General features: G+C 53.7%; 5 protein-coding genes and 1 long non-coding RNA gene across 8 annotated transcripts; 4 read left to right on the forward strand and 2 right to left on the reverse strand.

Moving 5' to 3' along the window:
- Window positions 1-1509: 1509 nt before the first annotated feature.
- On the forward strand, window positions 1510-36300 carry POLE (DNA polymerase epsilon, catalytic subunit). Its single transcript, XM_040081119.2, has 48 exons — window positions 1510-1740; window positions 2226-2306; window positions 2385-2429; window positions 2568-2660; window positions 3164-3318; window positions 6232-6373; window positions 6671-6751; window positions 7001-7108; window positions 7516-7626; window positions 7895-7980; window positions 9289-9408; window positions 10149-10281; window positions 10815-10928; window positions 11690-11902; window positions 12592-12699; window positions 13371-13499; window positions 14304-14406; window positions 14501-14647; window positions 15183-15328; window positions 16099-16247; window positions 16614-16706; window positions 17367-17511; window positions 17989-18146; window positions 20089-20284; window positions 22424-22638; window positions 22876-22978; window positions 23176-23256; window positions 23331-23453; window positions 23538-23756; window positions 24062-24271; window positions 25415-25558; window positions 25887-26027; window positions 28962-29115; window positions 29196-29302; window positions 30322-30498; window positions 30877-31100; window positions 31248-31468; window positions 32071-32275; window positions 32698-32871; window positions 33135-33260; window positions 33748-33880; window positions 33975-34161; window positions 34252-34383; window positions 34490-34683; window positions 34903-35103; window positions 35382-35498; window positions 35622-35711; window positions 35919-36300. The coding sequence occupies exons 1-48, from the start codon at window positions 1510-1512 to the stop codon at window positions 36030-36032; spliced, it is 6879 nt and encodes a 2292-aa protein (XP_039937053.1). The 3' UTR covers window positions 36033-36300.
- A 23166-nt stretch (window positions 36301-59466) lies between these two features.
- Window positions 59467-62396, forward strand: PLA2G3 (phospholipase A2 group III). Its single transcript, XM_040081142.1, has 7 exons — window positions 59467-60094; window positions 60174-60306; window positions 60382-60516; window positions 60618-61078; window positions 61189-61318; window positions 61430-61564; window positions 61655-62396. Exons 1-7 carry the CDS (start codon window positions 59467-59469, stop codon window positions 61866-61868), a joined length of 1836 nt encoding a protein of 611 aa, XP_039937076.1. The 3' UTR covers window positions 61869-62396.
- Window positions 62397-62462: 66 nt separating this feature from the next.
- On the reverse strand, window positions 62463-70444 carry INPP5J (inositol polyphosphate-5-phosphatase J). 2 transcript variants are annotated; one of them, XM_040080996.2, is made up of 12 exons: window positions 69830-70444; window positions 68908-69018; window positions 67400-67508; window positions 66705-66821; window positions 66458-66633; window positions 65794-65905; window positions 65289-65398; window positions 64802-64991; window positions 64459-64596; window positions 64013-64105; window positions 63679-63783; window positions 62463-63543 (listed from the first exon to the last, which is right to left on the reverse strand). In XM_040080996.2, exons 1-12 carry the CDS (start codon window positions 70423-70425, stop codon window positions 62923-62925), a joined length of 2478 nt encoding a protein of 825 aa, XP_039936930.1. In that variant the 5' UTR covers window positions 70426-70444; the 3' UTR covers window positions 62463-62922. The 2 variants fall into 2 exon arrangements, with proteins under 2 accessions (XP_039936930.1, XP_039936931.2); XM_040080997.2 differs by having other exon boundaries at window positions 63333-63529.
- Window positions 70445-75190: 4746 nt separating this feature from the next.
- On the forward strand, window positions 75191-76848 carry SELENOM (selenoprotein M). The gene is given in 6 exon segments (XM_040080681.2): window positions 75191-75350; window positions 75432-75467; window positions 75547-75581; window positions 75959-76037; window positions 76126-76266; window positions 76268-76848. Coding segments are annotated over 6 exon segments (504 nt in total). The 5' UTR covers window positions 75191-75209; the 3' UTR covers window positions 76340-76848.
- Window positions 76849-77481: 633 nt separating this feature from the next.
- SMTN (smoothelin) lies at window positions 77482-99216 on the reverse strand. Of its 2 annotated transcripts, none has more exons than XM_058422815.1 (21): window positions 99045-99216; window positions 93909-94069; window positions 93573-93666; window positions 93401-93479; window positions 93024-93307; window positions 91501-91603; window positions 91123-91340; window positions 90944-91007; window positions 89652-89750; window positions 88800-89129; window positions 87774-87877; window positions 85658-85774; window positions 84494-84652; window positions 84327-84402; window positions 83899-84063; window positions 83307-83369; window positions 83080-83137; window positions 82579-82749; window positions 82366-82486; window positions 82143-82294; window positions 77482-78401 (listed from the first exon to the last, which is right to left on the reverse strand). In XM_058422815.1, the coding sequence occupies exons 1-21, from the start codon at window positions 99093-99095 to the stop codon at window positions 78251-78253; spliced, it is 2820 nt and encodes a 939-aa protein (XP_058278798.1). In that variant the 5' UTR covers window positions 99096-99216; the 3' UTR covers window positions 77482-78250. The 2 variants fall into 2 exon arrangements, with proteins under 2 accessions (XP_058278798.1, XP_058278799.1); XM_058422816.1 differs by having other exon boundaries at window positions 91123-91328; window positions 99045-99215.
- A 6857-nt stretch (window positions 99217-106073) lies between these two features.
- On the forward strand, window positions 106074-111287 carry LOC120760640 (uncharacterized). Its single transcript, XR_005703435.2, has 3 exons — window positions 106074-106459; window positions 107544-107690; window positions 110318-111287. It is a non-coding gene; the product is annotated as an uncharacterized LOC120760640 (long non-coding RNA).
- Window positions 111288-118492: the final 7205 nt, after the last annotated feature.

Consider the following 118492-nt stretch of genomic DNA (forward strand, 5'->3'; position numbering starts at 1 on the left):
GAACCGGGAGGACACCCAGACACGGGAAGGGGTGTGGGAACGGGGGCTGGAGTGTGATGTGGGTCCTGTGCAAGGCGCTGATGACAGCAGCACCTTGCACGTGGCCGTCTGTGTGTCTGGTGCCTGTGAGTCCTGGGCGTCCTGTGTTTGCATCCATGTGTGTGTCTCTGGGACCTGTGTGTCTCCTGAAGCCCAAAACTGGGCAAGAAAATAAAACTCTGTAGTCAGACTGCTAGAGCATATATTTGTTTACTCAGTGCTGGGAGTGAGGAGGATCTCTCTGCCAAAAACTCACTGAATCTTCTTTAGATTTCAGTTACACTTTAAAAGTCCTTCCGTGCAATGTCACAGTTACAACATATCATTAGCATACTCACATTTGCATAAAGCTCTGTCATGGTTTTACAACAGTTTGTTGCTTTCAAGCATGCATCAGTTTGTTTGTGGTGGTCGCCAGCCTTCTGGTGGTCTTTTGATGAAGACTTCCATAGTCTTCCTCACATTTGAACTTTATACCTCTATCTTCAGCGTATGCCTGGTGCTTGTTTTTCAGTCTAATTTGTTTTTAGCTAATTTTGCATTTTGCACGTTCCGTTCAATCTTGCTATCTTGCTCTCGATGGCGTTTGTTATCTCGCTTGCTCCGCTACCTTGCTTTTCTTTGCTATCTTGCTTGTTTTACCTGCACATCATTTTACAATACTTCTTGTGCTGTGCTCAGCTTCGCTGCTACTTGAATCCGCAACGGCGAAAGCAACAGCCACACCCTGGGCCTGGGCAGGACCCGGATGCGGCGCTCCAGCAGGCGGACAGGAAATCCGGCTGGGTGCACTGAGCCGCCCTCCCTGCCTGCCGCCGGGCCGGGGGCCGACCGGCAGCGGCCGAGGGCGGGACGGGGCGGGGTGTGGCGGGGCGGGACGGGACGGGGAGGGGACGGGAGGGGACAGGGCGGGGAGGGGCGGGGAGGGACGGGGACGGGGAGGGGCGGGACAGGGCGGGACCAGTCGGGAGGTGGAGGGGGGGTGGAGCCCCAGAGCTCCGCCTGTCATTGGTGGGGTGTGCCCTGGTGGGAGGCGGGGCCGCGTCCTGATTGGTGCTCTCGCGTCAGGGCGCGGTGAGGGGGAGCATGGAGCACCAGAGCTCCGCCTGTCATTGGTGGGGTGTGCCCGGAGAGGGGAGGCGGGGCCGCGTTCTGATTGGTGCTCTCGCCTCAGGGGGCGGTGAGGGGGAGTGTGGAGCCCCAGAGCTCCGCCTGTCATTGGTGGGGTGTGCCCTGGGGAGGCGGGGCCGCGTTCTGATTGGTGCTCTCGCCTCAGGGGGGCGGTGAGGGGGAGTGTGGAGCATCAGCGCTCCGCCTGTCATTGGTGGGGTGTGCCCTGGGGAGGCGGGGCCGCGTTCTGATTGGTGCTCTCGCCTCAGGGCGCTGTGAGGGTTCGCTCTCGCGAGAACCGGGCGCAGCGCGGGAAATTCTTCCCGCGGGGCCGTTGAGGCGCTGCCCGGGCTGGCCGGGATGGGGCTGCGGGACGGCGCCGAGCCCGAGGCAGCGCGGCGGGGGCGGTGGCCAGGTGGGCCACGAGAGCCGGTGGACGGTGCGGGGTCCGGCCGTGACGATGCCCCCGCGCTGTCTGCACTCAAGCGCCTGGAGCGGGCACAGCGCACGGATCGGCTGGACGCGCTGTTCGGCTTCGAGCGGCCCGCGGAGCCCGGTGAGCGGACGGGCTGGCTCATCAACATGCACCCGGTATGAGCCGGTGCGGCGGGAGGCGAGCGGGCAACAAATGGGGCACGGGGCGTTCCGTGGGGAGATCCCCGCTGGGGCCTGCGGAGGGGTTTCCCACAGAGATACCCCAGCCCTACTAGGGATGGGAATCCCATGGAATTATCGCCGGTAGGGCTTGGGGCAGGGGTGCTATGGGGAGACCCCCGATACAGCCTGGGGTGTGGGGGAAGTCCCCCGGGAGATACCCCACATAAGGCGTGGGGGAGGAAGTCCCCTGGGGAGATATGTGGTAGGGCCGAGCGAGGTGGTTCCCACAGACAGATCCCGGCCCTACTCGGGGGAGGAGGTCCAATGTCCCTACTGGGCCTCCCCGGTTTCCCTGGCCCTACCGGGAGGGAAATCCCACACGGAGACTTCCGGTAAGCCCTGGAGGGAAAGGATCCCGTGGTGTGGTCCCGGGATAGTCTCATGGAGAGACCTTGTTGCGTCCTGGTGCCCATGGACAGACGGAGGTGCTGGATGAGGACCGGCGGTCAGTGAGCGCAGTGGACTACTACTTCATTCAGGAGGATGGGAGCCGCTTCAAGGTGGGTACCAGTGGGGACCAAGTGGGTACAGTGTCCCAGAAGGGAATCTGTCACCATCATCTGTCTGCTCCTTCCTAGGTGGCCCTACCCTACAAGCCCTATTTCTACATTGCTACCCAGAAGGTGAGGAGGCACAGGGCTGAGCTCCCCAGGGAAGGAGCCAGTATCCTGGGGAGCTCAAGACCCCCTGGGCAGCCTGCTTTGGGATAATCTTCTCCCAAGGACAGAGACGCACTGCTCAGCCCCAGGGTCTCTTGACAGGGCTGCGAGCGGGAAGTGTCCTCCTTCCTCTCCAAGAAGTTCCAAGGGAAGATTGCAAAGCTGGAAACTGTTCCCAAAGAGGACTTGGATCTGGTCTGTATCCCTCTGTGGCATTTTTTTGGACCTTGCACACTCTAGTGATGTAGGGAGGGAAAGCAGCATGCTTAAGTCTCCTGGTGCTGTGGCATCTCAGAAATGTGTTTGCTATGGCTAATTGCTAATCAGCAGAAATTACAATCCTCTCCTTGAATGTATCAGTTGTTTCAGACAATGTGTTCAGGACATTAATCTCTGGAATTAAAGTGGTTGGAGGAAGAAAGATATTGCAGGAGGGGGATGCTGTTCATGCTCAACACATTCTTCCTCTTTTCCCTGGGTAAATCCCACTTGTGGGTATCTGCACAAGCAGCAGGGCTCTTGCTGTGCTGCTCTCGTGCTCTTGACACACCCACCAGAATCTCTCCTTGGTTCTTTACTGTCCCACCCATCAGCACTTCTTTTTTGGCAATCCTTCCACCCGTGTCAGTCTTGTTGGCCTTCCACCCCTCTCTCATGGTGCCCATCCCCTGAGCTGCTGTTCTCCTGCTGCTTTGCAGCCAAACCACTTGGTGGGCCTGAAGAGGAACTACATCAAGCTGTCCTTCAACACGGTGGAGGACTTGGTGAAGGTGCGAAAGGAGATCTCTCCTGCTGTGAGGAAAAATAGGGAGCAGGACCAGGCGAATGATGTCTACACAACCATGCTGTCGAGGTGGGAGCTCCCTGCAGGGGACTCAGTCGGTCTCTCATGTTAATAATTCATAGAACCATGGAATAGTTTGGGTTGGAAGGGTCCTCTAAAAGCTGTCTTGTCCAACCCACCTGCGATGAGCAGGGACACCTTCCTCTAGACCAGGTTGCTCCAAGCCCTGTCCAACCTGGCCTTGAACACTTCCAGGGATGGGGCAGCCACAGCTTCTCTGGGCCATCTGTGCCAGTGCCTCACCACCCACTTAATAATTAGACTCTTGTTTATTTCCCAGCTGTCCTCAGAGTTGTTTTCTTGCCTGAGTCTGACCCCTGTTATGCCTCTCTGCCCCCCATCTTCAGGGTGGTTCTTCCAGCTCTGTGCTGCACATTAAGAGGCCCCAGAGCTGATGGGATGGGATGGGATATGGTGGTATCTCTGGGTGCCTGTCAAATAGTTTGCCTGTTCCTTGTGAAAGGATCCAGAGAGGCAATGGGCAACCTTACTTCTAGTTGTGATCAAGACAGAAATAATCCAGCATTTTCTGTTTCTCTCCTATCCCTGACTCCTGCTGCCAGTGTCACCAGTGTCAGTAGGTATCCCTGGTAGACAGACACCAGGGGAGGGACTATACTAGACCTGTTGTTTACAGGTAGAGATGAGCTGGTGGGAGGTGTGGTGGTTGGAGGCCATTTGGGGCATAGTGATTGTGAAATTATAGTTCTCGATATTTGGTGAAATAAGGAGGAGCATCAATAAAACTTCCACGATGAACTTCTGGAGGGCAGACTTTGGCCTGTTTAAGAGACTTATTTGGACAGTTCCTTGGGAAGAAGCCCTTAAAAACAAAGGAGTACAGGAAGGGTGGGTGTGCATCAAAGTGGAGATCTTAAAGGCACAGGAACAGATTGTCCCTGTGTGCTGAAAGATGAGTCAATGTGGCAAACTTCCAGCCTGCATGGGCAAGGAGGTTTTAAAGGAACTTAGGAATAAAAAGAGAATGTATCATCTTTAGAAGGAGGGTCAGGTATCTCACGAAATATTTAAGGGGGTTGCTAAAGCATGTAGGGAAAAAAGTAGGGAGGCCAAAGCTCAGTTAGTACTTAATTTGGCAACTTCTGTGAAGGACAATAAGCAATGTTTTTGCAAATATACTAACAGCATAAGGAGGGATAAGACCAACCTTGGTTCTCTGCTGGATGTGGGGAGGAATTGAATGACTGCAGATGGGGAGAAGGCAGGTGTGTTTAATGCCTTCTTTGCCTCAATCTTTACTGGGAAGACAGCTTGTCCTCAGGACAACTGCCCTCCAGGGCTACTAGGTGCTGTCAGGGAGCAGAATGGTCCACCTGTTATCCAGGAGGAGGCAGTCAGAGAACAGCTGAGACACTTGGATGTTCATAAATCTATGGGCTCAAATGGGATCCGTGCCAGGGTGATGAATGAGGGAGCTGGCAGATGAGCTTGCAAAGCCCTTTCCATCATTCACCATCAGTCCTGGCTCACCGACAAGGTTTCAGATGACTGGAAGCTGGCCAGTGTGAAGCCCATTCACAAGAAGGGTGGGAAGGAGGATCCTGGAAATTATAGGCCAGTTAGTCTAACCTTGATACCTGGTAAGGTATGGAGCAGTTTATATTGAGTGTCATGCAGCACCTACAGATGGCCGGGGTATCAGACCCAGCCAGCATGGGATTTTAAAAGGAAATCAGGTTTTGACCAATCTGATTTCCTTTTATGACCAGGTGACCTGCCTGGTGGATGCAGCAAGGGCTGTGGATGTTGTCTATTTGGACCTCAGCAAGGCTTTTGACACTGTCTCCCACAGCACACTCCTGGCTAAGCTGGCAGCCCGTGGCTTGGACAGGAGCACTCTGTGCTGGGTTAGGAACTGGCTGGATGGCCGGGCCCAGAGAGCGGTGGTGAATGGTGCTGCATCCAGCTGGGGCCAGGCACCAGTGGTGTCCCTCAGGGGTCTGTGCTGGGGCCAGCTCTGGTCAATATTTTTATTGATGACATGGATGAGGGTATTGAATCTTTCATTAGTAAATGTGCAGACAACACTAAGCTGGGAGCATGTGTTGATCTATTGAAGGGTAGGAGGGCTCTGCAGAGAGACCTGGAATGGTTGGATGGATGAGCAGAGTCTAATGAGATGAAATTTAATAAGTCCAAGAGCCGAGTCCTGCACTTTGGCCACAATAAGCCCCTGCAATGTTATAGGCTGGGGACAGCGTGGCTGGACAGTGCCTGGACAGAAAGGGACCTGGGGTACTGGTCAGCAGCTGGCTGAACATGAGCTAGCAGTGTGCCCAGGTGGCCAAGAAGGCCAATGGCACCTGGCCTGGATCAGGAATGGTGTGGCCAGCAGGAGCAGGGAGGTCATTCTTCCCCTGTACTCGGCACTGGTCAGGCCACACCTTGAGTGCTGTGTCCAGTTCCAGCCCCTCAGTTTAGGAAGGACGTTGAGATGCTTGAATGCATCCAGAGGAGGGCAACGAGGCTGATGGAAGGGCTTGGAACAAAATCCCTGTGAGGAACAACTAAGGGAGCTGGGGTTGTTTAGCCTGGAGAAAGGAGACTCAAAGGTGACCTTATCACTTTCTACAACTTCCTGAATGGTGGTTGTAGACAGCTGGGGGTTGGTCTGTTTCTCCAGGCAGCAACTTGCTGAACAAGAGGACGCAGTCCTAAGCTGCACTGAGGGAAATTTAGGTTGGATGTTATGAAAAAGTTTTTTACTGAAAATGTGATAAAATACTGGTGGAGTCACCATCCCTGGATGTGTTTAAAAAATGGTTGGATGTGGCACTCAGTGCCATGGTTTACTTGAGGTGTTAGGGCATGGGTTGGACTTGATGATCTTAAAGGTCTCTTCCAACCTAGCAATTCTGTGTGACACATGGGTAAGGCAGCTGCTTCCCTCTGCTCTTGCAGTGCTCTGACTGGGGGCAGTCTAAGCACAGAAGAGGAAGGAGCCTCCAAAAAAATTGCCAACCAGATGGACAACATTGTGGATATGCGGGAGTATGATGTGCCCTACCACGTTCGCCTTTCCATTGACCTGAAGATCCATGTGGTGAGCTTTGCTTTCCCAGTCGCACTCCTGAAGCACAGAAAAGATTTTTCTCTCCAACACCTTTATGAAAGTATTGGTGACAATGAGTTCATGTCTAGAGCTCAGTTCTGTTCTGCTGGGCTTCTCCTTAGTTATTGGTACACAGAAAAGCTACCTGATTCATGCATGGCCATAGTTTGAGCCTGTCTTCTAAGCTGCCTGTGATTGCCATAGTTCCATCCCCAGCAGCTGGACAGAGTGACATGGGGATGGATGTGGCCCTGCCATAAGGCACTTCCCACCCTCATCTCTCTACAGGCTCACTGGTACAACGTGCGATACCGGGGCAACACTTACCCCCCTGAAATCACCCGCCGAGATGACCTTGTGGAGCGGCCGGTGAGCACTGCGCAAGCGTCCTCTGTGCAGATGTGTCTGCCCCAATGGACTGGTGTCTGATGCACTGCCAGTGTAAAACCGTGGTGGCAGGGGAAGTGCTGGGCTTGAGTAGTGATTCTTGGGTTGGTAGAGCACTAAAATGATTAACAGGGATGTTCTGGTTCGTTTACTGGACAAACACTGGGTTTTATGGGAACCATCCTTTCAGTCAACTCTGGAATCTTTTCTAATGGATTTGGTCCTGCCCAGGATCCTGTTGTTCTTGCCTTTGATATTGAAACAACCAAACTCCCACTGAAGTTTCCTGATGCAGACACAGACCAGATCATGATGATCTCCTACATGATTGATGGGCAGGTAAGATACCAGGGTGGTTTCCTTCAGGCTTGGGCAGCAAAGACAGGAAGCAGCCCAGCATTCCCCTCCAATCCTGCTGTCTCCAGGCTTGCCATACTGTCAGCTGCATGATGTGTGGCTGTGGGAATGGCATTAATGTCTGGGTGTACAGGATGCCAAGTTTTGTGGAACCCAGCCCAAGTTGCTGGTGCTCCTCTGCGGGAAAGAGACAACACTGGTGTCCCATGTTGTCTCTCCATGGCCTCCTTTTCTGATGGTCAATGGTGCTTCAGTGGATGACTCCCAAAATTTGTTCTCACTTGACAGAAGCTCTGGCTTTCAAGAGGAAAGCATCCCATTGTTTGGACAATATTTTTGAGTTGTCTGCAACCCCAGTCCTCCTCACTGCCTCCTTGTCACTTCCTCAGGGCTACCTGATCACAAACAGGGAGATTGTCTCAGAGAACATTGAAGACTTTGAGTTTACTCCCAAGCCAGAGTATGAAGGTCCATTTTGTGTCTTTAACGAACCAGATGAGGTAAGTTCGTTCTGCTCTGCAGAGTTTTACCTGCCTGGAGCTTTTCTTGGCCAGAGAGCTCATTTCCGAGCAGACTGCCTCCCTGGGAAACACAGTAAGTCCAGCAGGGCTGTTGTGGTTTTATTTCTTGGGAGTAAGGTTAAGAAAGATCAGGTTTGGGCTGGGTGTAGAGAAAGGGGAAGGGTGGAACAAACTGTGTGGTATCCACCACCTCCCTGTGGAGGAGATGAAGTTCCTTAAAATACATATCTTTTGTGTTTCATCCCAGGCTCATTTAATCCAGAGGTGGTTTGAACACGTCCAGGAGACCAAACCCACCATCATTGTCACATACAATGGAGACTTCTTTGACTGGTAAGATCAGGGATTATGAATAAACTGGCAAGGTGTTACCTGAGCTAGAGGGCAAGGTCAGGTTCCATCCTCAACATCCTTCCATAGCTCAGACAGAGCAGGCCATGTGGCCGCATGTGGAGCAGCAATATCCTGCACCACAAATCTTGTGGTCATTGGCTTGGCAGTAGGACTTTCTGAAGAGTCCCTGCCACTTGCCTGAGCTGCTTTTAAACCCCTGGCAATGTGGGAATGTCAGCGTATGGATGAGCTCAATTGTGGGAGCGCAGGGAGAGGGTGAAAAAAGACCTGGAGGGTACTGGAAGAGGTGCACAGATGAGTCTGGGGAAGTGGGAGAAGAGGGACCACACACCCCCACCTCCAGATGCAGGACACAAGCAGGCAGGTTTGCCTTTTTAACCACAAAATGGTTTGTGTTGGAAGAGACCTTAAAACTCATCTTGTTCCAACCTCGCTGCCATGACCAGAGACCTTCCACTAGACCAGGTTGTTTCAATTCCCACCTGGCCTTGAACACTTGCAGGAATGATGTGTCTACACATGTAGACATGATGTGAAGTACGTGCATCCCTTGTCCTGCAGGAAGTTTTCCCTGTGACCAGATACACAGATAAATCACAAGAAAAATTCTTGAGGCAGTTTGTAACAAAGTGGTCATGGAACCATTGTTGGAGATGCAGGAAAATGGCTGTTCTGCTCCTTCTTCCTATTCTTAGGGAGGAATGTAGAAGAGAATTTTTGAGACAATCAAAAGAGATTCAAATTTGCAGAGCTGAATGCAAACAAAACAATTTAGTGCCTTATATTTGGTTGGTACCAGAAAAAATTTGGAAAAAAGCAAAAAAAGAATGTGCTAAAAGATTTCCTTGGAAATTAAAAATTAAAAAGGAAGTGCTTTGAATCAAAAAAATAACCAAGGAAAAAGCATGAAGTTAAATCAGGTACCACGTTCAATCTTACTTTGTTTGCCTTCAGCAGTGTAACCTTACCTGTCAATCAACCAAAGACCAATGTTTGGGAATCAGTAGTGTTGTAGCATTCCTTTGTTAGATAATAGTTTAAAGGAAATATGAGGTTCAATCAAATGTTATGTTTATGCTTTTTTGCTTTGCTGGCTTTTAGTAGTGCAAATTTGCCAGTTAGACAACTTAAAACAAGTGTCTGAGTGGCTTTAGCCAATGCATCAGATTTAGATATCCTATGTCTGTCCAATATAACCCCACAAAAGCCAATTTCCACCTGTTTAATTAGCATACCAGCAGTATACTGGTGTACTACCATACTTCTTTATTCTGCCTCTTTCCCCAGGCCCTTTGTGGAAGCAAGAGCAGCAGCTCATGGAATTAATATGTATCAGGAAATTGGGTTTCAGAAGGATAGCCAGGGAGAGTACAAAGCATCCCAGTGCATCCACATGGACTGTCTGAGGTACCGAATGCTGCCACTCTAATACATAGCTGTGTCTTTATCTCTTCAGTTCAGATAAAATATCTACAATTGTATTTGATTACTGTTCTCACATTCTGTCTTTTGGAAGCTTTGTGTCACCTTTTTCAGCTGTGTGACAATCAATTTCTGTGTTGTCTTCTTCCACTTGGTATGCTGCATCCCACAGAAGCTGCCAAGTCTTCCTCTGAAGGGCTCCCAGGCTGCTCTTGCCCTGCAGCCTTGGGTGCTTGATCACTGATTTGTGAAGACAGAGAAGGGGAGAGGGAGTGGGTTAAGACCTGCTGTTGGAGCAGGGAAAGGGACTATAGCCTCACCTATCAGCCTCCTGACACAGAGTGTAGAGGAAAGAACACATGGGAGAAACAGAACTTTGGGGTTTTATGTGGGTTTTCCCCCTTGGAGCACTCTGGACTCTGGACAGCTGGATGCCCTTGCAGTTCTTGCAGGTGGGGTCTTCAGTGGTGAAATATTTATCTTAAAGCCACTGAGGGAACTCGAAGGTGGAAATTACGAGCAGTGGTGGTGGGATGGACAATGGGGGTTGTTCTGGTTGGGCTAGCTGAAGTTGGATAACCTTGTACCCTGCTGTTCTTGGATGCTGGGCTGTCCTTGGTGAGAGATCCCCATGGTAGCCGAGGTCCCCTTCATAATCTTGATCCTGTTTTGAAGGGCAGGGCTGGTTTCTCTGCACAAACTGATGTTTTCTTGATTCTTTCCAGGTGGGTCAAGAGAGACAGTTACCTCCCAGTGGGAAGTCACAACCTGAAAGCAGCAGCTAAAGCAAAACTGGGTTATGATCCAGTGGAGCTGGACCCTGAGGAGATGTGCCGGATGGCCACAGAGGAACCTCAGGTATTCCTTCCTGAATCTGTCTCCCCAGACTTCCAATGCCTTGGAGCTCACAGGGAGAAGGAACAGGATTCTGCTGAAGTGGTTCTAGCCCTAGCATTGCACTGTATATTCTCTGTATTTACTTATATCAGTGTGGGGTGAAAAGCACCACTGAAATCAGGAACACCACAAAGAACTGAGACCTGCTGGGGGAACAGGAGAGGGTTAGTGCTCCAGGTGTCACAGGCAGGAGGTTCTCCTGAGCCCTTTAGCAGCTTCCTGAGACCCAATCTGGATAGCTTCTGTGTCTTCAGCTCATCTTCCCTGTTCTTCCTCAGTTAGAGCTGACATGTTGCTGTTTGATTACAGCTAAAGCAGGATAACCTCAGAAGCAACCACATTACTCTTTACAACCTAGGCTATGGAGAAATACATCTTTCCCTTCTTCCTGCTGGATGGAAGAATATCCATCAGGAAGCAATGAAAAATCATTTTCATTGAGCAACTCTGTCACATGGGATTGGGATTAATTTGCTTCTCTCGTTCCTTGACAGACCCTGGCCACTTACTCAGTGTCTGATGCCGTTGCTACTTACTACATGTATATGAAGTACGTGCATCCCTTCATTTTTGCCTTGTGTACCATCATTCCCATGGAGCCTGATGAGGTGAGTGCTTTCCCAAAATGGTGATCTCTTTGCTGGGTGAAGTGCCATGATTCCCATGTGGCAGGGATGCTCTAGCCACAGATCTGATTCCCGCTGCCTAGACACTCTACATGTGTGGCAGGAAGGGAGGGTGTATTTAGAGGCTACTGCTTTCTCCTACAGCTGTGGGGTGTTTGGAGACAAGTTTCTATAAGAAGAAGACACCTGAGATTTGGCAGTGCATGACTGGAGCGAGAAAGTATGGCTGATGCTCCATGCTCAGCCAAGTTCACTTGCAGTCCTGGCCATGCAAAGTTGGGTCTCCTGACGGCTGTTGTCAGCTGTAGGAAAGATGATGAGGAAGTTTCAATGCTAAGCATTAGAAGATGTCAGTCTGTTCCCACCTGGCTGAGTGACAAAGGCACTTGATGGAGTGGTGTTGCAGATGTGTCACAAGCTGAAGCAGTCGAGATCATCGTGTGATAGTCCAGTCTTGCCAGTGCTGGGATAGCATTTATCATGGACAGGTTCGGGTTGGAAGGGATCTTAAAGATAATCTCATCCACCCTCCTGTCAAGGGCAGAGACATCTTCCAATACACCAGATTGCTCCAAGCCCTGTTGAACCTGGCCTGGAACACTTCCAGGAATGGTGCAGCCACAGCTTCTCTGAGAAACCTGTTCTAGTCCAGTGCCTCACCAACCTCACAGGGAAGAATTTTCTCCTGATATCTAAATCTACTGGGTTTGAATTTGAAACCAGATTTGGTTTCTCATGTGCAGGTGTTAAGAAAAGGATCTGGGACACTGTGCGAGGCACTGCTGATGGTTCAGGCCTACCATGCCAACATCATCTTCCCCAACAAGCAAGAGCAGGAATTCAACAAACTTACAGAAGATGGACATGTGCTGGACTCGGAGACCTACGTGGGAGGACACGTGGAAGCACTGGAATCTGGGGTCTTCCGCAGTGACATTCCCTGCCGCTTCAAGATGGTAATGGGCCAGCAGCCAGTCCCTGTCCTTGTGGAGCAGTGTTGTGGGGAGGGATAGCATTTCCACTGTTGTTGTCATCTGCAGTGTATACCTGCTGGCCTTCTAGAGCAGAATCACAAAAATCAGTAAGGTTGGAAAAGCTCTTTAATGTTGCCAAGTCTAACTGTTAACCCAGCATGCCAAGGCCACCACTAAACCATGTCCCCAAGTGCCACATCTGCGTGTTCTGATTACCTCCAGGATGGTGATTTCACCACTGGCCTCAACAGCCTGTTCCAATTCTTGGCAACCTCCAGGAAACCCTTGCTACCTGAAGCCGGGACGGGATGGGACAGGATGGGATGGGATGGGATCTCTAAGTGGTCATCTGTGCTTCACTGGGAGAGCAAGAAACCCACAGCTTGTTGACAGCAGGGGATGGTGGTGAAGTAGGTTTTGGGTTTGTTTTTCAGCTAGTGGTTCTTGAAAGTTATGCCTCTGTTGCTTGGGGTCCTGTCCTCTCTCCTAAACGGAGCTTCTTCTGAACCCTTCCTGAGGGTTTTTTACCTATTTCTGCTACTTCCATCACCTCCCCAGTGCCTCAACATGTCCCTTACAGCTTAGACAAGCCAAGCAGGTACAGGGGTGCAGGGCAGAAGCTGCCAGGGACAGCAGCCTATGTCCTCACTGCCATCTCCATGTCCCTGTAGAATCCTGCTGCCTTCGACTTCCTGGTGCAGCATGTGGAGAAGACCCTGCAGCACGCCATTGAGAAAGAGGAGGGTCTGCCCTTGGATCAGGTCACCAACTTTCAGGAGGTACAGCACCCACAGCACAGCTAAGCTGGGCAGGAAACCTAAGGCTGCAGCTCTAAAGTGCTTTTTTGGGTTTGGTTTATGCTCTACAAAGAGAGACTTAGAAGCCCATCTTACAGGCTGAGTCCTGCAGCCTAGCCTAGGGATCAGGGTCTCTGCCCCATCTGAGGAATGCAGCTCCTGATTTCCCCTTAGCAGGTTCAACCAGGAGCAAAGCTCTGAGAGAGCTGGGAAAGAATTCAGGGAGAAGGCAGACCCCTCAGATATCCCAAATATCTTGTTCCTCTTGTTCCCCACTTCTTATCAGCTATAAAAGTGCAGGTTGCCCCTCTCCAAATCCAAGTCTGGAATTTCTTGGAGGGCAGCACTAGACCGGGGACCTCTGGTCTTTGCTGTTGTCTCCATTAACCCATTTGCACTGAAAAGGTCTTCAATCAAGTCATATTTAGGAAGCAGCTGCTCCCACTTGTCAGGTATCCATACAGAAAAGCTTACCCTGGAGGTCCAAATGAAAGCCTCAGTGGTCGGAGAGTCCCTGATCTGCTCCTTTGGTCCTTTAGATCCATCCCCAGAACCTGTGGCAGGTGTCCCTGTGAAGAAGAAGCAAATTCAAAAAATATTTGACTCATTAACTCCTTCCTGCCGTAGTCTCACTTCTCTTTATCTTGCCACAGGTTTGTGATGAAATCAAGGCCAAACTGAATTCTCTGAAGGATGTTCCCAACAGAATTGAGTGTCCTCTTATCTACCATCTGGATGTGGGGGCCATGTACCCCAACATCATCCTGACCAACAGGTTGCAGGTGGGTAAATCTATCTTGTATCTCCTAATCTGACTTTAGATAACCTTGATTGTCCCTCTGGATCTCCTTAAAAACAAGGGCTGAATTTTCTCCACAGACCAGGGGAAGCAGATAAGGCTGGGTGTGAAATCTGGTCAAGCTGCCATGAAATTGTGGAATCATGGAATTATTTTGGTTGGAAAAGCCCTCTTAAGACCATTGAGTCCAGCCACTCTGCCAGCATTGCCAAAGCCACCACTTACCCATGTCCCCAGGTGGCACATCCACGTGGCTTTTAAATACTGTCAGGTGAATGCCACTCTGGGCAGCCTGTGCCAGTGTCTGATCACCCTTTCAGTGAAAGATTTTTCCCTAATATCCAACCTAAATATCTTCTGGCACAACTTGAGGCTGTTTCCTCCCTTGTTTCCTGGGAGCAGAGCCTCACCCCCACCTGGTTGCACCCTTCTATCAGGGAGTTGTAGGAACAAGAATGTCCTCCCTGAGCCGGCTTTTCTCTAGGCTAAGTCCCTCACCTTCCTCAGCTGCTCCTCATCAGACTTGTGTTCCAGCCCCTTCTCCATCTCTATTGTCCTTCTCTGGATGGCCAGGGTCTTCAGAGACTCAGCTACAGCTTCAGTTAGAACTCTTCCCAAAAACCCAGCTGTTGTTTTGAGGGGCTTGTGCTCCTGAAAGGTTCTGCAAAGGGGAACTCATTCTGATGTTCACACCTGAGCTCTCCTGCCACTCAGCACCTGTTCTAGCCTGAGCTGTCATTTGGGTATGTGGCCCCTCTAACACCTGTGTGTCTGTTACTGCATCCAGCCCTCAGCCATGGTGGATGAGGCCACGTGTGCCGCCTGTGACTTCAACAAGCCGGGTGCCAACTGTCAGCGCCGGATGACGTGGCAGTGGAGAGGAGAGTTCAGTAAGTACAGGAAGGACCACGTAGTCCAACCCACAGTGATGGAGCCAGATTCCTGCTCCTCCCCTGAGAGACTGATCACTGCCCTCCTCTGCAGTGCCTGCCAACCGCAGCGAGTACCACCGCATCCAGCAGCAGCTGGAGTCAGAGAAGTTCCCTCCCTTGTTCCCTGATGGACCACCCCGTGCCTTCCATGAACTCTCTCGGGAGGAACAAGCCAAGTATGAGAAAAAGCGTTTGGCAGGTAAAAAAATGAATCAAGGTCATGGTCCTGGCAAAGTTTTGCAACCTGGACTGTGAGCAGTGTTCAGCAGTAGTGACCCCTGTTAGGGCTCTGGGGTCAGGCTGGTCTCAGAACTTCTCCAGGATCTCAACAGACTCATGCATGCTTCCTAAGAGGAGCCAGGCTGCTGGTATCTCTGTCAGTGTTTTTCTTTTTGTAAGGCTGCTAAATAAAGCCAGTTAATGAAAGGGAAGCATCACATTATCCTATCAACTGGAGGGCTGCTCTCCAGCAGAACCACCTACCTGGCTGGGGGCAAAGCTTGGGTTTGTAGGTGGGCCGTATGGTTAGTTTGTTGTCCACCTTGCCCTCCACCTCCATAAAGAGATGCTGCATCTTTCCATACTGGGATCTTCCTCTACCTTTGCAGTAGGACTGTCCCCTACTCACCCATGCCTTAATGCTTAGCTTCCTCCCTATCCTTACTCTGCTCATTGCTCTGTAGCACAGCACCCATCCCTGAGAACCTCCCTCTGCCTCCTCCTTCCTTGACCAGATTACTGCCGCAAGGCATACAAGAAGATCCATGTCACCAAGGTGGAGGAGCGAGTCACCACCATCTGCCAACGAGAAAACTCTTTCTACGTGGACACAGTGCGAGCATTCCGGGACCGCCGATATGAGTTCAAGGGGCTGCACAAGGTACCAAGCTTGGGTGCTGCTCAAATGGTCTTGCCAAGCCTGGGGAGACCTCTTGTACCTTGCTGAAAACCTCATAGGATTACTCTGTTGGCTTCCCACTGATAGAGAGCCGGGTTGTATTAGTTATTGGGTAGAAATTCTTTGCTGAGAGAAGTAAGGTGCTGGCAGAGGTTGACCAGAGAAGCTGTGACTGCCCCATCCCTCAGTGTCCAAGGCCAGTTGGGTTGGATGGGACTTAAAACAACCTGGTCTAGTAAAAGGTGTTCCTGCTGAAGGCAGGGGGTGGGATGAGATGAGCTTTGAGGTCCCTTCCAACCCAAACAATTCTAGGAGGCTCTGAGGCTCTACATCTGGCAGAGTAAATTAAAGAGACTGTTGCTTTGCATTTCCTCCCAGCTGCCTCTTTTGCCATGATTCCCAGGGCTGACAGAGAGGCTTTTCCTACACTGGTGGTTCTGCTGTCAGCCAGGCATCGCTGCAGCAGGCAATGTATTGAGTTCTTCCCTGCACACATGCGGTGTAGCACAGCTGGTACTGGTTGAATTCTGATCAGTTATGGGAGTTGCAAGTCTCTTCTGACAAGTGATAAAGTGCCTCTGGCCAAGCCCTCCTGTGCTGCAAAAGAAAATGGGTTGTTTGACTCATGATGCTGATCTTTGGCAAAGATATTCCTGTAGAACTACAATACTGTACTGGGACTGAGTGGAAACCAGTTGGGTGCCACCAGTAGTGATATGTAGAATTATCCTGACTCTGCCCTTGGCATGCAGGTGTGGAAGAAGAAGCTGTCTGCAGCAGTGGAGACAGGAGATGCCTCTGAAGTGAAACGCTGCAAGAACATGGAGATTCTCTATGACTCCCTGCAGCTGGCCCACAAGTGCATCCTCAACTCCTTCTACGGATATGTCATGCGGAAAGGGTAAAGTCTCCCCTGGGCCATCCAGGATCCTTTAGGGAGGACCCTTGGAAACTAGGGCTGTCCTGGTGAGGTAGTTGCTTCCTGAAGCACCAAGATGAAAGTAGGTCCTGCCTGTAACATTCTTCTCTTGCTTCTACCCATTACTTTTTATCCTGGAGACTCTTACCAGACATTAAATTATGGAAATCTTGTCTGTTAGTGGGTTTTCAGCTTTTCTGGAGCATCATAAGTAGAGACTTTCATAGGAGAACAATGTTCCAAGGCCCAGTGTTGTGTTTCTTCTTCCCCTGGAGATCCTCCTGCCTTTCCATAGCTGAGTTTTGGAGGAAGCATGTCATGCTTTTAACTGTGACTCTCTGCTCACAGAGCTCGCTGGTACTCCATGGAAATGGCTGGCATTGTCTGCTTCACGGGGGCAAATATCATCACCCAGGCCAGAGAGCTGATCGAGCAGATTGGGTGAGTGTGTGCTGAGCTGAAGAAGGTCTGTCTGCATCTGGGACAGATGTGGGAGCATGTTAAACACTCGAGTTTTCAGAGGGATGGAACACATTTCCTATGAGGAAGGGCTGAGAACGCTGGGGGTTTTCATCCTGGAGAAGAGAAGGCTCCAGGGAGACCTTAGAGCCCCTTTAAGTGCTTAAAGGGATTCCAAGAAAGGTGGAGACAGATTTTGGGCAATGGCCAGGAGTGGTGGGACAGGGGGGAATGGCTTCCCATGGCCAGAGGGCAGGGTTAGATGGAATATTGGGAAGAAATCCTTCTCTGCACAGGTTGCCCAGAGAAGCTGTGGCTGCCCTACCCCTGGGAGTATTTCAAGGCCAGGTTGGACAGGGCTTGGAGTAACCTGGTCTAGGGGAAGTTGTCCCTGCCCATGACAAGGAGTTGTTGGAAGGAGATGGGCTTTAAGGTACCTCCCATCCTCAAGTGCTCTGTGATTCTCGGATTCTATGAGCATTCAGATTCCTGACACTGCTATTGTATTTGAGGGTTTGCTTTGCAGAAGGGAACAGTGGATTCAACAGGCTGCTGCTGTTTTCATGGGGGACACAGAGTTGATCCTTACCTCTCATCCATTCTGCTCCTGACAGTGGCCTTCCTTCTTCCTTTCTTCCTTAGGAGACCTCTAGAACTGGATACAGATGGGATTTGGTGTGTCCTTCCCAACAGCTTTCCAGAGAACTTTGTCATCAAGTCAACCAATATCAAGAAGCCAAAGGTGACCATCTCTTACCCAGGTGCCATGCTGAACATCCTAGTGAAGGTGAGTCTGGCACCTGTCTGGGCCAGCTCTGTAGCCTGGGAAAAGGAGATGGAGCGCTGATGAGTAGGGAGAGCCCCTCTTCCATCTCCACTCCCTATGTAGTGAATCAGATGTCAGGGATGATGGCCCTGGAGAGCATCTGAGTGGAGAAAGAGGCTCAATTTTCCCCATCAGAGAGTGGGGTCTGTAAGAGGCCAGGTTAGGTGCACGCTTACCTGTGCAGGTAGGGAGTCCAGCGCAAGGTCTAAACCTATCCTCACTTCAGGCTCTGTAAGACAAGAAAATATCATTTTAGGGTCCAAAGCCTTTTTCTTCCCAACAGGCAGGACAGGTGTTTTGAGTTTTGAGTCCTAAATTGTCCTGTGGCTCCCAGAGGGGTGCTCAAGTGTCCCTTTGGGCAGGGTGTGTCCCAGGGGCATCTCCTGGTGTGACCCAACAGCTGTGGATTGAACCTGTTCTCCTGGGTCTGTGCCACAGGAAGGCTTCACAAATGACCAGTACCAGGAACTGCAGGATCCAGCCTCGCTCACCTACATCACACGCTCAGAGAACAGCATCTTTTTTGAAGTGGATGGTCCATACCTGGCCATGATCCTTCCGGCCTCCAAAGAGGAGGGCAAGAAGCTGAAGAAAAGGTGAGATTTCAAAGCTCGAAATGTTGTTTCTTTCCCTGAGTTAACAGACTATAGGTCTTGTTGCCTTTGTGCATGTAGGGCATGTTGGTCCTTGTCTCCAGAGCCAGCAGCATTTGACTCACTGGCTTTAAATTACAAGTTCCTTACCTCCTTGAATCCGGCTACGATGGCAGTAAAATTTTAGCAGATAACAGCAAATGACATTTCTCCAGCCTAGTAACCAGACATCTCCCTGTTTGGCTCTGAGGTGTGCAGGAGAACATTGTCTTTCCTTCTGATGATTTCTAATACTGCTTATATTTAATCTAATCTGTTTAAACTCAGCAGTTCCTGTCTTCCTATCTCTCAAGAGTTCACAGACTTCCAGTAACACTTGTCTGTGTTTCCCCTTCCCTCTCCATCTGTAAGTAGGACTGGTTCTGTCCTTACTGTTACATTATAGGATAGTTGTACCCAAACTTCACTGATTTCTCAATGACCACCTCCTAACCAAGAACGTGAGCTAGAGCAGTAGCATCCATTATTTTGCGTGGCAGCCCACAGACTCGGGTGTGACTCCAAAACATACTGTTGCTATCCCCAGCACCCTCTGTCCTCACAGTTTTGGACTTCTTTGTGCTTAATCCCTGATGGGATGAGATTCAGCACATACCATTCCCTGCCAGTGCCCCTCTCCAGGCATTCAGACCCTTCTGCAGGAGTCAAAATGTTGCTCAGCTCTGAGTGTCCTGTGCTTGTAGGACTCACCTCACGGCCTCTGGATTCCTATAGTTTAGGGATCTTAGAAAGGGAATTTTTTTTCCTGGTCACTCTCCAATCACAACAGCCTGGAGGTGGTTGCAGGCACCATGGTTGGTGGAGGAAGGAAAGGCTGTGCTAATGGGAATGTGGGCAGGTGGGAGAAGGGCTGGCCAAGCACGTTTGAGTATCTCCTCTCCTCAGTGATCATTGCTTTGGGGTTTTTTTGAGACATACGGGTAATTTTTAGGGCGGTGAAAGGCAAAACGATGCAACAGAAAAGGCAAGAGGGAGGAATGTTCCCTTAGGTGTGTCATGGCTGCATCCAGTTTCCTCTCAACCCCTCCGCCAGCATTGGAGTTGCCAGTTTCTTTCTTTCTAAATCTCTTCTTAATATCTTCATTTCCCCACTTGGGCTCTCATCTCCCACCCTTACTTACAGGCTGTTAAGGTCATCCTCCACCAATTAAGGTCACTCCTCACCCTCAGTGCTGCAACAAGGTTTGGCATGCTCAGCACAAGAAAACATGGAGCTGCTGGATTGAGTCCAGAGGAGGCCATAGAAATGCTCCAAGGGCTGGAGCCCCTCTGCTCTGGAGCCAGGCTGGGAGAGCTGGGGGTGTTCACATGGAGAGGAATCCAGAGAGACCTCAGAGCCCCTTCCAGGGCCTAAGGGGGCTCCAGGAGAGCTGGAGGGGGACTCTGGACAAGGGTTGGGAGGGACAGAACACAGGGAATGGCTTCTCACTCCCAGAAGGCAGGGTTAGATGAGATATTCAGAAGGAATCCTTGGCTGTGAGGGTGGCGAGACTCTGGCATGTGTTGCCCAGAGAAGTTTTGGCTGCCTCAAAATGTTCCAGGCCAGGCTGGACAGGGCTTGGAACAACCTGGTCTAGTAGAAGGTATCCCTGCCCATGGCCAGGGCTGGGATTGGATAATATTTGAGGTCCCTTCTGCTGTGTTTCGATGAGTCAGTGTAGATGAGCTGGGGCAAGAGCTGATGTCCTTTTCCAGACCAAGGTAAAATGGTTGCTAGAGAAGCTGCAGATACTTGAGATTATCCAGGTGCTGCTGTGGCTCCTCTGAACATGGTGGATGGTGACACAAAGGCATGGGGAGAAGCACCCTGGCAGGAGGGCTACCAGTGGCACCCTGGGGGACATGTCCCGTGGTGTAAACCAGGTTCATTCACACTCTCTCCTAGGTATGCCGTGTTCAACGAGGATGGGTCCCTGGCTGAGCTGAAGGGGTTTGAGGTGAAACGCCGGGGAGAACTGCAGCTGGTGAAGATATTCCAGTCATCTGTGTTCGAAGCCTTTCTGAAAGGCAGCACCCTGGAGGAGGTCTATGCTTCTGTGGCCAAAGTGGCTGATTACTGGCTGGACGTGCTCTACAGCAAGGTGAGCACAGCTCAGCAAATTGCGCTCCAAGGTGGAGCCTGGGAAGGAGTGTCTGAGCTGGTTGGGCATTGTAGGAGGGTAGACTTTGCACAGAGTCAGTGGTCCCCTGTACCTCTTTCACCCTCAGTTGCTTCACAGATGACACTGAGCTGGATGGGAGTGTGAATCTGCTGGAAGGCAGGAAGCTCTGCAGAGGATCTGGACAGGCTGGATCCATGGGCCGAGGGCAGTGGTGTGAGGTTCAACAAGGTCAAGTGCCAGATCCTGCACAACAACCCTGTGCAATGCTCCATGCTGGGGACAGGCGGTCTGGAAAGGTGCCTGACGGGAAAGGATCTGGAGGTGCTGAACAACAGTGACTAAACACATGCCCAGGTAGACAAGAAGGGCAAAATGGCACCTGGCCTGTACCAGCCATAGTGTGGCCAGCAGGACCAAGACAGTGACCATCCCCCTGTGCTGGGCACTCGTGAGGCACCTTGAACCCTGGGGTCAGTTTTTGTCCCCTAATGACAAGAAGATTGAGGGCCTGGAGCATGTCCAGAGAAAGGAAAAGAGCTGGGGAAGTGGCTGGAGTGCAAGTCTGATGAGCAGCTATGGGGGCTCAGCCTGGAGAAAAGGAGGTTCAGGGGGACCTTCTTACTCTACAACTCCCTGACAGTAGGATGGAACTGGTGAGAGCTGGGCACTTCTCCCAGGGAACAAGTGACAGGATTAGAGGAAACTGCCTCAAATTGAAGCAGGGGAGGTTTGGGTTGAGTAATAGAGAAAATTTCATCTCCAAAAGGATTATCCAGCTCTGTCACAGGCTGCCCATGGCAGTGGTGGAGTCCCTATCCCTGAAGGAATTTAAAAGCTATGTGGATGTGACACTTGGACACATGTGTTAGTGGTGGCTTTGGCACTGCTGGGGGAATGGTTAGACTTGGTGATATTAGAGGGCTTTTCAACCTGAATGATTCTGTGATTCTATGAAACAAGGGTGTGGGAGGGAACAAGAGTCTAACTGGGTCCTTGTCATGACCTACTGGTCTGGGGGCATGATGTTCCTCATAAATTCTCATCAGGTTGAACAAAGACACCCAATCATGTCTCAAGAACTCTTATGTTTTATTGTAGTTGCTGTTCCTCCAGCAACCAGCCCACTGCTTAAACTCAAAAGGTAGTAGTCAGCAAGCCAATTCTTACAATAGACTTGCACAAGAATGGAAGCAAACGAGCCCTTAATTTTGTATGGAACACTTCAATAAGTTCTCAACTCCCACCACATGCTCCTCAAAAGGCACTGGATCACAAGCCGTAATAGACCACCAATGTTCAAGGGTACTGGCTAACAAGTACTGCAACACCCATCACACAAAGGTGCTGACACATGAGCCACAACCCCACTACTCAAAGGTCCTGGCTAACAAGCCACAACACACCTTTACACAAGCTTCCCCACTCCCACAACATGTTTCAATACAAAGGATGAAGAATATGATGGCCTTGCTTTGCTCAGGTAAAGCAAGAGAAGAAAACAGTATCACCAGTCCTTTGATCCGTGTTGATCTTACTTTGGTTATGCCACATGGAAGGTCCAGAGCTGGGGCAAACAATGAAAAAAATAAAGTGGAAGCGAAAGAGGAGAAAAAAAAAAGAGAGAGGGAACCTATTTGCTCCCTTTCATGCACAGCCAGCTCTTCTCCTGGATGGGTGTTGGAGAGGAGACCAAGCATGAGTATTAAGGTGTGGCAGGGAATTGGCTTAGAACAGCACTGCCACACCTCCGTGGGGCCCTTTCCTCCAATCACCCCTTTCCTGTAGCAATACTCAGAATGTTTGAGACAAAACATGTTTATTCTAATGCTCTACAGTCTTTCATTTTGTGATGCTGTTTTACAGCAAATTCTTGGTGAACCTAACTTTGCAAGCACAACACAAAGCTGTGGTGCCACAGTCCGGCCATGGCACAAACTGGTGCTGTTTGAAACCCACACACCCTTTTTTCCATAGATCCCACTGGCAGCTGCACCAGGAAGCAATTCCCAGGGTCCCTGTAAAGAGACACATCAGCTGTGTGTGGTGCTCCCCGTTTCTGACAGCAAAAATGTTTGATTATTAGTTCTTTCTAATTTTGGGCTTTTCCTTGTCTTTCAGGCTGCCAACATGCCTGATTCAGAGCTGTTTGAGCTCATCTCAGAGAACAGGTCCATGTCACGCAAACTGGAGGACTACGGGGAGCAGAAGTCCACCTCCATTAGCACTGCCAAGCGCCTGGCAGAGTTTTTGGGGGACCAGATGGTGAAGGATGCAGGGCTGAGCTGTCGCTTCATCATTTCCAAGAAACCAGAAGGGTCTCCGGTCACAGAGAGGTAATCCCACCTGGAGGAGCCTTCTGGTACTGTGGGAGAAACCAAGAGGGGATAGGGAGGGAGCTGCAATATATGGCCAGGTGCTCACTTGAATCTGGCACAGGCCATGAGCAGGGCAATGGGTTAACACTGTATAGCCCAGTGGCCTCACAGGAGTTTAGGAGAACCCTGGAGGATCTTCACAGGCTGGGAGAGTAGATTGTCGGTGCTAGGACGTTGATTACCTGCCTTCCCTAGGGCCATCCCCCTTGCCATCTTCCAAGCCGAGCCCAGTGTGCGCAAACACTACCTCCGAAAATGGCTGAAGAGCCCCTCACTGCAGGACTTCAACATCCGTGCGGTGAGTGAGGCATCCCTGCAGGTGACCCCGCATCTGGGACGGGGGCTCGTCCTTTTGGAAAGACAACCTGGGCAGTGGCTTCCTGTGCTCACAAAGCAGGGGACTGGGGTGGGGGGTGCTACTAGGACGTTTCATCCTGTGTCTGGGGGCCCTTCTGCTTGGCTTTCTTCACCGCCCAAACTCTGCCCTCTTCCCAGATCCTGGACTGGGACTACTACATCGAGAGACTGGGCAGCACCATCCAGAAAATCATCACCATTCCTGCAGCCCTGCAGCAGGTACAGGGCAGGGGGGCTGGACAGGAGGAAGGATTTGTGCGGGGAACTCAGTGTAATTTGAAGCTATTCTGCAGATTAAGAACCCAGTGCCGCGGGTCCGACATCCGGACTGGCTTCACAAGAAACTCCTGGAGAAGAATGATGTGTACAAACAGAAAAAAATCAATGAGCTCTTTGTTTCAGAAGGCAAGAAACAGGTAAAGAGGGCGAGGGGAAGGTGCTGGTAATGCCACTGGAGCTTTTTTCTTGCAGCCCCCATCCTGCTCTCCTTGCTCTCTCAGGTTCTTGCCAGCCTACCTGTGGAGGGGACACCCTGCTCACAGGTGGGTGACATAGAGGACTTTGGGGCTGTCAAGATCCCTCAGCCACTGGTTCCCATCGCAAATAAGCGGAAGTGCATCCCTGCAGCAGAGGAAAGCCAACAGCTGTCCCAGGACGTGGGGCTGTCCCAGTCCTGGCGGGAGATCCTGGGCCCACCTCCACCCCTTGGTACCACAAAGGTAGGTGAAGCAGATTGTGCAGGGGATACCCCAGGACTGTACTCATCCATCCAAGCAGCTTGGGTGCTGCTTCCAAGAGAAAGGTTTTCCCAAAACCCTCTGCACACACATGGCTCTGGAACACAAGCAGAAATACAACCAGGAGAGAGAAAAGCAACCACTAATAGAGAAAAAGGGGGTGGTGGCTTCACAGCTGTGACAGAAACATGATATGGGACTGGGGGCTGGAGGGATAGGCTGTACGGTGTGATGGTGTGGGGCTGGAAAGCCTTTGTTGATTTCATGCTTCCTGTCACCCCACTCAGGAAGAGCGTCTGGTCTGGCTGCGCTTCCACCAGAAGAAATGGGAGCTGCAGGCTCGGCAGCGGCAGGAGCGGTGGAAGAGGCGGCGTTTGGAGGATGGTGGGGCGGTGACAGGAGGAGGGGTGGTCCGCGATGCCCTCTCCAAAGGGCTGAGCAGCTACCTGCGCCGGACAGCACGCAGCATCCTGGACTTGCCCTGGCAGGTCGTGCAGGTACTGGGGAGGGGACGTGGCACAGAGGAGCCTGGGGCACAAGCCTCACATATACACTCTGTGGTCAAATGGTGAGGTTTAGGAACCCTGACCTACTCTCTGTAAGCCCTGGGGAGCTCAGGAGGCATGCAGAGCCTCAGACTCAAACCTCTGGATGGAAACAGGTGCCTGCAGAGTCATTCTTGGTGATTCTCTGATGCATGGGTAGATTGGCTGGTGGAGCAGCTCTAGTTTAGCCTGTGGGCAGCTCTGCACTGTCACAAAATGGCAAAAACATCATCTGAGGCTGGGGCAGCTTTCATGTCCCTCTGGTCCCACATGCTGCTCAGTCAAGGCCACTCAGAGCTGGAGTCCCAGGACCACATCTTGGAATATCTCCAAGGATGGAGAGTGCACACCTTCCATAGGCAACCTTGACCAGGTTCACATTTGCAGGAAAAAAGTTTCTGACATGCAGAGGGACCCCCCTTTGTTCTGCTTTGTGCCCATGATGTCTGGTCCTGCCACTGGACGCCACTGGGAAGAGTTAGGTTCTGTCCTCTCTGCACTTCCCTTTGGGTATATATGTGTGGATGAGACCCCTCTGAACTTTATCTGCTCTGAGATAGACAGTCCCAGTTCTGCCAGCCTTTTCTGATATGAAAGGTGCTTCAATCCCTTCTTCTTTCTTGTGGCCCTTCACTCTATTCAGTGTGTCTATGTACTGTGTTGAGGAGCCCAGCATTGGACACAGGATTCCAGTGGTGCCTAGAAGCAGATAATGTACAAATGAAGAGGTGGGGTGGTTTTATCCAGGTGTTTTTACAAACCTTTGTTATGTGTGGTCACCTAAGCCCAGCCCCTGTCACCCTCTTCATCCTCCAGAAAGATCTCAGAGCTGCAGGTCCAGGACTTCAGAGTGACTTGGATGACATTCCCTGGAGTTAGTTGGCCAGCCTGAGGCAGAGTTTTCTTCATAGTACCCTGGGATAGTAGCAGGACACAGGGACTTCAGAGCTGAAAGTGATGACTCTCTAAGTCCCTCAGTTTGTCTTTAGCCACCAGGTGACCATGTAGGTCACCAGGGCGCTCTGCAGTGTAGATGTAAGCACTGATTAGCATGTTGGATCTGCTAATGCTGCCCTCGTGCCCTGTGTCCTGCAGATTGCTGAGACCAGCCAGCCTGGGCTGTTCCGGCTGTGGGCAGTGATAGGGAGCGACCTGCACTGCATCAAGCTGAGCATCCCCCGTGTCTTCTATGTCAACCAGCGCATCCCAAAGCCTGAGGATGGAACAGCCTACAGGAAGGTGAGGACCTGCCCCTTCTGGAAGGGGAAACAGCAGCTTGCACTTAGGTAAGGCACTTCACTTCCCCTGTAAGCAGGAGTTACAAGCATCTGCCATGCAACACCTCATTCTCCTACCCCATGGATATCCCTCATCCAGGCCCTAGTCCCTCTGCTAATCCCGGCCTGCCTAGAAATCAAGTTCTCTGTTACAGGAATTTGTAACGTGCTTGAGCATAACCTACTGGTTTCCTCAGGAGAGAGCACCAGGAGCTGGCCTGGCTCAGAGCCTGCTCCAGGCAGTGGTGCCATGGGACAGGATGTCCCAATAATGTCCCTTACCTTGGCAGGTAAACAGGATCCTGCCCCGCTCAAACTTAGTTTACAACTTGTACGAATACTCTGTTCCTGAGGACATGTACCAAGAGCACATCAATGAAATCAACGCTGACCTCTCTGCTCCGGACATCGAGGGAGTGTATGAGACACAGGTAACTCCTCCAGGTGCTCATCTTTGAGGGTTGCTGAACAGTAGCTTGTTAGTCTGAGTTCCAGTGATGACACACCAAAAATCCAAGACCCTGGACATTGTCCAGGAAACTCATATGGACAGAAATTCTGAGTATCAGCTCATAGGTTGCAGTATGTTGAGAAAGGGACTACAGTTTATTTGGAGTTAGGAAACTTTGGGAAAGAAATGGAGAGCTTCCTCTAAACCAATCCAGAGCCAACCTGCTGGTATTGGAACCAGGAAAGAGAAGGGGCATTTGGAGTAAAGCTGGGGAAAACCCAAGATATTTGGAGTGATACATAGGTCTGAGTGCCATGTCCTCTAAAACAAGGTCGGAAAAGCTTTAGGAAAAAAACCAGCATATAACTTTGTCTTGGTTTTGAAAGACAGTTGTCTGCTAAGGAAAGCTAGAGCCTCCCTTGGAATGGAGAATGTAAACCCCTTTCCCTCCAAATTATTATAATTTTGCAATTAGGGGCTTTCAGGCGAAGATATGGGAACAGGAGTAACAGTTCTTTACTAGGGATATATTAAAAAAAAAAAAAAGGAAAATATAAATGTAGTAGCGCAAAAATACAAGCAAGGTAGCAAACAAAAATCCTGGAAAAACCGTGACAGGGTCAGGGATATGAGCTGGCACCCTGGGGATCAGGGTGTTTGGAAGCAGTCCAAATAAATCCTCCTGGAGTAACAGACGTGGTTCTGTGGAGTAGAGAAGGTCCTGTAGAAAGTCCAGTGGTGACGAGATGGGTCCGGTCTTCCTCCGGGAATCCAGTGGAAAAACAGGATACCTTGTGTCCTTCAGTGCCAGTTTTTATCTAGCTGGGAACAGCTGGCTCCTCCCCACAGTGTGGAGCATCTCCCAGTGGGATGATGGAATGTGTCCTGTCACTGGTGGGCCCTGATGGCCCATTATCAGAAGATGTCCCCTGGAGGGTGGAGGGGTGGTGACAGAGATAAGAAACACTGCCCCACCTGGGTTTAATGGCTGGGCCATTATCAGGAGGCATCCGCCCCCCTCCCCCCTGGAAAGGTGAGAGAAGGATAAAACATCTCCTAAAAAACAGCATTCAACAGATGAAATAGAATACACGTTTTCAGGTTACATAATCTAATACAAACCTGAAAGTTCAGAAGGAGCAAGAACAACCTAAATTAAATTCTGTGGAAAGCAATGAGGCTAAAATTCAATTTGCCAGTGCTGAAAATGGAGGTGGGAACATGCTTCCAGTGAGGATACTGGTTTGTCCAGGAGACCAAAACCTGATGACTGGAATTTAACTAAGAAGATACTGCAGTGAAAAAACCTGGCCTGTATGGAAGTGGCAGAATAGACCACACCATTTTAAGAGTGGAGTTAAAGAAAGCATAAAAGCAGATGAATTTGGTACTGAAATGCACTGTAGGATTATGGATGAAAAGTCCTGAGTAGGACAAGCTTTGATGTGAGAAGAGGTGACACTGGCTATGAAATGCTTTCTGAGGTGTAGGAGGCTGCAAGGGCAAAAAGATCATCACAGAGTTGGGAGACTTTTGGTACTGAACTTACTGGTATAACCTGTGAAGTATTTCAGTGGGACATAGTTAAATAAAAGTTTTTAAATTCACCTTAAGTTCCTGCTTTTGAAAAATTTGAAGGAAGGTCTCTCAAGGCAAGACGCAACACTTAATGATTACATGGAGGCTGTGAAATCCTGTGGTGATGTAAAAGGTTGAACCGTATATGCCATCAGCAATTGAAAATGGTGCCCACCAAACCATACTGAGGTTTAGTAAGCAGCACCCAAAACTTCAGATTACTTGTCCAAAGTGACTGGCATGTTCCCAAATTCTTTATATCTATAGACCTTGCTCTAGGAAAACCTGAATCCTCTCCACTCTGGTAGTGTTTAATAAGTGGGAAGAGGAAAAATCAAAAGTTAAGAGGAAATTAAATGAGCAGCTGAAGTAAAACAAAGGGCATGGAGAAGTTTTAAAGATATGAAGGAATTTAGATAGTCATGGGCTAGCAACATCTGTCATCTGAGGGGAGGTTGAGTGAGTTGTATGTAGCCCAGAGAAGAGGCTTCAGGGGACCTTCTTGATGGGAAGAGTGGAGAAGAGGAGCTCTGGTGACCAGGAAAGAATGGGAGGCAGTGGACACAACCTAAAACATGAAAATGCTGTGTAAATGTCAGAGAAAACTTCTGCAAATATCGTTGAGCAGGTTGCTCAAGAGGTTGTGGAGTTTCTATCCTCACATGGAGACACAGTTAACCCAGCTGGACATGGACCTGGGCAAGGAAAGATCAGTCTTGATCTTTAAACATCTGCAGTGCAGCTCTGATCACGATCCCAAAATGCAGCAGGAGTAACAGAAGTATGCAAGGGAGGAAACAGTTCGCCCTCGGGGCAATGAGAGTGCTTCACCGTGCTGAAGAGTTGTGAGGGGCCTCTACAACTAAAACTTGCACAAGGGAAGAGCAGTCAGACAAGAAATGTTTATTGCTTCTCATTATTTTGGGACCAGCAAGCTATTCAGGAGTCTCCTGCAGCAGTGGATTTGACAGCTACAGGGTTAATAACGTAGGATGGATCTGTGGTGAATCTCCCACCATGCTGATTATCTGGAGGTTCAAACGAGGCCCCTGCCTTGGAGTGACAAACCACCAGTTGCAGAGCAGCAAGATTGCTCAAATGTTGCTCCACACATCCTCCAAAGTACCTTCATGGCTGGAACTGGGCCTAGATAGGAAGATGGGGATTTTGAGATACCTGTACTATACCTTTAGCAAGGCTGATAATACCAAACTCATGCCAAGGCACCTGAGATATGTGCTACCTGTGGGTTTTAATCTGGATTATTCTAGGTCTGCAACCCCCAAGAAGAGCTTAGTAGCAATCGTTCCCATCACATCTCTCCCCATCATTCCAGGTGCCACTGCTCTTCCGTGCCCTGACCCACCTGGGCTGCGTGTGCATGGTCAGCAGGCAGCTCGTCCAGCACCTGGCAGGGCGAGAGGCTGAAACCTTCAACATCGAGCACCTGGAGATGCGCTCACTGGCCCAGTTTACTTACCTGGAGCCAGGTGAGGCATCCTGGGAGAGGGGCTCCTGGGGCATCTGGCACCCGTGGGCACCACTGATGCTCTGTGCTCTGTGCCCCCAGGAAGCATTCGCCACATCTACCTGTACCACAGCTCCCAGGGCGGCAAGGCACTCCTGGGCCTCTTCATCCCCTCACAGCGCAAGGCTGCTGTCTTTGTGCTGGACAAGGTAAGGAGGGCTGGGGAGAGTTGGGAAATTGGGGGTGTTGGTGGCTGGACATGCCCTGGCCATGTGCCCTGACAGCCCAGAAACCCCTCATGTCCTGGACTGATCCCCACTGCGTGGCCAGCAGGGAAAGGAGGGAATTCTGTCCCTCTGCCTTGCTCAGGTGAGACCCCACATGCGGAGCTGCCTCTAGCCCTGGGGTTTGCAACACAGGAAGGACACAGAGCTGCTGAAGCAAGTTCAGAGGAGGCCACAGAGATGCTCTCAGGCTGGAGCGCTTCTGCTTTGGAGACAGGCTGGGAGAGCTGGAGGTGTTCAACCAGAGGAGAAGGTTCTAGGGAAACCTTAGAGCCCTTTCCAGTGCTTAAAGGGGCACCAGGGAGCTGGAGAGGGACTGGGGACAAGGGATAGAATGACAGAACAAGGGAGAATGGCTTCCCACTGCCAGAGGGCAGGGTTAGGTGGGATATTGGGAGGAAGCTGCTCCCTGTGAGGGTGGTGAGACCCTGGCACAGGTTCACTGGCAAAGCTGTGGCTGCCCCATCCCCAGAAATGTTCTAAGCCAGGTTGGATGGGACCTAGAGCGACCTGGTTTACTTGACCTCAGGTTGTACCGGGGTGGGTTAGGATGAATGTTAAGAAACGTTTCACCTAAAGGGTTGTCAAGCCCTGACAGAGCCGCCCAGGACAGTGGTGGAGTCACCATCCCTGGAGGGATTTAAAAGATGTGAGGATTGGCCACTTGGAGACATGGTTTAGTGTTGGGTAAACAGCTGGACTTGATCATAAAGGTATTCTCCAACCTAAACAACTCTGAGATTATGTATTGTCCCTCTCCATGGCAGAAGGTTGGACTAGACAACCTTTAAAGGTCCCTTCCCCCCCAGAACATTGCCTGGTAGGGCCAGGCAGCAGATTTCTCCATCCATCACACATCCCTGCCATGTTTTGACAGTGCCCCTGGCACGGCACATCCCAGGGTTGCTCTCCCCCTGCTCTTACCTGGTCCCTTTTGCACCCAGGTACGCAGCAACCAGATGCCAAACCTCACCACCTTGTTCTCAGTGGAGCGCACGGCTCTGCTGGAAAAGGTGGGCAAGGAGCTATTGCCCCCAGACAAGCACACCTTCGAGGTGCGTGCTGAGACCGACCCCAAGGCCATCTACAGAGGTGTCCAGCGGCTGCTCTTGGGCTACAAGGTGAGATGAAGGTGTGGGGAAGGTTTCAGTGGGACCTTTGGGACTAAGGGAAGGATCCTGTGGGAGGTACTGGTGCACCAATTCACAGAACCTGCACATAACTACTGGACTCAAGGTCAAGAAGTGGGTGCTTGTTTTGCTTGTGGGGGGCTTACCTGGGGCAGTGCCAGCAGCAAGGGCACCTCAGGATCTCACTCCATCCCTGCGCTCAGCTGCAAAGCTGGTGGTGTTGGAGGTGGGTGGATGCTTCGGGAATGCTGGGGTGTGCTGTCCCAGGACCATGGGGCCCTGCTGTAGGGATGGGGCACCTGACACCACTAGCTTCCTGCTGAGCAGGTGAGAGGTGCACCAGGACACGTCCCTTTCTCCTTGGTGCAGGATGAGCGCCGGGGCCCCACGTTGGTGGCTGTGCAATCCAACTGGGACCTGAAACTGCTGGTCAGTGGGATCCCTATCATGGAGGAGTTCCCCTTGGTCCCCATCCGGCTGGTAGATGACATCAGCTACTCAGTCCTGGACTGGCAGCGCCATGCCGCCCGCCGCATGATTCGCCATTACCTCAACTTGGACACCTGCCTCTCACAGGCTTTTGAGATGAGCAGGTACCCAGGGTGGCCGTGTTCCTCTGAGGCTGCCATGCCCTCAGTGGGACCACAGGAGCTGCCTCATCCCTTGAGGGGATGGTCAGGGTCCCTGTTTTCCCTGCAGCCATACTCATGCCAATGACCGCTGATGTCTTTGTGCGTCAGGTACTACCACATCCCCATTGGAAACCTCCCTGATGACATCTCCACCTTTGGCTCTGACCTGTTCTTCTCTCGCCACCTTCGTCGTCACAACCACCTGTTGTGGCTGTCCCCCACAGCCCGCCCCGACTTGGGGGGGAAGGAGGCCGATGACAACCGCCTGGTCATGGAGTTTGATGAGAGAGCCTCAGTTGAGATCAACAACCCTGGCTGCTACTCCACAGGTGAAGAGGAAGGAGGGTGGTAGCACTGAATAGGGCAGAGCTGGATCCTGTTCTGTGTGTCCTGCAGAGGGGTGGATGCAATCCTCAAAGAGTCTCTATGGTGACAGTTGTAACCAGCAGCTTTTGGGTTTTAGCATTGGTATGGGCAAGGTGGATGCTAGGGGTATGTCCTGGAGCAGGGAAGGCTCACCTGTAACGTGCAGGCATCAAAATGCGGATTCTTTACCAGCGACCAATGACAGCAGCACTTAGCAGACTACCTGCCATGTTGTCAGCCCGAGGACAGCTCACTTGGTCATCACTGGTGATGCTGGGACAGGACTCTCTTAGGGAGCTTGAGTGTAATGGGTTCTTCTGAGGTCCACTGTTGCAGCCTCCAGGAAAACTGATGGTCCCCAGACGGTCAATAGGTCCAAGTCTTGTTGAAAGACAAGGCTCAATCAACACCTGTGAAGGTCCGGTCATGCATAGGCACGACTGGAAAACATCTGCCCTCTGGGTGCAGCAGTACCTGTATCTGTGAAAAGCACTTCTGGCAGCAGCAGAGAGGGTGTTCCTCGTCCTTTCCCTGCCTCCCTGCTGACAGTTGTGTCTGCCCTTAGTGTGTCTGGAGCTGGACATCCAGAGCCTGGCTGTGAACACAGTGTTGCAGTCCCACCACGTGAATGACATGGAAGGAGGCTCCAGCATGAACATTAGCTTCGATGTGATTCAGCAGGCATCCCTGGAGGACATGGTGACAGGGAACCAAGCTGCCAACATCCCAGCCAGCTATGATGAGACTGCCCTCTGCTCCAACACTTTCAGGTGTGGCTTGAGAAACAGCAGGAGGTAGAGCCAAGTGGTCTTCATCCTGACAGGTCCCCTCAGGGTCCTGCTTCATTCCCTCCTGGCTTTAGCCTTTCCCCAGCAGTAGGGCTTGTAGGGTGCTCTAAGAATAAATCCAGGCCTCAAGTGGATGGCAGACACATCTTCTCTGACACATTGGAAGATCTTCAGAGCTGCCTGATGCCTCAGCCAGCAGATATGTGGGAATGTTGCTTTCTCCTTTGTTCATGCTCCACCAGCTTATAGAGGCACATATTTACTTTGTGGATCATTTGCTGAGGACTGAACAAGGGAGTTCCTGTTCTAAATCCTCTAGTGTGTCAATAAACATGTTCCTGTCAGGAAGGGGGAAGGGGTTGCTGGCGGCTGGTGAGGTGATGCTGGTCTCTGCTTGCTGGCAGGATTCTGAAGAGCATGGTGGTGAGCTGGGTGAAGGAGATTACGCAGTACCACAACGTTTATGCAGACAATCAGGTTATTCACTTTTACCGCTGGCTCCGCTCTCCTTCCTCCCTGCTCTATGATCCGGCACTGCACCGCACGCTCCACAACATGATGAAGAAGCTTTTCCTGCAGTAAGTGAGGTCTAAAGTGTGCCAGGCTGGTGGATGGGGAATGGAGAGGTGTGATGTTAGTGACCAGGATACTGGCATCCACAGTGATCCTCCAGAAAGGTGGGCAGTAGGATAGAGCTCTCATCCTCTTTGGGTGACTTCCCTTGCCCAGTGTTGCTGCATGTTGACTCCAGGCTGATGAATCAACACGTCCTCTTTGGGTTGCATCTGCCCTTTGGGCATTGGTTTCCCACCCACTGACCCCACCCTGTGCCCTGCTGCAGGCTGGTGGCCGAGTTCAAGCGCCTGGGCTCCTCTGTGGTCTATGCCAACTTCAACCGCATCATCCTTTGCACCAAGAAGCGGCGCATTGAGGATGCCATCAGCTACATGGAGTACATCATCAACAGGTGGGGTGCACCTGGAGATGAGGCTCCTGGGTGGTGGGGCTGGGGCAGGGCTCAAGTCCAGGGAGGAGGATGCTGACTTTCTGCCTTCTGATGTACCTCAGAACTGAATTTATTACTTTTTTTTTTGGGCAAAGCTACTGAAGGGACAGAGCTTCCCAGTTCTCATGCCTGGAGGAGTGATCTGTCCCTAGCTGCCCTCTATAGGCAATATTCCAAGCATACTCATAGGATTTAATCTTGAAGAGACCTTCAGGAGAGCCTGAGATGCCCAGCAACTTGTCCCCTGGCTGGCTGTCTGCATCTCAGCTGTGGTATAGGCACCTTGACACAAGAACAGAGAGCCAAGTGTCCTTGGCCATGACTTCCCCTGGCAGGGGTCCAATGGGAAAGGGGACACCCCTCTCTCCTGGACAGCACCACCTTCTCACAATGTCCCATGGAGAAGAGATGATGCTGACACAGGGACTGACTAGTTTCCTCCCTCCAGCATCCACTCCAAGGAGATCTTCCACTCTCTGACCATCTCGTTCTCCCACTGCTGGGAGTTCCTGCTCTGGATGGACCCAGCAAATTATGGAGGTATCAAGGGAAAAGTGGATTCTCGCATCCACTATGGAGAGGTAAGATATGGGAAGCAGCCTGTCCCTTGGGAGCAGAGCAGGGAGGTGTTCACTGGGCATTGAGGGACTGCTCTGGCATTGCTGGGACCCCTAGAAGGCCACCAGCAAGAAGCAGGCATTGGAGGAGGAGGAGAGCGAGGAAGAGGACGTGGTGAGGGAAGAAGAGGAGGAGGAAGGGGAGCAGCCAGATGTGGAGGAGTTGCTGGAGAACAACTGGAATATTGTGCAGTTCCTGCCTGAGGCCGGCTCCTGCCAGAGCTACTTCTTGATGATTGTATCAGGTGAGCAGTACGAGGACATGCTGAGGTCATTGCGCCCCGCCTCTATGCCAGCTCTGGGTAGGAGCTGGAGCCTTGCCTATGTCTTCCCAGCCTACATCGTGGCTGTGTACCACAGCATGAAGGAGGAACTGCGGCGTAACACCCCTGGGAGCACCCCCATTAAGAGGAGGAACACCAGCCAGGTGTCCCAGGAGGCTCTGGGAGAGCTGAGGGCCATGCCTGGTGAGTGCCAAGCCCTGGGGCAGCCCTGCTGCAGGCAGAGAGCCACCCACCTTGTTTGCCCGATGTGCCACCAATCGTTCAAATGCTTTCTGCTTCACCCATCTAGGCATGATCACCTTCTCACAAGATTATGTGGCCAATGAGCTCACCCAAAGCTTCTTCACCATCACCCAGAAGATCCAGAAGAAGATGGCTGGTTCCCGGAATGCCACAGAGCCCTCAGACATGTTCCCAGTCCTGCCTGGCTCCTACCTGCCGCTCAACAACCCAGCTCTGGAGTTCATCAAATACGTTTGCAAGGTCAGTGGGGGTGGGCCAGGCCTTTGGCTGAAGGACTGGGGTCTGAACTGAAATTCTGACCCTTGTCCACTGCTGCAGCTTTTCCCAGGAGGGATCTACAACCAGTCTACTGTGCTGCTGTGCCCTGAATCCATGTGAAGGTCACAAGGATCACAAGGATCTGAGCTGTCCTGCTGAGAACAGTTTCTGCTGCTAGACTCACCGGATTTATCCTTGCAGGTCCTCTCCCTGGATGCCAACATAACCAACCAGGTGAACAAACTACGCCGGGACCTGCTGCGCCTTATCGAGGTGGGCGAGTTCTCAGAAGCAGCCCAGTTTCGGGACCCTTGCCGCTCCTACGTGCTTCCTGAAGTCATCTGCAGGAACTGCAACTTCTGCAGGGACCTGGACCTGTGCAAGGACCCTGCCCTTTCCCAGGTGCAGTCTCTCTCCTAGGGACAATAGAGGCCCCAATACATCAGTGCTGGAGGCCAGCCGATCATCTTATCCTCTTTATCTCCCCTTTGTTTTGCAGCTCTGCCTGCTGCCCATGACCATCCTCACCTAAAGCAAATTTTCTGTTCATCTTTTCTAGCTGCATGTGATGGATCTGAGCATGCTTGGGCTTTGGCTTATGTTCTGTCCTCTCCAGAAACCAGTTCCACCATGTCAGTGCATGGGACTTGCGATGCTCACCTCCCTCTCTTTGTCCCTAGGTGCTGCCTGGCTGGCTCTGCCCCAACTGCCATGTGCAGTACGATACTGATGCCATTGAGATGGCGCTGGTGGAAGCCCTGCAGAAGAAGCTGATGGCCTTTGTGCTGCAGGACCTGGTAAGCACAGGAGTCCCCCACTGCCAATTCCTGTGATTGTCTGAGCCTGGACACATTCACTTTGCCATTGGCAGAGGGTCTTGGCCTCATCTCCTGACCCACCTGAACCACCTTGGCCTGCAGGTGTGCAAAAAGTGTCATGGTGTGAAGGAGGCACACATGCCTGTGCACTGCAGCTGTGCTGGAGACTTCGCCCTCACCATCTCCTCCCAGGTACTTTAACACCTACCCAGCCCCAGCCCAGCAGCTCAGTGAGGGGCCCTAAGGTGCCCTGTGCCTCCTCTGCCTCTGCTCTAACTGCATGTCTCCTGGCACCTGCTGAGCTGCCCTCTGGCCAGCCCTGCCCAGCCATTCCACTGGAGCCCCCTGCCACCCAGGATGCTGGACAGCCTCCTTCCCTCCCTGTTCTCTTCTCCCCAGGCCTTCATGGACCATGTCAGTGTCTTCCAGAACATCGCCCGGCACTATGGCATGGCCTACCTGCTGGAAACCATTGAGTGGCTGCTGCACACCAACCTCCAGCTCCAGCAGTGAGGGCTGGGCTGCTCTTCCTACCTCCTCCATGCTCTCACATTCATGGAGAGTGGTACTGGCCCCCCTTGGCCATGGGCCAGACCACAGAGACACTGCACAGCCCTCCTGCAGTGAGGGAAGAGAGGGAGACCTCTGCTTGGGACTGGGTTGTCTTTGCCCCTAGCTGCCTGGTAGGGGACTTGGGGGTTTCCAGTGGCTGGAGCTGAGCTCCACAGGTCTGTACAGGGCCTCAGTTGTGGTTTTAATTTTCAGTTTCTGTAAATAAATGGGTAGTAGAAGGCAGGTGTAGTTTTTAGGGAGGGAGGAATCAGGGGCTGTGGGGGCCAGTGGCTGTGGTGCCACCTGTGGTCTGGGCCATACTGGTGGCTGTGGTACCACTGGCTTCACCCTCAGCCCAGCCCTGCCAGCATGAGGCTGGCAGTGCCCACAGGTGCTGCCCACACCTGCCAGCAGGTCCTGCCTGTGGGCAGCTGGCTGCGGTGGGGTGACTTCCCTGTGCTAATGCACTTGGGCAGGTTTGGCCCAAGCACTTGTCAGCTTTTATTAAGGTATTAGTGGGTCTGTCCAGTGAGGTGGGGGGCCTGAGACCCTATACACATCCCTGCAGCAGGACCAGCAGCACGTGGCTGGAGGCTGTCTGTACATGTCCCCACCATGGCAGTGTGGGGCTGGGGGATGGGGACACAGCCACCAGCTCTGATGCCTGTGTCCCTCCATTTCACCACAGTGAGCAGCCTTAGGCAGGGTTTATTGACAGCCTGGGGCTGGCAGTGGCGGCAGGTGTGCTGTAGGACATGTCCCACTCTTCCATGTGTGGTGCTCCTCATGGAGGGGCAGGTCCCTCAGAACTGGGGACTGCCGATGGTTTCAGGCAGAGTGCACATTATCCACCCTGCCACCATGACCTTCCCTGCTGTGGCGGGGGATTGGGAAGGGAAGGGAAGGGAAGGGAAGGGAAGGGAAGGGAAGGGAAGGGAAGGGAAGGGAAGGGAAGGGAAGGGAAGGGAAGGGAAGGGAAGGGAAGGGAAGGGAAGGGATGGGATGGGATGGGATGGGATGGGATGGGATGGGATGGGATGGGATGGGATGGGATGGGATGGGATGGGATGGGATGGTGTGAGGCTGGAGCAACCCCAGAGTCATGTCCCCCAAAAGTCCTTTCAGGGCGGAGACAGTGGGAGGAAGAGCATGGGCTGCACTGGGTGGTCAGACAAGTCCAGTTAGTACTTATGTCTGATGATCACACTGACCCCACACAGTCCTCAGGAAACCCACAGGGACCATCAGCCCTCATATGCCATGGACACAGCATCCCAAAGGGCATGAGCCCACCACAGCCATGCATCTCAATGGGCACAGGACCACCGCAGCCATGGGATCCTTGTGGGCTTGGCACCAGGAACTTTTGAGCACCTCAATACAAGATTATAAATCTATTAGAGCATCCATTGAAGGCTGTGAGGTTGGTAGAGTCTAGATGTGAAGTCATGCATGAGGCAGCTGAAGGCACTTGGTTTATTCAGACCTCAGCAGGGGGACTGCAGCTCCTCTTGTGGGGCAGGTGCTGATCTCTGCTCTGTGAGCAGGGACAGGGCCCGAGGGAACAGCTGGAGCTGTGCCAGGCGAGAATCAAGCTGGAAATCAGGGAAAAGTTCTTCCCCCAGTGTGGTGGTGCTGGGGCACTGCCCAGGGAAGGGGCATGGCCTCAAGGCTGCCCGAGCTCAGTAGTGTTTGGACAACACTCTCGGTTGGACAGGGTGGGATTGTTGGGCTCTCTGGGCAGGGCCAGAAGCAGGACTTGATGAGTCTTGTGTGTTCCTTCCAACTCAGGATATCCCATGATTCTATGAAAAGCACTGACTGGGTGCCAAGGAATAGCTCTGGAGTCCTTGGAAGATCCCCAAAAGGGGGAAAGAGCTCTGGGCTGGGCAGACATGGCAGCAGGATGGAGCAGCACTGCAGTTGTACTGGCCTGGGCTCTCTCACTCCCGGTGTGAGGCAGGCAGGGGGATGCTTTGCTCCTGTGTCCTCTCCCGTTACCCGGCTCACACCGGAGGCCAGCCCGGAGTGACAGCACCGTGCTCCTGCTGCTCCCGATGCCTGCCTCCCCCACCGTCCCCCCGCTCCGGCTCCGAAGGCCTCGGGCACAGGCGGAGGGGCCCGAGCGCGGCGGGGCCTGCAGGAGCCGCTCCGTCCGCAGGGGGCGCTGCGGGGCCGGCCTGGCTCCGCCGCTCCGGGCTGAGTTTAGCCGGGCTGGTTTCGGCTGGGTTTAGCCGGGCTGCTTTGGGCTGGGTTTAGCCGGGCTGCTTTGGGCTGGGTTTAGCCGGGCTGCTTTCGGCTGGGTTTAGCCGGGCTGCTTTCGGCTGGGTTTAGCCGGGCTGCTTTCGGCTGGGTTTAGCCGGGCTGCTTTCGGCTGGGTTTAGCCGGGCTGGTTTCGGCTGGGTTTAGCCGGGCTGCTTTCGGCTGGGTTTAGCCGGGCTGCTTTCGGCTGGGTTTAGCCGGGCTGATTTCGGCTGGGTTTAGCCGGGCTGGTTTCGGCTGAGTCTAGCCGGGCTGCTTTCGGCTGGGTTTAGCTGGGCTGATTTCGGCTGGGTTTAGCTGGGCTGGTTTCGGCTGGGTTTAGCCGGGCTGCTTTCGGCTGAGTTTAGCCGGGCTGATTTCGGCTGCGTTTAGCCGGGCTGCTTTCGGCTGCCTTCAGCTGGGCCGGGCTGGCCACAGTTCGAATAGATTTTTACTTCTACTTATTAAAGCCCTGACGTCCTGGGTAGCAGCCCAAGGCTGCTCCAAGGAAGCTACTGGAGATGTTTTATCTCTTCTGGAGGGAACTATCCTGGATGACCCCAAGACTCCTTCCAGTCATCTCCTGGGGCTTCAAGACCTTAAATCCCAAGTAGCAGACCTAGGCTATTCCTTGGCTGCAATGTTTTGCTCTTTGGTAGAAGCCTGCTGTTTGAGGATCTAGCTGACATTCCTCCCAAGCATCTTACAGAGTCTTTTCACTAATACTGAAAAATACTGATATCCTGAGTAGCAGTCCCAGACTCCTACAACCTGAGATGCTTTTTCTCTTTTTGAATGAAAATGTATCTGCTGGAATCTCTCTGCAACTTCTCCTAGGCATCTCCCAGTCGTTTCATCTCTAATTTAGGCACTTGATATCCCAGGCAGCAGCCACAAACTCCTCCAGGGAAGCTGTCCAAGACGATTTTTCTCTCTTTGTGGAAACTGCATCTTCTGCATTCCACATGAGGCACTCCCCATGCATCTTCTGGAGTCTTTCTTTTATTTTAGCACCTGAAATCCCAAATAGCAGCCCCAGATTTCTCCAGGGAAGGTATCCAAGATGATTCTTCTCTGTTCATGGGATCTACATCCTCAAAGACACGCCCAAGATTCCTCCCAAGCATCTCCTGGAGGCTTTGCACAGCTGCTTTAGTCCCCTGAGAACCCAGTAGCAGCTCAAGGCTCCTCCAAGAAAAGTGACCTGGGGTGACTGTTTCTCATTTGGAATGATCTCTCTTCTGGTATCCACCCAAGATTCCTCCCACTTCTTACAGTGCCCTGTGGTCATGGGTAGCACCCCCAGACTCCTTCCAGGGAGACCTCCAAGATGATCTTTCTCTTTTGGAGGACTGTATCTTGCATGTGTCTGATGCGACACTGTATCTTCGCAGCACTGTGGATCATGCACAGTTCTCTGGTCAAAGGCCCTAGAAATGAGTCTAGGGGCACTTCAAGGATCTTGGATGTTTTATGACACCTTTTAAGACATAAAAGCCTCCTCTCACATCAGCATGGGGTAGCCAGTTATGCTCCATCAGAAGGGGTGAAAACGCTCAGGCCATGGTGTGAATGTCCTGCTACTTTCCTAGGGCTGGGGGGGGTTTGACTGGTCTGAGCTAGCTCTGTGAGGGAGTGCATTGGCATGATGAAAAGCAGTATCCCACCTCCCTTCCCTGGCTCAAAGCCCAGCTTGCACCCCTCTCCCCCTGGGCTGTTCCTTTGCCAGCAAAGAGCTCAGGATCTATCTGCTCCAAGGTCAGACCTGGAGATCCTCCTTTTCATCCTTTCTGTAGAAGGACATCACATTTGCCAAGTATCTGGTGAGCCAGGACTGCTGATAGATGATAAATTAAAAAAAAAAAGACCACTTGCTTGAAGGATAAGATGCTTTCTTAAAGTTAAAAGAATGCCTTTGCCAGTTAAAATAAAAAAAATATATTTTTCTTTAGATTTAATTAAATTATTTACTTTATCCCCTAAAATTATTTTCCACAATGGATGCACAATTTGCAAGTGTTGCCCATACTTCTGTAGTCATTTTCCAGACAGAAATCCAAATATCTGTGTGCATGCTGTGGCTTCGGCCAGCGCAGTCCTCCTCCTCGGCTGCCCTCACAATGACACCATCCCACAGCCACTACCCAGGGCTCTCTCTGTAAATGAGTCAGCAGTCACTTTTCCTCTTTCTGAGGTCTGTCCTACCTAATTCTTGGCCACATTTCCTCTACTGATTCTTATCTGTAATTCAACTCATCTACCTGTCCATTCTCCCATGTTCACGTATCCGTTTGTGTCTCTTGATTGCATGTCCACCTGTGTCAGGCTGATTTACAGGTAGTTTAGGGTTGGATGAAAACCACTGAATTTTGGGGTTGTTTTTTTTTAAGCAGCATGGGGTTTGATACATTTTGATTTCTCCTGACACTGTTGTCATGGTTTATAAATTGTATTCTCTGAGGTATATTCCCCTCCCCTCTCCAACTGGAGGTACAAAAGGTAAAGATACCAGGTTGAGATAAGAACAATTCATTGGAAACAGCAAGGAAAATGGACAGTAGCAGCAACAATACTAACAACAAAAGATATAAGAAAAGAAATTATTCACATGGGAAGACTCCCCACTCACAGATACAACAGATGTTTTCTCAGCTGAAAGGAAAGCCTTCTCAGAAGACAGTTCCTTTCCCCTGCCCCTAGCAATGATGTGAGGTGATATTAAAAAACCACTAGAGTCCTGGACATGCCCACACCTGGCTACTGCAAAAATGGCCCTTGTGCCGGCCAGAACCAGGACACCCTTCATGCAGGTGAGCTTACAGGAAAGGCACTGGACAGACCTGAAGCCTTCACAGAACCTTCCCAGGCTGTGTTCTGTTGTGCTCTGGCAGGGGCCAGTGATAGAGGAGATCGCACCAGATGCAGCTTAGTCCTTGTTGCCTGAGCAGGAAAATGAGCGGCTCCAGGCTGCCCAGAAACTACTTTGCCTCTGGGGCTGTTGTGCCACATGGGACAGTGTCAGGTTCCCCAGCGGAAGGAGAGAGGGATCATGCTCTTTTCACACAGACCAATTTAACTTCTCTGGCTAAAACTGACAAATTAAAGTTTCCTCTTGTGCTCATTAAAGCCGTGATTCCTGGAGCCCTTCCCAGAGGACAGCCTCACCTACCATCCAAGCTCTGGCTCTGTGGAGAGTTTCAGACAAGAACAAGCGCCCCATGTTTCCTGCACTCTGAAACTCTTGGGGGTAAATCACAGTGTGTGTAGAGGGTGAAGTGGTGTAAGGATGTTTTAACAAGGTGTGCTAAGAGCTGATAGTGATAAAGCTGCTCCAGGACACCAAGGTGTCCCTGCAGGCAGGTTAGAATAGAAAATCAGAGGCACAAACTTCTGGATGACAGAATGGAGACAGGGACAGGCCGGGGACAGGTGCCAGTCCCACCCCAAAGGCGACCCTTTCTGCCACCCCTCAGCCAAGAGTCCCTCTGGTTAGCAGGTGGGCAGACAGGGGGCACTGACCCATCACTGCAGAGGAGCAGAAATAAGGCTGTGACACATGAAATCAGCTCTCCCTCTGGAGGTGCCAGCAGCAGAAGCTCTCGGGGCTGTGAACAGGTCACACCTCATGGGTTGCACCCCAGTAGCCCTCTCTTAGGACAGCACTCCCAGAAACTGCTGCTCTGTGGTACATGCAGAGTTTTAGGGATGCAGTAGGACCTACAGACCATGACAACCCTCAGAGGGTCCCTTCACATGACTTTCAGGATAAAATTGTATCTCTCAGTCCTAAGGGTATCCCCTTGCAGGTCACCATAGGTCTGGCCCAAAGAGAAGGTTCCCACTGAGAGGAATGACAAGATTTGTCTTTACAAACAAGCCCTGGGTCTGCTAGTAGATAAAACACTGAGAGATAAGAAAAACAATGGGAAGGATTCTATTGATTGATGAATGGAAAAGAAGATACTTGCCTTTACAAACAAACCATAGGTTTGTTTGTAAATGAAATTGAATATTGAAAGATGAAAGCAACAATGGGGAAAACCCATAAATCCCATAAAAATTAAAAATTAGCGGGGTTATACATTAAAAGGGGAATCTTAAGTCTTAGGCACTTTGGAAAGTCTGTACCTCTCAAGTACCTCAGCCAATGGGGAAAGAGAGAGGGAAATGCAGCTGGGAAATTGGGATAAAAAGGAGGCTGCGTCCTCCGAAAAACTGAGAGACCCCAGGGGAAATGCCCCATGGCCTCTCCCTTTATTCAAATAAAGTAAAAGGACTCCTCTGTCTCCTTTTTGGACATAAACTTCTGGTGTTCGTGGATTAATTTTCCTAACACCACCTACTTTATGTAAAAGCTCGTCCATACCCAGAGCAATACCCCCCTCACTAGACCCCACAGCTGGAGTGCTGCTCAGCGAAATCCCTGACACTGGACCCTTTCATCCCTGAACCTTTCCTCACCAGAGGCTTTCCTGGGCAGCAAACACCTTTTCTCCAGCTTCTGTCTCCCCTGTAAGGATTCCAGAAATGGAGCAGTGTTTTTCAAGCGATGGGAACCACTATGTTGATGTAAGATCAGTCAGCATCAGGTTCTGGAGGCTAAATACAGGTGAGTCCCATCTTCAACCTCTCATGCCTAAGGTCTGTGTGTTTAACAGCCTTTCATCAAGGTGTTTCCACAGTGAATCTACCCAAAATCATGACAAAATCAACCCTGAAAACTGATCATTTCAAGCTTCAGTGACTGCCTATAAACAGACAGTTGAATAAGTGAGCCAAAATCTCTTTTCTTGATCACCAGGATGGTGCTTCTTTGTTTGCATTGTTGGCTTCTCATAGGGTTGAATGAATGGTCATGTACAGCTGTGGAAGCATCAGGAGAAACAAAAAGCAGAATACTTCCAAAAGCAGCACTTGCTGATGGTAGCCAGATTAGCAGCCCAGCAAAAGATCCCTGCATGTCAAGTGCAGCTTCTCAGGATATCCAGACAACAGAGCAGAGGATGGGGGGGTGGGGGGATTGGTGAGTAAACAATCTGGTCTCAGAGTTGGGTAGGTGAAGAACTGAGCAAGAATTAAAACACACCCAGACAAGAAGGCAAAGAACAGCAAAGCCAATCTGTCTCAAGTGAAGAACCTCTGGAAGAGGTGCCTCTACCTGAGAGGTTCCAGAAGGGAGACTCAAAACCTGAACATGACTGCCAGCCTAGGAAGAGCCCAGGAAGGGTGAGAGTGATGGAAAGCCTGGCATTCCTCACCTTGGATGTCCTCACAGGGGATCTGGAAGCCTCACAGATGAGGTGAACACTGGCATCATGGGGTCTGGCTGTTGGGCAGTTTCCTTCCCTGAGACTAAGGAGCGAGACAGAAGTAATGTGCGCAGGGGAAAATCTTTCTCCCTCAGTTAAGTTTTAGAGCAAAGCTACCTTCTCTTCTAAAAGGCCTTCTGTTAAACTATAATCTCATTGCAATTTTGCAACCTTATTCTCTACAGCTTTGTCAAATATAAGAGATTTGCAATGACTTCTAAGTCCCTGGCAGAGATGGGAACTCCTGAAAGTGAACACCACCCTTTTCACCATTCTGGAGACCCCTTGGACAAACACAGATGCTATTCAGAAAAAAAAAAGAAAAGCATTGGGAGTGAGGTGGAAAATTTCCTGATCCCCATGGGCAGCACAAACTTGTCCCTGATTTCAGGACACCATAACTGGAGAAGGGTGTAATTCTCAGCAGACAGTGAATCCCGGGGTTTAGGCAAAGAAATTAAATAATACTGCCTCATCCACTTGTGCATTTGGACCGGACCTAGTCAATAGATTAATAATAGGCCAATGGATTACAGTTTAAAAGGCGGGGAGAGGAGAGGAATGGAGGGGTTGGTATGTGCAGGCATAAAAGAATGGGCATACAAACTCATGGATGGTGTGAGAAATTTTGCTGCCATGAAGATAACTGTTTTTTTGGCAAAGCTTTTACAACATAATCACCTCCTCCTCCTAAGGTCAGGTGGATACAAGCCTCTCTGTGCTGCCATGTGCTTCTTTTTGCTGCCATGTGCTTTCTGTAGGCATGTCCCACAGCCCGCAGTTTAACTTCATCCCATCTCTTCCCACTGTGAGCCCATTACCGCTGTAAGTTCAGGTGGTAATGGAAAGCTCTTCCTCCCTTTCCAAGTGGACCAACTGTGCTGTTTCTTTTGCTTCTGCCTCAGGCTGCAAATATAATTGTCTCTTCAGGCTGGGAACCAAAATGATGAAAGCAGGTACCACATCTTAGCCTTGCCTGTCCTCCTCTTGGAGGCTGCAGTTAGGGAAAGGAAAAAGGAAAGTGGAGAAATAAAATAATAATAATAACAACAACGATAAAAGTAGCAATTGCAAATGTCTGTCCTTCGATCATTCTCACCCCCAGAAGCTTCCAATTCTTTTAACACTAATCTAATTTCCCTCTTCTTTCTTTTCTCCATCTTTTTATTTCCTGCTGACTTGCATTTTTACCCCTTGGTCCCACTAGTAAAGTGCTGAGAGGAAAATGACTGAGGGGTCTCTTCTCCCTGATAGATTTATTTATGCAGCAAGAGCTGTCTTTGGACCAGGGCTGATACATCCCACTCTCAAAGGCAATGGTTACCCAGGTTCTCATTAGAGTGAAATGACACAGAATGATTGGCGTTGTAAATATACACATGTAGAGTTTATTGTAGAAAAATGTGATTGCATAGGCAAGTAGATATGTAGTCATTTTGGTTGCTATCTACAGTAATCTGACAAGAGTAGGAAGATCTCATCACCCCTAGGCCTCAGGACAGACTTGGTCGTATCAGATGAGAGATTGGCCATTATGCATCCAAAAGCTCTCCTCCTCCATTGCAACAAAGGATACTGGCATCTCCACAAATGGGAAAATGTTTTGAATCATCATCCCTTCACAGTTCAGTCTCTCACAAGGGGCCTCCTGGTACTGGTATCTGGGGTGTAGGATGGCAAGGAAATGTTCTGCTCAATCCTGGACTTGTCTGTACTCCCAAAGCTCTTTCAGACCACAGGGCTTTGGATTACATCCCCAGACCACCAGCTGCTGCCTCCCTCCCCACAAATCCTTACCCTGGGGCTCTGGGTATTGTCTACAGAGGAGAAACCCCCACCAGCAGTGCAGAAGGAGCCTCTGACCATCCCAGCACCCAACTAGGACACAGTAGGAAGCTGGGGCTGGTTTTAAGGTAGATTTTTCACCTCTGACAGCAATCCTAATTAGTTTCTTGAATGCCCCTTGTTCTTTGCACCTGAACTAGCCACCTTTGGAGTCCTGCTTTTGTCATGAAGGCAGGGCAAGATGGAAGAGGTGGCACCATCTCTCTGAGCAAAGGGCAGGTGGCCCATCTCCAAGGCAGGTTCAGCACATGGTACAGTGGATTTGGGGCAAAGGGACACTGGCTTCCAAGCAAACAGTCACATCCAGTGCTGGTGGGTTCTCTGGCACAGCTTCCTTGGCAGGGACAGAACTGGAGGTGGCTGTAGGCAAGATTGGGCTCTCCAGGAGGCTGGTGGTCATGGTGGGGCTGGTGGGCAGGAGAGTGCTGCCCAGGGTGGGGTGGCAGCCCTGCATACCCATGTCCTTCCAGTGGGTAGAGGGCTGCCACTGGTTTGGGGGTGACCCTGATGCCTTGAGAGGCTACCTAGAACAGAAGGTAGACGGTGTTAAAGGAATAAAGAAGGTATTTATTTAAAAGGCCTTCAAAGGATACACATTGGGCAGTACAGGAGCCTGGCTGTGGCTGCACCTGTGCTGGCTTGAAAGCAAAACCAGCAAGAGACTCCAAGTCAGAAAAACAATTTAATAGGAGAGAAAAAAAAAAAAAAATAAAACAAATGCAATGGTACAAAAGATCACTGACAGAGTCAGAATGCAACCTGATACCCTGTGGTAGTGGTAGCAGTGCAGATGAAGAGGTCTTGTTGAAGTAGTGATCCCATAGAAAGGTCTGGTAGCTCTTGTCCTCTGGGAATCCAGTGGGTAAGGCTGCCTGTGCTGTCCCAAAGCCCAGATTATACCCAGGTGGGAATGCTTGGCTCCTCCCCCTGGGCGGAGCATCTCACAATGGGCTGATATCATTCTATGAGTCTTGCAGTGGGTCCTTGATTGCCCGTTAAACAGAGATAGCTCCCGGAGGGAGTTACCTATGAGTCATGCAGCAGGGCATTGATGGGCCATTAACAGAAGATAGTCCAGAGGGAGGGGGCAAGGGAAACACTGCCCAACCGAGTTTCAGCTCATGTAGATGGTGATAGAATACAACTTTGGGCACATCTTACATTGTAACCTAGGACAACACCCAAGATGGACGGGGTGTCACAAGTTTTTACACTTTTATAAGTTTTTGGTCCATTTACATATTGGGGTTAATTGTCCAATTACAGCTTCAAGTTATGAAGTCCCATCCTCCCAGATTGCTCTCCTCAATTTGCAGTTGTTTGCACTTTTTGGGCCCGAAGCTGCAACAGTGTCCTTGGTTCTCAGCCTGGAAAGGGATTGTTTTGTCTAGCTACACTGTGAAGAAAACTTGCTAACACTTTATATGAAGTTCAGAGTTATATGCTAATGCAGTACAGAATCTGGAAAATATGAAAGCTAAAACAAGGCATCAGTCCCCAGGCAGGTGTATTTGTGCCTCAAGCTGATTAAGAGCAGGGCCAGCACAGGACCCAGTCCCTGCTGCGTGCCCTGGTACATGGTCAGGGAATAGTTTCTACAGTGTCCATGAGGAGAGCTGCCTCATGGGATGCCAGGGCACTCCTGGCCCAGCCAGAGCTGCATCTGAGAGAATGCCAGTGGAAGGGATGCCCAGCATTCCTCAGGCAGGGATGTGACAGTGTGTGAGGATCTTCCTCATCAGAAACTCTGTGTCAGAGCCTCCAGCTCTGCTCCTGCTCAGCAGCAGAGGGCCACAGTACCGACACTGCCGGACCCTGGGCGTGTTCCTGGGGGTACTGGGCACTGGGCCAGCTACAGGTGGAGAAGGGGGACGAGTTGGGGTGGAATGGGACATGGCACAGAGTGCCCAGGGTGTCCCAGGTCTGCAGTCCCTTTTCCCTGAGGGGCAGCGTTTGGAGGGTGCTGGAGGTGGCCAGGATTATGCTGCAGAGGTGGCATCACAGGGGTGAAGGAGATCCTAGCAGACCTCAGACCTGCCACAAGGGAGGCTGGGGATCGATCCTGACAGGAAATATGGGTACTAATGTCTTTACAAACAACTTGATGGGTGAGGGTCTTTAGGAGAATGTTAATGTCTTTAGGTGTTAATGTCTACATCAAGCTGCAAGTTTCTTGCAGAACCCAAACAATTTTACTCAGACAGTTTGAACTTCTGGACTTCGGGGTCATAGGAGAAATAGGTCCACACAAGTTTATTGCAGAACCCAGACAGTCTGAATTCCAGACTTTGGGGGAAAATGTCTTGATACATATTCAAGAGGGAATATGTGGTAGACGGTTCAGGAAGGCTGTACCTTCTTAGTTCTTCAGCCAGTGGGGAAGGGAAGAGGCTAACATGAGACCAGGAGTTCAGGATAAAAGGAAGCTGCATCCTCCAAAACAGAGAGAGAAACCACACAGGGATATGTCCCAGTAGACTCTCTCTCTTTATTCTAATAAAGTTGCAGGACTCCTCTGTCTCCTTTATAGGCACTGGCTTTTCATAGTGTGGTTTTCTGCACAATCCTCAGTTCCTACAGCACCACTTTCTTTTCCCTTTCTGCTCCACACAGCTCCCTGCTCCACCTCTGTTCTCGGCCAGCCAGAGTTGCCTCCCTCTGTGCAAGCTTCCCACAGCCATGTGCATTGGCTACTGCTGCTGCTGCTGCTGCTGCTGCTGCTGCTACTCCCTTCTCGGTTCTAGAACACTTTGGGTTCCAGTGTGAGCCCACAGCTTCAGAGAAGCTGGCCTTTAACTTGTGACAAGTCTTGTCACAGCATACAAAGCATTTCAAAGTTGATGTTAACTTTGGTGCCTAATGACAGTCCCTTGACGGTGGCCCTGGTAGCTCATCCCTTGCTGTCACAAATTTCAATGACGTTAGGTTTTCCTGTTCTTGGTTTAATCACCCTTTATTCAAAGATTCTCCGAGATTTTTTTCATTCCTCCACTGTGCACAGTGATTCCTGGAGGGCTGCAGAAATGCTACAGCAGCAGTAGTCTCCTCTGAGGTTTTTAGAGGAAACACCCTCTCAGAGAGCTGTCCTGAGCCTTCCTGCAGCCAGGTTTTACTGCTAAAAAAGACACAACTGAAAAGCTCCAATGATCAGTGACCTAGCTGAGCAGTGATCAAAAAAATAAAACCAACAACAATTTTTATCCCCACTGAAGCCTAATAGTGATGTTTGTTGAAAAAAACTGTGTCCCAATAAGTTCTCTTGTACCAAACACAAAAGTTCTGGTACAAAATATGAGGCTTCTAACTAGCTAAAAATGTAAACAAGTAACAAGAGCAGACACTGCTTTGCCTTCTTGGGGCAGGAAGCCAGAATGTCCCTCTGCTCTGTAAAGGACATCCTTCTCACCAAAATGAAGGGCTCTGGGATGCACCACAAGGCAGTCAGTGCTCACCAGACTCTGACAGCAGTCCAACCTGGGCAGCTCAGCTCAGTGCTCGCACTACTTCAGTGCTCCCATGAAGCATCTGGACCCCACCTGCCTCTCTCTAGGAAATGTCTATAGATCCCAAATATTATCCTCATTGCGGGGGTGGGGGGGGGGGAAGAGTGTTTATGTTGAGCTACAGGAAATGGGAAGTTCTTAACCTTTTGGAATAACAACTTGCATTTTTTTATCCAAAACCACTGTAGTGTGCAAGCAGAGACAGGAGGCAAAGTGAATGTGGAGCCCCACAAACCCTGCTCCATCCTGAGGAAACATCTATGGTGCTGTGTCCAGGCTGGGACTCCAGGTAAATACATAAAGAATGTCACTGACACACAGAAGTAAGACAAGTGCAGGCCACCAGGATTGCTGGGGCTGGAAGTAAGGGATGCATGAGGGGAGGGGGAACTGGGTTTGTTCATTCTGGAGTATCAAAGCTTTTGAGGATCCCAGTTGCTGCCTTCAAAAGAACCCGCCTAATGACAAAATACCAAGGGGACAGTGCTGGGTCCTTAGAGGTGCATGGTGATAGGACAAGAGTTGACGGGCGCACAATAGAATATAGGGAATTCCAGCTGGGTACACAAAAGAGAAAAACTACCATGAGATGGCTCAGGTGCTGGAAGAGGGCCCAGAGAGTCTGCGAGATCTCCATCCCTGGAGCCACCAGAAGCTCAAACTAGACGAGGACCTGAGCAACTGCTCCTAAATGTAATCAGCTTGGAGTGGGAGATTCCTCTAGGGACCTCGGAAGGTTCCTTTCCACCTACGTTGTTCTGTGATACACTCCGCAGCAGTGATAGCACAGACTTGGCAAGAAAACTTCCAGCAGAGTTCAATGAAATCAAGTGGGTGACCACAGCCCTGCCCATGGCTGATACCAGGTGAGAGGAACACCCCATAAGAAAGGGAGAGGACAGAGGCTTGATGTGCTAGGAGGTAACTGATGACAAACCTAGCCTGCTCTCTAGATTTCTCATTGTACTCCACATCTTTGAGTGGTTTGTTTAGATCTGTTTGGAGGACAACTTGTAGGAGTCTACTAGGTGCACAGAGCAGATGTCTTCTCTCCGCCTCACCCTGAGCAGTTCTGACAAAGTGCACACAGCCTACCCATTGTCCCCAGGCTGCTGGGGGAGGACTGTGGAGTCCCCCCATGCCCTCCTTCCACAATCCATCCTGCTCTTCCGACTGCTGGGCCAGTGGAGGACGTCTCGCTTGGCTAGGCAGTTGGAGAACAAAGGACAAGCAGGAAGTGTATCGCTGGAAGGTTCAAAGCAGCAGCAGCAAGTGAGAAACCTGTGTGGCAAGAAAAACTGTCCAGCTTGCAGAGATTTGGGTGCACATGCGGACAGATTTGCTCATCTCTCTGCAAGTCTGACAATCCACCAGGTAAGGTCTTGTGTTTCCAAACACCTTCTTCACAAAGTAAATTAATTAGCTTGTGTGATATATGTCCTGAAGTTAATTCGTGTTAAATGTTATAATATGTAATTCATTCTCTGTAAGGTGTAAGTTCATTTCTAATCGTGTATACCATGGGTTAACTGGGACTGAGACAGCACAAAGGGGGACACGAGGAATTCCTTTGCTAAGAGATTGCAAGGGAGGGACATGAGAAAAGTATGCCAAGAATTACAGGAACAGGGACAAGAGAAAACCTCTGCTGGGAATCATTAAAAAGAAAACAAAGACGACGGAAAAGGGAGATAGAGAACCCGGAGAACCAAATGATCACATCAGATCGATATCTCACCCGTCCCCTCCCGACATTAACATCTCTACACAGCACCTGGACACAGCCATCAAGGACATTGTTTTCCAGAGCAAATCCATTCAACCACACCAGAACCCGAACATGAATATCTAATGAGGCTGCCTCAAGAGGGAATCTCAGAGTCCTGATTTTCTCTCAGGGATCAAGTGTATAAAAAGAGACAGCTTCAGACCAGAAATGTGAACTTGGGGGGTGACATACTGACAGAGTGTGTTACCGTGTTCACCCAGTGCCGAAACCCCAGGGTTCGACGCCGACCTTTTAATTGTGGCTATCGGAGACTGTTATTTTGTCTCAAAATAAATTCTAAAATTTGATTTATTGAATTTGGTCTATCGTATTTATTACAGCTTGGAAGGGACCTCTGGAGGTCTTCTGCTCCAAGCCGCTTTTCTCAACGCTGGGCCTTCAGCTCTGACACAACCCCATGACCGGGCGCCATTCCCTGGCAGAATGCAGAGCTGCTGGGATCCTACACAGGGCCCACAGGGACCCAAACCCAGGGGACAGTCCCTGCCGCCAGGAGCTCTGGTACCTGGGACAGGGACTCAGCTCTGGCCCCGGGCTCCGCGGGCTGCGGTCTCGCCCGGGCCCTCGGCAGCGCCGGCGGCTGCAGGAGCGGCCCGGCTCTCAGGGGGCGCGGCACGACGACACCGACCGGCTCGAGCGGAGCGCTTCGGCTGGGCTCGGCCGGGCTGGGCTCGGTTCAGCTGAGTTCGGCTGGGCTCGGCTGGGTTCGGCTGGGCTCGGCTGGGTTCGGCTGGGCTCGGCTGGGTTCGGCTGGGCTCGGCTGGGTTCGGATGGGCTCGGCTCGGCTCGGCTGGGCTCGGCTCGGTTCGGTTCGGCTGGACTTGGCCGGGCTCGGCTGCGTTCGGCAGGGCTCGGCTCGGTTCGGCTGGGCTTGTCTGCGTTCGGATGGGCTCAGCTGGGCTCGGCCGGGCTCGGCTGTTCTCACCGCAGGACTCGTGGCCCGTTCGTGGTCAGGAGGGAGTTTCATCTCCTGATCAGACGGTGCACAGTGTTATCCTCTGCAGAGGTGCCCAGGGGCTTTTCCCTTCTCCCGCAGCTCTGAGCACGAGCCTCAGAGCCGATTCTGGCAGGGGATTCCCTGCTGTGCCAGGGCCTGGGGTCCAGCGGTGCCCTCCATCCCTCTGCCTCTCCTCCTTGTGCCAGGTTGGCAAAGCTAACTCCAGCTTCAAGAATCTCCATGTACAAGGTCACCTGGGGGGCTTCTGCCCTGTGCAGAACTTGGCCAACTTGTTAAGGCTTCTGGTGGGACCTTGTGCCAGGAAGGAGTCACCACTTGCCACCAGGACATGCCTGCAGTGAAAGCAGAGCTCTCTCTGCCAGAACTGTGGTTGTGTGCCTCAGTCACTGTGGAAAAACGCCAATCACTTATTTTAAAATTTTAAACGTTTAATAGTAATAAAATGGTTATAAAAATAGAGTTAGAGAAATTAAAAAAAAAAAAAAAATGAACAATGAGGGTTAGGACAATATGAGACAATAAAAACAAAGTAACAGACGTCTGGGTGCCTTTCCAGGCAAAAAGCTCTGAAGAAGGACCCCCGTTAACAATGGATTATCTCTTAAAGGCAATAGCCTGTTGAATATTCATACATTTCATACATGATGTGTAAATTCTATTCAAAGAATAGAATTCAAAGAATTCTCTCTGGTTAGTGTCACTTTTTTTTCCCCCTTAATTTCTATGGCATCTTCAGGGCTGAGCAAGGCAGGAGAAGTTGTCTCTTCTGATAAGGAAGTAGTAAATTCTTTTTCTCTGAAAGATTTATGTTTTTGTGTGGCTGCTATATCTTTGCGAGTATTCTCTCACTCTCTTAAAAAAACACATAATTTCTATTTTACAAGACTACATTTACCATACTATCAAAATATTAATACAACATTACTAATCAATACAACATAATACATATAGTAAATATCTTGCGTAGAGCCATACAGTATGCACTTTTCACAGTCACCATCTCAGCTTGAGGACCTGTCAGGTTACGTAATCACTAACTGGAATGTGAGTTGAAGCAGGAGTCAAATCTGCTCACAACTTCTCTGGTGTTCCTGCAACAGAACTCAGGAATCCCATGTCTCTGCATAACACAGAAGTACATCTTTGCAGGTGCATGGCAATGCTTGAGGGGTTCCTCCTGTGTTTTTATTTGTGCTTTCCAAGAAAAACAGCCGGTTCTGTTTTGCCATGATGTGAATCCAAGAGAAATTGATGAAAATTAGCCCTTTCCTTTCCTGGAGAACCTCTGGCCACAGGGCACAGGAAACTACCAGACTATCAGCCCCAAGAATGCACCATGAGGTAACTGTGCATGTGGTGTGGCCACATGGTAGAGGCAGTCCTGAAGCTTGAGAGCCCGTGAAGATGTTCTGGCCCTCCAGAATGACTGACATGGACACAAGGACGAATTAAAGCAAAGTTGTAGGTGCTGTGAGTATGCAAAATAAAAACATGCATCCTTCTGACCAGCACTGCCCTTTCTTCAGGGATGCTCCAGTGGCAGATTTATGGAAGAGCAGCTGGATTTGCTAATTAACTTGGTGGTTTTCTAGGCCAGATTCACTCCTCAGCCATGGGTTCCTGCTGCTCACAAAACTTTGGTGCTTCTGCAGAGCCACCATTCCTGATGGCTGTGCTGACCAGGCACAAACATCCTGATTTACAACAGGAAAGATATGATTGGAGGAGAGTATCCCATGGAGGTTGGGCAGTGCATTCTTAGCCAATTTCCTGCTCGCCCTGAGTTTCATGCTCAGTTCCCTCCTCCAGCTCACTTCCTGCAGGAGGGCTGAAATGGCTGGCTGTGCATGCATGAACAAAACAGCACAAAAGGTCAAGTATACGAAAAGTCAAGTATACAAACAGTCTTGTACCATGTTAACTAAAAAAAAAAAAAGTGAACTGGGCCCATTCACTCTCCTTTCTCCCCCTTTCTTTGTCACTTTCTTTGTCTCACAGCCCCAAGTCTGGACAACCCATGCAGCAAGACCAAGATGGGATCTACATACCGATGATAATCTTTGTTTTCTCTCTCTTGCTTCTGTGTTTATTTCTCTCCTGGCAAAGCACACTTACCATACTCCACCCCATACTCTGTACTGAACTTCACTGGGCAAGTGGGAAGTTTATGGGGATGTGTTGTGGCTTGTTGGCCAGCACCCTGTGGAAGCGTGTTACAAGAATTTACAGGCTTGATGGCCAACACCTTCTGAGTTTAAGTAGTGGGCTAGTTGCCAGAGTTACAGTGACTATACAATGAAACACAGGAGTTCCTGATACATGTCCAGTGGCTTTGTTCAACCTGTTGAGAATTTATGCTGAACATCATTCCCCTGACCAGTGGGTCATGACAACAGCAGCACAGGCCCAGGCTACCATCTTCAGCCAGGGGACAAGGAAGCTCCTGAGTCAGTTTCCTTTTAAAACCCCTTGTATCAGCAGCATGCTGTCTCCAGGACTCCCTCCATGAATTGCTGCTCTGTGTAACTGCCTTGCTTTGTTACTGCTGATAACCTTTAACAGCCTGGGACACAGCTAGCCTCATCCTGCTGCTGGCCAGCATCTGCAGAGGCTCTGTGGTGTGACTGACTGTTCCTGAGGCTTGCCCTCTGTAGAAATTGCTGGAATTCCTCCCTTGTCTCTGGGCTGGACTACAAATGAGAGCCAAGACAGCAATTTCATTGGACTGAGACAGTAGAAGACCAGACTCAGTTGCACCTGACTCAGCTCCAGTGGGAAGGAGAAATTCACGGGGGTCCAAGGCCACCTGAAATTAGCTTCTTCCTTTACCAACACCAGGGAAACTGGCTTTACTGGGAGATATGTGGAGTTCAAGGAGGATTCCTTAAGTTTTTAAGGTTATCTTGCACTCATACCCCTTTGCTGAACCATACGATGATGTGGAGGTGGTGCGGATGCTGCAGGCCAGGGAGCGCAGGCTGCAGCCCTGCCAGCCCCCATGGGTGCTTGGGGTGGAGCTGGCTGTGCGCCGGGCCCTGCTCTGCCACCTGGGAGTAACAACCGCAGCCGTGCTGCGCCTTGTTGGCCTGACTGTGCAGTAAATGATTCACCCAGTGCCGCTCCCACACTTCCCACTGCAGGCACTAAACCTTCCCAGCATTTGTCACAGGCGGAGCTCAGTCACATCTGTTGTACACAATGGGAAGGAAATCTGAAGTATGTGGGAACTTCTTCTCTTGTCAAGCTGCTTTGGTCCCTTCATCTCATTTCCAAAGAGATGATAATACCAGCCCACAGTTTTCCTTAGACATTGAAAGAAAAGCGACTGCGCTTCCCAGAGATGCCTCAATGCCGTGACCATTCCTCTCCCCATCGTGCCAGCCCACAGCTCCCGGCAGCTTCCTGCATGCTGGGAAGGGGGTCCCTGCTCTGAGTTGCTGTTCCTCCAGCTCTTGGTAAGCCCAGCTGCTGCTGACTCATCACTTACCTTTACCTGACCTTCACCTGGAGTCCAGTGATATGCACCAGGTACCATTCCTTGCAGAGCTGCTTCCTCCTGGGTCGTTCCCATAAATTTAAATGGATGTGCAGGGCAGTAAAGCCAGGTGCTCCCAAGATCACAATGGCATGGGGTAATGCCTAGGGGGTAAGGGAAAACAGAAAACTGCAGGAATTTCCTCCTACTACCAGTATCCTCTTACAAGGAACCTCTGTGCCTTGTGGTGGTTTTGGGGTGATTTTTTTTGTGTTCCTCATATATTGGGGCTTTCTGCATTTTACAATAGGCAAAGCTGGTTATTTACTGCTGGAAGCAAGGCACACCTCCTTGCTGAGGGTGGAGGTTGTCTAGTCACTGGCTCAAACAGGGTCACCCACACAGGGCTGCCCAGGGCCTTCAGGGTGCTCTTTGACTCTTGGAAAAGACCTTGAGGAGTCTGCAGCTGTGGCTGAGGACCCAGAGCAGATGGCTCCTCTGAGCTGCAGGACCCACAGATGTGCAGAGCCTGGCCATCCCGATTGTCCCTAAAGCCCAGACTCACACTGAAAATAGCTGATGGAGCCAGCTGTGCTTCTGCAGTGAGAATCTGGCAAGAGAGAAGAAAATTCTGCCTCTGTAATCCCTTCCTCCTATAAAATTGTATTAGACAATATATCCTAGAGGGATGGCTCTTTCCTTGAAGAACTCTGGGCAGCTGCTACATGATGACAACCAGCACAGCCTTCCCAGAGCCTGGGGCCAGGCACGTGGGCTGTCCTTGCCCAGGGTGGCCTGAGCACCCATGGGCACCAGTGCCACCCCAGCCTGAACCAGTGTTCTCCCTAGAGCCAGGACTGCAGGGTGCAGGTGAGTTGAGCCCAACACCCTGGCCTCTGGCCCCACAGGGTAGCCAGGGAGCAGGCAAATGTCACAAAATCAGCAGAAGAGCCTGACTCTCACTACATCCCAGTTCCCCCAGTCTCACTCAGGCTGACGGAAACCCTGAGCAGCCTGATGCAGCAGGCTGGGGCGCTCCTGGCTGCTGTGTGATGAGGGTCCCCACGCAAGTGTGATAGGGTGGTACTGGCACGGGTCTTGGTGCCAAAGGATGGGATCCAGATGGGACAAAGGTGTCACATGGGGCCACAGCTTGACCCAGGCTCTCCTAGGCAGTGGCTGTGTTGGTTGCCAGCCTGGGGAATGCCCACCAACCAGCATGGGGTGGAGGGACTTGTGAGTGCATACCAGAGTCCATAGGAACTCTCAATGGTCTCTCTGTGTCTGCAGAGTGCTTGAACTGATAATCCCAACTCAGCCATGAAATAACTACACCATTCCTTTGCTTATTTCAACTTGAATTTTGTATTCAACCTTCACAAGACATTTTCTCTCATAAAGTTATTTCCCTGTTCTGCCTTTCATGTTCAAAGCCATGGATACCCTGGATGCTCTATTGCTTCCTTCCACAAAACTGTAAATTCTAGCTTAGACCGTAAAAAGCAGAAAGGGTTATATCCAGTGCTGCAGCAATTCCTTTTCCAGAAGGCAGAGCTGTGCATCCTCTCCAAGGGTGCCTGTCCCCAGGGGACATGAGCAGGGCATGGCCAGCAGCGTGCATGGTACACACACAGTGGGGAGCCAGCGCTGCTGGCTGGCTGGAGCAAAGGGCAAGGCTGGATATGGGGACACCTGGGGGTGTGTCAGCACTGAGACATGGATGAGGCCCCAGGTCAGGCAGCCACTCACACTCTGGTCATCCAGCCCCTGACTGCAGGGTATCTCCGTAGGAAGCATCACCCCAATGCCCATGCCGGCCTGGGGACTGCAAAAAGAGAAGAAATGAGCCCTGCCATGACTCAGAGTTCAGGAGAGATAAAGTCTGATTTCTCCTCTCCTTCAGCCCAAGTAAGCCTGGTTCCAGCCCTGACCAGCTTCCACCAGCCTCACTCCAGTATGGGATCTTTCTTGTACTGGGGAGCCTCAAATGGAACATGGCATGTGTGGAAAGAATTACTTCACTAGCCCATTTCTGTACTCCTGCTGACCCAGGCTGGGACCCACTCCCCACCCTCGCTGCATGGACCATGACTGCTGGCATCTCCACCAGAGCTCAGCATTCCCCCACTGCAGGCGCAGCCCTGAGTCCTTGGCAGCTTAGCCCCACACTGGCCTTGTCTGCAGCCTTGAGCCACGTCAACAGAGCCGGGTGCAGGGCTGGCAGTGCTGCCTGTTGGGGTGGGTAGCCCAGGGCTCAGCCTCATGTCCTCACCGTCCAACCAGACACCAGCCTTGTGCCAGCAGCTGGCAGCAGGGCAATAGCTGCATGGGTACACAGTGGGAAGCTTTGCTGCAGAGCCAGCCCTGTAACCCGCTGGCTGTTTGAGCGATGAAGGCCAGAGCATTGGGCATCCCTCTTTATCCCCTGTTATCTTCCAGACAAACCCAAACTGAGTTTTGTGTCTCTGACACAGTCATACACTTGTCAGCCAAGGCTGTCCTGTGCTGCCCATGGATCTCCCCTGTGGGGCCCCATGGGGCTGCCAACACAGCCCAGGCACAGGGCAGCCCCAGGGGCACTGGGACAGGAATGCAGCACAGTGTCACAGAGCCCATGCCAGAAGGGCTCTGTAGATCCCTATGGGTGAAGGGCTGGTTCTGACACTTCTGCAGTACCCCCAAGCAGAGCCCTTCCCCAGCCTTCGCATGCCTGTCCCCATCCTGCCAGCCCTCACCCACCTTCATGAACACAGCTCCCAGGACAGGGGAGACCTTTGTGACATCTGGGGTGATGTCATGGGTGGCACATGGCAGCCCTATCACAGCCATAGGATGGACTCTGCCCTGTCTGCACTGCACTGATGTCAGGGAAAGCCTGATAAGGTGAGATAAGCCTACACTGCCAAGCCCCATCCATCACCCCCCAGTGTCCCTGGGTTAGGGTTACAGCACATGGGACTCCACAGACCGCCTCCCCTGGCACCCCCAGACCCTCAGCAGGGCAGAGCATCAGCTTGGACACAGACATGATTCCAGATTTGCCCTGGAAGAAAGAGCTGCACCAGAGGAACCATGGTTTGTTTCCTTCCTTCCTTCCTTCCTTCCTTCCTTCCTTCCTTCCTTCCTTCCTTCCTTCCTTCCTTCCTTCCTTCCTTCCTTCCTTCCTTCCTTCCTTCCTTCCTTCCTTCCTTCCTTCCTTCCTTCCTTCCTTCCATCCATCCATCCATCCCTTTCCAGCCCCTTCAGGCAGAGAGGTACCTCTGGACTTCAGTGGGCCAATTCCCCAGAGCAGGACCAGCTTCTTTTTGGGATGCAGCAGGATTCCCACATCCATTGGCCACCCTAAGAATGCTTCCTTGGGGCACTGGGGCCCTTGGATAGATGTGGGGATAAGCTCTGCCCCACAGCCCAGCTACCCTCCCAGGGTATTTCCAGGGTAGAGAGATCCTGATTCCCAGAGGAATATTGTACCAGCGTAAGTTGGGCCACCAGGTGGGAAGCAGCTCTGCAGGGATGGACCTTGGGATTCTGCTGTGCACCAGCTAAGCAGGAGACAGAGATGTGTCCTCGTGGTAGCAGCCCAAACTGCACCAGGCAAAGCTGGGCAGGGAGCACCAGGGGAAGGCCATGCTGCTCCAGGTGGGATCACCTGGGCAAGACACAGACATGCTGGGGTGAGTCCAGGAAAGAGCCGTGCTGGTGGTGGACTGACTGGAGCACCTGTACTGTGTGGAGTGGCTGCAGGATCGGGGTCTGCTGAGGCTGCAGCAGAGGAATTTTGAGGGATCCTGTTAATACACAAGCAGGGAGGGTGCAAAGAGACAGGAGTTTGTCTCTTCCCAGTTATGTCCAGTACTGGAACAAAATGCAGTAAGCGTGGACTGGGACACAGGAGATTCCTTTGAATATCAAGAAATGCCTTTGTACTGTGAGGGTCAGGCAGTAGTAGGAGTTGCCCTGGGGGGGCTGTGGTGGCTCCATCCTCAGGGATCCTCAGCTCTTGAACAGGTGTGGTCCTGGGCCATGGACAGCTTCTGCAGGGGCTGGACAGGACAGTGCTCTGTGTCCTGACTGCACGCAGTGGATACTTGAGCAGGGACACGGCTACAGCCTGTGCAGGACACAAACGTGGGTATACACGTGTGTACACGTGTGCTCAAGGTGAGGGTGCATGCCCGCGCACACACTTGTATCCGGAGTCGTGCACGTGAGAGCACACTCATGAGTACCCAGGGAGAGAGTGGGGTGGGTTGCGGGTGGTAGGGGGCGCCCTGGATGGGGGTGCCCGGAAATGGAGAGTGCCCGGGGCGGGCGCGGTACCCGGGACGAGGAAGTGCCAGCGCCGGCGACTCCGGCCGCGTCCCTCCGCTCCGCCCCGCGGCGGGGCGGGGCCTGCGCCACGCGGGCCAATCAGCGCCGGGCCCGCCGCGGGGAGCGGCCTTAAAGCCGGGCGCGGAGGCGGGGGCGGCGCGCGGGATGTGGGTGCGCGCGGCTCTGGTCGGCGTGGCGCTCTGCGCATGCGCGCGCGCTTGGCTCGGCGGTGCGGTGTGCGCGCGGGAGGCGGCGGGCGCGGGCGGCGCGCGGTACGTGGCGTTCCTGAGCGCCGGTGCCGGCACCGCACCCGCCTTGGTCGAGAGCGTCTGGGCTGCCCCCGGCCGCCTCCGTGCCTGCTGGGCCCGCCGCGATCCGCGCCTCGTCCGCGCCTTCCGCGCCGCCTGCGCGCGGCGCCCGCCCGCCGCGCCCGGGGCCGCGCTGCGCCGGGTCCTGGCCGCGCTGTGGCGGCGCCGCGCCGCCTGCGCCGAGCCCGTGCCGCCGCGATCGCGACGCCGCCGCCGGGGCTGGACGCTGCCAGGAACGCTGTGGTGCGGCGCGGGGGACTCGGCGGGGAACTGGAGCGAGCTGGGTACGGAACGGCTTGGGGGGGCGGCGGCGGCAGCGCCCGGTCTCTCTCCGCGAGGCCGCGCTCATCGGCGCCTCCGCAGGGCTGTTTCCCGGCCCCGACCGGTGCTGTCGGGAGCACGACCAGTGCTGGGCGCAGATCACGGCGCTGCAGTTCAACTACGGCATCCGCAACTATCGCCTGCACACCGTGTCTCACTGCGATTGCGACGCCAGGTGAGCCCGGGGCCGGGTCCGTGAGGAACCGGGGGGCCTGGGGAGCCCGCCCTCCTCACCGGGCCCTGCCCGCAGGTTCCGGCGGTGCCTGCTAGCCATCAACGACACCGTCTCCAACATAATCGGCATCACGTTCTTCAACCTGTTGGAGGTGCCGTGCTTTGTGCTGGAAGAGAGCGAGGAGTGCGTCCAGTGGCACTGGTGGGGCGGGTGAGTGTCCGTGGGCGCCCCTGCTCTCTGCGTGCCCTGCCCAGCTGCCTTTCTCGGGCACGGCTTGGTGTGCAGGACCTCACAGCACACGGTGTCCGCAGGTGTGAGCGTTACGGTGTAGTGCCTCTGGCCAGGATGGTGCAGCAGAATCAGTACCACCCCAGCCTAGCGGTGGAGGAGAGGGGCAGTCCCACTGCGCAGCTCCCGGGCAAGGGAAAGAATTTCTCTAGAACAGGGCGTAAGCGGCTTCGACAGAAAGTGAGGGCAAAGCCTGGGCGCCACCAGGCACGCAGACGTAAGATAGCCCAGCAGCTGCAGGACCTGGGTACCCCTGTGTCGGCCAGGGACAAGGCTGAGCTCACAACCAGACACCTAGCAGAGCAGTGGGGGCTAGAGCCTGGCCCCGCAACAGCATTGACAGTGCCAAAACAGGATCTGGTTGGAGCAGAGCAAGGAGCTGGAATCTCAGCACGCCCTTGCTACGGCAGCATTGGAGCCAGCCCAGCTACGGCGAAGTGTGGAGCCACCCCCGTGCCAGCTGTGAAGGGACACAGGCAACAGGGTGAGCTAGTACTGTGGGCAGCATATGCACACTGCAGCTGGGGTGGCCCAAGGCCTCCAGCTGGTGGAGGCATGTGTTGGGGGTGCCCCTTACCTCCCCGCTCTCCTCAGGCCCAGGCAGGGGTTGCAGGTGCAGCAAGCACCTGCGTAAGTGTGAGCACCAAATTGCACCCCACGAGGCAAGGTACCAGCTGCACAATGTGAACAGCCGGACTCTCCTCCACTGCAACTGCACACACAGGTGTGAGTCCAGGAGGAAAAGGGCACTGTGTGCATACAGTTAGGGGATCACAGGAGGTGGGATGCTTGCCCTGACTGGCCTCTGCTAACACGTGCCCTCCTGTGCCTGCAGGCTGACAAAGTGCCTCCGCAGGGAGAGGGACTGCAGTGACATGGACGTGGCTGTCCTGGCTGACCACATTGCCATGGACTGCTTTGTTCTGGAGATGCCTGCTGCCTGCAGCCCAGGCAGGGGGTCACAGCATAGGTAAGTGAGGAGGTCAAGAGGCCAGGGCCTGGGTGGGGCAGGAAACTGGTAGCACAAGCGTTGGCCCCTGTTCTGCTGTTCCACAACTAGGCTGCAGGGCAGGGGCAGTGGATGTTGGTGCTGCAGGGTTGCAGTGATGCGCACAGCTTTGCTTCTCCAGCAGCTGTACCACGGTGACCAGGGCTGTGCTTGTACCTGCACAGCAGCTCAAAAAGATTCTAAGACGCTGGGGCCCTCTGCGTGTCAGCTCCAAGGCCAAGCGTCCACACTGGAAGACACAGGTCAGGGGAGGCACCCTCTGTGAGCAGTGCTAGCATCTGGTCATAGAGCAGACGCCAGGTGCTTGGCCCCCCACAGTGCTTCGATGGCACCCAAGCAGCGCTGCCTTGGGAAGGAAGATGTGCTGTGCAGCAGTTACAGCCTGGAGCTGCTTGGGGTCTGGTCCTCGGGTCAAAGGGTGGCACTGAGCATAGCTGTTGGCATGACAGCATGGAGCTGGGGACCACAGCCAGAGCAGGCAGAGGGACTGAAGCCTCTCAAGGAGCTGTGGCTGCTACGCATGAGTATCAAAAGCAAAGGGAAAGAAAGAGGAGGGCTCAGGAAAGGGGAAACTCATTGTCCTTCCCGGTGTGCTCTGGGGCAGGGGCGATGGCAGGGCACCCCACTCCTAGATTGGTGACCCCTCAACTGGGGGGCCTGAGCAGTGAGGCATGATCCTGACTCTCCTGCCCAGGCAAGGTAGGAGGGCTGGAGTCAGTACCTGCATGCAGCAGAAGAAATAAAGGGTGGCCAGAGCATGGTGTATGGTGCAAGTTTTGAGCCTGCTGTCCCTCTTGATGCTGTGGCCCCCACCCTGGGGCTGATCCTGCCCCCAGCAGTGAGCACAATGCAGCTGGGGTGGGCAGGATCATTTATTTTGTGACTTTCACTATGTTCAGGCTGAGGCACAGTGGTAGAGCAGGGAAGGAGCAAGCTTTGATCTCCAGGGTACCCTGTGGTGGTCCTTGCTCTGTGCCCATCACCATTCCTGCCAGAGCCCTGCCCTGGCCTCTAGTGCTACCTCAGGTGTGAGGCCAGCACTCCTCCCATGGGACAAGAGTCCTGCATTGAAGTTCATGAGGGGTTCCCCAAACCGCATTAGACCAGCTTTGCCCACCCTCCCTAGTGTTGTCACCTCACAGCCCTGCCCAGGGCAGAAGCTTGGGATGGGGGCAGGGAGGGGGGGCCTCTACCTGCCAGGCACACAACAGGGGTGAGGAGTCACTGCAATAAATAAGGGAGGGAGTGTCTCAGCAGGGAAGTGGCAGAGGAAAGTACAGAGCAAGCGCGCTTTGCGGAGAAGGAAGGAAGCCACTGCATCAACGGCCCATGGCACAGCTATGTCTGTCCAGTTCCTGGGGGCTGTGCCCCTCATTTGGGGAGGTGCCACAGCCTGCGGGGCTGGTGGGGCTCATTCTCCGGCAGGGATAATAGCCCTGGTCTGTGCTCTCCCGCCGCCGGCCCAGGGCTTGGTCTATCATCTCCAGGCGCAGTGCAGGCAGCAGGCCCAGATTCCGGGGATCAGCCCTGGCCAGGGAGCTGTCAGCAGAGACACGCTGGAGGCCACGTTGCTCCTGCACAGTCTGGTAGAACCAGCTGCCCTCTGGGCTCTCTGCTGCCTGTCCCAACTCCTTGCTTTTGACTCCATGGTGCCCCTGCTCCTCCTGGGGCAGATGGATGGTTGGGATATTCCTGGGGAGGCTGCAACGGCTTTGGGGTGAGGGACTGCGGCTTGTACCCCTGTCCCGGCTTGATGGCCGCAGGATGAGGCCCTGGAACTTGGCCAGGCTGGGGCTTCGGCTCCGGTGACGTTTCATCTTGCCCGGGCTGGGGCTACGGGATTTGGGGGCCAGGAGGACAAGTGTACTGTCATCCTCTTCTGAGCTGCTGCCTGAGCTGTCCGTAGAGCTGCTGCCCTCCTCTGACCTGGGGAGGGAAATCTGCACCCCTGCATCAGCACTGCTAGCTGACCCTCACAGGAGACTGTTGGGCACCACACCAGCTGGCCTCCTCCATCCAGAGACACACACCCCCCTGCCCCCTGCCATCCCTCCTCACCTCGTGACTGTGCTCACCTGGAAGGGCTCAGTCACACCAGCGATGCTACTGGAGGTGTTGCTGTAATACCCAAGGATGTACTCGCCATTCCCCTTGGGCAGTGCTTCCTCAGAGAACATCACCTGCAGCCCAGAGACACCTCGTTGGCAAAGGGCTGCCCCTGCCCCCCCCTCCCACCTCCAACCCCAGCCAAAAGCAGAAATCTGCTGCCAACACCATAAGCCTGCCCCAGGCTCAGCAAAAAGCAGTAATGAGGTGCCTGCTTCCCCTATCTGGGGGCACAGATAGGACATTGTCCCCCCACTGTGGGCCAAAAACGCCAGCAAGACAGCAGGGCTAGCCCCACCTCACCTGTGCACAGAGCTGCTTCTCCAGGCAGCGCTCCCCATCATCGCTCCTGGCCCAGACATAGGACACGTAGTCTTTAGGGTGCCGAAAGCCCACCTGTGCACAATACATGGGGGAACACAAGCGGGACAATGTGAGCTCCACTCGGCATCATCACTTCAGTCTCCTGTTGCTCAGCCACCTCTGCTCACACAGCGTGACCCAAAGCTGCCCTGAACCCCCCACCAGGTGTGCCCTGGGGCCCTGTGGGGCCCACAGAGCAGGAGGAAGAGGGAACTGCTGGACCTGAGCCTCCTGAAGCAGGACCACATCGTGACGCCAGGGTAATAGAGGGCACAGTTCCATGCCCTCACCACGTTTGCTGGTGGGGGTGGTAACTCAGAAGGGACCCCGCAGTGCTGTGCAGTGCTCCCCACTCCCTCCAGCCCCAGCAGCCCCCAAGCCCCTACCCGGTAGAGTCCTATCCAGTCCCAGGAGCTCCGGTGGAAGCCAACAGCCATCTTGTACCTGACAACTGCCTGCTCAGGCCTGTTCCACTCGTCAGCCACATAAATCTCAACCAGGGGCTTGTCCACCTTGGAAGCAAACTGTCAGAGACAGGTACATGGTGAGCAAGGGCATAGCAAAGAACTGCCTCTGCTGCCCAGGATCCCCATGCATATACCCACAGCAGCCCTCAGTAAGGGTCAAGGCAGCTGAGCTTGCCAAACAGAAGGCCCCTATACATAAGGGCAGGCATTCCCTCCCTGCAGTTCCTGCCTGTGTTCCCAGCAGCCCTGGACAGTGGCTCACCTGCACGGCAAAGATGGCAGCTACTGGCTTGTGGTCGCTGACAGTATATTCCATGTGACTGCAGTAGCACAGCTGGCTCACTGACAGCACACCCTGGCTGGGCCGGTGCCCACCTGTGCCCAACCCCTTGCTGGGAGGTTTTATTTTCCACAAGATGCGGTCAGTCCAGGCAGGTTTTCGCTTCTTGGCACTGCAGGGCACAGAAGGGCATCTCTTGCCGGGCAGGGGCAGTGGGCTCTAACCCAAACTGCCTCCCCCTGGCACTACAGCATGTGTGGGCAGGGGACGCGGCTCATCTCGGCACTCAGCACAGCTGCAGGGACAGACCTGCACTGGCACCAGCACTACCATCACATCCCAGTCCGGCCTGTACCCACCCCAGCATGGCTGCTCTCCCCACCCATCCACACCAGTACCCACATTGGCTCTGAGTCCCATGGCTCCTGCATCTCTCAGCCCCACCTCATGCCCAGCTCTGCTCTCCTACCTGCTGTCATACTTGTTGGTGCCCACGTCAAATTTGAAAGTGGGTGGGAAGTTCAGGGGTCCCTCCTGGAAGCCTCTGAGAACAGGCCACGTGCTTTTAGCAATGTTCAGCTGTGGGGAAGAGAGCACATTAAGGAGCACAGCAGCCCCCACAGCCAGACCCCTCTGCAAATCCCACCAAGATCTCTCCACTCTCACACACTGTGACATCCCAGCCCATTCCTGCCAGCTCCCACAGCTCTCAGGGTCTGTCCATCTGTGCCAGCATCTAGTCTGTAGACTCAATGCCTCAGCTCTTCTATACACACTGATGAGGGAAGTGTGCCATCCAGACTGACCTGGGACTCTGCTGTCCCTTCCTCCCCCAGAGACATGAGAGCCAGGGCCCTTCATGTCCTACAGGTTGCAAGAGGACGTGCCCTGTCCCACAGCTGCATGGGCAGTTTTAGGGAGGGTCAATAGCTGCTTGGGGTCCATTGTAGGCTGGCAACATGCCCATCCCTCACCTGATCCTTCTCCCAGAGCTGGCTCAGGACATTGCTGTCGATGGCATACTTCACAAAGCAGATGTCCAGGCTCTCGATGCGGAAATTGAGGTCCCCAAACCAGAACACGAGGCTGTGGACGGCAGCAAGGGCAACAGGCTGAAAGGGCTGAGGCTGCCAGAGCCAGGGACATCAGGGTAAGATGCCCCCAGCCTGGGGGCAACCTTAGCCGACAGCACAGATACTCTTGGGAGCACTGGAACAGGCCAGTGCTTGGCTGGCAGCCTGGCCAGCTGCCAGGATTCTGTAGGTACAACCAAGCACTATTAGCCAAATGAGCCAGATTTCCCCAAGCTGAAATCAAGGGTAGTGAGGCACCCATGGGATTCAGATCGCACAGCCAGGACACCAGGGCAGAGGTGGCCCCTCTGCGCAGCTAGTCCCAAACTAGTTAAGTGCTAGTTAAGGCAGGAGCTGTACCAGCCCTGAATGTGGTGAGACCAGGCTGCCCCCTAAACACCTACCCCACCATGCTGAGTCAATGCTGGGCCAGCTCTGCAGGCAAGACCTGATCTCCAAGCTGTGCTGGGATGAGGGGACAGACCCCAGGCCCTACATGGAGGTGGTCAAGGACTGGGACTGGCGCTAGAGCCCAGACTGTGGAGCAAAGTGATGGGGTACGCACTCATGGTCCAGGATGCCGTTGGCCACAGGCCCCTCAAACTGCTGCATGTGCAGTATGGTGGCAAAGTCCTCCTTGCGCTGCTCTGCCTTCTCCAGGTGTGCTGGCAGGTGGCAGTTCAGGAAGCAGACCATGTGGCCGAAGATGGACAAACGAACACTCACCCCGCCCTTGTTGCCCTGCACCAAGAGGATCCCATGACTCCTTGGGAAGCCAGCCCCTTGCAATCTCCCCCCAGAACCACACTCACCCAGTATCCCCCCAGCCCTGTCCTGGTGCAGTCTGTCTGGATGTCCTGCAGGAAGGGCAGGTGGTAGTACTTGGCAAACACCAGTAGGATCACACCTTGCATCCGCACTGTGCTGACCTGGAATGGGAGTAAGAGCTGGAGCAGGATGGTAGAGAGCCTGGGGAGAACTTCCCCTGCTCCAGGCCACAGGGCAGCATCTCCACCCTTCATGTGCCCCCGCCATCCCACAGGTGTCTAACCATTTGGTTCAGAGATCTGTGCATGCCCTCCTGAACACTGACAGCCAAACCTGAGCCTCAGTGATGCTGGGCTTACGTATGCTCTGAGGTAAATGCCTTGGGGAGCTGAACCTGTCTGGGGGAGCTGAGCCTGCCCCGAGTCTCGCAGGCTGCTGCCAGCAGCACTGGCAAGTTCCCACATTCACCACCTCCCCCTGGTTCAATACAGGAGACAACATAAAGTCACCCCAAAGCGCCAGAGGGGAAGCATAAGTGCAGGAAAGGCAGCTGGGTGGCACAAGCCAAACAACTTGCTGAGCGAAATGCAGCAGTGGTCCCTGCTGCTTAGATGGCTGCAGACAGCCAGCTCTCCCATCGCACCTCCCTCCATCCTGCAGTCCAGCTCTCAGTCCTTGTGTCCCACCTGTCTGGCAGGGAGAGAGAACACCAGCTGCTAACTCCTTCAGGATTCCTTACCAGGATGAAGTGGAAGGGGCTCAGCACATCCATGAAGAGTTCACTCCACTGATCTGTGAAGAGGGCATCCTTCAAGCGCTTGTTTATCTTGGAGTTTACCTCCTGCAGCCTGGGAGGAAATGTACAGGTCCTTCAGCCACACCAGGAAAGCATCCCAGTTAGTGAGAACTTGGGATAGCTGCCAAAGCACAATGCTAGGCAGCAGGACAGGGTGGGAAGGGCAGTTCAAGGGAAGACACTGATTTCAGAACACAAGCCATGTCCTTGCTCCAGTGATTCTGGGCCACGTGCTGGGAGGAGGCACAAGTGGCCCTGAATCCAGCAGGCCTTGGCCCTTTCTAATGCAGAAGGAGTTAAGCTGCACAGGGTTGAGCAGAAGCCTAAAGCCCACCTCGGTATGCAAGAGGGACTTACAGGACCTTTCAGTCTCTACAGAGAAGTCACATCCCAACAGCATGAAGTGTCCAGATGTATTTGAGCTGCATAATTCAGAGCAGCAGCAACCAGAAAATTAGTAGCGCTCCTCCCCACTTAGCAATTTATGAAGAGAGATAAAAATGTCCACAGAGAACAGTGCAATAAGGAAATGTCTTGCCCAAAAATATCAAGTGCTTAGAGCACAAAGACACAGGTCAGAGGAAGGACACCAGTCAGAGATGCCAGGAAGGGAGGATACTCTGCCCTGGCTAGAACATGGTCCCAGCAGGTCCCTTAATATCAGCTACACACTTGACCTCATCCATCAGGCTGACCTCTGCCAGCCACACAGACCCATCCACTGGCCCGCAAGGCTGAGGGGACTGAGAGACTGGCTCCAACACAGCATCATAGCTCCAGCAGCATCAGCCCTTACACCATTATGCCCCTGCAGCTGGGAGCTTGGGGGCAGTCCTAGAGGCAGATCCAGCTCTTCTACCTCATACCTATAGGCAGAGGCTGGTTCCTGCTCCCTGTGCAAAAACAGCACAGCTCTGGCCTTAGCAGGAATTCACACACCACTGCAGTCCTCAAGGGACAGCTGCCCTCAGCTCACCAGCCTCACCACAATGCTGTGGCACTGCCCTGCCAGCAGGTCTGCATAGCAGGGGCATGAAGCCAATCCAGCCTCAGAAGAACAGCAGATCTATGCCCTTGAGGCCTGCAGTGCTTCCAGAGGACTCAGCCAGGTGAGTCAAATGCCTCAATAGACTCACCCAAGGGGTACCATGGCTCACAGCAAAAGCCAGGCTAACTTGGTCCAGCATAGCCAGCCTCAGGCTCAATGAGGATTCAAGTCTAATCAGTACTCAAGGACTTCAATTCCTCTCACTCCCATTTTACTAGGAGCTGAGTCTCCATCATCTTTTCTGACATGCTGTCATTGGTGATGCACAGCCCTTCTTTTCTCCCCATGCCCCAGGAGAGGCTGAGGCTGCAGCTCTTCCATTCTTTGTCCCCCTGGGCTTAGGGGATTCCCCTGGGGGCGGGCGAGGGGAAGGAAAAGGGGGAGCCGCACCTCATCCTCTTACCCAATGGCGATCAAGTCCACATCGTTTGTCTCGCCCGTGTTGAGGTGCAGCAAGGACGTCACATCATTTGGGGGCATGGCTGTACCTACGTTCCAGGTGACCACTGTGATGCTTGGGAGGACAAAGGAAGAACAGGCTAACACGAGGGCTCAGAGGGGTTCCCTGTAACCCTGTTCAGTCCCCAGATCTACCAAGGAGGCTTTTTGCTGGCAACATGAATAGCCAGGGTTGAAGCTTAGTCATGGCATATACACCAGGTCCTTAACTCCTGTATGCGGGAGATAGGTCCTTGCCTCCAAGATCCCCCAGGATCTGCACCTGAAATTTTAGAAACCAGCACAAAGAGCCCTTGTCTTCATCACAATCAGCTGACAAAGGTAGGCTGCTGCAAGACAGGGTGTCTCTGGAAAACCGCTTCCCCAGCTTTCCCCAGGAAGGCTTAAGCTGCTGAGGAAAAGGACCCGGATCTCAGTTCCCATTCCCAGTCCCTGCCAGCCACTAAGGCCAGGGCAGTGCATGTGACAGCGCTGCTACAGCCCCGCAGCGGTATCATTCACCAACGCAAAGCTACAGCCGTCACAACACATTAATGGCATTGCGCAACGGGCACCAGTTAAGGGCCCGCAGGCTCTTTGGTAGCGACAGGAGGAGCCTCAGTCACAGGGGACACGTTCCAATAGCCAAGGAGAGCAGAGCCACGCTAGCCGCAGCGCTTGGGGACAGTCGAGGCAGGTGGCACTCGCTCCACAGTCGGTGTCTCAATCACGATATCCCGCACGAACAGTGGGCACCAGGCATCCTCCTCGCCGGGAGCTTGCCTGCAGCCCCGCACCCCGATTCTGCTGAACCCGCCACAGCGAAAAGAAGAGGAAGGACGAGTGCTGCTCCCACAGCACCGCTAGCCCCCCGCGGCTCCACTCACCGGAAAGCGCCGTCCGCCGGGCAGTCCGGCAGCGGATCACAGACGTCGCCGGGGCCGAGCCGGTCGAGGGGCCGGGCGACGACGGGCAGCTCGCCCGGCTCCACTCGGGGGGCCAGGCCCGCCCACCCGCTGGCGAGGAACTCGCTGGACACGGCCTTAGGCAGCGTGGGGGCGCGGGGCACGGCGGGGCCTGCCCAGGCCGCGATGTGATCGCTGGACTCCGCTTTGGGCAGCATCTCCCGCCGTTCCGACGGGGCCGGCGCGGGGAAGGCAGCCCGGCCGGGATTTGCCGGGGACGGGGGACCGCCCGGGACGGAGGGCAGCAGGGCCGGCAGCGAGAGACCCTCGGGGGGCGTCCGGGCCGGAGGCCGCTCCTCGGTTCCTGCGCGCAGCAAGCAGCCGTGCCCGAAGCCGTGCCCGTCCGGTCGGGAGCTCCTACGGCCTCCCGGGACGCAGCCGCCGAGGAAAGGCGCCGCCGAAGCCCCAGCGTCAGGCGGGAGCAGAGCCGTGCTCCCGGGGCCGCGCGGGGGGCCGGCTCGGGAGCCCGGGTCGGCCGCCGAACCCCGGTCTGCGCTGCCGGGCCGGGCCGGCTCCATGGGCAGAAGGAGACCGGAGCGGCCCCGCGCACCTTGCGGCCCCGCCCCGTGACGTAGCCGCACGGTGACGTCACGCCCGCCACCTGCGCGGCGCCTTCAAAGCGCAGGAGCGGCCCCGCCTCTCGCTCACCTGCCGCCCCGCCCCGCTCACGTGACGGCCTGTGCCTCGCCCTCCCTTTGCCCTCCGAAAGCCTTTTTTAGCGAGAGCACTTGCTCCTTCACACCTGTCCTTGCACGTCCACCCGTGTCCCTGCACACCTGTCATTGCACGTGAGCACCTGTCCTTGCAAATGAATGCCTGCCCTGGTGCATTACTGTGTATATCACCGTGTTCACCGCTGCAGCTATTGTGTCAGCTTATGCCAGATATGTCTGTGACCTGCTGCGGACTGTTTGCATTATTGGTGAGCACACACACCCTTGCAGCAGCTGTGTGTGTGTGCTGCCTGTGCACTTCTGTGTGTGTACTGCTCTATGTGTGCAGCACTGTGTGTGCATGTGTATGTGCAGCTCTGTGCAGCTGTGTGTATGCAGCTTTGTGTGTAGGTGCTGCTGCACCTGTGTGTGGCAGTGTCCATGTACTCCAGTGAAGCACTTTGTACAGGCAGGTGTGAACACCTGCACTTGGGGTGCACACAAACACAGGGGTCCTGGTGACGGGTCCACCCTCAGCCTGTACCTGCTACAGTGTCTGGGGAAGGCTGGAACTTGAGGGGGAGGAGGAAGACCCTGGTGAATTAAGGAGCGAAGTGGAGGAGGATACTGGTCAGAGAGTATAAGATCCCTGGGTCCCTGTTGAAGTGAGTCAGTAGCCAAGGGAACTGTGGGAAGTGGCTCCTGCTATCGTGGGGCGGGGTGGGGGGGGCATTTGCAATAATTTGTGATCAATGGTGGCAACTGGGAAAGGACTGAGGAGAGTCAATGTCACTGCTAGTTTCTGGAAGGGTGCGAAGGGGGACTCAAAGCCAGTTTGCTTCACCTTCATCCTGGGAGGATGGCAGAGCAGTAAGTTCTGGTAACCATCACTGGGCACACAAACAACAACTTCTTGAGGGGTCAGTTTGGCTTCTCCAAGGGGAGGTCTTGCTTGGCCACCCAACCACTTTCCGCGATGGAGTGAGCGGCTGGCAGATGTGAACAGGAGGGGACAGTGTTCACCTGCACTGCTTGGAGGTGCCAGGCTCACCTTCTTCTCCTAGGGAAGCTGTTGGCATATGGGCTACATAAACAGAAGTTGAGGCAGGATGACTGGATCCAGGGATGGAGGTCAGTGGCACACAGTCTTGTGGGAAGCCAGTCACTCATGGTGTCCCCAGGCGTCGGTGCTGGGCCCTGTCCTGTTTAACATCTTCATCCCACCTGGACAGCATGACAGGGCACTCTCAGCAACTGTGCAGGTGACAGCAAACTATGAGGAGTGGCTGGAAAACCAGAGGGCCTTGTGTCCATCCAGAGGGACCTGGATAGGCTGGGGAAATGGGACATCAGGAATCTCCTGAGGCTCAGCCAGGGAGCATGCAGGGTCCTGCCTGCCCCTGGGGAGGAACAACCCCAGCACTGGGACATGCTGGGGGCCACGCTGCTGCAAAGCAGCTTTGCAGAGGGATATGAGGGGCGGCATCACATTGACTATGAGCTTACCATCTCCTCAGGGCAAAGCAGGTGAATGACATCCTAGGCTGCACTGGGGGTGGTGTCAGCAGATCACAGGAGGTCATGGAGGCACACATGTGAAGCCACCCCTGGAATGCTGTGTCCAGTGCAGAGCTCCCAAGAGCAAGTCCTGGAGACACGGGCATGCTAGAGGGAGTCCAGGGAAAGGCCCCACGGAGGAATGGTTGGATCATCTTTCATATAAGGATAAGCTGTGAGACTGTTGCTAGAGGACACAAAAAGAGTAATACTTACACAGCTAAGTTTAGAGCAAAAGAAGCGAAGTTAATTTACTTGACCTCGCTTATATAGATTCTGGACAATGACGAGGGATTGGAGAATAAGGTTGCCACCTCTCCACCCCACTGGCCAGACTAGAAGTCCATCAACTGTCCCTCATCGGAGAGGAATGTGAAAACAATTGTTTTGTTTATGTTACAATCCGTGAGAAGACTCCACTACAAAAATGTAAACAATTCAGAAAGCTAAAACTCATGGCAACAGTGAGACCTGGGACTATGTCTCCCAGAGCAGAGGAAGCTCAGGGGGATTTTCATCCATGTATATAAATATCTGAGGGGAAGTGTAGAGGACAAAGACTAGGTTTTCCCTGTAGTGCAGGACCAGAGGCCATGGGCACAAACTAGAATGCAGGAGAGTCCCTCTGCACGTCAGGAAACACTTTTCCCTGGTCCAAGCTGCCCAGGAAGGTGTGCAGTTTCCATCCTTGGATATTCACAAAAGTCACATGGAGAGTGTCCTGGGCCCCTGGCTCTGGGTGACCTTGCCTGAACAGGTGATGGGAAAAAAGAGCCCCCAGAGCTGCCTCCATCCTCAGTTAATCCAAAACCCCATGACCTGTGTCCAGGATGTGCCTGTGCATGGTGTTTATGTGCAGGTGCAGTGGGAAGGGGTGTGTGTGTGTGTGTGTGTGTAGGGATTTGAGGTGGGTGTGTGCAGTTGTACATGATGTATGTGCCTCAGATGTGTGTGTGTGCAGTGTATGCATACAGCTGGGTGTACATGTAGATCAGCATGTGTGCACACACTATTGCATGTGTGGGGTGCTGGCTGTGTCTCTGTGTGTTGCCCTGACTTTTAGCCTTCTGATTTGTTTGCATTTTTGTAGTGGAGTCTCTCACAGATTGTAACATAAACAAAGTGATTGTTTTCGCATTCCTCTCTGAGGAGGGACAATGATAGATTTCTAGTCTGGCCAGTGGGGTGGAGAGGTGGCAACCTTATTCTCCAGTCCCTGGTCATTGTCCAGAATCTATATAAACGAGGTCAAGTAAATAAACTTCCCTTCTTTTTGCTCTGAACTTAGCTGTGTAAGTATTATTCTTTTCATGTCCTCTAGCGACACTTGTGCACTGTGGTGTAGGCTGATATGTGCAGCTGCAGGCATGGCTGGGAGCAACTGGAAGGTGGGTAGCAGTATGTGTACCCCATGTGCCTCTATGCAGACTACATTTAAATGTATGGAGGGCTGTGTGCACACACAGGTGCATGTGTGTGTGTGTACAGTTGTGTGTGCAGGAGGGCATGTGAGTGTGCACAGCTGTGTGTGAATGCACACACCCTGACCTGGGTGTCTGTGTGTCTTTGTATATGTGGTGTCAGTGTGCATACTGTGGATGTGTGCAATGTGGGTGTCATGTGTGAGATAGTTTGTGTGGTGTTGGAGTGTGCGGAGTTGTTGAGTGTGGGTCTGTGCACATGTTGTGTGGTGTTGGGGTGAGTGTGTTGGTGTGTGCAGGGCTGGTGTGTGGGAGGTGTGTCTGTATTGGAGTGTGCTGTTGGTATGTATGTGTTGGCATGTGGTGTTGGGGTGTGTTGCTCTTGGTGTGTGTTCTTTCTGTGTCGGTCTGTGCATGGTGTGTGAGTGTTCTGTGTGTGTATGTGTAGTTGTTTCTGTGTGTTGTTCTCTGTGTTGGTATTGTTGGTGAGTATTGCTCTGTATGTGTTCGTGTTCTTGGTCTCTGTGTGTCAAACTGTGCATGGTTGGTGTGTGTTGCTGTGTGTGCTGCTGCTGGTGTTGGTGCTGTTGGTCTGTGTGGTACCAGTTTGTGAATGGCGTGTGTATTGTTCTCTGTGTGTTGATGTTATTGGTCTCTGTGTGTCAGTTGGTGCATGGTTGATGTGTGCTGCTAGAGGTGCTGCTGTTGGTCTCTGTGGTGCCAGTCTGTGCATGGTGTGTGTCGGTGCTGCTGCTCTGTGTGGTGTTGATCTGTGCACAGATGCTGTGTGTATGCAGCTGCTGGTGGTGCTGTTGGTCTGTGTGGTGCTGGTCTGTCCATGGTTGTTGTGTGTTGTTGTGTGTGTGCTGCTGGTGGCGGTGCTGTTGGTCTGTGTGGTGCTTGTTTGCACAAGCTGTGTGTGTATTTCTCTGTGTCTTGGTGCTGATGGTCTCTGTGTGTCGATCTGTGCACAACTGTGTGTGCCGCTGCTGGTGGTGCTGTTGCTTTCTGTGGTGCCAGTCTGTGCACGGTGTAAGTTGCTGTATGAGTGTTGGTATTGTTGGTCTGTGCACAGAGTCTTCTGTGTGTTGCTCTGTGTGTGGTGACGCTGTTGATCTGTGTGGTGCCAGTTTGTGAGCAGTTGTTGTGTGTTGCTACGTGTGGGAATACAGCTTGGAAGCAGGACTCAAAGTACTGCTGAACTCATTACAGAAGTAGATGAGCCAGAAGGCTACAAGCCCTGGCAAGTCGAGGCAAGACCCCGATGAAGGAAGAGATCAAGGTGTATGCGTATGTTTGTACTAGCCCATAGCTAAGCAATGTTACTAAGAAATATAGATATAGTTGTTGTACTTGTAAGGTATATAAACCAGGAGCGCGTTCAATAAAATCGGCTTCATGATGCAGACCAAGGGCATCTCGTCTCTCCGATCCCCCGACAGCTGTCTGTGTGGGGCCTGTCTGTGCACGGTGCGCGCTCCCGGGACTCAGCACCACTCACCCAGCGAGCACCGCTCACCTTTGCGCATGTCCGTGCACGCGAGTGAGCGCGCGTCCGTCTGTGCGCGCACGCGTGTGCGCATGTCCGTTTCGGCGTTTTCGCGAGTCCGTGCGCATGCGTGGTGTTGTGCGCGCGCCCGAGCCGTGCCGGACGTGGCAGCGTGGGGACCGATGCGGGCGTCGCCGTCGTGGCCGCGTCCGGGGCCTTGGCTGTGGCTGCTGCTGACGGCGGCGCTCGCGGGGGTTGGCGGCTCGGAGCACCCCCGGCTTCGCGAGGCCGTGCTACGGGACCTGGCCCGCGGCAAGGTGGAGGTGAGCGCGGGCGGGCGCCGCGGGGCGTGCCGAGGTCAACCGGCGCCCGCCGAGGGCTTGACAAGGTGTTCTCTCCTGCAGACCTGCGGCGGGTGACGGCTGAATCGCCTCAGGGAGGTACGTACCGGGGCTGGGCCGGGGCGGGGAGTCGGGGCTTCCCAGCGCTGAGCCGAGCCCGACCGGCCACTCTCCACAGGTGAAGGCGTTCGTCACCCAGGACATCCCGCTCTAGTACCCGCCGGCGGCGGCTGCGGGGGTGGGATGGGATGGGATGGGATGGGATGGAAGGGAATGAAGTATGGGAGGGGATGGGCTGAGGGAGGAAGGGAATGAAGGACAGGGTTTGGTGAGGAGTGGAGGATGGGTGGTTGGGGGATGTGATGGAAAATCGGATGGTATTACATGGAAAACAAGGTGGGATGGTATGCAATGAAGGATGGGGTGGGGGATGGAACAGATGGGATGGAAGTCTGGGGTATGAGAGAAGGTGGGCTGGGATGGAGAATGGTACAGGATAGGCAAGGATGGGATGGGATGGGATAGGATGGGATGGGATAAGGGTTGCATGAGCCCGACCAGAGCTGCCCACTCCTTGACACATTGCCCAGCCATAACCTGGAGATGAAACACCTGCCTGGTGCCGACCCTGAGCTTGTGCTCCTCAGTCTCCGGTATGAGGAGCTAGAGGTGAGTGGGCAGTGTGGCACTTGCAGCCACAGTCCTGGGGTGGTCAGTGCTCCACATGTGCCAGGCTACAGCCCCTGTCTGGGTGCAGAGAATTCCCCTGAGCGACATGACCCGGGAGGAGATCAACCAGCTGGTGCAGGAGTTGGGCTTCTACCGCAAGGAGACGCCTGATGCCCCTGTGCCAGAGGAGTTCCAGTTTGCTCCTGCCAAGTCTCTGCCAATACTGCTGCCCCCCCCAAGCACCCACCACTGATGGCAAGACCCCACTCAAATGGGACAAGGAAGAACGCCCAGACCTCTAGCAAGGAGTGCCACGCTTGGGACAGGATCCTGCAGCCAGTCCCCAGCTTAGGGAGTGAGGGTGTTATGGCAGCTGGGGATGGTGTCACAGGGTGGCAAAGGTTTTTCCCCTGCACTGTTGCTTGGTGCTTTGTAGCCTCTGCCCTGAAGATGCCTTAGGCAGATCCAGCCTCAAGTAGGGGCTTCCTGGGCACCTGTGGGCATTCCGAGGATCCTGTGTGCTGGTTGACGCCCTCCTGTCCTCGGAGCCCATTATCCTTGGCCACTCGGGAGGAACAACATTCCTTGCAGTCCCTTGCTATGTGCAGAGGTTTAGGTACTCTCAGCACTGGGTAGCAGTATCCTGCCTGTGTGGGACAGGATGATACCCTCAGCAGAAAGTGCCAGGTGCTAAGGGTAGATGTGCTGAGTCCCAGAGGTGGGAGAGCTGCCCCAAGAAGGGGGCTTTACCCCCCAGCAAGGTTATGTCATATCTGTCATATCCAGCTCCTAGTAAAGGCTTTTATTTGCAGTTGTCGGCACTGTGTCATCTTTTCAGAGGGAGCTCGATGGCATGCATCCAGCACTGCTCTGTTCCAAGGACAGCTGGGTGCCCCACAGCTTCTCACAGAGGCAGGGAAGGATGGCACAGTCATAGTCACTGCTGGTGAGCCACAAACCAACCTACAGACCAACTGTGCTGTTCCTGGGCCATCCCTCCCCAGCATGATAGACAGGTGAGGGTGGTGGGCACCATGGCATGGGATGAGCTGCTCTCACAGGGTGCAGGGGGATGGGCATGAGCCCATGACCGAGTCCTGCAGCACTGAACCAAAGCCCCATGGCTGCACTGGCCCAGTGGGGACAGCTGGCCCTCAGCTAGGGAAGGAAGTGGGGCACAGCTACACTTGACCACAGCCTTGCTGGCCATCCACGGGTGATCATTTCCCTGTGCCAGGCCTGGGGTAATGGGGGGCAGTCAGGGTGGCTCAGCTATGGACATCATCAATGAGGCTAGGAGCAGTACATGCCCCAGTGTCCCTCCAGGCTCAGTAAGCAGTTGAGTTGCAGGTAGAGGGGCCAGCAGCAGCTGGACTGCCAGCATTCCCCAAGCACTGTGGTGTGCAATATGCCACAGCAGAAGGACCTGAGCCAGAGGCATTGCCCTAGATATACCTTTATTATCTGGCTGGTGTTGGTACACGTGTCAGCACGGGTGTAGAGATGTGATAGAGGGGCGAGCGGTGCTGAGCACGTGGGTGCCCTGAGCTGGAGAGGAGAGTGGGGGGTGGTTGTCCCAGCTTGCTCCATTTGCCTTGCACTCCCCTGGGACCCTTTGCCACTGCCCCCTCCCCAGGTGCCCCCAATGTGGAAGTGCCCCAGGTGCACGTGGAGGTTGGAAGCGGGGTGTTGGCACGTTGTGGAGCTGTCCCCAGGGAGCTGACAACAAGCAGGGCCTGCAGTGGGCTGAGAGGCTTCCTGTAGGGGGCCAAAGGAACCACTGACAGGTGCTGCTTGCAGGATGTATCACGACCCCGGCTGGACTGCACAGCCCTGCTCAGCCACAGACCCACAAGGTGGCCCAAGTCTGAGAATACAGCTGTGCCTGGGCTCCCCCAGGGACACAGGGATGATGCCTGCAGGGCAAATAATTCCTGGAGAACAAATAACTTAAAAGGCTGGAGCATGGGGGGCAAGCCAAGGTGGGAGCATCCCCAGCAGCATCCACCTGGCTCTGCCCACGGGTCAGCCCACAGCTGGCTGAGGCAGAAGCAGCTCTGCCAAGGCAGAGGTGTGGGGGTGCCCTGGGTAGAAGAGTTCTCCTGTCCCCAGTGCCACACCCATGGCCCCCCAGATCCCCCCAGGCAAGCAGCTCCCTTGCCTGCAGGCAGCTCTAGGATGAGGGCAGCAGTGGGGAGTGGGCAGGACAGGCTCTAGCACTCTTTCTGCCGCATGCGCAACTCGTGGCGACGCAGGTGGTTATAGAGGGACTGCACATAGGTGAAGACGCACTTGGCGTCAGGCTTCTTCCCCATGATCATCATGTCTTCCACCTCCACCAGCGGCACGCAATCCACCAGCGTCCTGCAGAGATGAAGCCTTCAGCATGGCCTCAAGGCAGGCTGCCCCATGTGGGGGGCTGGGATGGGCACCCCACACTGCCCAGGGCCTGCTGGTGTGGGCACTGCTGCCCTCAGACCTGCTGAGCTCCTTTCACAAACCTCCCATCCCACCCTGGTACCCACAGTCCTTCTGCTTCTGACACTGGGAAGAGCACATGCTGTCTGCCCTGGGAGGTGCCTGCCCCAGGGCAGGGGTTGCCTGTCTGCATCCTTTGCTTCCCTGGGTACTCTTTGTCCCACTTCTTGGTGCTGGCAGTCATCCCCTGCTAAAGCCGTGCCCACCCTCCTCCTCTTGCTCTTCCAGCTGATGCTAATGGCCTCTACAGAGAGCCCAGCCTGGCTGCAGGTGTCTGCTGTGCCCCTGCCTCAAACCCTACCAAGTGGTTTCAGGGAAAGCAGGGGGTGAGTCTTGGTTACATGCTGCCCCTTACTCCTGCCTCAAGCCCTGGCCCTGGTCTTCTGCCTTCCCCCAAGCCCTGCCAGCCTGGCTGCCTGCCTTGCCCTGGACTGGAGCCTAGGGGCTGCCTGCTTCAGGCCCAGCACACCGTACTGCTGGAGTGGGCCCTGCCCTGCCTCAGGTCACTCAGCCTGGCCTATCCTCCTCTCCCTGCCCCACCACAGTGCAGGGTCCATGCAGGACCCGCTCCAGCAGCTATCAGTCTTGCGGTGCCCAGGCAGCTCAGCTGTGGTTATGTCCCCATAGTAGCCTTGGGGCTCTGCTGCTGCCCTTTTGGTGGGGTTGCCCACTCTGCCTAACCAGCCATCCAGTTCCCTAGGCCATGTCTCTCCCCAAGTCAGGGCTCCCTGGGTGCTTGAAGGGACTGACAACATGATTAGGAGTTACAATGACAACCAAGAAGAGCATGGAAGGGATCTGGCCACCTCTCATCCTCTCCTTTCTACTGGGAGAGAAGGGGTGGGGGGCACAGAAGCAGCCCTGCCACTGCTGCTAACCATCCTGGCCCTGACCGCACCCCTACCAGGCACTGCTCCCCCTTCAGGCTGCTGGCTGGAGCAAGGGCTGCACTGGCACTGCGAGTGGTGCTGACACAAACTGACAGTACCTGCTGTCACCATGACCACATCAGCTGATTTGGCCTGGGCCACTCAAGGTTCTGCCCCAAGGCTCTGGGTGCACAAGGAGGACATCCCAAGACAGGGCTCTGCCCCCAAAGACAGGGTGCACAAGGAGAGTCTGAACTCTATGCTTGCCACCCACTGTGACAACACCCTCAGCCCACCAAGTTCTGTACCTCCCCTCCTCCCTCCTGCAGTAGCCCCACTGCACATGTGGGCCCTCTAGAACAGCCCAACCCCAAGGAGTGACCCCAGCCAGTGCCAGCCCCTGGAAAGCATCAGGGCCCAGCAGAGCCCCCCACCCTGGGTCCCATGGCCCCAGCCATCCCATCAGTGGGCTCCAAGCCCACAGCCTGGCTGGCACCAGCCCCACCTTATGATTTGGCCACTGTGGGAATGGGGGTGATGCTTGGGGCCTTGGGAAAGCCCTTGCCACTGCCAGCCTGGCTCGGGGGTTAACGGTGGAGCAATGGCAGCACACAGAGAATGGCTCTGCCCTTATAAAGCCATTGTTTGGGCCCTGGTGTGCCAGCACTGTGCAGAGCCAGGGGAGCCGCAGCTCTAGCACCAGCCAGGATGCCCTGAGACAGGCACAAACACTGCAGGACAAGGCAGGACCTGAGCTTTGAGTCACATTTTCCAGGCTCCTGCTTCTGCCCATATATGAGCAGGCAGCATCTCGGAGCTGGGCATGCACCCTGGGGCAGGGGAATAAGGCAGCAAGTGGAAGCAGTGATGCTGCAGCATCCTGGGGGGCGACCCACACTCAGGCAGCACCACTCAGAACACTCTGAGTGGCATTGCCAGCAGATGATCCCTGGGTCAGGCTCAGCCATGGGGGCAGAGCTCTGTTCTAACTACTTCCTTCCCCACAGCTGGAGAGCAAATAGCACTCCAGGGTGACACAGTCCCCTCTGCACAAACCTCCACAGGCACTACTCCAGAAGGCCAGAGCCCAGCCAGCTGTCTCTGCCCAGCTTCTGCTGGGCCCTGTCTGGCACCGCCAGGACTCGCCCCTCACCCAACCAGCATCCCCCAGCCTCATCCGCAGCCGAGGCAGTCAGTTCCCTGCTGAGCCCTGGTGGTGGGGGCATGGGCAGGTACTTGGAGGGGAAGATTCTCACCATCGGTCCTGGGGGGGCTGACAATGGGCTACGACTTTTTGGTTTTTACCAGCCCCTTCTGGACCAGGCAGCGATAGAATTCCTGAATGTATGTGTACACACACTTCCAATCTGGCTCGCGCATCCGGACCATGTCCTCCACGTCCAGCAACTGTGGACAGTCCGCGTGCTTCCTGGGTGCAGGGAGAGAGAGGGGCAAGCCAGTGACCGCAGCCGAGTCAGGGAGGGGAGGAAGAGAAAACAAGAGACACAGATCAGTGCAGTTCCCATCCCACTGGCAGCTGCTCCGCTCTGGCATGCTCTGGGGATGCATGATGCAGGGGCAGGAGGGCTCCGGGCACCCCATGCCAAGGCCATTCAGTGATATTGGGGGGGCATAAGCAAAGGGGAAAGGGGCAGGTGAGTGGCGTGGAGAGGCGTGAAGTCCAGAGGAAAAGACAGATGGAAGAGGAGGAGGAGTAGGAGGACGAGTGAGGTGTTTTGGTGCGCCAGGTGCTCAGGGAGCGGGTTCCAGAGTGGAGCGGCACTCTATATAGCTCCTATATAGACCTGCTGGGAGGATGGGGGGGGGCGCAAGCCCAGCCCTCCTGCCCAGCTCCACTTGGAACCACGCAGCACAGCCCTGGTGCAGGAAGCTCGGGAGAGGACGCTCACAAGAGCTGGAGGAGGAGGAAGGATGAGAGGCCACCTGGCTTTCAGGCCGGAGAGATCGATGGCTCTCTCAAGTCCGCGCACCAGTTTCCCAATTAAGGCAAAAAATCCATTAACAGGAGCGCCAAGAGCCAGGACCGTAGCCCCTTTCTCGCTCCACCAAACAGCACCACGGCACCCTGGGAGCTTGCAGGAGTCCCCATCTCACCCCGCCACCTTGGACATCAGCAGGATGGGACCCCCACCCCCAGCCCTGCCCACCCTGGCAGGGTGCCGGAGGAGAGAAATGGGTTGGTGGGAGAGAGACAGAAGGAAGGAGAGAGGGGCTGGCTGCCAGCTCTCCAGCTGGGTGCACTCCCATCTCTCAGCACCCAGGAAAACCAGAAGCAAAAAGGGAAGGGAAGAAACTGGAGAAGCTGCAACGGTGTTTGTGCCCCTACAACTGTGAAAGGAGGCACCTGGCATAGGCAAACCCTGCTCCCCCCACAGGCTGCAGTCCCACACCTGGTACCCCAGGATGGAATGTACTGCCTGAAGCCAGATGGGCTCATGGAGCTGCTGCTCTGCCTTTGGGTGCTCTGCCCCACACTCAAGAACCCAGACCCCATACCCACCCTTGCCACACCAGACTGGGCTGCACTGGCCTCTTGTGACTCTGCCCACAGAGCTGCTGCTTGCCCCCACAGCGCCTAACCTTGTTGCATTGCATGGGGAAAGTGACACCTACAGGCACCCACCTCCAGCACCATCACCTCCACCATCACCTCCCACGCCCCAGAAGCGAGCAAGAGAGCCACCCCAAGCCACTCAAAGCCATCCCAAGCCCCTACGATGGCAAGAGAGGTACGTACTCTGCAGAAGAGAAGGCCACCTCAAAGTTTTGGCGGCGGTTCTGGGGTGTCAGCTTACTGTAGTCAAAAGCATCGGGGAAGAAATTGTGGACCAAGGCACAGAAGGCCATGCCATCACTCCAGCTGGATGAGAAGTTCTGGATGTCCACATGCTGAGAGAGCAACAGAGTTACCAAGGGACAGAGTGACTGGCTTTGGGACAGGAAGAGGAGGTAGCACCCACCTCATAACCCCGGGTCTTGGCTCTGCACCAGTCCAGCAACATCTGCTTGATACTGTTGGCATTAGGCACACCAAAGCTGGAGGAGCGCTGCACGGTGGTCTGTGATGCTGCAGGGTTTGAACTGTAGCAGGAAACATGGGGTGTTATCCATAGCTGCAGGGTGTTGTTATTTGTGCAGCACTCACTGCCCTGGCCAGCTTGCCCCAGCCTCACCTCCCACCCTCCTTCTGCAGCTTCTCCATCATGGCCTTGCGTGCCTGTGAGGCCGATGTCTTGGGCAGGCTCTGAGCCTTCATCAGTTCCTTCTTCTTCTCCGCCTGACGCCGCTCCAGCGCAGCCAGGCTGCTCTGCCGAGAAGCACTCTCATCCTCACGGTCAAAAATGCTGGGGAAGAGACAGGCAATGCTAAAGGGGCTGTGGGCAGCCCAGGGGAGGGCAATCAGTGGTCACAGCCCATGGCCAGCCCTGGAACTTTGGAGACTTCCATGTCCCTGAGACAGAAGACAGGTGGCTTAAGGTCCTCAGCTGGCAGAGCTATCGCTGTGCTTACGGAAGGACCCATGAGAACCGCTGAACACAGTGGATATACCCCAAGGACCAGGAGGCTTTGGGGTCACTTTTGCATGGGGACACTGCAAGCGGGACAGAGGGTTTGTGCAAGCAGATGAGTGACAGGGACCGTGTGGGGCTGTCCCCACAGCCACGTCTGCTCACCTGCCTGTCTTTTTGGATGAGGAGCTGTAGGATGATTTGGTTTGAACAAAAGTGCCATCTGCAGAGAGAGAGGAAGGAGAGAGAGGCCTTGAGCAGGAGCTGAGGGCAGCTGTGCCAGGCAGGCAGAACTCTGCCTGCACCAAGGCAGCAACGGCTCAGCAGCAGCGGTGCCCCAGGGTTACACCCTGAGAATGCTGTGAGGAAAGGGCAGGAAAAAAGAGTCTTACTGTCTGATCTCTTCATATAACTCGACTCCATGGTTGTAGTACGGGAGGTCTTGGTGCCATCACCTGCAGGGACAAAGCAACGGGAACTGCTGGGCTGGGAGCAGCAGCACCCACAGACACACTCACGGACACCTGCTGCTGCCAAGCACTTTCGCACCCAGGCAGTGCAACAGGGAGAAGTCCCAGGTGGTAGAGCTATGGGCATGGCAGGCAGAGGGAGAACAGAGGCAAGCGCAAAGCAGCAGGGAGCTGGGGCATCCCTCAGCCTCTGCAGCCACTCAGCTTGAGCCACCCAGAGACTGAGAGAGCAGGGGTATAAGAGACAAGACAGGCCAAAGGTACAGATGAGGCCCTGCCATCCTGACAGGGTTGGAGTTTCAGAGGGAAGTCACCAGAGCAGAACCCTTAATTATCCCCAGGCAGGCTCTGGGCAAGCCAGAGACTCAGCTCTGAAACAGTCCTGCTCCCAGCATAGTCAAGCCAGACTCAGGACAGGCAGTGAATGGCAAAGGAGCTGTGGTGGTAGAGCACTGGGAAGGATTCTGCAAGGCCACCAAAGGACTGGCACACCCCCACCCGGCCCAGCCCATACTAGACTGGATGAGACGCTCAGTCTTGGTGACGGTGCTGCGTGCTGAGCCATCGGCTGACTGAGCGCTTTGCGTGGTGGTGGTCTCTGTGGCATGGCCAGCCCTGCCTGCCACAGACTGGCTCCTAGCCTCTTGCAGCCGCTGGTCCCGCTCCTTCTCCTGCTGGTCTGCAAACACAAGTGGGAGATGGCATCAGCAGGGAGGTGGGGTGGAGGGCATGGTTCCTGCCATACCAGGGGTCCTGCAGCTGCTGCTGGCCCACAACTGGTTCGTGGGAAGGATGATGTCCTGGACCTCGCAAAACGGGGGGGGGCAACAGAGGACCCAGCACACACCCTATTGCTTCCCCATGGTTGGAGAGCTCCACTTCAGCACATATATTGCCACTACCACTACTCTGACCCCAGCAGGGGTCACCATCCCCGAGTACCTCGCTTGCGCTGGCGAAGCTCCCGCATGGCATTTCGAATCAGCCGTCGCTCTTCAAAGTCTGTTGTCCGATCCAGCTGCAGGAGGGGGAAGTCATCATTAGTCTTCTGCCATCAGCCTGAGGTCCCTTTACCTTCTTGCAGGAGCCCAAACCAGAGGAAGAGGTACCATCTTATCCAGTACGTCCTGATCCTCAATCTTGCTCAGCTCCTCGATGCTCAGCTTGCTCCTTCTCTCCATCTCCCTCACTTGCACCTTCTCCGTGCCATTGGGGAGCTCTGGTTCCCGCCTTGGTGCCTGGTGCTGCTCCACCACCTCTGGCTCCGTCTGCAAGGGCATCACCATGCAGCTGAGCCCCAGCCAGCTTGGCCACCCCCCACCTCTTCTCAGGGTCCAGACCCTCATCACCCTGACACCTGCCCAGTGCTACAGACAGTGAGGATCTTGGAGAGCATGTGCCACATGAGGCCTAAGTGCTCTCAGCTGGTGGGATGCCGCAAGCATCTGCAGCGCCCAAGGCAGGCAGGGGAGCATGACAATCTGCAGTACCCCATGTCCCAGGAGGGCCCAGCAGTCCTTCTCTTCCTTCCAGTCTGGCTGCCATAGTAACTCCAAATCCTCCCTGCTCCTTGGTAGGAGGTGGCTGGGACCCCCAGCAGGCAGGAACTGTCCAGGGCTCTGGGCTGGGCAGGGGCTGTTACCCAGCAGTGGGCAAGGTGCTGGCAAGGCCAGTGTACACCATTAGCAGCACAGAGATTTCCATGGAATTAAGGGATTTAGTGTCGAGAAGAGCGTGTGCAGAAGATCAAGAGCCTTCTCCCGCATCCCTGCCAAGATCTAGGCCAGTTCAGGCCCTGCCCGAGCACAGCCAGGACGCCAAGTCCCTTTCAGCACAACCCCCCAGCAATGCATAGCAGGCAGTGGGCCAGGCCCGGAATAGGGCACAGAGGCACCAGGAATGACAGAGTGGGGCCAGAGCAGCCACGCACACACCTGGCCCCATCCTGCATTCTGTGACCCAGTAACAGATCCATGACAAAGCCACTGGCAGGAGCTGACGCTGCCCACATGCACCCATGCCCCCACCTGTGCCTGGTACTATGGTGGGGGCAAGACAGCTGCCTGCAGCCTCCCACCTGGCACACTGGGAATGCAAAACAGGTGGGTGCACAGCCCCGCCACAGTAAGCCCAGGGAGTGGCAAATCCCCGTGGTGCCATGTCTCCATGCACCACTGCCACAGTCACGCCTTGTGCCAGGGCCACAGACACCCCCAAGGGCCTGGTGACACCCTCCCTTTCCCCTGTCATGGGGCAGGGCTGCCCACACTCACGCTGCTGTTGCTTCGGGAGAGATGCAGGGCCGATTGCTGGCGCGTACTGGAGAAAATGGGTGGGTGGGCCACAGGGCCACTGGGCTCCTCAGTGCCCTCAAAGTGGGCGCAAGGGTCCTGTGCTTCCAGAAAGAGGGTGCTGATGTCCTCCCTGAGGGGTGCCTGCAGCCCTGGTGCCAGCAGATCAAGGCAGCGGCCCAGGCGCCCCAGTTCTGCCCGCAACTCCAGGTGCTCCTGCTCCAACGTCTGCAGTGCCTGCTCCAGTGCCTGCACTCGCTGCAGAGCCCGCTCCAGTTGCCCTTCTACTGCCCCCCAGAAGGCCACCAGCTCCTGCTGCAGCTCTGCCAGCTCAGCCACCCCAGCCTGCACCAGCCCCTCCAAGCTGAGCCCTGGCATGGCGGCAGTGCAGGAGCTGCGGTGAGCCCCGCTCAGCTGTCCTCTGCCCTTTATAGGGGCCCAGGCACCCCCGCGGCTGGAGGCTGGCCCGCTCCCTGCCTGTGGGCTATTCTAGTCCCAGCAGCCGGGGGTCCCGTGCAGGGGTGCTGAGCCAGGCACCACACTTGGCAGTGCATCCGGCTGTGGGACCAGATGGCTCAGCAAGAGGAGCCCTGCGAGTGCCCCCCTGCCCCCCCCGCCCCCCCCCCCCAGGCTGCAGGGCCAGATACCAGCCTGGGAGCTGTGGGACGAAGTGCTGGGGGCCAGCCCTGACCACTGCGGTGCAGGGTGAGTGAAAAGGCCAACCACTGCTGCGTTCTTTTGCCAAAGTGCCTTCCCACTCTGGGCCAGCATCACCCACAGCACATCTCCAGCCCCACAATGGCATCGGTGCAAGGGCCTTGGTCACAGCATGGATTTTAGTCTTCATATCCCCGTGACGCCCAATGCCTGCCCCAGCACCCCACCAATGAGAAGACACGTCGCCGTGGCTACTTCCTCCAGGTGCCTGCAGCCCGCTGGCCCTCTGACCAAGCCCTACCTGGCAGGGTTGCCAGCACCACGGCCTTATCCTCCTCCCTGCCCACCGGGAGCATACCTGTGTCCTGCCAGGCAGCCAATGGGTCTCAGGCCCCCCACCTCGCTGGACAGACCCACTAATACCTTAATAAAAGCTGACAAGTGCTTGGGCCAAACCTGCCCAAGTGCATTAGCACAGGGAAGTCACTCCACCGCAGCCAGGACCTGCTGGCAGGTGTGGGCAGCACCTGTGGGCACTGCCAGCCTCATGCTGGCCAGGGCTGGGCTGAGGATGGGGTGAAGCCAGTGGTACCACAGCCACCAGTATGCCCCAGACCACAGGTGGCACCACAGGCAGTGACACAGGCCACCCACAGTGCTATTCCTGCAGAGGCAGCCAGGAGTGCACAGGGCCGTGAGTGAGACAGAGCCATGTTTGACATCCTGGCTCCTGCCAAGGCAGCACACAGGCGCCTCACATTACCCTAGATGGGCAGGAGCAGATTGAAGCCCTTGAAGGGCTGTCTCCTGTGTGCACCCAGTTCCAGGGTGGCCACAGCCTGCTCTCCCTGCAAGACACTGCAGAAGGGTTGTTTTTCCAGGTTATTTTTTCCAGTTGCACCCAAGAATCCCTCCTCAGTGGGCTGAGGCTTTGGGCACTCTCCATTCAGGATGGCATAGCAGGAACAGGCAAGACCCCAACCCACAGCTCCAGGGTGCTTTAGACCTTTGAAGAGTACCCCCTCCAAGGCAGGCTCCCCAGACATGGCCAAGGTCCACCCCCAGGAGAAAAAAAACCAGATGAGTGGGTGGCAATGGGTTTTCCCCTGAGCTGCTGCCACCCTTGAAGGCATTTAAAACAGAGTGAGACCCACAAAAGACTCTTTGTCCCCCTCCACCCACCTCCCCAAGTGTCTGAGTACATGGTGGCACAGTCCAGAGTTCAGGGGGCTCATGTGGGGCTGTGCAACCATACACGAAGTCCAGGGTCTCTCGATGAAAAAAACCCTACCAAAACAAAAGCATCAACCAAAACCAGACAGAGCCTCTGGAGCATGTTGCCTACACTAACTCCTAGGTTCCTGGTCCCCACCCCAAGCCCTGGAGCTGCCAGGCAATGGCCAGGTGGGGCACAGCTCCACAGACCCCCCTGGGCACTCACCTTGGTGACATTGCTGCTGACACTGCTGATGTTGCAGATGCTGCTGACACTGCTGGGGATGGTGGTGATGCGGATGGGGGTGCTCCGCAGACCCAGAGTCACCTCTGCAAGGGGAGCAAGAGGCATGTGGGGTCTGACCCAGCCCACAGACTCAGCTCCATAGCTGGGGAGTGGTTCTGACTGGGTTATCTGCCTGCCCCACATCCTACCCTGACAGTGAGCACTGAGCTCTGGCACAGGAAAAGGGCTTTGGGGGCAAGCAAGAGATGGGGAAGTTGAGACTCCTCACTGCCCTGGCTTATCATCCTCCCCAAGGAAGGGCACTGTCTGCAGGGCTTCAGCTGGAGCCAAGACCCCCCAGTGAGAAGGATGACCACAGGAGCCAGACACATCTGTGGGCCAGCAGGGTTGGGGCAGGGCTGGAACAGACGAGGTGCAGCAGAGGAATGGGACAGAGCAGGATGGCGTGGACTCCCCTGAACCAGCAGGTCAGGGGGGAGAGGATGGGGCAAGGCTGCAGGGGCAGGGCAGGGATTGGGGAATGACCCCGAATATAAACACGGTAAGACAGTGGGGCTGGGGACAGGCTGCAGGGCCAGATGGTCTCCCCAAACTGAGATCCCCCAAGCAGGCTAATATGAGGGTTACCAGGCACACTTTGTTTTGGAAGCACCTGAGCTCAGCCTCTGTGCTGTCAGCACTCAAATGCCACTACTGCCAATCAGCACCCACCTGGCCTGGCTCAGCCTGCCCACCTCCACCTGCCCATTTGCGCTCACCATCTGTCAGCGCCCGACTGCCCACTGGCACCCACCTGCTCCGCTGCCCAGCTGTCCTGTAGTGCTTACAGCCCGGCGGATGTCCGTCCCCCCGTGCTGCCCACCTTCCTCAGAGATCCCCACCTTTTCCAGTCCCACCTCCCCGCACGACACCCATGCCCACCGCCCCTACGGCGTCAAGCCTCACGACAGACGCCATCCGCCCACTGGACCTGTCCCGCACACCCCGTAGCCCATCCGTGCGCACCTGCCCGCTGGCTGCCGGGGGTGGCCGTGATGCGGGGCGCCAGGGGCTGCACGCGCCCATCCTTGATCTCGATGGTGAAGAAGGTCTTCATGGCGTCGAGGCGGGAACCGGCGAGGCGCGGGGCCGGGCGCTGCTCTGCGCCGCCGCCGCCGTCGCCCCGCGCGTTTTGAGCGGGCGCCGGCGGGGCCGTGCGGGGCCCCCGCTGCCATTGGGCGGCCGCGGTCCCGGCCCGCCCCCCCGCATCACCCGCCCCCGCCGGCCCGAACCGCTGCGCGCGCTCCCGCACCGAGCCGGCGGCGGGGGATGCGGGGGGTCCGGCGGGGCGCGGCGCTGCGGAGAGGGGCGCGGGGTCACCGGCCTGCGGCCGCCCACGCGTGTCCCCGCCAGGACTTGGCCCCGTGCATGCGGCGCCCCGCGGTGTCCCCCGCGATACGCGCTGCCCCCCATCCTGGGGTGCCCCCTGCGATGCACGCAACCCTCCTAGGTTACCCACATGACGTACGATGCCCCCGGAGTGCCTGACTATGCACGCGATCCCCCACGGTGCTCACGGGACGTATTGCTGCTCCCCGGAGATCCCATCATACGCCCAGCGTTTCCCAGGGTGGTAGCAGCCCCTCAAAGCCCCTCTGCTCCCTCCCCCCACTGCTGCCGGATGCTTGTGCACATGGATGGGAGGGAGGATGGGAGGGAGGATGGGAGGGAGGGAGGGAGGATGGGCAGGAAACAAAAGAGCAGGTGGGCAGCCAGCGGCATCCCAGCACTGCGGAGCTCCACACCTGCCCAGGCTCCAGCAGGGACATCCCGCCACAGGGAAGCAGAGAATGGAGGAAGCTGCCACCAGGATCTTACCCGTTGGGCCAGCCAGGCAAAGGGAGGAGGGTGCCAGCTCCCACCGGTGAGTATTCAGGCGAGCCGGGGTCCCCATTACCTCCTGGGTGGGTACTGATGCTTGGGAAGAGACAGGACAGGGAAGGAATGACACAAAAGGAGCAGAGGGTGAGCATGGCACAGGTGCTGTTGGCATCCCCCTGCTACAGCACAGCACCCTGCAGTCTGCCTCCCCATCACTCCACACTCCCCAGAGCTTAGTGCCAAAATCCATCAGCACTTGTAGGCTGCCCTGCACCCCAGGCATGGGCTCCATCCTGCAATGCAAAACCCCACTGCAGAGGAGGGTAGGCTCCATACCCAGCAGTGCAGCAGGGGTCCCCTGGGGTCTGTGTTGAAAGGTTGGGATCACCCCTGTCCTCACCAGGCCCTGGCACACCACTGGCTCTGGAGAGACGTTGAGGGAGCCAGGTGGCTCAGCCTTCAAGAGTGCATGCAGGGCTCTGCCCTGGGGCTGGAGTAATTGATGCCCATGGAGGGAGGGGTGCTCAATTTCTCCTCAGAACCCAGATTTGAGCCCCCTGTGAGGCAAGGGAAGGTCAGATCCTGCACACTTCTCTCTACCCCAGGGCTGTGCCATACTGCAACCCACCACTCCTAGCATCTTCCCAGGGCTTCTTCCTTCCCAGGAGCCAGCAGACTCCAGGGACTCCTCAGAGGGACAGCAACCTCCGCCTGCCAGGGCAGAACCCCTGACCCTGGAAGCAGGGCTGCTTTTTGGTTTTTCCCTATTTCCTCTTGGCACAGCCACGGGGATGGTCTTCCCAGCAGCAGGAAGAAGGCAACTGCTGGCCACTGGAATACCTCAGGGCTGTGGGGAGGCCCTGCAGGGTGCTGGGTCTGGGGTGGGGGTGGTCAAAGCCAACGGTGCACAGCTCCTAGCCTTATTGGGACAAAGAATGCAAAAGGCCAGGGTTTGCTACTGGCATCGATTCCCTTTCATGGCCCTGCAGTAACCCGGCCAGAGTGGGAGCCCCAGTAAACAGCCCGCCTGGCACCCAATTCCCTGGCTGGGGTGGGCATTGCCACTACTTGGCTAGGCAGCAATCGGCCCCCCGCTAAGGGTGACCTTTGGCCAGGCCGTGTCCTGCACTCACATTCCTGGCCCAGCACATGCAGGCGGGAGTCATGTCCCCAGGGCTCCCCGGGATGTACATGCTGCAGGACAGGGAAGTGGGGGGGCCCTGGGGCATCACTGCCCAGCTGGCAGGGTGCCACAGCTCTCATGTCACCCCCCTCAGAGCTTCACTTACCCACTGAGAGCCTCTTGTGTCTCCCACCTGGCCCCAGCACCTGGCAGTTCACCCCAACATGAAGCTGTGGGAGTAGAGGGGCAGAATACTCAGCTAGGGGTTACATGCAGTCCCCCCCTTAAGCTGCCTTCCCCCACAGACTGCCAGCCCTGGGCAAGGAGGGCAGTGGCACCCAGTACCTGGCTGCCAGAACTGGGCTGGCCTGGGATGAGTTGCTCCCCTGTAGGGCTTTGCACTACACTGGGCTCTGGGGCGCTGACAGGGCTGCCCAGGTTCTCTTCCTTCCAGGCTGCCTGGGGCTGCCCCTGCTGCAGGTCCTCACCACCATCCTCAGGCTCTGGATTTGGCTCTGGGGGTGGCTGCAGCTCCAGTAGCACAAGGGTCCCTGAAACCACAGCTGTGGGTAAGAAGAGGCTCTGCTTGGGAAGCCTGCAGCTGCCTGCAACGCATCCCTACTCTGGGTATGCCCTCAGTCATCCTGCAGCTGGCCAGGCACAGCTCTGGTCCCAGGCACACACCTAGACAGGACTTTGCCATAGATATTGGTGGGGACTCACCCTGAACACTGGGTTTCTGGGGGTCTCCTGCCTGCTGGCTGCACAGCTTCTGCATCCCAGCTGGGACACGCTCCTGCTCCACCCCATCCTCTCGCGTGCAGGCCTGGGGAGAACACAACCAGCCCCGCTCCAGTCTCTGACTGGTCCACCACGGCCCATTCCAGCCAGGGACGCATAGGCTGTGGTCTCTTCCCATTCTGGGGAATTGACATCTGCTGGGAATTGCACAGGGGTCACAGCAAGAGGCTCACAAGTGTCCCCACACCCTGCTGCATCCTATGGGCAGGGAGGGAGACAGTGTCTAGTGAAGGGGGACCCGAAACCTGCCCCATGCCTCCAACCCAGGCACTCCAGGGCTCCGTGATGCAGGGAAAACCCAGTTTTACATTACTCTGCCCCTGTCTGTAGCACCTGCAGCTCTGCTTGGCAAATGATGAAATATTCTGGACACAGGACCACACACAGGTGACAGATGTGTCTCTGACATAAGTCTGAGCAGGGCTAAGGTGTCCTGGTGTCACCTAGGGAACAAGGTGCCAGTCCTGGCTGTGCCAATGCCTCTAGCAGCACCATGACTCTAGGGCAGGGGAGACAAAGAGGGGCCCGTACCCTGAGGGGGCACAGGGGAACCAGGCCTCAAACCCAAGAATGGAAATGGCCTTGGGTTTGTAGTCATCAGCCAGACCAAGCGGAACAGCCTTCTCAGCTGCTCAGTGATGTCCCAGCCCAGCCAGGGCTTGGGGGCAGCATGCCAACACATCCAGATGGGGAGGCAGACAATGCTGAAAGGTGGCACAAGGCCACATCCCTTTGGCAGTCTCCTGCTATGGCCCTGGGGCAGGCAGAGGAAGAAGCAGGGCTGGACAGAGGCAAGTGGGGGAACCCACGCCCTCTCACCTGGCTGTGGGTACACCCACTGCTTCTCCTCTTCCCACTCCCACCCTCAAAGGGCAACCCTGCAGGGTTGGGTGCAGAGATCTCCTACCACCACAATCTCGGCAGGGTCATCCCTGCTGCACTGAAAACCCCAGCTTGTGCTCATTACTTCCAGCTCTACACACTAGCTTATCCTTCCCTCATCCACAAAGCCCCCAGCTTCACTCCAGAATGAGCCCTGGCCCCTCAAAGGCTGGCAGGAACAGCCGTCAGGAGAGAGGGGACAGGGAATCAAGGTTTCTACCCATGCAAGGGAACTGCTGCAGGAGAGATGAATGGCTGTTGCCTCCCAAGAGCCCCATCGTCAAGAACTGGAGCAGAGATGGGTGTACTACACACATCAAGGGGCTCCCAGATCCCCATCAGGTTGCATCCTTGGTAGAAGCCCAAGGGGCACCCTGGCCTGAGGCCCCAGCCCCTGCTCACCAATTCTGGAGCCATGCTGGCACAGCCCAGCCATGTTTCCCCTGTCCCCAAAGACCTCTGCCCCACCTAGAGCTCTGTGCTCCAGACAGGCTGGCACAGGAACCCCAGGAAAGGGTGAAATCCCGAGCAGTCCCACCCCCTGCAGTGCTCTACACACTCACCGCTGAGCCTTCGGCCTCCTGGGCAGGGGGCTCCTCCACAGGCTCCCCGTACCCACTCTCCTCTGGCCCGGTCAGTGCCAGCTCTGCATCGTCCTGCTGGCTGTTCTCCCCGCTCTTGTCTGTGCCTGGAGGCTTGGTGCTGTCCTCGCCACAGCCCTCTTCACTCTCAGTAAGGGCTGGTGTTTCAGCATTGTCCCTCTGGACAATTTTTGTTTCCCCAGGCACAGTGGGGGCCTTGCTGCCAACCCTCCGGCTGCTCTGCACATTCCCAGCCAGGGTCGCAGCTGGATGGGAGCAAAGATGGTGTTCAGGAAGGAGCTGCCCGCATCCCAGACTCTCCAGGGCATCCACCCCAGAACATGGGAATTGTGCCTCACCTTCAATCTCCTCTGCCCGCAGCTTACGGATGGCAGCTCGGATCAGCTTGCGCTCCTCATACTCACCCGCTGCCCGCAGCTGTAAGAGGGAAGGTCCCAGGAAAGAAGCAGGGTCAGCTCCGGCACAAGTTCCATCCCAGCAAACAGTCTGCCCTGGCACAGGGTCGCTCACCAGTTTTGTCAGTTCCTCCACGCTGGTGATAGGTTCGAGCTGCTCAGACAAGGCAGCCAGGGCTGCCTGCTGCTCCTCTTCCAGGCGCCGGGACCTGAGCAGGGTGAAAGCGGTGGCCATCTGCGAGCTGTCATGGGCACTTGTGAACACAGCCCCCTTGTGAGCAGCTGGCAGACCCAGGTAACAGGCCCCACCATACACCAAGATGCTCAGTGCCAGGCTGCTCCCACCCTCACGTTCACTCAAATCTGTCCCAGCCACAGAGGGGCCAGGTACCACAGCCCCCATCTCTCACGGGAGCGGCAGGGAATGACCCCAGCTCCCAAGAGGACTCACTGTGGCCAGTTCTCCTTGTTGTCCTGTCGGTGGCTGCTGCGTTCTGGGCGGAAGCGCTTGGATGCCAGTGTCTCCTCGTCCCGCTCCAACTCCTGCCGCTGCAGCTCCCGGATAGCCGAGCGGATGCGGCGCCGCTCGGCCAGGTCCAGTGTGGCCTCCAGCTGGGTGCACAAGGCAGGGCTCAACACTGGCTCTGGCCACTGAGCCTCTGTCTCAGCCCTGGTGCCACCCTCTGCCACACCACCATGTGCTGCCCACGCTCCGGACAAAGGCGCTGTGTGTGGCACCCACATGCCCAGTGCACGCTGCTGGGCAGTGCCAGGCCCTGTGGGAAGTGGGCAGGGCCCCCCCCCGAGGCAGGGTGCTGGGACCAGCCATGGTGAGGAAGGGCTGTCATGCCACCACCGAGACCTCCAGTCACGTAAAGGTCAAAGAGACTAGCATGTGAAATGAACACCCACCAGTGGTCCTGCTGCCTGCAAGGGTTGCTGCCCTGCAGCTCTGCCCCTCCCAGTGCCACCAGCTCTGGAATGAGTCCTCCTACCCACGCCAGCCCTTCCTGCAGCAAAAGGACAGAAGAGACCATTCTCTTTCCTTCACGTGTTCCCCAGGAGGTGCTGGTTGAAAGGGCCTCAGCATCCCACCAAGGGGTCATCTTGTCCACCCTGCAGCCCTCTCCACCGTCATCCACTGCTAGTGGATGGCAGGCAGCTCTTGCTACCAAATCCATGAGTGGGATCTGTCCTAAATCCAAGTCCAACCCTTTATGTGCGGGAAGCACAGCCACAACTCTGTCACAAATGCCCCCCATGAACATCTCACAGGTGCTCCAGGTGCTCCTCAGCCCACCCAAGGCCAGCATCTGGCATGGGCACCCAGAGCTGCTCCCCCTCTTTCAGAGCAGGTCACATCCCAGCCCTACTACCAGCTCCAGTTTTTCCAGAGGGCCATGAACACACTTCCTGATGTTCAAGGTGCAGAAAGCAGCCAGATGTGCAGTGAAAGGCCAGCCAGGGCAGGCATGGCCCCACTATCCTCCTACTGTCCTGCTGTAGGACATCAAGACTGCCCTGATACCGGGAACCCAGGAGGCAATTTCCCATGCAGCTCACTAAAAATAAATCCCATGACCAACAGCAGCTGCTGTCAGCATTAAGCCCCATCCTGCTGGGAGAAGCCATAGCTGTGTCACAGGACAAAATCAGTCCCTTCCCTTCCTGTCACATGGGCCACTGATAGGCCACCCATCCAGGCTCTCCGGGTTCCGCCGCAGCAGGGATCCAGGGTCAGTCCCTTGAGTGGACCTGAATGGAGCCACACCGGGGGTCCCACACCACCACCTGTATGCAGACTTCTCTGCAGAAACCTTGAGAAGCTACTGCCCTTTGCCCTCTCTGCTTGGAGTTTGGAGATATGGGAGGGTATTCCCATCTTAGTGAAGTTAGCAAGCACAGAGATGCCGTGTGCTACCCAGAAGCAGCCAAAACCGTGGTCCTCCAACTCTTGTCAGCTGCAAAGCCCAGCTGGGAACATTATCCTTCCCCAGCTGGAAGATCCCTGTGGTTGGGATTACCAACCCCTAGGGCAGACCAACTCTAAAAATACGCACAACCTCTGGGGGAGCTGCCTGGAGCCAGGGTGCTCTTTCCCTCCCACCCCAGCAGCCCCCACCATGCCAGCAGGCAGTACCATCCCTTTCAGCATCCTGGCCACAGCTGAGGCCTGCATACCTCTGGGCTTTTATCCAGAGCAGACACCTCTGCCACCACAAGGCCAGGGAAGCGGCTGGGAAAAGCAGGAGCCACAGCACTGCCAGAGCAGTGGGGAATGTTGGAGAGAAAACCAGCTCCTCCGTCCTCATGGGCCTCTCATTTCCCGTCTGCCCCAGATGGCTGCCGGCATCCCAAGGATGCCACTACAGTGGGGACACCTACTACCAGGACAAAGGCGTTGTCCAGCAGCAATGTCAGCCACCCTGGCCAGCCAGGAGGCCGGCTCCCTGCAAACAGGGCAGCATCGATGGGCTGGGAAGTGGGGTAATTTGGTTCAGCTCAAAATGAGGGGCTGGAGGCAGAGCTTTGCGGTAAGGACAGCTCTCCCTGCAGCCATCCAAAGGCTCTGAGGACAGGAAAACAGTCCTCAACTGCATATTAGGTGGCCAAGGCCTTGGCCCTTCCCTACATAAGCTGCTTGCAGTGAGTGGCTTGGTCCCAGCACCTGGGTCAGGGCAGTGGGGAAGGTGGGGGGAGGGAGGAGAAGGGGCACACACAGAGCAGCTGCAGAGGTTGTGAGTGCCAGGAAAGGGGGACACAATGAGACACCACACCTGCAAACCATGGTGCAGGAAACCTGCTGGCACCGATGTGTGATGTGTGACACCCATGTACCAGCTCTGGGGTCTGCCTTACCCAGGAGGCTCCAGCTGGGACCTGACCTGCACCCAGATCCTGGAAGGCTTCTCCCCACAGGACAAACAGCAGGGTAGGAGAAAATGCTTTATTCCAAGTCCATGTCAGCAGGGAGCTGGGATGAGGCAAATGAGCAGCTTTGGAAGCTCTGTAGCCAGTGGCAGGGGAAAGCATGACGGAAACCACAACAGCTGCAAAGGGACCAAGGAGCCCAACCCTGCCAGCACAGGCAGGCTCAGGGATCACCACATGGCAGGGGCCCCAAGGGCCCTGCCCAGCTGCTAGCAAATTAATGGTTTCAAGCAAACACCCTCCTCAGCACACAGAATGCCTTTGTGAAAGGGCACTGGCACAACAACCATAGGCTGCTTCTCCACTGGTGCCCAACACAGCAGTGCTCAGAGCCCTGGTACAATGGGCAGCTCCTCCAGGAGGGCTGCAGTTAGCCCAGCATCCATCCGGCTCTTTGGAGTGCGGGAGCACATGGCACTTTGGAGGCTGAAGCCTGGCCACAGGGAAACCACTTTGGGACATCGGATAAGCCTGGCACATCAAGCACCTCCTACAACTCCATGCTTCACTCTCAGCTTTGGAAAGAGCCATGGGGAGCATGGCTGCGCCCCCGGCAGAGGAAAGTCGGAAGGACACTGGATGACAGGGACATGGCAGGGATGCAGTGCTTCTCAGGGCCATTAAAGATTTGCCAAAGGCTACTAGGTATAAGAAGAAGGGGATCTCATGGCAGTGACTTTCCTAGCTCAAGCCTGCCCTGCCTCTGTCTCAAAAGGTATTTACATCCTCCTTAATTAACCAGACTAAGAGCTGGAGGGGCTGGAAGAGGGAACCATTCTCCAGCTCAAGGCCAGCAGACCTCAGCCTGGAGCTCAGTACAGCTGTGAATGCTCAATCTCTTGCTTCTGAACATCCACCTAAGGGCCACCCTGCAGTAGCACGCACCCTATCCCCCACAGCTCCCTCCTCTGGCTTCTCCAAGCCCTTGGTCACCTTTATGCCGCACCATTGGTTCATCCCAACTGGCCTCCCAGCGAAAGGGATACCAGTGGGCAGCTGGGGAGGGAATCATATGGATCATACGGGAGGAGCTGCAGGGCAGAGGTTCCCTGGCAGCTCCCAGCCCAGCCAGCACAGGAGTGAGGGGTCTGCAGGGACCTCCTCAAGTTCCCCAGCCTCCTTCTTCCAGTTTCTCTGGAGGCATCAGATGCTGCTGCCTAGGTGTCACTTGGGAGAAATGAGGAGAAGCAAGGCAGAGTGGAGGGCTGGGGAGAGCAGAGAAGAAGGGAGGAAGCAGTGGGAGAGGCAGTTTTCCCTTATATGGACTAATCCTCTTCCAGCTCAGTGGAGCCAAAAACCTAACCAGAAGAAAAATAATTCCTTCCTTGCCTCACGTCAGCTCAGATGAGCTTCCCTAGCCTGTGCCACACAGCATAGGGAGATGTGGGTCACAAGCACACTGCTCTGGTGAGGCAAAACCTCAGCATGTTAAAGAAAAAGAGTCCATAGAAGCAGCGCTTGCTGCAGGATCAGACCCACCTCCCTGGGCTGGCCAGACACCAGGAACCCATCACCACTCCTGGGGCTCCAACTCAGATCAGAGACCTCGGCTGGAACATGGCAGAGTTGGAGCACTGGCAGGATGGGGAGACACCCGGACCACCCATCCCCAAACCTCTGGATGGGTGGTCCGCTAGCCCCGACATCACCCCACGAGAATCAAGTGGGCTCCTCAGCTGGAACCACAGGCAGGTCTGCGTGTCGTCACTCAGAGCTGGCTGAGGGTGGCAGGACAGGAGGCTCAGCTGGGGGCAGCCCCCGTGCCGACCCACGGCACAGCCCTCACTTCCCGCCGGCATCCCGACTCTTTCCTGTTCCAGCAGACCTTCCCGGCTGACTCAGCTTCCTGCCGTGACCATTCCCCATCGCCGGCACGGGCCAGCCAGCACAGCCCTAGCCCTGGGATCCCCCAAAGCCGGGCAATTGTAGGGGCTTCCCGGGACACCAGCCCCGGCTAAGTACCCGGAGTCCCGTCTCCGGGACACGGAGGCCCTCGTCCTCCAGAGCCCACTGGCCGCGGCAGCGCACGACGGCTGCTGTCGCTCCTGAGGCAGTGCGTGCTCCGCTCGGTGCCCCACAAGCCGCCGCGCAGGAGGGAATGGATGCAAAGCCATGTCGGCAGAGCCCGGGAAGTGCGTCTGGCACGGCGCCAGCCCCCGGCAGTGCGGGAGCCCGCAAGGGGAAAGCGGGGAGCAGGGAACTGTGCCGGCATCGGGGAACGATTCTCCGGGATCCGCCGGCCGAGAAGATGGAGCCGGTACAGGCGGTACGGCCGGGCATGGTTGCGAGCAAAGGGCCAAGCACGACCACAGCAGCGGAGCCAGAGCCTTCGGAATCGCCGGAGCAGACCGCGGACTCGTGCTGGAGCTCACCCTGGCCCAGAGCCCGAGCCGAGCTAGCGCGGGTCCTTCCAGATGCTGCCGACTGGGACCAGCGCTGGGTCTCCAGCGCTACATCCGCTCCCAGACATGGCTCCGGAATCCCCAGGCCAAGCGACAGATCCGAGGCCCGCTCGGTCCCGTTCTGCCCGCGCCTGGGACAGCAGCCCCCAGCCCGGGGAGTTCAAGGATCCGAGGCACCTCCAGGCACGATCTACCCCCGGAACCGCCGAGGGCGCGCACCGTACCCCGAGCCGCGGAGCGGCCGCGGGACTCACCAGCTTCCGCAGCGCTCCCTCGTCCATCCCAAGGAAGCTCTCCTGGGACATCCTGCCCGTCGGGCCCGCGCTACTGCGGCCGGTACTCGGTGGCGGCCGAGACAACAAAGTGCGGCCGAGGCGGTGCGGCTCCGCGCTGGGTTCGACACCGCTCCCGCTCCCGTTCGTGCTCCCGGCAGCGCCGCCGCCCTGCCGCTTCCCGCCGCCCCGCCCCGCTGCCGCCAGCCCAGCCCGGCCCCGCCCCGCCAGACCTGCGGGTCCCGTACCCCGGTGCCTAGCCCTGTCCTAGCACCGTGCACCGGCACCGAGACGAGCCGCCGTGCCGTGCCGTGCCGTGCCGGACTCACTCCCGTCCCGGTCCCCATGCCGGAGCCGGTGTAGCAGAAGTCGGGTCTGGCCGACTTGGGATGGCACCCCAGGGTGTATCGCTGCCCGCAGTGTTCCTGAGCCCCCCGGCTTGCGGGATGCGGGGCACAGAGCCAATCAGCACCTCCTGCCCAGAGGCACTTCCCACCGGGCCCGGGGAATCACACCATGGGATGCCCCTGCATGCACTGGGGAGCTGTTTGAGCTGCTCCCTGACACTGCTGCAGGATTAATGCCCAGGACAACCCCAAAAACTTGCGAGGCCTCCCTGGGGATGTGTTGTCCCCCACCACATGGTCCCACCGCTCGCTCCAACTCAGAAGCTGCTTGTGGTGTCCACGTCCTTATATCCTGTCCCAGGTCCCAGAAGGCAATGCCGGGACAGCCAAGCCCTGGTGTCTCGCTGTAGAGAAGTTCACTGGAGACCTGCAGTTGAAATGCAGCTCTGCTCTACAGAGGACAAACTTGTTGGGGCTCGATCTTGTTTCTGGGCAAAAGCCAGAAGTATACCCTGGAGAGGACTAAGTATCTGACGTAACCCAGAGGTGCTGTGGATTCTGCAAAGCAGGCAGCTGCTGTCTGCTTCAAGCTCCTAAGTGAGGGGGAGAGGTGCTGCTCCCTGCCTTGATGGGCAACCCAGAGATCAAAGGCCTTCTCCAGAGGAGGTCACTGAGATTAAGTTCACTGCTCTTCTGGAACTTTCCAGCAATCTGGAAGATGGATGGGATGGAGCAGGAGCACAAGATCATCTGACACGGGGAAGGACCCCACCACTGTTGGCCAGAAAGATGGTGTGTGGTAGAGATGCCTAGAAGGTCCAGCAGTTTCCATACTGGAAGTGTTGGTTCAAATGTCTCACTTCAGGCCTGTTTGGCAGGGTGGGTCTCCAGCTGCGCTGGCGTCCCAGAGCCCTCTGCTCCCCTAGGTTCCTCAGCAGCTCTCCACTCTCCAGGCCTGAGAAGCACTGGCCTCCACTGGAGCATGACAGCCCCTGCCCAAGCAACTATGCTAAAGCCAACCCTCCAAGCGCTGTGCCCTCTAACATAACATAACATAACATAACATAACATAACATAACATAACATAACACAACATAACATAACAAACATCACCCTCTGTCACCCTCTGTCAGTCTCAGCAGTAACATAACCTTCACTTGCTGGATGATCCCAGCCATGTCTGCCACAGAGCTGCCACACAGGGGTCTGGGGTCTGCCCTGCCCTGCATCTCTGCTGTCACACAGCCCCTCAGGGACCAGTCACCAGCACACTCAGGGGTCTGCATCACTTGCAGCTCTGTTGTCACATGGGAGCAGGCACTGCCAGATACCCAGCTCCTGGCCTTCAGGCAGCACAGCTGGCAGCAACTCATCGGCCCTTGGGGTATCGGGGGACCCCACTGACAACCTTCAGCTGTTGAAGGTTACATCAGGTTTGTTCCCCATCCCCTCTGCCAGCAGCAGCACTAGGCAGGGCAATGGATACTGGTGCATGGCCGGCACCATGGGTGGTGGCCTTCCCAAATGGAGCACCCAGCATAAGCATGCTGAGCTGTGTGGATGAAGTAGCCTTGGGTGCACAGCTCTCAGCATGTGCAGCGGCACTCATCCTGCCTGTGCTCCCACAGGTCTGCACCACTCCTGGCTCCACCCCCTCAGGTAGTGATCCTGTCACATGTGGCACTGACCCCGTGCCACATCCCCAGGATCAGCACCCACAACACAGCATATGCAGGGCTCCCTGAGAGTGAAGTGGGCATGCAGCCAGCCAAGTACAGACTCTAAGCAGAGCTCCTCACTCCATGAAGTGGAGCAAGGAGAGATTTACAAACCCCTTGGAGAGCCCAGGGCTCCAGCTCCAGGCCTGGCTCGGCTGCAGGGAGGCTGCCCTGTGCGTTGGTGCAGAGTAGGCGAGGGAGTGATCTCACCAGTTTGCAGCAATCACAGTGCTCTGTTGTGTATTCTGTGCTGACAAAGGTAGTCATATCATCCAGCAGATGGGATGAACCTGCATCAGTGGGCAGAGGTCTGAGTGGGTGCACAGGTGGTGGGAGCTCCCCCAGCCAGGGGACAAGTACAGCAAAGGAAGGTGGGGCAAGAAACCTTTGGGTTCCCTTTGGGAATGCTAAACATAATGTTAAATACTAGTGTTGGAATTTTATTGTGAAAGCACATGTCTGGAACTGGTCTGGGCACCTGCCTGACTCAGGGATGGGATGATGCAGACAAGGATAGGGACGTGACTGCAGTGACAGGTGGGGAGAATTCAATCTCATTTGAATTCTCTCAAGCATAGCCCTTCCTCTGGGCACAGGAGCACAGTGTGGTGCCAGCATTACCCTGCTGTTCTGGCAGCAAAGACCCACTGACAGTGCAGGGTCACACAGGCTGCAGTGAAAAGAGGATAGCCCTGGAATCCATCTCTTCTTCCTCCTGAAGCTTTCCTTCCTCCTCTCCTGGGAACTTCCGACACCCACACACCTTTGTCCATCCCACTGTCTGCACACCCAATACATTGTGACTGCTTCCAAAAACACAAATTGGCTTGATCTGGCTGGCCTCCGTCCCAGAGGAAGCCAGGGAGGGGGGACATGTCACCCCAGGAGGATGTTTGGGCCAGGCACCCACTCCTGGCTGACCAGAGGAGGAGGAGGAGGAGGAGGAAGAAAAAGGGGAGGAGAAGAAGGATAGCTCTTGGTTTCACTGCATTGTGCTGTTCACCCATGGCATGCACATGTGAAGCCTGATGCTGCCACTCCTCTATGCTGACAACAGGGCAGCTGCCACAGGGCACCATGATATTGTTAATAGTGACATCATGGTGGTAGTTTTGGAGCCCTCGGACCTACTTCCCAGGGTCCCCCATGGCAGAGTACCCCTGTGCTTCCCAGCTCCTCTGGGCAGGAAAGTAGCTCCTCCAGCTGCCTGAGGCTGCAGGAGAAGTTGAGCTCTTCCTGCCTCCTCTTCCTCCTCTTGCTCCTGAGAATTGCAGCCTTGGGTATGATAATGTGCTAAGAGTCTCCGTGAGAGTAAGTCTCTGGGAACTATGTAGCTTGTTTAGTTCAGAAGCTGGCATGCAGAGAGGCCAGAGCAGCAGGACCTGGGGTGGATGTAGCGCTGTGCCCTCTGAAAGATGGCAGAACTTGGGCCCAGGCACACCCCAGAGATGGGGCAGGACAAGGGACAGGTTAAAGGCTGCCCTTGGATGTGGATGGAGGCTGGGCAGCACAGAGTGGTGAGGGTGATGCACAGGAAGATGGCCTGGGACACGTAGTGTAGCTGGAGGGCAGCAGCAGCAGGAGGGCAGCAGTTTGGCAGTTCTGCTGCAGCCAGACCAGCCACAGGGACCACCTGCCTGCACAGAACTGGTGCCATTTGCTTAGGACAGTGCACTCATGCCTAAACACATCCCATTTTCTTAGGCATGATTCACACACATCCTGCTGGGAGCCAGGGTAGGATCTGGTATGATGTATCCTTCACATCCTGCTACTGGCAGGGGCACTGAGCAGTCTCCTATCTGCCCAAGGGTGGTGCTTCATCTGGGATAAGAAGGAGCCATGTGACAAGGAAGGTCCCACTCTTGGGGTGCTACATTGTCCAAGGAGGATCAGTGCTGCCACGTACACTGAGGGCTCCAGTTGTCCCACTTGGCTGGCCTGTATGGGGACCAGCACGCAAAAAGCACACATCACTTCCCTATGAGTTGGAAGCAATTTGCCTCAGGGTGCAGATCTAGAAGGCTGGATCTCTATTGTGCCTCTTTACCTGCATAGAGGAAGAGAATAGGCAGGTCTATCCATTTATCTGCAGGCTCTTATCTATTGCTCATATTGGTACAGGAGCAATGCTGGCTCAGCCTGCTCAGGGCATGCACCTCTGCTTCTGGTGGAGCCTCTCCAGAGGGTAGATCCACACACAAGGTGCTGGGTTAGTGCCCATGACCACCCTGGTCCAGCTCAATTCTTGCTGTGGGGGTTGCACTGAACTCCTGTCCCACCACAGCCTTGGCTTGTAGGAGTTAAAGCCCTCCACTGACCTTTGACCCGTCTTGCACAGAATCCCCAAGGATCCTGTGAAGCAAGCACAATCTGTCCCATTCCCTGCCCTGCCACAGAAGTCAGTGAGTCTATTCTGCAGTACCACATTTGCCACAGGAGCCTGGATCTGTTTCTGCTGCAGTGCCTCTGACACAGCCTGCTCCTACCTGGGCACCTCTTGGCCATGAATCCACCTTGCCTGTGCCCCAGGAAGGAAGGGAGAGGGAAACACTCTCAGTTCCCAGCACTGCAGGAGCCCAGGGCACTGAACAACACCCCACAGCGTAGGATGCAGCCACAAGCAGGGCACCATGTCCACCAGGAGCAGAGGGAGCCTGCAGGCAGAGGCTGCCCAGGACATGACTCCCCAGGCTGCAGCCTGCTCCCTGGCAGTGGGCCCAGAGGACTAGAATGCTTGAAAACTGTCAGGGCCTTGGTGTCAGCATCTCCAGTGAGCACAGGGCTGCCAGCCTGAAAAGAAGAGTGGGAACCTCCCTTCCCTGTTGTATGCTGGCATTTCCAGATGGATCTGTGCATGGCAACATGTGTACCCAGACTGAGTGCATGGTCCCTATCCTGCTGCACAGCCACTGCTGCCAGGGCCTGCTGAGGCACTCTGTGGCACCTGAACTTCCCACGGAGTTGTGCCCCTGCTTAGATGGGGCACTGGTAGGCTGCAGAGTTTCCCCTCCAGCCTGCCCAGACCTCCAAATGTCCCTTGTCTGACTCTTCTTCCTCCAATGGGTTGTATCCCACCCGCCGCACTGACCCACACGACTCTCATCCTGCTTTTCTCTGCACCTTGAGCAGTGGTGAGAAACAGGGTTTCAGGGGGACCTCAGCTCCTGGCACATCAGTAGTTCCATCTGGAACTGGAGAGAAATATTTTTGTGCTATCAGAACAGAGGGATGCTCCAGCTCAGCTTCAGCTCTAGGAGCTCACATGAAGCTCTGGCTGTGTGTTACATTGAGGGATGTGGCTTCAGTATTTCCAGACAGAACATTCCTGAGAGGTGACCTGATAGCAATCTCCTCTCCCGCCTTTCCAATTTCTTTGTTACACTGAATGAACACACCTATTTTTTTTCCCCTTTTTGAGACACCTCAAAAGCCCATAAATAAAATGTTATGATCTGCTGTGGCCAAGAAATTAAGTTTCTGGAAAAAGAACAGAGGTTCAGGAAAGTTGCCACTCCTGGTCACTTACCCCTTAAAAGACATCTCCAGACATCTCCAAATACTGCTCAGCCTGGAGAAGAGAAGGTTCTAGGGAGACCTCATTGCAGCCTTCCAGTACTTAACAGGGGCAGATAGTGATAGGATAAAGGGGAATGGTTTTAAACTGACAGAGGAGAGATTTAGATAAGATGTTAAGAAGAAATTCTTCCCTGTGAGGATGGTGAAGCACTGGCACGTTGCTCAGAGAAGCTGTGGCTGCTCCATCTCTGTAAGTGCTCTAGGCCAGGTTGGACAGGTCTTGGAGCAACTTGGGATAGTGGAAGGTGTTCCTGCCCATGGCAGGGGAATGAAATGAGCTTTGAGGTCCCTTCCAGCCCAAACTATTCTGTGAAACATGCCAACCTTTTCAGGGCTTTCCCAGAAGACTAGAGCATCCACCTGCATCGCCAAGAATCCTGTCTGTCAGGAGTTAGGGATTTTGACCACCAATACGCTGGGAGGTAATAAAGGAATTGTTTTCCAGACTGCCCTAAAATATGGGTTTATTCACGAGATGTATGTCAACAGCAAGATGACTCTTCTTGCAGAAGAGTTTGGGGTTTGGGGTTTGGGTTTGGGGAAGGTCCCCCAAATCACTGGGACTAGAGACCGAAATGGCACTACTGTGCCACAATCAAGGCCAAACAGACCTGGGTAGAGGTGGCCAAACTGCCTGGACTGCCCAGGTCCTCTCTGCAGCCTTATGCCTTTTGCCAAGGCAAACAGACTGCTTATCCTGGAGCTGCGACACTGCCTGCATGGAGGGAGACATAGCCCCAAGTGCAGGGTTCAGCATGGCCCACACTCACAGGCTGCCTACAGGCAGCCCTGGCTACAAGCACAATTTCTCCTCCAGGACTGAGGAGCTGGGGACAAATTCACCTCAGCAAACAGAGGTTGCTCTCTTGTGGTCACTGCCAGCATGGAAACTGCATCACAAGCACCAGTGCCATATGACTCCAAGACACCTGGAAGCTATAATGTTGTCGAGCACCTGTACATGACTAGACCTGGTATTTGCTAACGAACCACATCACATGCTGAAGAAAGACGGTTGGGTGTGCTGCTCCCAATGGATCACGTCATGGGTTGGCACAGTTTAGTTTTTCGTTAAGGAGGAATGGAGAGTATTGCCCTGTCAGGACCTTGGAATTGTTTTAGAAAGGACAAGGACCTATCAGAAGCCAGTTTGGATACTGGCATCTGCTTTGACCACTAAGAATGTTGAATGCGACTTTAGGAAGTACTTATATAAACCTTGATTTTGTTTTAAGTCAGGCCCTTTTTCCTGCTGGCTAGCTGAACCGGTAACATCGAGTGAAGCCTGCCGCCCCCCCCCCCCGACCCCTTGGGGGGAGCTGGCCCGAGGCCTGGCCGAGCTCCATCGCCTCCCGGTTAGGGAGGAGAAATTGCAGCTTAATATCAACTACTTTGAAAACCTCCCTGGAGCCCCGGAGCCCCGGAGCCAGGAGAGATCTCCACCGGGCCCCCGATAACAACTACGGGCCCGGTTGGGCTGAGGCCGCCCCGACTGCCACCGAGGAGTGGGCAGAGCTTTCCCCCCTCCCCTCCTCCGGTGATTTTCAGATAAAGAAGAAAAGAGTGGAGGAAAAAAACCAGGCCGATCCGAGGTGCAGCGGCAGAGAGACTGCTGCCCGGCAGAGATCACACGGCTGCTGCAGGCCTGAGCAAAGTTAACCCCTTCAGGGCAACATGAAGCTGCCAAAGCCTAACCCTTCCTTAAGAGAGAGAAGAAAGAGACAGAGTGGACGTAGAAATGACACAGCATGAGGTCAGTAGAACAAAGTAAAAGAACTGATAAAGATTATTGGAAGGCGGGATTGAGTATGTGGACATTTTTAACTGGACTTCTCTGGTGTAAAATATGGAGAAATTGACTATTTCTAGTAACGTCTTAATGTTGTTTGGAGGAATGCTGGTTCTAATCAAAGTTAGGGATTGATATGATTGAGATTTAAGTGGGAATCTGAAAGCCCCTCGGCTCCTGGGGTAAAAGCAGGTCTATTTTCTTTTCAGATAGAGACAATTTTAGAGATAGAAGAGAATCCTTCTTTTGTACTAGAGAAGGCGTTCTTAAACAGTACCCCAGATGCACTGAGAGGCACATGAGTAGCCAGGGGAAAGGCTGCTAATGGGTGGAACTGCACAATCTGCAAAAACTCCAGGCAATTGCAGACTTATTACATTAGGAGCCAAAAGACTGTTTTTGTCTTGTGGGGAATGTCTCCATGGGACTCTAGAGAGACTCCTCTCCCAAAGTGATGAAAGATTAAGTTTCAATGGTGAAACTGACTGAAAATCACAAGTTGTGTCTCTATGTTATAAGAAAGTTAACAGTTTGTAAGAGAAGGGAAGAGCGTTTTAAAGTTTCATTTCGTTTTGTTTTTACAACTTTTCCATTCTTTTAGTGTGTGTTAATAAAACTATCTGTTTATTTTTTAAGCTTGAGTCTGCTTTGTTCCTCCTGACCCTCTCCCACAAAAAGAAAGTAAACACTAAGACCACTACACTAAATTTAGCAAACAGAATTTGGTGAATGTAAAACCAAAATACATTAATTGGTTTTTAACTAAAACCATTACACGTCCTACCAACTGGTGGAGGGTCTGGCTGTGTGTCACACCTCTGGGCTTTCTGCTGCCTGTGGTTGGTGATGGCTGCACATGCTCCAGGATTATCATGTCCTTATGGATCAAGAGGATGAGCTTTCATCTGCTGCTCTCTGGTGAAGCTCTGTTTGCCTCGGCACCTGTCTCAGGCAGGGACCCTTCTGTCTCATTTACCATGTGAACTATTTCAAGACCAGACTCTTTTCTGAACGTATTTTCTCGTTATAAACATTTGATTCTCCCCAGGACAGTCATAAGGAATGAAAAAGGCTTGGAGAAATATTCCTGAGTATGCTCTTCAGGGCTGCTCCTCCCTAGGACCATCCTCCTTGCCTGCAGCTCCATGCTGTGTCCTCTTGCACAGCCCAAGTTTTGTGGGCTCAGCGTGAGAAGGTATTTCTTGTCAATGCTGCACCTTCTGTGTACAAACATCAGATGTTTTCCTAGCTGTAATAATTCTCGCTAGTTACTGTTCTTTTCCATTGTTTTTGTGGTGGTTCATAGACTTTTCTCTGATGCATAGCTGGCTGCACTACCAACATCCTTTTTCTGTTCCCTCCATGCTTTGCACAAACTCTGATATTAAAGTTGCGGACTGGAGACCACGTGTGTAGAGAGCAATACTCACATGCCAGGGCATTGCTTCTTCTTGTCTTCTTGTTTAGATAGCTTACATAAGAAAGAACCAAACAGCCACCTGATTAGGAATCTTCCCTACCCAATTGTGACTCTGCCAACTCTTGCATTGGACTCCTAATCCTTGCTGCTATGCCTAATATACTGCAGGCAGGCTGAGCTGTTGCATTAAAATGCCCTGTCCACACACAATGCAATTCACAGAGCTTTTCACAGAATCACAGAATAGAGATGGAAGGGACCCAGAAGGATCATCAAGTCCAACTCTTAAGTGAATGACCCATAGAGGGATCAAACCCACAGCCTTGGAGTTACTAGCACCATGGTCTGACCAACTGAGATTTCTAGTACTCCATTCAGCATTTCACATATGGTCTCCAATTAACTGATTTATTAAAGAAATATGGGTATTGATCTAGTATCGATACCCAACTGTGACGGACAAAAACTCTCTAACAGTTTAAAGTTAGAAAGTGTATGTTTATTACGGCCGGGCAGCACGCGGGATAGTTCCCTAATTCGCACTGCGAAATTCACAGGTAATTACAAAGTCTTTTATTTACAAAAGTGTTGAATATCCAAAATACAAATGCATATTCATACCCCTGTCACCTCCCATTCCTCGCTTCGTATGCTAATTGGCAAAAAGGCTGTTAAGCATGCGTACTTTGTTTCTTAAAATGAGTCGGGGGTCTATTTTGGGGAGGGGTCACCTAAAATGAGGAAGTAAGATGAGTTTTCCTCGTCCTGACCTTTCTACCTTTTCAATGCATTTGTGACAAATGATTCCTTGGTAGAACTTACAGTTTCCTGTGTTCAATGGGTCCTTTAAGCAGGAAATCTGCAGCTATCTTATGTCTTATTTACCACATTCTGTTTTTTCATGACAAGGACAACTACATAAACATAAACCTGACAAGAAATGGGTTACAAGATCCGGGGTAGCTTATCTAAGATCCGGCTTCTGTTAACTGCGAACAAAGATTACCTATCTACTTCAGCTAGTTCAGCAACTTATTATCTTAACTTTCCTAAAAAAATCCTTAGTTCCTCAAAATTAACGTCTCATTACTTTGGAGATGAAAGATTAATTTATCCACTGCAAAGCCAGTATGAAAAAGTATGCAGCAAAAGCTCCCACCAGCATCCCATGATGCTATGCTGGCTCCTTGCTTAGTGCTTTCCCACCCTTCCCTTTTCTGGACGTCATTCTCTTAAGTCCCAGCTTCAGTCACTGAACTAGGGTCAATTGCAGTTCCATTATGTATGGTGGTTACAAACCAGCACTCTGCTTCTTTTGACTCATTTACAGCTGTCAGGTGCATCCCAATCCAGCTATCTCCTTCCATGATATTCCTTCTCCCTCCTCAGTGGTATGAATGCACACAGAGAAATCTTAAAATAACCTTTCACAAACATTCTGCCATTCCTCATAAGTCGTGCTGGTATTTCAATATCCCTTATGCTGTGTTTAGTCCCTCAAGAAGCTGCTCTGCCTGCCACCCAAACCATTCCTGTCCCCACTCCAGCAGCTGTGATGCGGGACACAAAAACCAGCTGTCACAAAGCAAAGCTTCTCCCAATCACCTCACAGCATTTATGTTTTGTTCTTAATACCCACACACCTTTAACATCCTGCATATTAGCAGGTGGTTGTTACAAGGCTCCTTCTCTTTTCCCAGTACTTGTTTAGATGTTCCCGACCCCAGGAATGTATGGTAAAATGAACCAGCAGAATAATCAATATCCACCAGAAGGAAGGCAAGCCCATCAACAAGCAAAGGCTTTGGGGAACCTCAGGGAGGAGCTGGCAGGGACAAGTTCCAGTCATGGCACATGACCCACACTGCTCTTCACCATGCTGTGAGATCTGGGGGGATATTGATGAACCAGCAGAGTAATCAATATCTACCAAGATCATAAAATGGATCAAAGTCTCCATGTGATGTTACAAAAATTCCTCACAATTCTTAAGATGCTTCTACAGTGGACTTCTCAAACCACCCCATGGAACCACAGCAGGTACTGCCAGATTGGTCACTGAGGAAACACGCCCGAACACACTGTAACTGCCAAACTTCCCACTGAAAGCAAAAAGAGCAGGCAGTTTGTCCCACCAACTACCATGAGTGACAGACACCATTTCTCCATGTTCTTTTGACAACCACATCATATGCCTAGCCTTGTGGCTCAGCCTCAGTGGCAGCAGGAGCCTCCAGCTAGTCCAAAACCCATCAGCTACAGCTCAACACCAGGCTGGGGTGGTGGGCTCCCAGCTGAATGTGCTTCCCTGTGCTGGGCAGAACTTGCACCAGCACACTGCATGCTGTTACTTCTCTTGAATCCTTTGGCCTCCAGTCCTCTTATCTTTCTCCTTGTTTCAGGGAAGCACTTGCTCGAGACACCCAGCTCCTACCAGTTACTGGCATCCCAAAAGGAAGTTGGGCTTCACCCACCTGCATACCTGGAAGCTGGTGCCTGCTCATTCCAACAGCTGTAGTGGCCTGACCTCAGCTCTGCCACAAACTTGGGAGAGGGGAGAGCATGGCCAACCACTTGTGTGCTCCGATGGCAGTCCTGCCAAAGCGTGTCCCTTGGTGCAGGCTAACACTCCTCTCTGCCTGGTGCATCTCCAGACCATGAATCCAGCAGACATTTGTGAACACTGCAGAGCCCGGGGCGCAAGGGCAGGATGTTTCTCCACAGCAGGAACCACGCGGTGTGCCTAAAACCCTTTCTGCACTATGAAACTGGGCAACACCTTTGCCATTCAGAGGGAAGGGAAGCCCTTCAACAAGCAAAGACTTTGGGGAACCTCAGGGAGGAGCTGGCAGGGACAAGTTCCAGTTGTGGCACATGACCCACACTACCTGCTCTTCACCATGCTGTGAGCTCCAGGGAGCTCTGATCTCAGAGCTCACAAGCTCTAAGATCCCATGGCCTCTCTTTCAAGGGCTGCCCCTTCCTGGCAAGTGTCCCCTTCCCTGCACAGCTGATGTAGGGGGGCAGGGAGGCTTGGCTTCTGCCCCCCAATTGTCCCATCCTCTTCCGATGTGTGTTCTTTCATACTCCTCATTCTCAGTGGATAAGTCTGTTCAGATGGAAAGCTTTTCCCAGGATTAACTAAAGATAAATTCTTTTCTCCCCCTTGCTATGACAGTGGCTGGATTAAGACCTTAGCTACATGTGAACAGTGCAGGGAAGCCCTCATCATGGCCAGAAGCTGAGTCATATAACCAGCAAAGAATTAAATCTCTATGAGGCAGGGAAAGGAAGTACTGTCTTAGAGCAAAATATTTAGATTCTGTGGAATATTGGCCAATTACAATATTTTTCTTCAAACAGAACATTTATGAGAACACTGAAATAAATATCTGAGAACATGCTATACCAAAGCCTTGAGTAATTCCTGGTGCAAAAGTGTTCCCGTATTTTTCAGGCAGCTTCTCCATTTAGTGTTTGGAGTTGGATGACTTCTGGTGGGACTGAGTTGCACTGACAGGTCTGGTGGCGTGTGCTCCTGCCGCCTGGAAATGGTGAGGGTCACCTCCCAGTTTGAACCAAATGGCTGGGTGTGCTGCAATGTGAGGTGTGCTGGAGTGTGAGATGTGCTGTCGACTTCAAAGACCCTGCCAGCAGGAGCCTGGGAAAGAGCTTTTCCTGGGAAGTGGAAAGGCAGTTTCTGACCTTCCTCTGTCTTTCAGTCCTGTCTGGAGGGCAACAGAGGGATGTAGACACAAATGAGATTCCTTAAATAGCTTTTTCTGAGATTCAGATGAACTGAGCTGCTAACTTAAGTCACACTCACTGCTGCCATGTCAGGGTACTTACTTGTTCAGTGATGCTGGGGGTCACATCCCACTACCATGGCTGCAGAAGCAAGGCAAACGCACCCACAGATCCCTAGCAGCTTAGGTGTTATGCTCCCAAGCTGATGCCCATCCTGGCCCCAAACAGTCTCGTCACATGCCTTGCCTTCTATTCTGCCCCCATTTCCCCCAGTCATATGAACAACCTAGCCTAGTTCTTTCTCTTTCAGGCTCAATTTTTGCTGATTTTGCACCCTTGTTCACTGATTGTAGCCTTGGTGAGTGATCCCAGTCAGGCAACACCGCTGATACTCTTACCCCTTTGCCTGTTTCTTGCTTTTTGCTCAGCCCCTGGACAGGGCTGGCTTCTCTGGCCTGGCAGTCACCTCTCCATTTAACCTCAGCCCAGAGCCATACACCTCCTTGCAATTTTGCACTACTGTCCTCAATGTTGGTATTTTCCTACATTTCAGTCACTGCCACCTGATGCAACACCAAAACTGACTTTCAACACAGGCTGGAGTCTCTCTTCACTGGATTTCACATACCCATTATCCCACATGCCAGTAGGAAACAAGCCACCACAACACTCCTTGTGAGCCTATGGATACTCTCTTCTTCCTTACATTAGGTGGGGTGGGATTAGGGAAAGAGTTTGGGAGAGGGACACAGGCAAAACCACTTTCACAAAACAAAATAATTTGTCTTTGTAAAATATTATGCAGATTATGTATTATGCAGATGATGACATCATATATCCTCCAAATGGATGGGAATGACTGATGAGGACTGGTCAAGCCATCACAAGATGATCCAACTGTGCTGATAAAACATTTCCTGAGTTTACTTCTCTTAAAGAAAATAACTAGGTTTGGATGGAAGAGCTGAGTGGCAACAAATAACTTTAGGGTGAAGATGCTGAAAAAATGGCACTGCCTCACGGATTCCTCTTTTTTAGCCTCCCAAGAACTTCCCAGCTTCCTGATAGGCCCAGGCTAAGGACAGCCTCCAGAGCTGTGTACTGACAGAGTGCTGACAGCTTTTTCCTATGGTACTTTTGCTCTTGACACCATCTCTTGACTGCCAGACAGACCAGCTTCCCACAAACCATGACATTCCAGGGAATATATTACACATATGTGAAGTTCTCTTCATTCTCTCCCACCAAGGCAGCCAGCCCTTCATGTTGATGACACATTCCGATAAGGCAGAAGGGCAGCCCAGGGTTCTTATGCACTTTGCACTTGTCTAGAGCTAAAGCTAGAGGAGATGAATGCCTTCAGAGATTGCAAAAGACAATTGATCCATGGTGGCATCCCAACACATGCTAGAGGAGCAGTTATCCAGTCACCACTGGCAAATGCTTTGATGGGAATGACTGGCAGAGCCCTGACCACTCCATAGTACTCCCTAAGCGTGTTCTGTGCCAGATGTGGTGATACATCTGTCCATCTCTTCATTGGTATCACAGCTCAATCTACTTGGATGCTGCTTTCATGAGGCACCCAAGAGATTTCCATAAGCTTTTCACCATAAGAGTATGTTTTCAGTTGCTTTCAAGTTGCCAGACTGAAGTCACCTGAACTGCACATGTCAAGCACACATCCATCAGATGGGTTAAACAGAGACTCTGAATTGGACCAAACCCACAAGAAACACAATCCACATATTTCAAATAATGAGACAGGGAAAGCCATTAATGAAAATAATTGTACTAGTTAGTCACCTTGTTAAGAAGCCTACATTGGTCGAAGCACTAAAAACATACAGTTACAGTTCAGAGCAGAAAGCCTCCGGGCTTAGATCCTTTGTAGCATCTCTGTTGAAAACCATCCAACCTTGACCAAACTATCAATTTCTGACGATGAGTTCATGCCATCCATAACTCTCTCAAGTTTGTGAAGAAAATTCTTGTAAGACACCACCATCGCTTCTTTTCTACTATCTTCTCATAGGCTCTTCTGCCTATCTTTCCTGCCAAGGCATAGAGTGTTTTCTGCAGTAGGCCTAAGGTGGTGACATAATACTGTAATAGCTGTGACATTTTTTTCATGTTATTAATTCATTAATCAAATCTGGGTTCAGGACACTGGGAGCCTGACTGGCAGTGGAGGATCCTCCCTGTTCATCACTCCACTGACAATTCACTCCAAGATGTCTCCCTGCTCTCACCTAATCTCACCCTTTCCACTCTTCTGCAAACTCATTTACAAAGTTATTTGTTACAACTAGTGTCTCACTAAGAATGGTACCTAGACTGAAATAAGGAATTTAAATCCATGATGTGATTTTCCACGAAAACAAAGCATTGAGAGGCTGACACCTGGCACTACAGAAAAGGTCTCTGAACTGTTACGCCAGTATCTTCCACACATGTTTAGGCACTCATCTTTGAACATCTTGGTCTGCATGTGTTGTATATACAGACTGTTCATAAAACTACTGTTCCAGAGAAGAACTCCAGGATTTAGGTTTCCCAACACAGGAGAAAAAGACACTTCCATGAAGAGAGGTCTAACTTCATGATAGTTGCATTTAATCACCAAATTGCTCTGTTACTTGATGCAAATGATGGAGAGGCTGGGCAGACATGTTATGAACACAAGAAACAGGGCTGCCTCAGGTCATACAGGGAATAACTCCCTACTAGAAGCCAGGCAGAAAACACTTCCTTCTAAATGCTTGACTTCAGGGTTGTGTTCTTGGGTTGTACTGAATCGACATGGAAATGCAACTCATGCCCAAGGAAAGGCAGAATGCTTTTGATGCTTTTTGAAGCAGATTTTTCTCTGCTAAAGGAGAACACCCCACACTGGAGGCAGCAGCATTTCACCGCAGAAGTTCCCATTCTGTACAGGGAAAAAATGAGAACTCATCACACAGCAGAGGCAGCATAAGGCATGACACAAAACCAAAAAGCTATGAGGCAGCATGATTTCAAGCCCATTAAAGGAAGCTGCTTTGAAATTCTTTCTACAAACTCAGGGCAATGGAAAAGAGACCCATGCCAATCTGGTTACTGGGGATTGCAACTGCAGCCAATCTCCTTAGAAGTACCAAGGTAAACACTCAGAAAAACAGCTCTGACCTAGAACTTCAGCAGCTTCTGTCATGATGTAGACAGAGGACCTTGCATCCAAAGGCAATGCCATTTTTTCCTCCCAGAAAAATGAAGGATAAAAGAAGACCTGAGGATTACTGGTGATGTCTCATTTATTTTTCACTGCCTGCTTATCTCACTGACACTGAAAACCTCATTTCTACAAAGCAAAGTTTTACATTTCTTCATGTACATAAACACAGAATAAAGCTACAAACAGTTAACTTGGGAGACCTCACAGGCACGTAGAAAAGACACTTCGCTATGCTCATGGCACTTGTCTGGTGCAGAATCTAGTACTTACCACTGCATTAAGTACTGGCTTAGAAGGCTATCTTCTTAAAAAATAAGGGAGAAAAAAGAACAATTACTGACTCAAGGCCCACACAGGTGTACAAGTGGTTACCTTCAACTTGCACAACAATGGCCACATAAATAAACCCTTCAATGACCTCAGACCATGGCCTGGACTCCAGTGGAAAGAGGCTTAACAAAATGCTATGCCAGAGTAAGGACCCAGCAAACACCCAACAGGACTGCATGGGAACTCACACCACAGCCTAGAAACATATATTTTGAACAGTTTGGAATCAAAAGACTAGTTTTACAAGGGGACTTGGGGATTATTTCAGAGTAAGAAACTCAGCTTTAGGGTTAAGGAAGAGCAGTACAGTTTGCCTCAAGCTCCACTTGTACAGGCTGTACAAAGCACCAACCTGCAGGTCATTTATGAGGAAAGTTATGTGCACCAGTACAAACTGCTGCCTTCTACTGCACCGGAGATTTCAAAAATGAGGGGGTACTACCTGTGACACCTGAGCAGCCAGACTTGTTTTGCTCATTACTCTAAGATGCAGAGATTCTGGGACTGAACAGAAACTCAGGGAAATGGTGCTGGTAGCAGAAAAAAAAAAAAAAAGTGAGGTTGCCTGTCATATGTCATAACCAGTATAACTCAAATATCTAGAACTATTTTAGTTTAGGGAGAGAGTTTCCTTAACAAAGTTTAGGGAGAGAGTTTCCAAGGAAAAACAGCTGCCCCAAAAGAGGATAAATGTGAATTTCCAGTGGGAAGACTTTCATCTCTAAAGTACTGAGAAATTCAGCAGTTTGCAGCAGTGGTACACAGGCCAAACAAGCCTGTTATGCCTCCATCCATGGGCAGAGAGGGTCCTATCAAAGCATAGCTCTGCTATGGCCAAGGCAGAGTTGTGATGTAATCTAAATGGTGCTCTGCAAAAGATGAATTCACTTCATTACACCTTGGGCCAATGTCTGGCAGCTCAGAGAGCCAGCAAACAAAGGTATAAATCTTTCAAAACTTGGGAAGAGAGACCAAAGAGCAGAAGTCAGGAACATGTCTGAAACCTACTGCAGAACAGCTAAGGAAAGTGTAAGAATTAAATTCTCACCTCACTTTTGTAAAATTGATCACCACCAAATGGCAAGATAGTAATGAGCAATTTCCCGCTTGGGCTTGTCAGTTGAAATAGAACTGCAATGTACTGGTCTTCTACCAAGGGCCAGATGGAATGGACTGGCATCCAGCCAGCCCATCCTCAGAAATTGGTCAGAACCCATACGAGCAGCAGGAAGGTGTCCAACTGCTCTGTTCACAGCGCTGCAGTTTTTGGATGATGTTGTCAACCTCTCCAACATCAGGAAAGAAACACTGGTTTCTCTCTAAAGGTAAGATGATGAGACAAAATTCCTGGTAGGCACAGAGGCACTCTGCTTACCTAAGAGGACAAGGTTGATATGATGCATAAGTTCAGATTCATGTTCCTCAGGAAAACATATCTGGGTAATTACTTTGCCCTTACACTGATAGGATTTATAACTGCTTCTGAACATTTGCTGCTAATATTGACTACAATGGGACAAAATAAAAGCTGAACACAATAGATGATGCTACAATCTTTAATAGACTCATTGATTGTCATAAACCTAATACACCTAAACACAGTTCTCACACTTCTCCTAATTCTTTCACACAGTTTGATGTCCTGATGTGCATAGCTTTTCAGAGATAAGGCCTAAAAGAGCCACTGCACACACTTACACAGTGATTTTTTTTATGCCTTCACAAGAACAGAGAGAGAAATGTCTGCCAGGAGGAATGATAAAACTTGCTGGCCCAAACAGGCCAAACTGAGGGTAAACAGAGCTAAATACTGTTTGGAGAAGTGAAGTTTTCAGGCCAAAGCTGCAGACATGTTAGCTCAGGCTCACACATCACTGGAGATGAGGGTCAAACAACTCAAATATGAAACTCGGGTTTTAGCTATTTACCAATCATGAGTGACAGATTTAAAATTAACTTTTCATCACATATCTTGGATCCTGTAGAATCACAGAATCATGAAATGGTTTGGGTTGGAAAGGATCTTAAAACTCATCTTGTAAGACCCCCCGCTGTGGTCAGGGACATCTTCCACTAGGCCAGGCTGCTTCAAAAGCCCTATCCAACCTGGCCTTGCACACTTCGACGGATGGAGCAGCCACAGCTTCTCTGGGCACCCTGTGCCAGGGCCTCCCCACCCTCACAGGGAAGTTCTTCTCAGTATCCCAATAACCTTGCCCTCTGGCAGTGCGAAGCCATTACCCCTTGTTCCAAAGTCCCTCTTCAGCTCCCTTGGAGCCCCCTTCAAAAGGCTGCAGTAAGGTTACCCTGGATGCTTGTCTTCCCCAGGCTGAATAATTGCAAATCTTTTAGCCGTCGTTTTTTGTTGTTGTGGTGGTTTTTTTCTGATGAATTAGATTTTACTGTTGGAAAATTATCAGACAAAAATTAAGTGCTTCTTTTTTATAGCAACACTTTTACCTTTTCCCTGTGGTGCCCTATAAATAAAGTATCAAATAACGATTATCCTTTTAGAATCTGCAATCTTACATGTTTTATTCTTGCTGGACATTCTTCAAGAAGAAATAGGCCACATTAATTTCTGCACAGGCTGAATTCCTTCAAATTTTAGATATTAAGTTCAGATTCCTATTATCCAAGACACAGCAGACACAAATTGTCCATTTCAGAAGGACAGTTGAGGGTGTTTTTCCACCGGACAAGTCAGGTGCTCAGACAAGTACTCCTAGCCTTCAGGGTTCCCACGTTCAGGCTGCATTTTTTGGGGCATGGTGGGGGCAGGACAGCCCCTGAGCTCAATCCCTTCACATTTCAAGATGAACCAAAGGCACATAATTGAAGCAAGAATATTTATGACTTTATATACCCTTTACACTAATGGTTTTTTTTTTACAAGTATGGGCACGCTCAGGAGCTTCTCTTCGGTGACTTCCCAGAGCTTTCATCAGCGCAGCAGGACCGGCACCCGCAGAAATCCGCGCGGAGCCTCCGTAAGAGTTCAGCAGCGGGATCCTTCCATCCAGATGCGTCCCGGAGCCGCTCCCGACGTTCGGGACCGGCAGGCCTCACCCGCTCCAACCCGGCACCCAGCAGTTACCGCCAGCTGGTGCCAACCGCGCACGCCGCCGGCACCGCGGCAATCGGGCCCCCCGGCTCCGGCGTATTCGCCCAGGGCCGGATGGGGCTCCCGCTCCCGGGCCGCCTCACGGCGCAGCCCGGTCCCATCACACCCGCTTCTCCCGCCCTAGGAGGCCGCGGCAGCGGCTCCCGCGGCGCTCAGGCGCTC

Source organism: Hirundo rustica, chromosome 17, assembly GCF_015227805.2.
Source record: "Hirundo rustica isolate bHirRus1 chromosome 17, bHirRus1.pri.v3, whole genome shotgun sequence".
In the NCBI taxonomy this organism is placed as follows: Eukaryota; Metazoa; Chordata; class Aves; order Passeriformes; family Hirundinidae; genus Hirundo; species Hirundo rustica.

Excerpts from the sequence above, each read along its gene's own strand:
- INPP5J (XM_040080996.2), bottom strand. The coding sequence starts at position 70,425 with ATGGAGCCGGCCCGGCCCGGCAGCGCAGACCGGGGTTCGGCGGCCGAC. Across the intron at positions 65,399-65,793 it reads AGCTCTGGGAGAAGGATCAG|CTGAACATTGCTAAAAGCAC; the intron begins GTGAGGGATGGG and ends TCTTCCCCACAG. Across the intron at positions 64,992-65,288 it reads ACCAACAAGTATGACAGCAG|TGCCAAGAAGCGAAAACCTG; the intron begins GTAGGAGAGCAG and ends TGTGCCCTGCAG.
- SMTN (XM_058422815.1), bottom strand. The coding sequence starts at position 99,095 with ATGTCCCAGGAGAGCTTCCTTGGGATGGACGAGGGAGCGCTGCGGAAG. Across the intron at positions 94,070-99,044 it reads AGGGAGCGCTGCGGAAGCTG|CTGGAGGCCACACTGGACCT; the intron begins GTGAGTCCCGCG and ends TTGTGCACCCAG. Across the intron at positions 84,403-84,493 it reads AGGACGTACTGGATAAGATG|CTGGATCGGACAACAGACTT; the intron begins GTACCTCTTCCT and ends CCCCTCCTGCAG.
- POLE (XM_040081119.2), top strand. The coding sequence starts at position 1,510 with ATGGGGCTGCGGGACGGCGCCGAGCCCGAGGCAGCGCGGCGGGGGCGG. Across the intron at positions 18,147-20,088 it reads GGCAAGAAGCTGAAGAAAAG|GTATGCCGTGTTCAACGAGG; the intron begins GTGAGATTTCAA and ends ACTCTCTCCTAG. Across the intron at positions 22,639-22,875 it reads GGGTCTCCGGTCACAGAGAG|GGCCATCCCCCTTGCCATCT; the intron begins GTAATCCCACCT and ends TGCCTTCCCTAG.
- PLA2G3 (XM_040081142.1), top strand. The coding sequence starts at position 59,467 with ATGGGGGTGCCCGGAAATGGAGAGTGCCCGGGGCGGGCGCGGTACCCG. Across the intron at positions 60,517-60,617 it reads CAGTGGCACTGGTGGGGCGG|GTGTGAGCGTTACGGTGTAG; the intron begins GTGAGTGTCCGT and ends CGGTGTCCGCAG. Across the intron at positions 61,319-61,429 it reads CACTGCAACTGCACACACAG|GCTGACAAAGTGCCTCCGCA; the intron begins GTGTGAGTCCAG and ends CTGTGCCTGCAG.